The sequence below is a fragment of the Falco punctatus genome (assembly GCF_963210335.1).
Source record: "Falco punctatus genome assembly, chromosome: 1".
Lineage (NCBI taxonomy): Eukaryota > Metazoa > Chordata > Aves > Falconiformes > Falconidae > Falco > Falco punctatus.
Genome location: NC_137580.1, coordinates 18,195,350 through 18,338,450, shown reverse-complemented (window position 1 = coordinate 18,338,450; position 143,101 = coordinate 18,195,350). Strand labels below are relative to the sequence as shown.

Here is a 143,101-nt window from a genome sequence, read left to right as displayed (position 1 = left end):
TCCCCTGGGCAGGTAGCACGCTCTTTCCCCTGGAGCTCTGCAGAAGGTCCCGCAAGAGCATTTCCAACCGCAAGCTCACTTGACAGGGCACAGCATAAGCAAAATGCTTCTGAACTGGAGCAGTGGGAGAAGCATTTAAGAGAGGGAACAAAGAGGAAGAGGGGAGAAAAGAAAACAAGTAAGCCTGTGCAAAAGGACAAAAGGAAGAACCAGTGTACAGGGACAAGGAGAGGATGCAAGACAGACAAGACACACGAGGTTAAATTACCATGCAAACGAGGAGCCAGTGGGTTGCTAGGCTTCCAAGTACAGTGTGCCTGTGCACAGATGCTATTTATGGGAACATGCCAGAATCAATAGGCAGAAGACTTTTATTCAACATCCTTATTAATGATCTGAAACAAAGGCAAATAGAATATTAATTACAACTGCAGATGATGTTAGATTTGGAGCAGCAGTGGGAGAGCTAAGAAATACAAAAGGATCCATGCAGAAGCAGGGAAAGTAAGGCTCAAAAAGATCTGCCTGGATAGAAAAAGGAAATAAATGTAGTTCAGGGAGGTGATAACTGCAGACAGGGATCTGCAATGAGGACAAGATGCTTGGGGAAACGGAAGCCTGCAAGCAAGATCACCAACAGCTCATAAAATATTCTCAGTGTGGAATATGATAAGGCAGCAAGACATCAGTGTGATTTTGAACAGCCAGGCACAGAGGTATCATCTCACTGTCAAAGAGAAGCAATGAAAACTACACCAGGCAAATAATTTAAAAATGGATGGGATAGGAGACCAACAGCATAAAACACGTGAGCCATCTTTTTCAGAACAGCTCATTAACCCCATGGTTGGATTTCCAGTAAACCTTTAGTACGCCCAGAACCAAGCTCTTCTGAAAACATTAGTGTCCAGGGGAGTGACCTCATGGAGAAATAACCGCCAGTCTGTAGCTTCTTCACAGGCACCAGGAAATCATCCTCTGCTCTAAGTGGTTGCTTAAGCTGGAGCAGGTCTCTCCCTCAAGAAATTTCAACTCTGTTGTATGCTGAATATCACAATTAGAACTTCTTCTGTTTCTGAAACCTGGGACGACATTAGAAACATGATATGTATTTACTATTTGTGAATCCAGCAGATTCCAGATTGCTTTTGACATTTAATCTGGTTATAAAAAAACTCCAATCAACCAAAACAAGAAGCCCAACAAGCACTGGGTTCATTCTGCACATCTGAACAACATGCTGGCTCCTGAAAGAGAAGAGATGACTGGGCATCCTTCTTAGGCGCAGATTACAAGGAGTCACTGTGTTGAGTAGCAACTATCTGCACGTTACTAACGCCAAACATTGCAAACCACAATTATCTCCAAGGGATAAAACATCAAACATAAAAACAATAGCGGTGAAACAAATTCCGTTGCACACTCACAAGGGCGCTACTGTCAATATATAAAACACCTTTAAAATACAAATTAATGTCACACGACCGTTCCTGTGGGGTGATGACAGGCGGAGCCTGGAACCGACTCACAGCCAGTGCCTGCAGTCCCTGGCCGTGCGCAGGGGTGGTGAGGAGAGGAGGGATAGCAGGGCCGGGAGCTGGGACAGGAATCAGCCCTGGCCGGTCCCATCGCTGGCATCTCTCTCATACGTGACTAAAAACCTCACAGTCCCTTGCAGAAGCACGGGATTTGGACACTACATTGAACCACAGCAAGGTGACTACTTTGAACGCGGCACGAGCCCGGAGAGCTGTCATTGTCACAGTTTGGTCTGGGTGAGCTGTACCAGACACAGATCCCACCGCAGCCCCATTTTCCAAACAGGCTTTGGGACTAGACAAGTTTCATGGACATTTGAGCTTTTTTTGCATGTTACGAAATGCAACCAAAGTTCTTCTGGTCCTGACACAGCATATCACTGACTCACTTTCAAGTCATCTTAGGTCAGCCAACATGGGGATGTACAAGCACCAGAAAGCAAGGTAGGAACTCCCAGACCACTGCTGTCTCACCAGTATCAACAATGGGAAAAAACGCACAGGGGAGGGTGCTCACCACTCCAAACACGACAGATGACATGCCTCACGAGATGAGAATGGTGGCTCACCTAGCCCCACATTTTATCCCAAAAGGGGTAAGATAAGTTGCTATTCAGAGAAGACAAAAAAAATTATGAAGGGAAAAAAAAGAGGACACAGCCCAGTTACTGTTGCACTAGCAGTGTCTGTACACTGGTGGACTTGGCATTGGTACCTTGCACAGAGTACGTGAAAAGCAATTACCAAGGCTGGAGGCTGCCCCAGAGTTGTTATCAGACTTGTTCTTACCAGGAGAGATACAGATCTTGGATCAAGACAGCCACCAAGGGTAAGGGTCTCATTCTGAGGACATCAGCCTCATTTACTCCTGTTCTGGTGCAAAGCCCAGCGCAGAGCTCAGAACAAGCTGTGCGAGCATTGCTCTCTCCTAGGACTGGCCACTATCACTGACAGCTATAGCCCTAACACAGATACTGGCTGCTGCTGTTCCATGGCCTCAGGCCAGCAAGTAGGGGACCCCCAGCTGGGGCTGCCAGATCCCTCTTCAGACTGCCGAGTGCCTCCTGCCTCCCCACGGCATCCCCCTCGGCTGGCGCTCTGGCAGATGGAAGGGTCACAAGCCAGCACAGAAAACCAGGAGCACCAACAATGAAGCACAGACCAGAAAAACTTCCAGTGTGCTCACTGCGGTGAGAAACAAGGTGGGAAAAAAACCTGCATACTCCAGCCACAAAAACACACCCCGTTTGAGCCTCCTGTCAGTCTGATTTCTGGTTGCGGCTGCCTTTCTCCCAAGCTGTGTCACAGCCTCAGCCCACAGCTGCTTCCCATGCAAAACCCCGCTCACAACCAACCTGCGGCGTTATTTTCTATCAGGGAGGTGTTCCTTGAGCGGTGTCTTTGGCTTCCAGTTGCTATGGTGGAAAAACCTTAGCTCTCCTACTGCCATCGTTTTGATGACAGCTTCAGAAGCATACGGCGCCCTGGGTCTGCTGGAGGTCTCACTGCTGGGTGATGACATTTCCAACACTGTTTAGCCTACAAGATCTGACACGTTCCCAGCCCCAGGTGGGAGTGCTTGAAGCTACATTTGGCAAAGGCTTATACATGTTTGCACACACACTGTGTATCTAGCAGTTCAAGGATCAGGAAGCAAGATAAAGGAGAGAACAATTTCTTAACAAGATGGGAATTCTAGTGATGTTAATGGCTAACAAGCCCATTTTTTGCTTGGGGAAGAAAAATTAACAAACACAAGGGCTGTGCTTTACCTGTAGACATCTGTTACCTCTTCAACAACAGAGCAGCTGAAAATAACTGGCCTTAAAAGCGCTGTTGCAAGATGAAAACATATTGTGACACGACACTGTTTGGTGAAAATACTCTCTCCACAGCTGGAGTAGCCAGCAAAGCCTCAAGCAAACCTCTGTGTGACAGTCTAGCAAGAAATTTTCATCTCAGCACAGGCCATTTTTTTTAATCCCCGCTATAAAGGGATACCACAACTGGACTTATTTGTATAACTAACTATTCGAGGATTAAAAATAACAGGGTTGGACATGCAACATTTGTTCCATTTCCACACCAGCATTTTACCTCTGTTTATTCAGCCAGATCAAAATTGCTGGCAAGGTAATTTTAACAACTGAACACATAAACCCCAACGTCTTCCATCAGGCTGCATAAGAAATGCAAAGAATAAGCTGGTCAAGCACAAAACGAGCACTGCAAAGCTGACTGATCTATAAATATGTAACACTTCTGTATCTTACGGTGAGGATTTTTTCCTTTCTAAAAATTAAATTACATCTGCATATCCTGCAACTGCCCTTTCATCCTCACTTTGGGTTTTTGCTGTTATTCAGTGGCAGATTTAGGACTGATGAACCACATCAGCTAATCTGACCAAACCAGGGAAAGCACCTCCAGTAGTGTTGAGTGGTGCCTAACTCCATTCCCACTGAAATTCCACTTCAGTAGCTGCACCATGCTTTGTCTCTTATGAACACCTCAAGAGATCCTCCACTTCACTGTGTACACTGACAGTGGCAGAAGATTCTCTCCTGATTCAACGTCAGGGCTCACACCAGAAATGCAGCCAGTAATTTCACGGTGCCTGGTACCACAACATTTTTTTTGCACTATCACTAGTAACACCAAGTTTGGGGATATATTTTCTTAAAATGCCATCTGTACTCTCAGAAAAAAAAGTTTTCCTATGCCAAATGAGACCAACACTTGGTCTACCCAATCATCTCATTTAAAAATGCTGACGGATGTCATGCCGTGCATTGGTGAGAGGGCCAGGGTCAACATGCAGCACTATTAGATCTAGATTAGCTATCAAGTCTCCAGTACACATCTCTGCCTCTGTTACCCTCCAGGGCAACCTTGGAGATCTCAACCTGCACAGTGGAGAGACATGAGGAATAGTAACATGGACTTAATCCACACCATCCTCCCCAAAACCCCTCATTTCCTGACCTGCAACTACATTTACTGAGGAGGGAGAAATTTTCCACCTTATTCCCTAAATTGCTGCCAAGAAGAAATGTTGAATTGGTGTTCTGGCCCTGGGGTCGCTGGGAAGGAAACACTTCTCCGCTAGCAGACGGAGTCGATCGGCCAACCCACTGTTTGCTGAGCCCTGCTAAAAAGGCTGGCATCAAAAGCACCTTGGGCTGGATTCAAACTAGCAACTGAGAATTAAAAAGCACCTGTGTGCAGCAGCACCGATCCCCCGAGCTGCCCACCGTACAGTGCCTGCCAGCTCTCGCGCGCCGCCGCGCATTCCCGTGAAGATCAAATGTGTGAAATCTCAGGCCAGAAGCAGGTTCATCTAAAATTAGATCTACACACTCTCTGAGCTGCTCTAAATTGAACCAAGAGAGAAAGAGATAAGAGGAAGCACATCAAAGGCAAAGGGGAAGCAGAAATTTAGAGCTGCAGAGAGTTCAGAGTCGGCCCTTTTCCTGCCTCTCCGCACCGCAGTGAAGGAGCTCCAGGAGAAGCCATCTGTCACATCCTCTTGGCCCCGCCATCACCAGCTCATGCAATCCAGGCTGTCTCTGCCTAGATGCACACGCGCCTGCGTATGCATTTTCAGGAATATTCCCCAGAGCCAGCCCTTTTGGCTGAGTATACAAAAGCCTTTATTCCGGTTGGAATAGCAGAAACGTTCACATTGACAACTGCAGCCAATGTGACATAAATAAAGCCAATAGAGCAATGGAAATTGCGGCTGACAGCAAGTATTCCAGCAAATGCTAAAATTCCCCTAGGAAGCAAATACAGATTCCCTGAACTCACCAGCAACTGAAGATTGCCTTGAGATGCCAAACAGTTTACATATATTTTTAGATCAAAAGAGAAAGCTGGAAGATGCTCTGGTTTCTCTAAAATTTTTGATGCTTATGTGTAGCCTCTCTCAGCTAAGCCGGGTCCTGTGTCATCACAAAACCAGGGGCAGATTTCACTTCTCTCCCAGTGACCTCACTGCTGTCCTCAATCTGCATGTCGGCTAGGGCTCTGGTGGTTTTCAAGTGCTCTATAAATGCCAAGAAAGAATTAATGCCGATTTTGTCTCTTTTTTTCAAGGACGGAGCAAAGAAATAGTGCAGTTAAGCCATTAGCACGGCACTCCAGAGCCCTGCATTCAGTGGGCAGCTTTGCCTCAAGGAAGAAGGATTAGCTATTTAGCACCCCTACCCATTGCTGGACAAAGCTTCCCCTGCGTGCAGCTGGGTACATGCCAGGGGAATGGCTTCACCCCACCGCTCACACCGTGCACGCTGGCAAGATCACCCAAAGCAGAGACACAAGGAATAGCAGCTTCTTGGCTATTAGTGACAAAGACATGGCATGCTACGTGCTTGTGATTTGGACGAACCGAAAGCTTCCACCTTTTACCATCTCTAGGCACAGGAAAGAGCAGGGCTCAGCAGGGACTGCTGAGCCTCCAAGGCACGATTCCCTGGGGAGGCAGCAGCACCTCTGTCCCAGCTCCCCACCGAACAGGTTCCATCCCACAGGGCAGACCCTGCTCGGAGGTGGTGCCCTCCCAGGCCAGCCAGCGCCTGACGAAGCAGAGCTCTGATGGATTTGATTTCTCAGGACTTCAGACTCTGGAGGACACTGCCATCCCTCTGTATCACTGCATCTTGCCCAGATGCTTTTTACTCTTTCACTTGTACACTGTCAGCTCCTACACCTTTTCCTCCCCTTACCAAAACCAGAGCTCAGAAAAACCTGTTACAAAAAAAGGCCTCTCCCAGTTTTCTCTCCTTCTGGCAGTTTGAGCCTCAGAGCTGGGCTGCAAGTGCTGCACCTCTTTAAAATTAGAAGGCACAAGGCTCTTGCATCCAGCCGAACATGTGGCGAGGCCAGTCTGCTACCGCGAGCCCTCAGGTTAGAGGATGGTGCCAGGGTGAAGGACACGCTTGTCTCCAGTGCAGTGGGCTGGCTGATGCTGTCAGCTCTCCGGGGGGACTTGGATGGTGGCTGCTCAACTCCCCCAACGACCAATTGGCTGCACCGTCCAGCCCAAACAGCCCCAGCTCACTGCTAGGTGTCACAGCGAGCTCTGGCACAGGGAGGATGCCCACACATCGAGTCTCTGATTCCACCTACTCAGCAAGATGTTTTTCGTATTTCCCCCCCTCCCCGACTTCCCCACCACCACCTGTGCATACACCGCATAAGGAGGCTGGTTTTCATCGGCCTGCTGAAGAGCGGCCAGGCAGGTTTCAGCCAACTCAAGCACATGAGTCTATCCCTCTGCATCAAAGGTAGGAGCCAAAAAAACAGTGGAAAACAAGGAGAGTCTTGCTCCTGCAAGGAGGTCTGGCCACACTTGCATGCTTGCCTCACTGCAGCAGAGTCCAACCGACTGCAGAGGGGGAAAGAGCAGCTCATAATGAAAATGATCATCTATGACCATCATTACAACTCACTGCTTCAGTTGACTATAAAGGTCCTGTTTTCCACACCTATAGGGAAATGCATTCTGGAAAGAAGTTACAACCTCATGGTGCTGGCCAAATAAATTAAAAGGCAACCCCCCTTTTTATACGCTCAAGCCCCTACAATTTCTGGCATTTACGTAAGACACACTGCCATTTCCAACCTGCGCTGTTACCCAACACCCGCCTCCAGTGGCCCTGCCTGTAGGATCACCCAAAGAGAGCAATACAGGCACCAAGTGGGAGCCCAGGACAGCTCTCCCTCCACGCCACGTGCTGCCAGGGCCCAGAGACCCTATTTCCAGTCCTTCCCTTCAGGACCTGCTTTTGCTGCTCTGCCCGAATACTCCTCTACATGAGCTGCAGCCCTTCTGCATCCCAACTCCTCCCCCTACATGTATGAAGAACGCGAAATAAGCCTCAGGAAACCTCGTCTCACCCTGGCCTCCAGCTTCTAAGCTCTCAGGTGTCCAGGAGGGCACAGCGAGCTTGTATGTCCACCGCAGCCCTGGGTGGCAGCAACTGCTGGTTAGAGCAGCACAAATCCCTTCTGGGTCCCTTCTCCCTTGCTGCTGAAATACCACCTAGGGGCCTGGGCAGAAGTTCCTTCACAGATCCAGCTGTGTGGCCATGATGGGAGACATCCTGTGAACAACTCCAGATGCAGAGGGCAAGGTAGGAGCAGCCAAACACTGCAACCCCTTCCGCTAACACGGTAGGCATTACGGTGAGGCTGGGTTGGGGGAGGATATGAAACACTCGAAAATATGAAGTCAGGTAAAGAACAGACCCAAAGAGCCAGGCAAAGAAATACTCTGGCCAAGAAGAGCTCCCCCATTTGCCAAAGTCAGGTTATTTTATTTTAAGCCGCTCAGAACATCATCGGAGAAGCCAGTGGCCAAAAATGGGTCAAGGAAGATCCTCATTTCAATCTCCCTACAGAAATCTCCATCCTCCTGGTACTGAGGTCCCTGCGTAACAGGGATGGCATGCAGGATTCCTGACGTCAGCACGTGACAAGCAGCCATCCCCTCTCTTTCATGTCAGCCTTGCTTTACTTAGCACAGTAATTGTTAACATCTCAGCTCTCCAGCGGGGCCAGCACATCTTATTGTTAGCCTACATGGTAAAAATAAAATCTGATTGCAAGGAACCGCTTGGCTTCAATTATAACATCAGTGTTAATTACAAGTGCAGCTGTAATTGCAGAGAGGGAAGGCAGAGTGGCAATGATGAGGAGTGGGCGAGCCGACATTTTCCAGCCCAGCCCTCCCAAGGGACAGGACAATGCTTTTGCCTCCTTAACAGCAGTTGCAGCAGTAGCAGACAAGGAGGTCTGCATGGCTCACGCTGCTCTGCCTGGTGGCACCTCCTGAAGAAGAGGCATCTAATCTGCTCCCAGCCCCTTGAGACTTTCTCTGATGCTGACACAACTTTGATGCGTTCCCTCCACCTGGATAAAATCCATCCCGACTCACTCACGGGAACGCCTCAGAGCCTGTACGCTGCCATCCCCACCTCCACGTGTACCAAAAGCCACAGCCACAACCTCTGTTGCCTTCCCTGAGCCTGCCTGCATCAGCTCAGCAGCTGGCAGGCCAGGGCTAGAGGCGGCATCTCATGCTTCCGCAGCCCTTGGCTGGGCTTCTGGACACTGCCAGCTCTGGGGGTGCCAACAAACCTCCCCTGCTCCCTCCTTCATGGGGCTCCTTCAGAGGGATGCTTCTCCCAACTCTACAACATCAGGGAGCAGCCTGGAAGCCAGCAATCCCTGTCAAATTCAGTAGGAGTAGACACAGGGATTTCTACTTTTGCTGGATCCGGCTCTCATCTCTGTCCTCACCACACAGGTGAAAGGGAAGGAGCGTTTAAGGTTCTTCTGGTTTGCCTGGAGCATGGCTCAGAGCAGCCAAGGGCCCAGCAATGCTCTGTGCCAGGTGAACGTCCCGGTGTCTAAACACTAACAGCTTCACTACTCACCCACCCACTCACACTGCCAAGGACTTGTCAGGAGTGCCTTGAACCCACCTCCTGACAACCCCAGGACCAAAGGACACCCATCCGGGCCCCAGCACGCACATGCTTTGTGCCCACAGCCATGAGAATTTTTTTCTCTCCATTCCTTTATTGTGTTCACAACGACCACGTGACGTGCAGCACACAAAACAGAGGGAAACAAAACAAAGCATCACCAACGCAAGAAATTTGGGATGAAATCAAGACGGAGAACAAAAATACATACTTACAGCTGCACGTCATGAAGCTCACAGACAAGACCTTAAGGAATCACCTCCAGCAATAGTTAAAACGAGAGGAATAAACACTGGGGAAGGGAAAAAATCTGATGGGCAGGAGTGTCCTCTACAGTAGAGCATCTTAAGAGTGGGATGTGGAACAGATCCAGGACCACTCTCATGCCAGCACACTGCTAGGTGGAGGGCGTGTTGCCCAGCTTTACAGTGGACACAGAACTCTGACTGTTCCCTGATGCAGGTGGCTAGGGGACAGCATGTTACAGCCACCCCCAGCTCCAGTGCACCCATCATTTTTAAGGAGAGAAATACTGTTTGAGAAAAGACTCTGTTCCCATCAGAGATGATGAGACTTCAGCTCTTAATGCTAAGGGGGAAGAAACAAGCCAAGAACTTGACTATTAAGAGAGGCAGCTGTAAAACACTTTCCAATGGGCCAGGGGAAAAAAAGCCAGTCCAAACCCACTCTGGAACTAAGCAGGGCTATTCGTCGGTGCTGATGTGCGTCTCAGAGATGCAATTCCCATTCTGAAGGTCTGCTTCTTCTCTGCTCATCTAGGGGACCAGCTGCTGGCTTGAACTGCTGAAAGCACAGCGGAGCTAAGGGCTGATGGACAACAAGGCTGGCCTCCTGTATGCCACAGGAACCTCCCAGAGCTGCTTATTGCTCACAGCTGGGACCGTTCTGTGAGCCAGCAGATTCCCAGGAGATCTATCCTGGGAGTAAGGTGAGGTAAGGTCCCTGCTGTTCATTAAGCTCCTCCTGCCAAGGTGGCTGCAGACACCTCTGCAGAGGTATCTAGGAAGAAAGCATTTGCTACCTGTTTCCTGACCCAAACCATTGCCTACAGAAATCACCTGAGTGTAATCACTTTGCAGGACCCAGAGGGTGCTCCTGTCAGAATGGCAGCAGGAGTGACAGTAGAGGAGTTTTAATCAGATGTCTCCATTTCACATCTGTGAAGTGGAGACAATTATTTCCACTCTCCTTTGTCCACACAGGTTTCGGAGGTAGTAAGTGGAACTTCCTCGGAGCTAGGTGTTTTTTTATTTACAGCCACCTGTGCAGAGTTTCTGACACTGTGTAGAAATGGTCAACGACTGAAACCAGTTAACAACAAAAAAGCCAGCAGATGGCACTCAAGAATATGCAAGACTCTCGAAATGTGCAACACCAATAAAAACTTGCATCTGCAGTGCACAACAGCAACATGTGCCTCATTACATCGACAGGCTACCAGAAGGGCTGAGAAAGAGGTCATGATCCCAGTGGTGCCCTCCAGGCACCACAGTAACCCAAAGTGCTAAAACCACAGTTGCTTTAATCTCTCTTATCAAAGGGATCCAGGCAGCAGGATTTTTTGGATCCAGACCTGTGCCTGGGAGCAGCTTGTGTTTTGGCGGGGATGCAGCTGGGCAGCACTGCCGCTCCGTCTGCGCTCTCCGACAGCCAGCATTCAAGCGCAGGAGAAAGCTGTGGGTAAGCATGGCACAGGGCCCGTCATGGCTGAATATGATCAATCTGGCATTCTCAAGAGCACTAAAACGTCTCCTAAACACTGCTAAAATAACAGCAACAAGCCTCCCCTCCTGTACAAGCATCATTAGAGCAAGGCCACCCTCCTCCGCGATCCCAGGCTCTGGCAAGGCGTATCTGCACGAACTGACATCCACTCGGCTATCGGGCAGCTCTGCCGAACACATCCAGATGATACAGAGTTTCTGGGCTGCCACGCCTGTCTGTGCCTGTTTTTAAAGTTGTTAGTACTAGTGATGCTTGGAAGCCTGAAATAAAAGGTTTTCAAGCAGGTAAACAGCTTAATCTTCTGTGGGGGTTTTCTATTTTCTATAAAGCAATTGGCTAATTCCAAGTGCTTCCCCACGAGCCTCCTGTGAAGGTTTGAAGCACCTTTTTCCAAACAAAATCCAAGACTCTAATGCACCACGTGACCCCTCAGAATGGAGTCTTTCAAGAAAAAGAAGCTATCATGAGCCCATCAAAAGAAACAGCAGCAGAAACATCGGCCCCTGCAGTGAAACATCCTGGTAATTTTCTCTGTACAGGAATTTCAGAGCTTTTTGCTTTGCTTTCCTGACCCAAACAGATAACCTCACGGGGACTACAACAGGATGGAGCTGGCTGGAGAAGACTCCTGGTTATGAACAAACATTTAATGACACGTTACAAACTTGGGGGACGAGCTATGCAGAGAGTTTCCTACCAAGTGACCTGTGGAAGCAGGTGCAGCACATCCAGTCCAAAAGACACCATCAGTGAACCACAGCCGCAGCCCCAACGAGCCCCACAGACCCCTTCGCCTGCCAACATGTGTGCCTGTCCCAGCTGGCAGACCCATCACGCCATTCCCTGCTTTCTGGCCTCACCAACAGCAAGGTGCTCCCTCCCTGCTTCGGTTCCTGATGCGAATCTGCAGAGAATGGCGATCTCTCCCCTTTAAACCTCTCTGCAGGCAGGTGGCTAAGCACCAGGAGCCCAAAGCCCTGCAAAAGCCAGCGGACAGAGACCCCTGAATGGGAACGCTCACGTGCCAGCCCAGTGAACCCTGCCAAACCTGCCAGCTGTGCCCAGCAAGCCTACTGGTGAGACTGGGGGCAGACAAGACTCAAGGCACATTTCCTCAACAGTTCCCACCCCGTTCCAAGGCTGGGAACCCTGACAGGGATGCCCCAAAGCAGCAGCTGTCAGCTATGAAACAGCACGGACAGCAAAGCGCCAAGAGGAAGGAGGCACCACGTACCACAAGCTGCCTGGCTCTGGATCAGGAGGAAAAGGCAACCGTGTCTTCTTCACACACCCCTGCACCAAACCACAAGTCAGGCTGGCAAAGAGCAAGGCAAGAGGGCTCCCGGTGAGCACAGTCGGGCTGGCAGAGCAGGGCACATTTCAAAGGCACAACACCAGTGGGATCTGCTGGGACGGCTACACGGCTGTCCCCTGGACACAGCTCATGGCAGCTCAATGCCTTACACATATCATCTGCTGCCACTCAGGTCAAGGTGGCTCCCAGACCATGGAAAATTCTGACATGAGTAATTTTATTGGTTTTGTCCAGCTTGGATTGAAAACAAATGCCACGGAGGCACTGGAATGGCCCTGAAAACCTACGTTTTAAGAACCGGTTCATCTGTACATTCCTTGCAAAATAACCCAGTTCCTGGTGCCCCCTGGGCGAGGTGGCTACATGACCCAGAATGCCGTTTGGGACCCCTTGTGCAGCCCTGGCTCCACGTGGGGTGCAAGAAGCTGCAACATGGGCCTCCAGGTGTTAGTACGGGAGGCAATGGGAACAGGGGAGCACAGATAATCCTGAGTAAACAACCAGCCAAGCCTTCCCTTGGCAGCCTTTTTCCATTGTCTATTATGTACAGCTGGACGAGTGTCAATAAATTACCAACGGAAATGAGCTCTGCTGAGCAGGCAGTTTGGCTTGAACAGCTGTATTCTACATGGCACAGTGGCATTTCAGCTCCACGGAGCTAGCGGTGGTAAATCAGGGATTACCAACTGCCTTCAGGGGTGGGAAGGAAGAAAGCAAACCCTGCACAGAGGGAGGGAGAGCACCTGGCCTGCCCCAGCCAAAAACAACACCGAAAGTGCATGTCTCAGGGGAGGAGAAAGCGAAAAGCCAAGCAGGCGGCGGTGAGTCACGGGAAGCTGCCCACCTCCTGCCCGCCACCACCAAGCTCACACACAGCACCACCGAGCCACTCTCCACACACTTGCTCCTGCAGCTTACCCACGGGGGAGCAGGGTGGGGAGCATGGGACAAATCAATGCAAAGGCTTGCATAAGATCATTGGGAAGCTTGCCATGGCCCAGGCAAGCTTGGGAAGAAAAAGAAAACCACGGATGGGTGCGATGAGGGCTCCAGCTCCTCCATCAGCACATCTCTGTGCTACCCAATGTTACACCCTTACCTGACACCCAACTTCGCTGCACCAGCCCCTGCTCCAAAGGCTGGCTGGCAACCACTGCCCGCAGAAAGGTGGTCCCACAGCCGGTCTGCACAGGGAAGGAGATGTGGAGAACTGGGGAGAGCAAGAGACACGTCTGATGGAGACTTCTTCCTTCTGACACAACTCGACTGGTTGGCTCCTTGCAGAGTGAAGTGAGGTGCGTTTGTTAACTTAAGCAACAGCAACCCTGCTTTTGTCTATCCTGACAGAGTCTCTCAGAGGGACCTCGGACACAGATTTCCAGCGTGACAGCAAGCTACATCTGACCTATTCTGTAGAAGATCCTGTATTTTCACCTTGCCCACCACCTCTGAGGGGGGCAGACCCCACAGCAACCCCCTGTGTGAGTGCTGTGCGCAGTGTCCAGCCAGGCAGGACAGCTGGAGCCACTGCACTCACTCCCTGCCGCAAAGCCCCCGTAAAAACCACCCAGCAAACCCATAAAAACTTTGTGGTCTGCCTTAGGGTGGCTGTTAAAAATAATGATGTTGAGAAACAGGAGGCTCTCATTTTCAGAAAGAAAGGCATTAAGTTGCAAAGTCGTTGAGGCCTGTTTATTATTTAGCATCTGTTTAATTTCAGCCAGGAAAAAATACCTTGGAGGATGGAAGGCTGAACTGGTAATTCAATCCTTTGGCTCCAGCCTTAGCGAGTCTTGTAATTAAGACACAGTGAAATCAGAGATGATTTCAACTTGTCTTCTTGGAAAGACAGATAAAACCAAAGCCCACCTACCCACACGCGACGGGACCTAAAAGGGTTGAAATCAGACCACAGGCTGTGCGTCCTGGCCACGCAGCTCCTGCGGGCTCTCCTGGTCTCCCCAGCCATCAAGCTACAGCCAAGGTAAACTATGAAATCAGTCTGAACATGACTAGGAATACGGAGGGGAGAGGAGTAGCGCTCACAGAAGGAAACCAAGCAAAACACAACCATCCCCCAAACCTTTTCTGGTTGTCGCAAGCAAGCCAGGTAACAGTTTGTGCAAACCAGGCTAGTCAAATGCCAGGTCCCCACCAGGGACCCAGAAACACTTTCCCAATTAAGGACTTGTCAGAGGATGGTAATTGACAGGAGGATTCATTTCCCAACTGCAAACAGCAAGGGTGGCTATTTCTATGGGTTTAAGACAGACTGAATATCAAAAGCCGAACCAGTGGAAAACAGATTTATGAATTCCCTAAACAGAAAAAATAAACCCGATTTCTTAAGCATTTGGCTGAGGTTTTTTGAGTCACCTCCACAGTACCACCAGCAGCCTAAGAACCCAAATTCCCTGCCTGTGAGTTCCTTGCAGCAGTGACCCTTCTCTCCATTATTCGCACAAAACAGTCCCGGGCCATTACATTCTCCCTTCACTCAAAAGCTCCCCAAAGCAGGTCTTCTATCCAAGAAATCGCGTAAGCTGTACATAGCATTCAAGGTTTTATCCTCTTGCCCACCCACATTTATGTGATTCTACGCATAATTCTGCCCAGCGAAGGGCGATGCTGACATCCTCCACCTATTACTCTCGCAAACCATGAGAAATCTCGCACATCCTCTACCTATTCCTCTCACAAACCATGAGAAATCTCCCACGATGCTGCAGTGCTGCTACGTAGCACTTCTCCCAACATTGTTCTTTTGTGGAGAAAAAGAGGACCTCGCTGTCAGATGGAAGTAAAGGCACTGTACTTCATCTCCTCTTCCCCGAACCGAACCCTCAGCTTGTGATGGCTAGCAAGAAGCCAAGCACAGCCAGCCGCCTCACCTCGGAAAGCACAGCTGGGCTTCATTTTCTCCTTGCCCGAGTCTTACAGCTCTTCCTCGACTTTTACATCTTCTTTAATGAGAAAACGTATCACCCTCCCCAGGAGACAAAGGACGAGGTGATTTTTCTACTCCCAGTTGGAGCAGCAAGACACGGGTGCTCATAGCGTAACACCAGGAAGCAGCAAAGGGAAGACAAACGCGTTCTCTATCAGACTTTTAAGCCGAAATACCAGCTGCCTGGCTCTTTTTTTTTTTTTAACTAAACAACCAGATAAATGTAACCGGAGGGAGAGTGCCTCCCGTTTCTACAGCAACGGAGGGCCGGGCGCGGCGCTGGCAATGGCTCCCCTGGAGCGGCCGGGGGGAACGGGAACAAAAGCGGCGGAGGCCGCCGGGCAGCGCGGGGGTCCCAGCGCAGGGTCCCCGCCCGCCCCACGCCAGGCAGGCGGCGGGTGAACCCACGGAGAACAAGACGCCGCTGTGCTCGCCCCCCGCCGGCCCCGGAGGGTGACCCTCCGCCGCGGGCCGGGGTCCCGGCCGCGGGGAAGCCGCCCCCGCCGCCCCCCCAACTGTGGCGCGGCGCAGCCCCCCGCCGCCCCGCACTCACCCCAGAGGAGGGTGAGGAGCTGCGCCCGCGGCACCAGGCTCAGCGCGTAGACAGCGCCCAGGTGCAGCAGCCCCATCAGCACCACGTTGCGCCAGACGATGGCCTGCCCGCAGCCCGCCGTGCCCGCCTCGCCGCTCGCCGCCCGCCGGGACACGGCCATCTCGCCGGCGGGGCGCTCGGGGCGGCGGCGGCCCCGGCGCAGCGCGGCCCCGGGGAGCGGTTAGGGGCGGCCGGGCCGCGCCGCCGCATCTGTTGCTGCTGCCGCCTCCATGGAGCTCCCGCGCCGCCGGCTGCGCCCCGCACCGCGGCGGGGGACGGGCGGGGGGCGGCCGCCAGCCCCGCATAGCGACAACCAATGGTGGCCGCGGGCCGCCCCGCCCCGCCCCCGGCAGCGGCAGCGGCGGCGCCGCCCAGGGGCCGCCTCACGGGGGGCCCGGCCGGCGCGCGGGGGCCGCCGCCCCCCTGGGCACAGGGCCGCAGCTTGGTGAGGCGGGCGGCGGCGTCCCCCGAGGCCGCAGCCGCCCGCACCAAGCTACGGCCCCCGAGGCAGCTGCGCCCCCTGAGGCGGCTGTGCTCGATGAGAAGGCTGCCCCCCCCCCCCCCCCCCCCGAGGCGGCTGCCCGCCCCCCCCCCCCCCCCCGAGGCGACTGCGCCCGATGAGGCGGCCGCCCCCCCTGAGGCGGCCGCCCCCCCTGAGGCGGCCGCCCTTGACACTCCTGCCGGCTGGCCGAGGGCAGGAGCAGGCAGACGCTCCCCAGAGAGACCGTTTTCCCAGACGTTTGGCCCTGGAAGCCAGTGGAACCAGAGTGAGGATTCTCGGGAGGAGCAGATTTTCAAGATCTAGTCCATGAAGTTTTGTCTGACTGGGAGTAACAAGGTGGGCACTGAAAACCAAAACACACACGAAGACAGCACGCCTTTCAGCAGCAGTGCGTACCTGAACAAAGACTGTGCCCTGCTGCCCGTTGACGCCATGTTTTGCTGCTTGACTGGACACCAAGCAAAAATTAATTCCAATTCAAATATATATTATACTATAAAGGAAAATAGCGTGCAGTATGATAAAAGGAAAACATACTAGTTATTATGCACAATATGGTAAAGGAGCAAAGCATCAAATCATTACTGCAAAGCAGTACAGAGACTAAGAAAAGGGCACATCACCAGTTATGACCTTAACACCACCCAGGCCCACACTTAGGCTGGGCAGCCCCACTGCAGACAGTGACAAGAGTCTTGCGGTAACTGGGAAATTCCTACACAGTGCACCCACCCATAGCTGAGGCTTCTGCCCAGTCCCGGAGCTCGCTCACCTTTATACTCAGTGAAAAACAAAAATAATTTACACACCCAGTGTATGTAAGCTTTGAAGTTTGTGCCAAGTGCAGGTGTCAGCTGCCTCACCATCCATAAGGTCCACACACACCAGGGACATTGGCCAGGCACCCCAGTGTGGTGGAGTTACCGCCGTGACACAGCTGCACACAGTATTTACTGTCCGGATGGTCCTGCCCACATCTTGCTTGTTCGAGGGGCTCAGGACAAACCCCACCTGCTCATGAAAGTTGTCCTTGAGCTCATTGTCCAAGTTAAGTGATCCCCAATTAAACACAAAAGCTTTTTCAAAAGCAGTAATCAATTTAATAAATTTTTACTGCATTCCATCCTGCCACACATGGAGTCTTGTCGCTGTGGCCTGCTGCTGCTGCTGCTGCTGCTGCTGCTGCTTCTGGAGGCCACGGCAGGGGAGAAGGGACCCCACGTCACTTAGCATGCCACCATGGAGTTCCTTAGAGGCAAGTTCAGCCATGTCGGAAGGATGACCCAGATAGGCGGGGAGCAGCAGGCAGAAGGTAGCTCACTGTTTCTAGCGAGGCACTTCACCTGCTGCAGAGCAGGGAACATCTTGCACAAGCTGAGTATGGGGGGCGGGGGGGGTTAAGTTGTTAGGTGGAAATGAGGTGCCATGTCTGGGTAAAACGTTTGCCTGTGATGCATTTTGTTTAATTTTGAACATTTCTGGGAGGACAGGAGTGAGCAGCACAGGCCGGCTGGCAGCCTTCTGCCCTGGCTGGGGCTGGCTCCTCCATGGTTTGTAGCCCACAATGGCTTTCTGTCAATGCACCAGGACCGCAGATGAGGGTCATTTAACTTGCACTGTGTTTTCCTGCTCTGACCTCCTCTGGGTGCCCAAGGTCAACTCTTCGGCTAAGTCCAAGTTTACCTACTATTGAGTTAATATGTGATACTTGCTTTCCTTTTAGGACTCTGCAATGTGACGTTGGGGGCAGGCAGGAGAAAGGACTCTGTCCTTTAGTGACTTTTCCATCTCTCAGTGTCTGAGAGCAGAAAGAAGCCCCCATCTCTTACATACTGGCTGCTCCCCAGCTGCTGCTGCGTACATTACACCATGGATGACCCTTGGGATTACAGGAAAAAACTGCACAGCCCAAGCTCACCTCTGCACACTACGGCTGACGCAGGTGCACTGCCCTGCATGTTCAATGGAGGAAGATCAGGGCTTGGGGTGACTGAAACGGGAGTGCTGCGAGGCAGCAAGGGAATATGGAGACTGGGGAGCACGTCTCTGGAAAGGCAGGATGAAAGCGCTCATCCTGACCTGGCTCCTGCAGGCTATTAAAGCATGGCACAGAATACAAGTTAGTCTTGTACGCTCATACAGATGCAAGTGGTGCTGAAACCTAGCAGCTGCCTTCCACAGACCTTCCTGCCACCCTGGTAAGAAGCAAACACACATGGAAACTGCTTTACCAGATTTCCATCTAATTGAGTCACTGGTGAATGCATTTGTGAAGGCTCCCTCTGCCACCAGTGTGCATTGGTGCAGTGTTACTGTTGCACACAATACTGTAAGTTTCATATCCTACTTTTATCTTCAGATCATAGCAGTTTTACACAGTGGCCAATACAGCACCAAAAGCAGGTGAACAAAGATAACATGGCAAATGCTCTGTTGTGGCCAGATGCCCTCTGGGTGTGGGCAGTGCTGATGCTTAGGGTGGCAGTGTCAGGTATCTTCTGTGAAGGGAAAGGCCTCATCTCACATCTTAGTAAAGCTGGTCGCATGCAGAGAAAGCTTGTCAAACAGCAGCAAAATTGGAAGGGGGACATCATCCTGTACCCACCCCACTTGGGACCAGAGGGGTCCCTATTGTTCATGGAGTTACTGGTCCTGGTGGAGAAGTAGATGGAGCCCAAGCCACACCGAAGTCACCCCTCTGAGAGTGTCGTTGCACAGTATCGTGTGCGGATAATAATAATAAGTGGAGCCTGTCCCTGTTCCCCTAACGCCTCACCACTAAAATCACCACTCAGGCACTGGGACTTCAGTGACAGCATCAGTGTTTGTCCCAGGATCGCTGCAGTGGCAGTAGGCAGCAGCACATTTTGAGATGTGATGCTGTGGGAATGTCTTCTCTCTATTAAAAATCTACATGACTATGTGGATCGTGATGTCAGGACTACATGCCACAGACAGAGATCTGGACTGTCGGGCTAAGATCTTGCTAGTACCCAAAGATGCAAAGAAAAGACTTTGCAAATCCTACTCCTATTTCCCTTGGTAAAAACTAATACTGGAAAACACTCAGTGAGCCAGAATCATCTAGAGAAGAAACCTGAGGAGCTGCAACCAAAACAGCAACAAATGCAAAAGGAGATTTTCTCAGTAAACATTCCAGGGTTCATATTTTTAAAAGCCAAGGATGTGCCAGTCTGAAAAAAAATATGCCTAAGTGTAGTTCAGAGATCTGGAAACTGCCTGGTTTCATCTGCTGCACTTAATGGTGAAGGTGTAGTGACTGCAGACACGCTGGAAAAGAGAACTCGGCGCAGTGTTTGGAGAGAAAGGTTACAGCCTCCCTCTCCTCTGCACGTCTTGCCTTTGCTGGCAGTCCTAGCTAGACTTTCTCCTGTTGTGTGTGTCCATCTGCTTGCTGAGTTCAGCCTCCTCTGCTGCAATAATGCCTCTTCTGTGCAGATGAAAGAGGCGCCTGATATTTAGGTGTGGTCTCGGTGACCTGTATGTAGCGCTCGGTGGTGCTATCATGAGCTAACTAACTTGAAATGAGTCTCACTGTTGTCTGTCTCAGCACAGCTCTTGCTCAAATCGCACTGATGGGCGAGAGGGCTGAACTGTGGGCTCAAATCTGCTCACAGGCAGCATGCAAGCATGTGACTGCCCCTGGAACAGAGCCTTTCTGAACCTGACTGAAATGCTGCATCAGGTTATTTAACAGATAGGCACAGGCTTCAAGTATTGCTTCAGCACACCTTGCAAGTCAAGGCACATCCTCTTGTAGCCTGGCCAGCAAGAGAGGGCTAATCCGTCATCTGCACTGAGGTGAGAAATGCTTCCCATGGCATGAATCTGTATCTTGCTGGCAAATTCCTAACACTGATGAAGACAGGCATCTCTGTGCCACAAAGACACTTCTGTCTTGCTGGGAGGAAGGAGGTTACAGGTTACTCTTCGCCGACACAACTGTGTGTCAGATAACCAATGCAAGAACAAATGACAAAGACCTAAATCATGTGGGGTTTCTTGTTTCAGATTAAACCATCATGGACTTAACAGGCACTGAGTGCTGCTGCTGGCATTAGGTACTGCCCCACAGAGAAAGTGTGTTTTTATTTCTTGCTTTGCAGAGGGTAGCACAGGGGAATGCAATTAAACCTGCGAGCGGCCCCTGCCTGTTGTGCTGTACTCTGTGTAGCAGCACATGGCTGGGCAACATCATCAGTGTCAGGGTGATGCCTATCCCACCAAAAAGCCTTCCTGCCGAATAACTTGAGACCTAGAGGCTCTTGGCCTTACTGAGACGAGTTGCCAGAGTTGGAGAGCAGCATGGCAGGGGAAGGCAGGCGGACACCAGCTCACGTCCATCCCAAACGGCTCCTGGTGCAGCGCTGGCCTCGACTCCTGAAGGGTGATTGCTAGCAATGCAGGGCTGGACCTGGGGAAGAGCAGCTTTATGGGTGATATTGGTACAAAGCACGTTAGTCTGCTGTGCTAATTAATTACTAATTACAGCTCCTGAGGCAAGTAAATTGGCAGACAGTATATAATTAAACCCAAGATTGGTTTTGATATATTCTAAACGTTCTAGAATTCTCCACCTGGAAGAAAGAAAGAGGGCAGCAGTGATAAAAGGTGGCAAACAGTTCATGAGAACACAGTGAGTATCATTTTAACGCTACTGCTGCCTGCTACCATCACATTTTGGTGCAGAGCTATTTAAAATGTTGACAAAAGTGGCCTTTTTTGTTCTTTTCTCTTGCCAGGAAAAACTGAGTGATGACCCCAAAGCATTGTTCAAAAGAAGATCTTAAGTGGTAAAAAAGGAAACAAAACCTAAAACATCAGAGGGACAAGAAATTTGTGCTTAATGTTTATGTATTGAAGTGCTTCTCATGCACCTGGCAAAGCAGCTGAGCAACAGGTTCTCAAGAATTCTCCCTTTTACTGTCCAGGTGGACACAGACTTACTGATGAGATCAGCTGCAGTTACCTTTTTAGGGTGCTCCTTGTTAAATACTCTTGTAGACTTATGGCTAACTTATAGCTCTAAAGCTGTGAGTTTTGATCCCTTTAGCTTCTTTTGAGTAAGGATTGCATTAAATGTATCCCTAGACCCTGCCTGACCATTTGGTGATGTTTCTGTCCCATGTGCAGGATTAGCAGAAGAAACATGGGAATGGGTGCCTCAGCACACAGCAAGTCAAGGCTGCAAGATTACCCTGAGCTTCGCCATTTAAGATTGGACATGTTGACAGTGTTCCTGGTATCAGTACATTATTTATTACACTCCTCAGTATACTTTGACGGTGGCCTTGGCTCTTGTTCAAAGCTGAGCAAGTCGGGTCGGCACGAGGCAACCCAACAGGACGCTCAGCATCCTCTGCAGGGGAGGCACAATCAGTTGGTGGCAGACATTTGGCCATATAAGCATGTTTTTCCCCTTAGCTTTGAGCCATGCCTGGTTCTATTCATGCTGCCTTGTCTTTGCAATGGATGCTTAGCGTGGCTCAGAACAGTGAACACTTACTGACGTGGAGCCACATAGGATCACAGATGCGGCAGGGGGTGACAAGGGAGGGAAATATCTGACCCAGGGACTCCTTTTTTTTCCTCTCTCAGGCATAACAGAGTCTCCAGCCAGGCTAATGACATGGCAGGATCTGTGCTGCTGAAGCGAAGGACCAGCATGGTGGTGAGGGTAAGGACAAAGCTGAGGGGAGCTTGCGGGACTTTGGGGAGTTGTGCCACTGCTCTGCATGTTGTCTCTGCCGTGCTTCCCAAAATATGCCCCCTCCCCTCCACAGTTTTTTTTGGGAAACAGCTATGGCAGCAAGACACCCCCACCCCCTTTTCTTGCAATAGCCCAGTCAGTCTAGCATATGCTACCTTCTGAGCAGAGAAAACACAGTTACCAAACAGTAAACCCACATTCCCAATCTGTATGTCAGGGAACTACATTATCCAAAAGGCACAACACAGAAAAAATCTGATGTAAACATTGCACAGGCTCAAAATGCTGCAGTGATTAAAAGACAATCTTCAGTATTAGTGTCTAATGCTGACCTTGGACTTCTGCCAGCAAACCCAAGGTAAATCCATTACAGAGCTTTACAGGCAGAGAAAAGGTTTTCACTCAAGTACTTAGACCTGCCCATAGCCAGCCTGCCCCGCAGTACTGCCCCTGTTACACCCCCACCCATTTGCCTCCGCAGCAGGAGAGAACCGCATTAACTCTGCCCTTTCCCACAGACTCTCTGACTGGTGCTTTTGCCTGGATGGTGACAGCTGAAGTAGGGAGATGCCTCCTTGTGTCAGCTGTTGTTGGACAACACCCACGTTTCTGCACATTACATCTTCGAATTTCCTTCCATCCCTTTTTCTTGTAATTCTGCAGCCTTGTGGGGGTCACAAAGACGACTAGCTTGGTTGGTGTTAATACCATGGTATAAATGTCTTCTCACTCAGTGAGATCAAAATTAGGCTATTTGGGGCCAAATTATTTTGCCAGCATAAACTGGCAGGGCTTCATTGTCTTCCGTAAATGAAGATGGCCATTTACATTTATAACATCAGATGGGTGGCTAATTGCTTGGCATTCCTTGAAGATATGAACAGACGGCATCATAACTGATTAACTATTATTATCCATCTCAGCTGCTCTCAGGAGAAGAGTAGCAGATTTTTGCATCCGCTCCTGTTATGTACTTGGGCAGTGCAGTTTTCTGGTCCTGAGCTCCCAAGGATGGCCAAGGTGGAGGACAGCTTTCCTTTTCAGTGAGAAGACTGAAATTATTCCATTGCTGACGTACAGTGTCCAGGCTGGTGATGCAACATCATGGTACCCAAAGATACTACCACCTCAGAAAAACCCAGTGTTTCCTTGTGATCCAGTGGTCTCATTTTTGACCACTTCGATTTCCAGACCAAGCTTACTCGTGGCCAGCTCATACCAACATTTTTTCTCACTGCTCTTCAGCTCCAATCAACCTGATTCCCTTGTGCTCTTCACTAGGCAAACAAGCAGTTTATTTAACCTCTTCCTTTAAACAAACTCTTCAGTCCTCGAAATCTGTGTGCCTTGCCGAGTCCCTTCTCACTTGGCATCCTCTTTTACGTGGATGGAAGTCTCACAAAAGCTTGTGCAATGCCTTTGAACATTCCTTGGCTTTTACAAAGCCACATCATACTGAAGAACTGTTCCCAGCTAGTCCTCTCAGTTCCCACTGCTCTTTATTCCCAACTTACGAACTTCCAGTTTACAGAAATGCTTTTGCCCAGAACCCTGCACAACGCACCTACCAGAGTGTAGCCTTCTTCTGCCACCACCATCAGTCTCCCCAGCTGTTACTGCCAGAAACAGCCAGCTTCACAAACTGTGGACCATCCGCACATCCTCCGCAAGTGCCACTTGCCAGCCACTACTCCAGCTTCTTGTCCAGGAGTACTCCCAAAAATACTCGGTGAGAGTATTTGCATATGCAAGACCAGCTCCTGAATTCTCCTTCTTGCAGCATCTCCCATCCACCAGTTTGGTCCTGAGGTGCTCAGATTCAGTTTTGCTTTCCTTGACTTGCTGAACAGTGTTACCACAGAAACATCAGGCCAGCCCAGCACACCTGCTTTTCACCCTACTGAGGTTTTTTTCTATTTTATTCCTGTCTACCTTTGCATGTATCCTTTTAAAAATTGCTCTTGCCCACCTTGAATCAAGACACAAGGGTCTATGTTCCTCTGGCCAGACTGCACCCAGTTTGCTCTGAGGGAAAAATCAACACTGAAGTTCAGTGCAGCACTCCTTTCCGTGTGTGGAGATCCTGGGGTACTAAGCTACCCAAATTCTGCTTTTGCTGCGGTGGCAGCCCCTTTGCTGCTGCCTTCTCCCTTACCAAGGCCCCAGCATTTCATTCCAGGCTTGCAGAAGGCAGGCCCAGGGGAGGAAAGGCGAAGCACACCGAGCCACTGCCATTCTCATCTGCATCAGGAAGTGCTGTGAAATATTTACTAGATAATGTGGTCCCAGTGATCAGGTATGGGGCTGGTGACCTAAATGTTTTTGCACCGAGGTAGACTGCCATTTCCTTATTAACAGTTTCTGGCAGCATTAACATACTTCACATTTTTTTTTTAAATGTGGTTTAGCCAATACCAGAGCCTTCTGGACAAGGAGTCTTTAAGGGCATAGATGAATAAAGCAGGACACGCGCAAACCTTCCAGGTGACAGGACCAGAATACAAACCTACTTATAACACTGCTTAGAAACCTAGAACCAAGATTAAGGGGAAGAAAATGACTCCCAATTTTTTTTTTTAAAACTCCTGAAACAAAGCAACTCCAAATTGATGCTTTACACTCACCAATTATAAAAGCTTATGAGGTCAAAAAACACTGCAAGGAATTAAAATTAAGCTCACTTTTGTTGGAGGAAATGTTTTGCCTGACAGATCTGTGACTCATAATCAGCTTAAGTCACAGAAGCTAGCAATGCATTGTTATTTATAATATTTCTTGCAGAATGTATTGCCAAATCTGCATTCCACAGGCACGGGTATTTTAGATAGTTTTCAGTCAAAGACTTGTTTTTTTTATTTTAAATCAGGACATTTCTTCCAGCTGTTGTTCCTCCTCCTAGGCATAAGTGCTATTTGTGGCACAGTGTTTCAAATTTTTAAAACTTAAAGCCAACTCCAACAGTGCCACAGGGAAAGACAGTGTGCTATGAAACTCACCTGACCTGGCTTGCTAATGGCCAGCAGAAGCACGCTTGCATGCCCTCACAGTGCAGCAAGCAGTAATCTTCAGGTTCAGGGGACCGCAAGAAACAATGTGGACCTTGTTTACACACTAGGTATCAGTGTCTCTGTATGGGTAGCTTAAACCATTACACTATTTCCATTCTTAGCTTTTAAAAATGCACACAGGTGTGTTCAGAATCCTTGCTAAACCTTTCTTTGAAATGTAGATCTCTCTATAAATGTTAAACAGAGCTTTTAGTGGTAAGCATGAAGGAAAAAAAATATCCTCACGCCTAGGACACAACAGAAAGCCGCCCCACTGTACTTCAGGTTCAAAATCTAAGTTGCAGTTCATAAAGACACATTTTAATAAATTAACATTTATTGAACATATCACATGAGCCTTTATTTTGCTTGTTTGCCCCAGTGCAAAATTAAGCTATTTAACATGTAGATTATAATAACAGAACTGTAAGCAGCTTCATAAAATGAAAGACCAAATACATTTTAATATGATCAGACTCTTTAATCTGGTGGATAAGGGACAGTGGGGTAAAAGGGAATAATCTGTTTTAGGGTCTGATATACAACCTATCTCATTTTTTAAACACAAATCTGTTAAAAGCCACCGTTTAGCAGGAGAACATGCATCTAAAAATTGATGATATGGGGCATCATCCATTAAATATACTATTTGTAGACAATAGGGATGGGAAAAAGATTAAAATAAAAAGCACCAGGGCCCCACGGCCCACCTAAAATGAAGTATTTTGCAGGGAGAGTGTAATGCCATTTTGTCAGTGCTCTACTGCAACATGCTGTAAGGACTAGCATTTTTGTCTATTTCCTGCACATTTGCTGTAGAAATGCACTTCTTTGGAAAAGCAACCGTCAAGGCTTTGCAAACGCAGGGTGACTTCAGACACCCAGCTTATTGGCCTGGGTGAGGACAACTTTCAGAACAGGCATAAAAGCAGAGGTCTCGCTGAAGTTGCTGGTGCTGACTATGTGCGTGTGGATGTTCAGTCCTTCCTGGTAGTTGCGGGTTTCGATGCTCTTCACAATGTTGTGCAAACCGCTAATGATGGTTGGAGAAAGCTGCAAGGAAGCCAGACAAGGCAGGTCAGCAGAAAGAGGAAACAATGCATACACTAGTGCTAGAAAAACAGAGGTCCCGAGTGTAACATTTGGCCCTCAGAAAAGTGTAGCAATTAATTCCTTTAATGACAGCCACCTTCAGAGCTGCACCACACTGGGAACAGTCACTGGGAAGACTAACTTCAACCAGAACAGACCTTCTCTGCAGCACTGCAAAGCTCTGCAAGCCCTTCACTGCCAGCCCCTGGGTGCAATTCCCCATGGGAGACCTGCTGTGACAGACTGTGGTGCACGAAAGACCTACTGAGCTTTTATACCTCTGGGCTAAAGTTAATTGCTCAGCAAAGATGGCCTGAAAATGACAGGATCAGACCACTCTAATCCTAAAGTACTAAAGAGATCTAAGCCCAGTCCTTTTATTCTGCCACAGACCTCCTGGAAGACTTTGGAAAAGTTACCAGATCCTCAAAAGTACTTGTACATCTGCCCTCTGGTGAAGTCAATGAGCCTTCAATATCTACATCTTCTGGTTTTTTTCTGACCCCAGGCTGCACGTTTCTCACTCGCTGCTGGGAGCGGGGGAACTTGCTGTGCTGGGTTCATTCTGCTGGTGACAGGAACCCTCCTGATGCATTCACACAGTGCCTACTACAAGGAGCTCTGCTCTTTGGGCTCAGCACAGCACCATACAACTCATGACGTGACCCAAACACTGCGAAGTCTGCAGAGGCACTTAGGGCCAAGCACTATCTACCAGTTTCTGGGAAATGTATGGAAACATACAATAAATGGATTTGAAGCATGCTTCCAAAGAAAGAACAAGCACCTTTACATATTGCAGAGAGATCCACACCACCAATGAAGTTCTTGGCTATACCTGCAATATCTGGGGTGAGGGGGAAGCAACAGAACTTACTGTCTGTTCCCTAAGTTTGTCATATAGAAACTCCAGGCGTTTATTTGCATCATCTAGTTTCCTCTTGGTTTGCTGCAAAAGAAATACATACATTAGAACACAGTGATTTTAAGAATACCATACAGATCTGATATTATTGCATAGGTCCATGCAGCATGTGAAACTCCTTTCTCAACAACATTTTCCTAACACATCATTTGAATTCTTTGCTCTGTACTTTTCTCCCCTGATTTTTCTAGGAAAGGCCACATGATATGACTGGTTCTCCACATGTAACTGCTCTAGTTAGCTACAGAGACTAGTAAACTGTAAGAGGTACATTCCAAAACCCACTGGTATAGCTGATACGGAAAAGTGACAAAATTCCGAGTTGCAGCATGGATTTTTTTTTTTTTTTGGTTCACTGGCAAAGCACGATAGCTGGATAAAGTTATTACTGGAATCAGGTAGCCAGCAGTGTCAATGTGCTTAAGGGCACATGCAGTCACTGAAGTCTAAGGAAGTAGAACTCAGTCATTTATGGCAAATCCTAATTATATTTTCCAATATTTGATTAGTAAAACCACAAGTTAGTTTGTACGCTTTCATTTCAACAGAAAAACTAATAGCATAACCCAAACTGTGCTCCCAAGTCCTTTTACACTTCCATGATTTTATCTAGAGCAAACCACACATTCATGTGTCTGGAATTATTCTGCCACCAAGGGCTCTTAAAATAACACCAGTATATTCTACCTGGAGTGCCACAGCAGCTGCCAGAGAAATGGATTTTTATCCACCGTTTAGTTTTTATTCGCCTTTTTTTTTTTAAACAGCTACAGAAATTGAAGATTTTAATCCAGAATAATAAAGCAGCAATAAAGCATCAAGGTTACAATTACAGAAGCACAAAAAAGGTGGTCAACAGCAGTAGAAATGGCATCAGTGCACAACAGTAATGGAACTTGCTCCCAAATCAGTATGCACATCAATCCATCTTCACTTAGGAACAGTAATGGAACTTGCTCCCAAATCAGTATGCACATCAATCCATCTTCACTTAGGATTGTGCCATTTCCCCTGGCAACTGAAATGTTTCCCTGGATTAAATAGTCGCCCAGAGAGAAACCAACAAAGCCTACGGCAACACTCTGGATCAGGGGTAAGACAGACTGGTGGCTGCCTGCTGTACTAGAATTTAGGGAAAGCTGTTTGGATGGCAAGGGGCATAAAGGAGAACACAGCACAGCGATCTCAGGCCACATGTGGCAAACCCCTCAGCAGTAGTTACGCTGTCAAGGAACTGAGACAAGTAAGGAAAATATACCCCAGGGAGAGGCAGATAAACTGGCTAATTCTTCTGGACTGGCTAACTCTTCCAGATACAGGAATTAGAACATTTGTTTCAAAACCTGCGAAAGGCATACATGCTGTTTTCATTTTACAGATGGCCAACTAGGGCATAGAGGAATACATTGTGTTTAGTGGAACACCAAGACATCTCTCCAGCTAAAGGAAATTAGGTGGAAGAAGTTCCAGTTCCCATGTTCTCCTTCAGAATCTAATAACTGAGTAGTGTCTGCATTTGTTCTGACAATAACTGATGTACACAGTCAGGGTGTTGTGTCTCAGCGCTGTGTGCCAGAAACGCTTGCTCGGCCTAAGGAAATCAAAGACTTAACAAGAAGCAAGCAAAATGTGATGGCAGAGCAGAAAAGCAATCCCTGGGTGCAGGTGTGAACTGAATGCTTTTGCCTTCTTTGTGTGTCTGGGAGAAGGGGCACTCAGAGGAGGTGAAGGTCAAAGGCTCTGTGCAGTATACAACTTTAGCCCTGCACTCTACAGCCTAACCTTTAAAGAAAGGATGTTGAGCAACCGAATACTACTGAACCTTACACAGTTTGTCCAAAGAAAGGTCTATGGCCTTGAAAAGCTTCTGTAAATGTGTGCGTGGGTGAGTCCACCCTGAAATTGCTGGGCTGAGAACCACAGGAGGGGTACATACACTCAAGTGCCAAGTCTAAATTACAGAGCCAGCAGAAACTGTACAGCAGACTTAAGACAGAAGTGACATCAAACGCCCAACATACTCCCACAGCTGTGGCCACAGAGCCCTCAGACAGCTCAGCTCCCAGTTACCGTAACAGGAGTGTGAGTCTGTGCTGCTGACCAAGCACTTTTAGTGCACAAAGCTCTCTGCACATCACCAGCTTGTCTTTCATCATCCACCTTTCAGCATGCAGCAGGCATGAGCTGAACAGTCAGCATATGGGCTTTGAGGTAGCGTGCTATTTACTGACCACTGGAAATAAATGAGAAACTTTAAGACAGATGGCTCAAAGTACTAACTTAACTGCCAAAGGAAATGTTTTTCCTAACCAGCTCCATCCATCATGTTAAAGCCCATAACCTTGTACTTCTCTGCTACCTGTTATTTTCTTTTGAAATGAGTTCGTTATCAGAAATCACAGATCAAAATCTGTGGCATGTACTCACATATGTGAGCCTTGTCTCAGACCTGGCATAATACCAGCTGCTTCCTGCTCTGAATTACAAGCAGCAGTTAAGCAAGTGTACAGGGCACACATCCACAGTGATCACCTGACAGAAGGAAGGACAACCCTTTCTGAAGGTTTTAGATTTTTTTTTTTTTTTAACCCATCAACATCAAAACCTCAACTATAACCAGTTCCAACCTTCCTCCTCAGAAAAGAGCAGCAGAGAGGGCTGCAATGGGTTAACTCCCTCCCCATAAACAGCACCATGGCATTCTGCCCCTGCTGAGGTCTGTAAGGACCAGAGTCAAAGTGCTTGGGCAGCTGGCTGTGTTCTGGCCCCGACTGCCACATCCTATGTGGATACAGCTTTTCTATGCATTGCTTGTGGCTGCTCAAAGCAGCCTTTAGAAAAAAAAGCTCTCAGGAGATGCTGTGATTCACCCAAACACAAGGGCACTCTGGGAGTGCTGCAGACATACCGGGTCGGAGGCAGACAGCAGGCACCTCTGGATAAGAGCTTCAAATGTAGTCTTCAGAATAAGGTGCTCCTCAGGGATGGGCTTCTTGGTGATCTTCTCTGTTGGCAATGCCTGCACGTGCTGAGGAACAGAGAGCAGGTGAGGCTTTTCCAGGTCACCGTGACCACTCGTTTTCAACTAAACCAAGTGGCATTATTAGCCAGCTTGGCACAACTCCTATTTCTTCCCTGTGGGTGTGTGGAGGTGACAGTAACAGCATCTGCTGTCACTCCCTCTGGAGAGCTGTGAAGTCACATAAGGAAACAGCTTGTTGGTCCATATTGACTAGAGCATTAACTGCGAAGAGGTACTGTCTAGGTGGAGACTACAGCAGCAACGTGCCAGCCAGCGTGGTGCAGAGCTAGTGACTAAAAACTCCACCTGGCCAACAGGACCCCAGCCTGCAAGCTTCTACTGAAGCACAAGCCAGAACCACGTGACGCTGGGGCTACATTACCTGGATGGCATTGCCAATTGGGGCCCCCGGGGCCCCCTCTGTACTGGGTTTGGAAGCGGCGGGTGGCATGATGCATGGTCCCAGGGGCTGGGGAGCAGCGGGGTAGCCCCCCTGCAGCACCGGCTGTCCCACAGGGAGGTGCGGTGGCTGGAAGCTGGGTGTGCCTGTGGCTGGTGCCGGGCCCAGAGGCTGCTGCATCTGAGACTGCGGATCTGCCAGTGGATTCATGATAGGGGAAGTGATGGGAACTGGGGGCAGGAAGTTATCAGGGACCTGTTGAAAAGAAAAAAGACACCAGTGCATTTACGCTGCTGTGGATGCCCAGGCAGAGCGCAACATCCAGCTCCTAGACCTCCCAACCCATAGCAACTGAGAGCTTCCAGGCAAGCTGCTGAGACCCCAGGATACAGAAATAACAGGGGCAGGCAATACGGGATTTCACTCTGGCTAAATAAGCCCATTCCTCTGGCCACAGTTGCACAGTGAGAAGTGCCCTGGAGCAGTAATATCCTCCTGCATTTCCAGTCCTGTGTGTTCTGCCTGTCCTGCCCACACAGGGCAGGAGCAGTCTGCCCAACCTGCCCGCAGCCACAAAAGCTGAGCACAGCCACCTCAAATCAAAGCCAGCCTCTCTCTGCTAAGGGTACAAAACAGAGGTTTGTTAGACCAGCACTACAGAACAGTTACACTAATGAAAGTTAACTGACACCTACATCTATTCTTACTGTTGGGTCATTATATTTAGATTTTTGCGTCTCACTTTCAAGGGTACATTTTTGTCTCCGCAGTACATAGGCCCCAGCTAGCAACATGCACCGATAAAGCTTCTGAAAGCCTTTCAAGCTTCTGGCAAACAGGTTTGCGCTGGGACAGATTATGAATGCATTTCAGATTCATCCCTAAGCATCTGTCAGTCTTTACACAGAAGCGTTTCTGAAACGCTTGGTAGAGGGAAGAAACAACCAAATGAGCTACTGGCCTCCACTGCACATCATACAGGAATCCAAACAGAAGAAAGATCTCCCATGGGAATAAGCACATTTCTTTGTGTGTGCATGGAAAAAAAAAGGAAAGATTACAGAACCCTGAACGCCATCTTGAATGATGCCAGAATTAAGCTAGTAGTTATTAGTATTGAGAAAAATATTCTCAATCCAGCACCAAAGCCAGCTATAAAAGCAATTAATCACAACAATAAACATTTGAATGGTGGGTAAGTTCTTAGGTAGAAAACAGTTGCAAATTACAGCTGACTTAAAATGCCAGACAGTTCTTCTATTTTACAACAGTCCATTGTGGTGAGTCATTTCAGAATACCCTAAACTACCCCCTCATAGAGCAAACATAAGGGAAACAGAAACATTTCTGACAGAGGTTTGTTGAATACTCAACAGTGAATGCAACAAATAAGCCCTTATTTAGGAGGGAGCCAATCCTCGAGACCTGGCTATGGCAGATATTCTGGCTGTGACACAAACTGAGCAGCAACAAAACCCCTGCTTGCAGAAGGCTGCTTCATGAGCTCTCAGGTCCAGCAGTTATTCTCACTGACAACTCTCCTCCTTCTACTTAAGAGCCTGAAGCCCCGAAAGGCAGCATGCCGGCTGCTGTGCGAGAAATGCCCCAGCACTGGGGGCAGTCACAAGCACACAAAGCATCCCCTACCTATCCTCCAAAAGCTTCTTCATCTTGAACTGCAGAGACCAAAACTCAGAGTAAGGAAGAATTCTGCCTTCACCTTCACCCAGACCTTATCTTGCTTGCTCCAACTTTTTTTTTTTTCTCTCTCCACACTTAACACACTCCAGACTGACACTTGCTTCCCAAATGCACCAGGCTCAGAGAGCAGCAGATGACACCGACTGCTGTGGAGATATGCAAGACTATAGCAGCACCAGGGGATGAAAAGGCTTACTCTGCTCTGTGCCAAGCATCCCCAGTTATTCTGTCCTGCTGCAATCCAAATCCATTTTACAAAACTATACTGCCTCCATCATGAAAATTGTCTTACTCTCAGCATCTCTCAGGGTCAGACCCTTAATCAGTATAAATTGCTTTCAGCTCCGGCAAAGTCTGTAATCTGTAACAATTTGTATGGCCTCATCATTTCACAAAAGCATCATCTCCTGCAAAACTCATCTGCTTTACTGCAGATGAAAAAAGCCCAAGGTATTTTCTTCCCTCAAACCAGGATCTACGCTGTTATTAACAACCACAACTTTAGCAAAAAGCCGCCATCTCTTTAGAGGCTTAAATATTTTGAGAGAGAATGCATATTGGAGAGGCATAAGGCCATTTCTGCTCACGAGGTGCAGCTTCTGTTTGCTGCTAGCCCTTTTTTCTTCTCCTGCCAACAGATTTCCCAGGAACAGCTTAAGTTACTGCTTTTAAGGTGGTAGGCACTCAGCTGTGTCAAGACAGGATACTTTGAGTACCTTCTTCTTCTTGGCAGCTCTGTTCAGGGCGGGAGGGTCATTCCAGCCATTCTGAGGCCCTGGAACAGAAAGAAAACAGAGACTTAAGCACCTCGGGAAAGTAGTGATGGCTTCTTGAGCTCAGCTCCCCACTACAGCTCTACTGGCAGGGGCTCGGCAGAGCCTGCCCTCACCTCCCTGCTCTTCTTCCCTTCACTGGGGACCAGAATAGCTCCTGCACCAGCCACAGCACGCCAGCCATCAGACCCTCTGGGCTCTGCACCCACTGTGCAGGTTTGGCATCTTGACCAACAGTTCTCAAGTTTGATAGAAGTTGATATTTTTTTTGAAAATTTTTTTTTAATTCTCTCGCAGGAAGAAAAAAAAGCCTTTGAGCAGACACACCCTCTGAAGAGGCAGGCAGTTGCTTACCACACCTAGAACACAGCTCTGCTATACAGACTGTATACATGAAGACAGCTTCAGCTACCCGTGAAGGTTTCTCCCATCTGTATCACACTCAAATAAGAACTGGTTCTGAGCTGCCTTTCCCGCCCCCATGATCACTGTAACATTATTATAAACATTAATCAGCAGCAAATATGTCAGAAACCATGGGTGAATAAAACTACCATTAAGCTGCATCCATTTCCCAAGAGCTGCTCTTGCTGCAATTGCATACTGTGATGGATTTATACAACAGTTGACATGTTCCCCAACAACACAACATAGAGGCGTAAGAGGCAACAGGAGCCTTAAACATTGCAGGCCAGATTACCCAGCCACCCTGCAGATACAAGACAGCCATAAAATCAGGATTCCCCTGCCAGCTACAGCACATTTATGGGTGTTTTTGTCCCAAAAGCAGAGCAGAGCTGCTGGAGCAAGGTGGCAAAATCCAGCTTTTGGCACCAAGGGCAGTTTGTTTCAAACTGGGAGCAGCACAGAGGATGTCTGAGCACGTTCAGTCAGAGCCTGGGGTGTTGTTCCTACCACATCTGATCTTCCAAGAAAGCGCACACTGTGCAGTTGCAAGATTTCTACACCAAAGCTTGCATTAGTGCATTAGAAATAGTTAACCATCTCAGAATGCATGTAACCGGGACCACAGCATTGTACCTCAGCATTACCACAGCCTCGCCGAGTAATCAGGATTTACTGCACAAAGCCACAAAAAGCCAACAAAACCAAATCCCTGCTCAATGGACTTTTTCACCACAGTGTTTTTCACTTAGCAGATGATTAATTCACCTTAGAGCTTAACTTCACTGCAGAATTTGTTCGATTTATCTGAATTTTCATTTGCTCCTGAGCTTTTGTTGAAAAGGTTCCACATCCAGAGCATGTTAAAGGGGTAAATGAAAGAATTTAAAGCCCCTCTCGCATCTGCTTTCTCTTTAACCAAAGGCAGTGCCATCTCCTGGCAGCCATGTGCCCCAGGAGCTCCTCTGTTCCCCCCTTATCCAGAAAATCCCAGAGTATTTCTGATACAGGAAGTTTAACTTCTGCAGTGTTAATAGTGATAACACAAGAAAATATCTCAGACTGTTATTGCTGTTAATTTCCTGGAAAAATTTGCTTTAAAAAGAAAACCAGCATTTGTTTCTGTGGTTAAAAACTCCAGATATGTTGTTATTGGTTTTAATTAAGGAACTGAAAATTAATTTGATTGAAGTCTAATCAGCAAACAGCATCACACTTATGTTCTCTGAAGAACATATGTGTTACTGATGTCTGTTCAATTGATTTCATGTAGTGGCTGTAATTATTTTCAGGTTAGGTGGTACCTAGTTCACCTGCGAAGGGAGGGGCCTGGTCTTGAGTTGGTAGACTTTCTGCAGATAAAATGCAAAGAGAACTAAAAAAAGATTTCCATTGAAAATAATAAAACAATTGGTTTGTAATTTCTGACTAGCAATTTAGTTTCAATAAGCACAAGAAGTCAGGAGAAAAAATGCCTAACCTAATTACAATGCCATTTTAGAGACAAGTCATTTGTTCAAACCACCCTGTGGAATTACTTTTGTCTGTCTTCCCTGAAAACGAGCCTGTTGCTCTTTCCATGCAGTTAATCAGTGTTTCTGGTTGTTTCTGACAAATATTGCAGAGTCCTGGCCCACTTTCTTATCTCTTCTGGTGCTCTCATTTTCTATTCCCACCAGCTGATGCAGCCAACAGATCATTACTCTTTGCAACTTTTCAGAAGATGCTTAAAGTACTTCATTTCAAAGTGGAAGTCAAGCATTTTCCCAAATCAAGGTGTGCTCTCAACTGCATCCAGCCCAGCAAAAAGAGTACGTTCACACTGCAGCTTTGGACCCATGTGAAAAGACACATTGCTTGCTCAGACCGAGTAATAAATCCAAGGGGCAAAACACAGCCAACAAAGCATTTGCCATTTCAAAGAGAAGAGGAACACTGGAGATGAGCGTGCTGCTGTTCCTGGGGTTTGTCTGATGCAGTTCTGGTGCTAACCCTTCCCTTAGCTCAGATTTGCTCTATCACAATTCCACACAAGATTCAAGATTCTGAAAATTGAAACTCCCTTGAAAGCAGGTTCAAAGACCTATCACAAAACAAAGTGAGATAGGTTGAAAGGGAAATTAAATCTGGGCTTTTCCTGCTTACTGGAGCTCTAAGCACAGCTTAACATATTGATGTTATATGCATTTGCAAAAAACAGAAGATACTTACAGAACTATTTTTTAAAGTGATTTTTAAATCCAAGCCAGTTCAAAGTGCAGGTGCTTTTCAAGACTTCAAATTTGAGATCTTTTTTCCTTCCTGCCTTACCACCCCCCCCCCCTCCTAAGATAATCATATCTGTGAAGTGATACATGATGTTCTCAGATTGGATCATCACCACACACAAAAGTGCACCACCACTTCAAAGCCAAGATCAGCATCACTGTTATGCTCTGCACTGGAACATTCAGAGTTACAGGTGAGATCTGCGTCTGGCTGCAGATTTCTGTTGTTTTATGGGATCTCATGCCAAGGGGCCCTTCACAAAGCAATGCAGCTACTCTGGAAAATATGGTGGTGGTTACACATATTAAGCATTACACCATCATTTCTGCACTTACAAAGCAAGCTTTTTCTCTTTGTTTATATGTTTTTTGAAAGGCATAATCCAAAACTGGAAGGAAAGCAGTGTACTTCTTAGATAGCTCTTATCTTTTTTCCATAGTCCGTCAGCCACAGGCAGCAATTGTATGCCAGCAGCCCACATGCATGAGACACCTGGTCTCAGCACCTCACTGTGCCCTGCAGTCCACCCTCTGCATTTCAGCCCGAGGCTGGCATTTGCCAGGAATCAGAGATAATGCCCAGGTTTGGGTTCCTGAAGGCCTGACACTTTGTACTGGCTGCCTTCTTACTACAGCTGCTGGAAAAACACAAGCAGCACCCATAACTCTCAAGAAGTTTTATAAAAAAACTAGTACGGACAACTTACGATTTTGAAAAGGAATCTGGCAAGGCAATGCAAATAACGACCGCTTCAATTCCCCTTACACTAAAAATGACATGGGCAAGATGTGTTAGACTACTAAGTGGATTATAGAATTTTACAAATCAGGTTTTATTGTCAATGTCCCTAATTTCTATTGCCCAGAGTACAAAGCTTCACCTGCTCTAAGATGCCTCACTGACTACATCCCTTCACTATTAACGCCAGAAACGTAGCAAGTGACAGATCTGAAGTGCCAGCCAGTGACGCAAGTAGAGTAGTAAAATGAGTAAGAACCATTTTCTTGTTCCTTGCATTTATTTGGAGGTGCAGAAGCTATGCTGGCTGCATCATAATGTGCTGATTCACATCCCAGGCCCAGAACCCTATCCAGCACCTCTTCCTCTGTTTAATTTAGTAACTCCTCTCTGGCTTAGAGATAGAAGTTTGACATGCCCCATAATACAGGGTCAGGAGAGGTCACAGTACAGCATTTCCAAGAACAGAGGGGACGCTGAATCTGGGTGCAAGATGGGAGGGAAAAGGCCTTTTCTTGCCTTGCAGCTGTCCTACACCAGTCTTCTCTATTTTTTGACAGAGCAAAAGACAGTTTCTCCCCAAAACACGAGCGTGTGTGTGAAGGCAATGCCATAAAGAGGTGTGGGCTCCCAGCCTCACAGATGCCAGGAGCACCTACTCCTGCTGCCGAATCAAAAACAATTATGCATTTTCTGCACTGCATCACCCCTAACAGACTTTTAAAATAGAGAGTGAGTCACAGTGAGCTCCTTAGTGCCTGTTAGTAGAGCCAGCATCCTGGAATATCCCTCAGGTCCTGCCCGATATTCCCCCTGCTCCCAGCTTCACAGATCTGGTCCCTGACTCTCAGCTGGACCACCTGGATGCAAAGTATGTTTGGCCAGGTTTAAAAAAGGACCGCTCGTACTTCCTGTAGTCTGAAATACGCAAAGCTGCTGTTTCACAGGCTTCTAAGTGAAAAGACAGGTTTGTTGTCACAAGCGAGGTCGCCGTCCCACAGCAAACAGTTAAGTCCAGGCAGTCACAAGGAGACATTTAGCCCCACCTCAGCGCATGCGCTCTCACCATGCATGCTCAAACATGCTCATGTCAGCCACACACACATGCTTTTAATTAAAATTTAGAAAAGAGACATGTAAAAGCATTTCTAAATCACTATCTTTAAAGGCATTCACAGCTACAGTAAATCCCATCACAAACTAAGTGGTTCGGAAAAAAAAATATGGAAGTGAGCTGATGCCACAGGAAATGATGTTAGAATTAAATATGCTGTCAATCCCAGGCTTGGAATGCTGCTCACAAACAAGGGACACAGGGACAAATTTTATTTGCAAACTTGTTCTGTGAGGAGAATTGTGATCATCTCCTCTGCAGCAATTAGGAAAAGCTTGCTCAATTTTGTAATTTGCCCTCCAGCCACATCGCAGGTTGTGACACTAGCTTCGCAAGGTGTGCCACCATCCACCCACAGCATATGACAGCCTCACGACAAGACAAGACAACGCTGTAGTACCCTGTCTTGGGCAAGGCAAAAGCTCTGTGTTTGTGGCAAGGTCTGACTCACAAGAGAAAGACGACTGTTCACGCTGCCCAGCAAGTGCTCACTGCAGCGACGTAGCTGCATCATGCCAGCTGCACAGGGGAGATGATGTGTTTTAGAAATGCTTTGAACTGACCTCTAAGCAAAAGCAAACTTTGTATGGAGCATCAACAAGGAAAAGTTGCACATTTAACTAAATGAGTAATACAGCAAAACCCTCCCCTCCCTGCCTGCCCCCCTGTCCAAGCGCAGACCTGTTCTCTGGGATGCAGGAAGGTCACTGGTTGCAGGCAGAGTACCTGTTGGTCCAGTAGGTAACGCATAAGCCACAGAAGTTGCTGGAGGTCCTGGCCTGCCATGCTGAAAGGATGCGCCAGAAGGAGGAATAGGGAAGGAAGAGACTGGATTCAAGCTCGTTGGGGAGGGTTGAGGCTGCCCAGGGTACAGTGGGGAGGGCATGGAGTGGGCAGGGGCAGAGGACAGGTAGGGAGGGGTGGTGTTAGGGGCAGGGTTTGGGTAAGAGGCTGAAGCAGGGACAGCAATAGGCTGCTGAGGCTGATAGAGAGCTGGTCCCCCTGTTCCACAGGGGTACTGGTGTGCGGCCTGATACGCTACAACAGGGAGAAAAGGTATTCAGTCAGTTAGTTCGTAACAGAGGGGCAGGTTTCACCTGCCTGCTTCCTTTTCCACCCAGCTCTCCTGTTTTCCCCTTTCCCCTCAAACCACTTACCGGCTCAGCCAAGCCCTGGCTCTCACAACTCCACCTGCAGTTGCAAGGACTGCTCAAAACCTCAGCCTGCCACGGCGAGCCAGGAAGCAGAGAAAGGACTGTCTTGGCTGGAACCCATTCTCCCCCGTGGGCTGTCCAAAGCCACCATGCCACTTGGGGTGGGGCTGGGTCACACACACACTGCTGCTCTGGCTGTTTTCTGGACCACTGAAATCCTCACTGTGCCTCTCAGGGAAGGGAAACCCCCGCCCCAGGTGTGCACAAAGGGAAAGCCTAGGCCACGGAGATGAACGGCAATCTCTGGAAGTGAATGCAAGCTCACAGACTTGCACTGTGGGCCCTGCAGATTAACTTCACTGCCTCTTCTCTGCCCATTTTTTCCCTCCCTGATGCTTGTACTTTCAGCCCCCTGCTTTGAGAGGGTCAGTGCTCTGCCTCCTTCCTCACTCACCTCTACTACTGCCCTTGTCTCCTCATCCCCCTTCCCATCTTCGTGGAGTCCCAATGAGAAGCAGATGGCCCAGCTACACAGAGATGAGTTGGGTCCCTCTTTGCCAGGCCTGCGCTGCTTCTTGAGGACTCACACTGGGGGGTTTCTGACCCCAGCACACCCTTGGGAAGGGCCAGCTGAGGAGTGAGTCTAAGAGCTGTGGACAGACACCTTTGCAGCGGAGAAGACAGTGTCTGACAGAGGGTGCCTAATGTCTGGACTCCACCAAGAAATGACAATCCTCATACATCATCCCCAGAGGTGTTTTTTTTTTTTTTTTTGCTACCTAAGAAGTGTGGGACTGGCTTGGTCTGAACCCTCCCAACCCCAAAGAGAGGACTGGCTACCTCCAAGTAAACGTGGCTTCATCACCTAGCTGGCCAGCCTGGGTGGGAGGGGGAAGCTGCTGCTACTCACTCTGTGGGTAAGTTGGCCGGGCCCCTCCTTGTGAGTACATGCTGTAATTGGGAGATGGGGCTTGCTGCGGTGGCATGTTGGGGTTAACGGCACCTGGCATGATAAACCCTGGAGGAGGTGGGTTGTCTCCCTGTAGAAAAAAAAAAGATTGCAGGAAAAAGGGCAGGGGGAGATAAGGATTTAGTCAGTAACAGTAATGCAATGCTGAAGCAGAACTGTAACAAAATGATCAGTTCACATTTAAAAGGCTTGAAACCACATGCCCTGGAAGAACCACCAGCACAGGGGCAAATGTCTCCAACCACCCCAGTGCCTTAGGATGCCCAGCACAACACTGAAAGCACAGCTTCTATGTGCAGTAACTTCAGCAGCAGCAGAGCAGCACACAGCTTCCCACACAAGGAAGAGGTCCTTGCCAGTGCTGCCTGTTATTCAGGCAGTCTGAGAGCACCCTGCCATCCACAGCTTTCAACTGAACAACTGAAACATTAATTTTGAGGCTTCTAATTTCCATGGGAAAGAGGGAAAAGAAAAATACCATCACACTTCAAATATTCCAGTGTGGGGCAAGGGCTGGGGACGCTCAGGGCACACTGAGCTCCCACTCAAGGCTTTCCAGAGTCACTCATCTGGGTGTTGGTGGGAAAAAACCTAACATGAGACACAGAGGAGCAAAACCAGAGCACATGTGGAAGCTGCTCCTTCCGTCTATCCATACCAGACGGTGTCCAGCACACAGACTATACCAGGGGACATATTAGGGTGGAGCAGGGGCTCAGAGAGGAATAATGAAGGTTATACCTGTGTGTCAGAGGGACAGCCTGCAGGAGGATGGCTGGGAAGGGCAGTAGGAGTTTTGTTACTCCAGGTAGTGACAGTAGGGGCAATTCTAACCTGAATTGAACAAAGAAATACCAATCATGGAAAACAAAACAATAAAAAAAGTCTGAAGGGTTTCACAAAACAAGACGCAAAGTAGTGAACACAAAATAGTTTGCATGCTGGTACTTGTAACACAGCCATAAAGTCTCAGAGGAAGAAGGAAAAGTGCATTCAAGACAGACTAAATGACTGTGCTGGAGCTGAAGTGAATTGCAGAGTGAGGATAAAGCACAGCAGAGATGCAGGTACAACAGGCTATGGAGCAAGTGCAGTGTTACACGTGCCAGTGAGCCCGGTCTGCCTCTTTCATCACATTTTCCTATTGCAGAAACTCCCCCAAGACTACTGCATGACATCAAGCATCACTAACCACATCTGGAAGTCCCAAGTTCCACGTTAAATTCAAACATACCGCCACACACAAAAGCAGTCTATTTAAATCGAGCTTAGGATGAATTAAAAAAGGTTGAAATCTGACATTTAGATCTTGCACATGCACATACATACATCTTAATGCTAAATGCTTCCCAGCCAGTCTTCCACAGCTCCTTTCTGCTATCTTCTTTCTTTGCCACTCCAAAGCCCTTCAGTTCCATACAACCACTACTATCTTTCTGATGTGACAGAAGCCAAGAACCTCCTATGCCTGTGACATCCCTGGGCAAGAAGAAGGTCTGCTGCCCACCAGCAGGACACACAGCTGGGGTCAGGAGCCTGACATCCCACCTGAGCGCAGGCAGAGGGAAAGCTGCAGCCCTGAAGTCCTGGCTGGCTCTACTGGCTTCATGCTGTCCGTCTCTAACCCTGTGCAATGATGGGCTGATGGTGTAGTCAGCTGCACAACCACCACTGTTGATGTTTGCATAACTCATCACTGGACTCATCTAAAAGACTCTATCCCCTTTCATGCCTATTTTTTTCAGATGAAAAAGAGGGTTCAAAAACGTACACTGAAAGGAAACCAAGTTTAAGTACATGTTCCTGTTTGGGACAGCAATTAAACGAAGGCCACCTCAAGCCTGAACAAGCACTGTGTACACAGTTTCTTAAAAGAAAATCAGACAAAACAAGTATCTAAGGACTCAAATATGTCATTCCTTTCTGTTCTGGTTCATCAGCATACTGCTGGGCACCTTTCCGACATGGCACCAGCCCTCTTCAAGACCTTTCTGCTAAGCATGGGCTCCCTGGAAAGCCAAGAACATAGCAGATAACTCACTTGCACTGTGCTTGTGGGGTTGTGATACACCCCACCTTTTATTAACGAGCACGGCTTGCTTAAATAATAGTTTGAGGTGTTCTTGAAACAGTGGGAGAAAGAGGGAGCTCTGGTTTGAGAAGCATTGCTAAGATCGCGCCATCTAGAGGAGAGCTGCTATTGTCCGCGGCCAAACGGGAAACCCGCCGCGCTGCTGCTCATGGCAATTCAGCGCTTACAAGGAGGAAGGTCAAAGACACAGGAAGGAGTAGCAGAGTTAATTATCGGCAGTGGTGCATTTCCAATCATATGCAGTGGTGTTAGCAAGTAAATCTTGTATGAATGCCTTGTCCCTTCTGAAATCTACTTGTTAACACCCTGGAAAGAAGGTGAAGATGTCAACAATTGTGTGTGTCAAGAGGGAGAGAACAAAGCCTGACTCTGCCCTGCTTCTCAGCCCTTCTTCCTTCCTGCCCCCATTTTTCTGGCAGGCAGCATGGACAGAAACCTGCCTCTGCTTGTGCCAATCTCCTCTCTGTAAGGAGAGTACTTGCAGCACGGACACAGCTCCACTCTCGGAAAAGCCCAGCCTAGTACCCCTGTGTCCAGCAGGGACAGATGAGCTCCAGCATGGTGTTGAGGGATTAGGGACTTGGCAACGCTCTTTCAAAGCGGGCACACAGCTAGGGCTGCCCACTGCACCACACTCCTGTGGTGGCCAGCACGGTCTGATGCAGCGTCATCCTCAGGCTAAATATAAAACCCAGGGCATCCGACCCTGGCCCAGTTCTCTTCCAGTCCGTGCAGCCCCCAGGCTTCCTTATTAGTCCCATACTCACCGAGTCTTTCTTTTTGCACAGCTCTCAGCTCAGGCCTGCCTCCCCACTCCTATCTCACCCCCTGCCTGTGCTGTCCCCCTGATGCCTGGCTGGGAAGGTGTTTTCATTGTAGGCTGTACCCACAGCTGCTGAAACAGGCGCTGCATTTGCTGTTGCCACTGTTCAGCAACTTCGGCAGCTAATGTCAGAGCTGGGGCAGGGAGGGGGGCCAAAAATAGTCAGCCCCAGAAGAGGCTGGTGAGCAGCAAGGGCAAGCCCAAAGGCCTGCAAGGATGGGATGACATCAGGGACTATGAAAGCAAGCACAGAAAACCCCTGCAGTGCTCTCCCACACTGTCACCCTTGGCACTGAAGCACATTTGTAAATAAAGAGGGAAAACACCTGATCTTCAGAAGCAGGCTGCTTGACAACTTGTTTAACAGATGTTTCCAGACAAGGAATCGAGGAGGCATCTGTACTGCCTGAAAAGCAGCACCAACGACTTCCACCACAGGACTCTCGGTAGGAGTACATCATACAGCCCCAGCTCAGACCAAGAGAAAGGAAAAAAAATTCCTCCATCCATCACTCTCCAGAACTCAAGCACCACGTCTCTCCCTGACTGCTGAAAAGCATTTACCTGTTGGTAATACTGCTGGGCTGGAGCCTGGGGCCCTTGCATCTGTCCAGCCACAGGGCCAGCTTGTCCTTTGGGCACGGGTTGTCTCTCGTACGGTGCCTTGAGGACCTCCTGTCCCACTGGAACCTCCCCTTGGGCTCTGCAAAGTCTGTCCCGTAACAGCATGATGTTTGGCTGCAATTAGAAAAGAACAGTGAAAGAAGGTTACCCACCCAGTGCATCACACTAAGAGGCTAACTGGTCACACGCTAATGAGTGCTCTCTCAGAAGCCTGCTCTGCTTTATGAGATTGGAACAAGTCTTTTCTGCATGAGACATGGGACCACTGGAACTGCCTTACATGTGCCCGCCTCCCATCTTGGGTTGCATCATTCCCAAGCCAGCCTATCTATGAATACCAGCTGATGAAGGATGAGAAATCAAAAGAAAACCACCAACCAAGTGTCAAAGTACACATTTCGCTATGTTTGGCTTGCAGGAGGGACAGCTGCCCTTTTGGCAGCCACTGGCTGCTGCAAGGACAAGGGTGTGCAATGAAGAGGAAGAATAAAGCAATATACTTCTGCCAGCTCTGTGAGGCTAATGGAGGGAGCGAGGAAACAGCCCGACCATCACATCCCCAGGTACATTTCAAATGGCAGCCCTGCTGGCTAACTGCACCATTCAGAGACCTTTGCTCAAAGTACACTTGCTCACACAGGGAGAAGGAGTAAAAAAAACCTGAATGCCCCGTACCTGGTTGGTGTTCGTAGGGAGGAAGGTCAAAGCTGCAGCAATGCTGCCCTGTGAAGCCAGGAGGTTGGCATACTGGCTCATCTTCTCAGCCAAAAGGGCCCCCACAGCATTAGGGTCCACAGCCTGGGTGAGTTGCACAGCTTTGCGCAGGATTACAACTTTCTCTATTAAATCCTGGAAGGTCAGAAAAAAAACCCAAGTGAGAACAGCAAGGTGAAGTAGGCCCTGGCTAACAGCTGTCACGGAGAGCTGTTCTTCAGGGCAGCCCTGCAGAACCCCTCTCACCCAACGGGAAGCCCAAGCCAAGTGCAGGTTTCTAAAACAGTTACAGCTACACTGAAGACAGCTTCTCTAGCATGTGAGACAACATAACATCAACCAGCAGCTGTGCACCAATGACTTTTAACAGCAAAGCCAAGCAGTGCACCGGGTAGAGCTCAAAACCAAAAGACCCTTTTTATTAAACAGGATTTCAGGGCCCTATCAGCAATAAGCATGTCCACCAAAAGAGTATGCTTTCATAAAAACATCTGGTAAGAGCCATGAGAGCAATCTGAAAACATTAAGCCCATCACTGCTGTTAATGCTGGGGTGCCACACATTGATTTGCAGCATTTTAATAAGTCAGTTCTTAACCATCTTGATCAAAAAGATCTAACTCCTCCCTTGGGAGAGTTATCCATGGTTTTCTGGTTGTTACTGCAAAGAATGTTTTCCTGATATTCACCACGAATACCCCTCATTTTCCCTTTCTTGAACATCCCCAAATATCAGAGCTGGTCTTGGTTGGGTTTCCTCCTACTGCTGTTACAGGAACATTTTCTGGTCAGTCTCCTCAGGTTTTTCTTAGTCTCACTGTATTATATTGGTAGATACTACAAATATTCGTTTGCCAATATTAACACTCAATAGCTCTTTAAAATCTTTTAACAGATTTAAAGAGTATACCACACAGCATTTCAACCATACATCACTAATAAGGACTGTTTAATAATTCATTTTTGTTTTTCCTAACAAATCAGCACCTCAAAAAAAGACAAGGAAAAAAATAAATCAAGATAACCAACAGCTTCTATGACTTTCAGATGTTCCACATCACAGTAAACGATTAGCCTAATTATGACTAACTGTTTTTCAATTCTAGTGTCTGAGAAAACAAAAGCAATGCAATCAAAATGCAAATTCAAACAAGGTGAATCTGTAACTGAAGCCCTCAAAATCAAAAGACTGGAAAGAAATGTTGGTAGTTCAAAACTGGAGAGAGTTAATAAAGTGAAGCAAAATTCACATATACTCCAGTTCCTTCAATTAACTGAACAGAGACTCACAGCACTGTCCAGTAACATTAAATACTTTCTAAAACTGGTCCTTCTAAGGCCCTGAACAGTTGGAAGAAACTAAGATTATATGTAGAATAAATTATTCCATAACTGCTTCATCTCACTGTCATCAAACCTATTCCCCCAATACATCTGCTATATGCAATATATTTCACTGCTGGCAACTAAACCCTGCATGTACAAGCCTCTAGAGAAAACTCTTCTGGAACCTTCCTACAACTTTCTTCCCAGATTTAACTCTGTAATTTATTAGATTTCTTCCCCTGGACACCCAAGCCACCTCCTCCAAAAGCAAAAATGTCCAGGTATTCTCCTATTGCAAAAAGTCCAAGTGTTCAAAGCCCCTTCTTTATCAAAGCACCTCTAAGCCCTACAACTAATTTGTTACACAAGAAGCTTATTAGCACGATTACCCGAAGAACAGAGCAGACACAAGGGCCATCATGTTTCATAACTCATATTCCAATATTATATTTAGGTGTTATTTCTACGGAAGCCACCCATTCCAAAAGGAAAAAGCTTGATAGCTGTGTGTATCTCAGGATGCAGGCAGCACCAAAGCTCTACACTAAATCATTTAAGTGCCAAATGACTGCAGCATGTTACTTCCAACACCTTAATGAAATTACCAACCTGGAGGGACAAGGGGCTGTTACCGTCCCGAGCTTTGGTCCAGCAAGCAACAAGTTTTTCCACATTGCCAGCACAAATGTAACAGAGACAAGCCTGTGTCTGCAGAAGGCTGTCTCCCTCACTTTCCAGCCTGTTACCCAGGAGATCTAGGAAAAATATGAACAAAGAAGAAGCTGGTGAATCACTTTGTTGATCCCTCCATTACTGCCGAGGCTGGGGAAGCCTGCAAGGCCTGTTGTGTCTCTGCTCACCAGAGTAAGGAGGAATATTGCCTCTGGGCTCCATTGCTAAGGACATACTCTGTTGTCCAGCACAGATTATCTCACAGGATAATCACTTCAGAAGTAGCTAGCATCACGGTATCAAGGACTTGTCAAATGCCTACAAACCTGAGACATGTCAGAGGGACCAATCCATCTGCCAATACGGCAAAGGACAAGAGGCTAGGGTTCAATTTCCCCTCTGCCACCCACTTTTCACAGTCCCTCATTTCAGGGGCGAGGACAACCCAGGTGCACAACTGGCCAAGGAACTGTGAGCAAAGCAGTGATACTGCCCTGGGCTGATATGTGCTGAGGTTAGTCATACAGCTCCCTAGACACCGTGGCTGGCATTTGAGGGGTACAGGGGTGTCAGGCACACAGCTATGTGCAATATAACTTCCCCATGGGTTAAGACCAGCCAGCTGTCTTGTCATGCACCACACAGTGAGGGCAGGCACACTTGCTGCTTGCGAGAGTAGACTCCTTCCACAAAAACTCAAAATTGGGAAAGAATAGCAAAGTGCTTCGCTGAAACATTTCCAACACTGTCCCATGCACAAACACCAAGGCACTGGTCCCTTGGATGAGACACCTGTCACATCAACATCACCATTACCCATCTGGAAATGGTAAGAGACTGGCACCTGTGCAGTACACAGACAATGCCAGGACACAGTTGCTCACAAGGGTCTGGATTCTATGCCTAGAAAATCAGGGAACATACTGGGAACACAGCACCCCAGAGGTTCCTCTCCTCCTCTGCAACAGGACTGAAGAACTGTATTATTCATCAAAGCAGCTAGAGAGGCATAACAATAATTGACTGGAAGGAAATCCACCATGGCAAAGCATAATTTTGCTATAAGTGGAATAAATAATGTTCAGTTCGTAAAGTGTGCTTACCACAAAGGGCTGCAAACTCATCTGGCCTGGCATAAGTGAGCACAGCTGCCAAAGCTTCTCTCCAATTCTGCAGATCACAAGACTGCACGATCTCTTTCCAGTTCTTAGTTACCACTGCAGTGATGAGCTAGACCAGAAGGAGAGAGACCACAGTTAAGATCTTGTTAGGGTTACCTTTGTTTTTTAGGATACATTATAATTTATATCTATTCAAGTGCACTCATCCCAGCTGTATCCAAGCTCATGGCAGATACTGCACTGCAATTCAACAGCTATACAAGAGTACATTTTACTTCAAAAGGAATTCAGTGAAAAATCACAAACAAGCTCAGATAGCATAGACAGGCCTGTCATTCTTGCTACAAAACATGCAAGAAGGAATGCACGAATCTGTGCAAGCTGGGATTGCTGCAGGTGGTTTTCAGCACTGTTTTTGCAGACAAAGATAACATACCAAGAATTTAGCTATAAATCTCTACACAATGCCCAACAAGGGGTATAAATTTTGTTTGTCAAACTGTTTCACTCTGCTTTAAGCTCTTGGCCTCAGGCTGATCAGCAAGGGGCAGTTAAAAAGGCTGCTCAAAGGAAGCAGCAAGTTGGCAGCAGTATCAGCCTGAGCTGGGCACAGTATCTCTACCCTGCACCCACACACAGGCTGCCTGTCCACAAGCCCTCAGAACAGAATTCCAGTTCTCTCCATCTCACACTCTGCCTCCAGTCATTTTGCTTCAGACCAAAGACAGACTTGGCAGCTGTGCTGCTATTTAGTCAACAAAGCCCTTGTCATGCCAAGACTTCAAGCTCACAAACAGCTGAACAAGCAGTAAGTGTGCAGTTTGGGACCAGAAAAGAAAAAACCCACACCTGAACAACAAACACAAGGTCCTAACTACAAAGTCAACACTCATTTGTTAGCACAGTCACAAATAACGAGTCAGCTCTCCTTAAAAATACCTCTTCCTGAAGGATGAGCTACAGTGAAGAAGTTTCCCATGCACTACACAATTCTCCTTCCTCTGATTAGGCCAGAGGCAGGAAAGGAGCTGGGAGCAGGGGAAGAAATCCTGAAGAGTTTTAATACTTGAGATTTTCCTCTTTTCCACTCTGCGTCCACTACTAGAAACACAAATTGTTCCTATGTCAAACTGGATTGTGGGTGATGACCAGCAAAATCCCACTTACAGACCCCTGCCTGTCGTGCTGCACACCATAACTCCCCAGCTGACTGTGCTTTGTGGCCTTCAGCCCTGCTGCAGGGAAGCACTGAAACCCATGCCCATCTTTGACAAGGGACTGATAGAAAGTGACCATGAGCAACTTTCTCCCCTCCTCTAAAAGCAGCCATCCTTGTTAAACCAATTATCCCGTGGCCACTTCTTTTAAGGCCACTTCTCCCGTTTCAACCTTCTGTTGCTACCTTCACATCAGTAGTAAAAAGAGATTTGTACGAGCAATCTCAGCAATCCCTAGCACTGTAAAAACCTGAAGAGAATAATAACCAGCTGACCATAATGCGCTGTCTCCTAGGCAAAGGGTGATTGATCTACCCTGGGCATACTTCGCTTTCTTCTACACGGCGAAACGAAGCATCCACAAAATCTGTTAAGACTGATTACAGGCAGAAGTCAACATAAGGCTGCTGGCACTGAGCATGGGTCACGCGCAACTCTTGAAAAATTTAACAAAATAACAGACTTGAGATGTGTGCTGCTTGAGATATTTATCTTTGTCAGTGAGAATCTACTTGTGTATACGAAACTCTGACACTGGAGACAAGGTAAAGAATACTCCACTTGTGTATTCATATCTGGGTAGTGTGCCTCTTCTCTCCTTATCAATGCATTAAAAAAGATTAACGAAAATCCTTCTGCTCTGAGATCTTGTGGATGATTTGAATGCTTATTAGCTTCTCACAGAAATAAACTATGAAACAGCAAGAAAACTTTTAAGGTAAAAAAGTTGCCATCGTAAGTGAAAAAACCATACCCTGGTAATTTTGCTCTGCATCTTGGCAAAATACTTTTCCTGTGTCCTAGAAAGCAGCTCTTGTCCACCTGCGATGGCCAAGATAATGGCATCAGCCATGCGGTTATCGTGCAAGCAGAGATCCACCGCGCTCTCAAAGTTACCCGTCAGCAAAGTCTGGGTAATCAAACCGTCCACATCTGCAACAAGAGAGGAGAGCATTTTTAAACTATGGCACAAAAGTCACTTAAATATGCAACAGCAGGTGATTCTGTCCAACTGCACAACGCTGCGCAAAGCTCTCTGCAAAGCAGCCTGCTCCAGGCAGGTACTTGCAGGGATGCTCAAGCCCATCTCCAGTCTCAAACACACTGTGGTCCCAGCCACATCATGTGGGGCACTGCCAAACGTCACATAACTTGCTGCTGAGCAAGATGCTAGTAAATGCTAGCAAGATACTCAAGGTCTAAATGACCTCTAAAAAACCTACTCTGCATACAGTGGCAGATACAAAGTCAAACCTAGACAGGGATCAATGGCTTCTGTGTTTTTTAAGATCCTCTGGGAGTTTCTGTACAAACAGTGACGCTAGCACTTCATGCCTGATTAGGTGTGTGTGCTTTTACATCACAAGTAACTCAGAGTAGCTGCATTTCAGCCATGGGTTATATGAGTGCTGTATACTTCCTTTCCTTCCCTACAACTCTATTTTCAAGTGCCTCGAGACTGCTGTAAAATTAATGGAGTTAAGAGGCAGGTCATGATAATTCTTCTGTACAGAAATTGCCTTCTCACTGGAACACCAGTATCAACATCAGTATTAATAAATATCAGCAAATACAAGGAAATCTATTTCAAGGGTTTTTTACCTCCACTAACAGAGATGTTGAATGTCGTCTTTGCAGATCCCGCATCTTCTGCTTCTTGTTTATGGTCCTTCACTCTCTAAGAGAAAGGAAAAGTGTAATTTTTGAGATTAGGTAAACACTTGGAATACACATTTAAAAAAAAATTGGCTCTTGCATTACAAGTTGAAGACAGAGCTTCAGACAACCAGTCACCTAACAGACTGATGTAACTTTGTACAGGAAGAGCATCCTGTAATTTGTTAGGACACTGTTTCAGCACTGAATAATCAGCTTCTCCTGATGCCTGCACAAAGTCATCTCGTAAAGACACTGAGAAAGGCCTGGTCTTATCAAAGCACCTCCAGTGCATGTAAACACACTGATAAAAATCACTGTTCTGAGAGATCAGAGCAGGCCATTTTTTAAAATGAATGCCAAGGGTGAAAAAATGCTGTAAGCCCCAGATTTCTATGCACCAGGGAAGGCTTACACAAGCACAAGTGTGCATACCTAGAGATCACAAACACCAGCAACTAGACACCTGGATCCTGGGTACCGATTCGCATATGTTCACCTATACCCAACCACACAACACAGCCACAACCACACAATAAGAAACCTTCTCCCTTTCTTCCTCTTTCAACTTCAACCCCTTACCAAGAACAGTCAGTCTATGATAATGCTACCTATGGTTTGCTTCCCTTAGACTTTCAGCTCCTCCTTGAAACATTCTGCACTAGGCATACAACCTAGTTTAATTAAGCAAAACACATGAACACATGCTTAATTTTCAACAGAGAAGTCCAGTGTGGTCCAAAAAGATTTCAGTGTGCACTCGGTACAGCAGTGCTCAGCAGATGGAAGCTGCTTTTTTTATAAATCTCCCCAAGAATTAAGACAGAGATCATTTGCTTCAAGTACTTGGATTTGAGGATTTCAAACAAAAACTTTCAATGATATAAAAATAATACCAAGAGGGAAGTGTGTCTCCACCATCAATCATCACAGCACAGCCTAGGAAGAGGGCAGAAATTGTCCCACAAACTGCCTCCTCCGTCATAAGCCGGTGCACTAGTACACGCGGTGGGAGTTCAGGAGTCTGCAGAGAACATTCTGCTTATATGCTGATCAGTGAAGCTTTATGTTTAACTCATGAAAGGAGGCAGCATCTGGAACATTATTTTGCTGTCAGAAAAAGCATCATGTGCATTTGGTATCAGTGAGAACATGTTGTGACTATCACAGGAATAATGTGCCCATCCAGTTACTTTATGTGTGTGACAGCACACCCCTGATGTATCAGCAGTGGCTTCAGGCCAATCTCTCAAATATTTACTACCTATGCTGGCAGGCTAAGGTCATGTTTGGCTGTGAATTCTCTGCCAGAAGAGACATTTGTTACGAGACGTCTAATGTCTCCATGACTGCATACGGTGAAATCCTTACGCAGTCAGATACATGTGCCTGCCATTACAGCGTGTACTGAACTAACAAGCACCTAACCTAAGGACAGTGCTCTGTTTTGGTGTCCTTAAGAGGCTGTTATATGCACCACTCCAACATGCATTACCCATCAACCACCATCCTCATCTTCACAGACAACTGCAGACAGGCATCAAGCACAGGTCTGAGCACAAGGAGTGTAGGTAGTTTTGTGCTAACAGTGCAAATTCTAACCCAGAAGGGATACTCAGGGAACAGAGGAAAGTGAAGCTGGCCTGTTCACACAGTGATAGTAGTGTTTTCAGTGCTATTAATCACACATGGCAGAAGCTGAGTCCTTAGTCCTAATTATAGACTTGTCCCCACATTTAAAACACAAGGGCTGAAACAATGCTGCTCAAATAGACAGAAATGAACAGAAGATGTAGGATTCCAAAGGCACATGTGGAGCACAAATCACCTGTGATAAACATGGCTGAACTATCAGAACAGTTTTTTGTAAGACAGCTAGCTACCAAAACCCTGATACTCTCTGTTCAGGTGCAAAGGGGATGGATGGCACCATAATGCTGGTGGGAACAGTTCAGAGAATGAACATTCCCCTTCTCTAGTACCACAGCCGCATTTCTGCAAAGGGTTATACCTAGAAAGAGGGCAATAATAAGTTGAAAGCTTGGTAATAATCAGAGTTTGGGAAGTAAGGAACAAGGAAAGTTGGCAGGAGGGAAGATGCATTAGAGTTGTGGCAGCAGATCATTTAGTACGTTAGGAAAATGTCAGAGTGAAAATTATGGTAGAATTAAGCCCCCGAGTCTGGTGCCATCTGTACTACTGTTACAAAACAAGCTCGCTCTTCATTGCCACCAAAATCTATTCAACATGATGTCTGAGGCTGATGAAAATTCTCAAGCAACTTAACCAGAGCCCACGCTTCACTCATTCTAAGTAACTTCTTGTAGGTCTATATATCCTCAACATTAGGAAAAGGTAACAAAATAAAATGCTCTTAATAGTAACAAAGTAAATACACAGGAGGTCAGCACAGTTGCTCAAGAGGGCAACAGATACCTGTCCCAAGGACTGCTCCTCAGTAGCCTGGCCTTCATCCCCCTCGTTCAGCGTGGATTCATCAGATTCTGCAGGAGCCTTCAGCAGAAAGAAGACACCATGAAAATAAAAGCCACAAAAAAGGAAGAAATAGTTTGCACTGCAGAGTATAGCCACCTTCCCACAAACAAGAGCCAGAACTAGACTGCAAATCGCAAAAATGCATTGTCAATATATGCTTGAGAATGACAAACATGGTAGAGGCTCTCCATTTCCTTACTTTCCTTCATTACACAGTACTTCATGCTGTTTTTATCTTAGCAGCCTGAAAACATGCAGCAAAATTTTTCTTCCTCATTAGGCAACTACAGATGACATGAGAAATGTCTGCGACACAACAGCAATACAGTCCCCCTGTTGTAGACTCATGCCATGGCAATCACAACAGGCAAGGCCTGAACTGTATTTATCACTTGCAGGGAGGTGTTACAGCATCAGATGCATTCCTGCTTTTTTTAAAACTTGCAGAAGGTGCTCCTCTTAAAACCAGCTGCCAGGCAGCAAGGCTCTGCCCTGCCTCACAGACAGCAGCACAGTGTCACAGTAGGTAAGACACAGGTGGAGGGACACCACTGAGACCCTGAATTAAAACCTCTGACAGAGCCCTTCGTTGGGAAAGGTGGGGACGTTTGAGTGGGGAAAAAGTAGTTGTTCTTTAAAGTAAGTATCTTTATCCTACTGAATGTAGGAACTTGTCATATGCTGGGTTATTTGTGACTGACTTTGTGACAGCTACCAAGCAGAAAGAAAAGTTAATCTTATTTTGCACATTACCATGGCATTATTAAACTAAACCCAGAGCTGTACACATGCATTTGCTTACCTCTCCCGAGTCACCATCTGCAAGACCCTCTTTATTCAGAGCAGATGTAATCTAGAAAACAACCAAGATTTAAGTAAGTGCCCTTTTATTTTCGAGAGGCAGACCTCTCACTGATGTCTCAGATTGCTAAACTGGCACATGTAGCTATTATGTTGCTTGCAGAACAGTTAATATGAAACTAAAGCCATTTCCTTTCCCAGTCTGGCGGTGCATTTACTGCTGAGCCCACTGCACCCCAAGCTCTGATGCAAACAACAGCTGCTTTATGCCTTTAAACCTTTAATTGTTAACCCAATGGCCTCAAACCTCACTAGAGCTGCTGGAAACCACAGTAATAAAAACAGTATCAGAGCATACAGGACAAACCCCTCTGCTCCTGTTAGGGAAAATGAACAATCCTTGTGGAGCAAGAAGCCTGTCAGGAAGCTGTGGTTTCAAGCACAGATGGCATATGGCTGTGGGCTAGGATTTTCCAAGCTACAGAAGAGTTAAAATGCTTATCTTTTACTGCTTTACAAGCAAATCTTAATGCCAGATTCAATTAGGGCCCTCCAAACCACCATTTAACATAGAGTTTAGAATACACACAGAAGATATATTAGTTCAGTATCCAGGAGCCTGGGTTCCCTAATGCTGCTAATGTCATCTACTGCTTTTAGCTTTGCAAGGCTTTATTTTACCCTTGTAGGCTGGTTTTCACAAAAAGCTGAGCTCAAACTGCTGGAGATACTTTTTCTTTTTTAATCATTAGCTTCCAATGGAAAGGTGAAATCCAGGACTGGACTTGCATGTGAGAATCACAGGTTTTAAGATTATAAAACCCAAACCCCACCATGTTCTTAACGGCTTGTTCCAAGAAGCTGAAATCTGTGACCCCTTTTCGCTTTCCTTACCCTACTACCAGTAACATGAACAACTCAAACCACAATTTGTTTATCCTCTGGTTATCACAAGTTTTCAGACTAGCTGTCTCGTATTGTTTCCTGACACTAAAAACCATGGATTCAACTTCAACATGGAACGCTTTGTTGAGAAACAGCTACATGAGAACATGGCCTTACAGCTTCCCTCATCTGTTCCTCAAGTACGGAAATAATGGCATAGGCCCAGCGTTTCAGGCCTCTCAATTCAGCTATGCCCATTTTCCCAGCTTCTCCCCATGCCCAGGGCATACCAAACCCAGAGCAATAGTGACAGTGGGCTCCAGTCTGCATGAGGCTGCCCCACAGCACCACCGCTAAATTTCAACTGGATTTTCCAATTGAGATCTGCTTTTCAAAACCAGGACTTCCCTTGCTTTGCTTGCCTCTGACTCATGCAACAGAAATTTAGAAGCTGAAGACAGACTTAGCAAAGCCATGATTTTTTCTGTAATCATAATAAATGTGTCCTGGACACCACTTAATTCATAAGCACGACGACATTGTTAAGGAGCCAGTCTTTGAAAATAAAACGTTAGTTTGATACAATGAAAATAAATCAAACATTCAAATCCACTGAATCAGAATGGAAGAAATACTAGACAGTTCCTGAAAACAACAAAAATCCAAAATGCACAGCCAGGTATCCCTCTGTAACACTGAGGTAAGAATCTTCTTCCAACTTAAAGGTGTGCAAGTTGCCTCCTGGTAATCCAAATTTTGCCTTTCCAAACATAACCAGTTTTGGTCTCTGTGGTTGTCTTTTTCGTAAAAATGAATGGTGACCCACACAAAAAAAGTAATCCTCCATGTTTTCCAGAATAGTTAATGAAACCCTGAAGACTGCTTACATATTCTTCAACAAGAAAGCCTAAAACCAGACCAGATTCCATGATGCTACAAGTAGAGGGATGTCAAACGAAGTTACATTAATAGCTTGAACTAACAAATATCAAAGCTTCTTGATGGGTAAGTATTTCAGATCAACATTGGACAGTCAGATGCAGACACGCCTCTGAAGTCTGTTGCATGCTTTGAAATTTTCATTCAACATCCACATTGCAAGATGACAATGCTAATAAAAACCTCAAAGCAGCAAACTGCTTGCTGTAAGAATTCCAAAGTTACTCATGAATTGTTTATCTAGACAAAATTTAAAAAGCAGAGGACTATTTCTAGTGTGCTTTGAAACAAAGGAATTCCCTAAATAATACAACTGTTCAAGTCAGCCATGTTTAAACAGAGGTCCCGGCACCATGGGTAACAGTTGTATTATGGCTACTTAGTATTTGACAGTGCTGCAGCTCTCCATCTGCTGGGAAACACACCAAAAATACTGTTGTATAAAAGTGTTTATTGTACTGAATAGCCTGTGGATACTGCTAAGTGCTCTTCCCACAAGTAAATGAGTACTTCGATCAAACATGGCATCGTCAACATTTTAGGCTATACTCTGTGGATACACCCATCAGTAAAGCATTTAACACAAGTGCAGCTTCCAGGCATATTTACCTTTTTCCTCACATCATCTTTCCTGTATCCCAAGAGCTCAAGGTATTTAACACGGGAATCTTCTTCAAAGTTCACCTTCAAAAGAAGTTAAAGAATATATTGCAATTCACAATTTTTCCATTTTCTCCCTTGCTGGCTTTTTACTTGACTGGCACAAATTACCCAGTAAGAGCCAGTGACTGGGGAGACAGAGTGTAATGAAGAGAACTGAAAAGGTCTTGAGTGGCTTGGGCATTCAAGCAGTTAAGTAAAGCTTCAACCTGGTTATTGCAGGTGAACTATCTGCTTATCTGTTTCACTTTGAAACCTCTAAATGATCATAGTGAGCAGTGAAAAGCACATCTAAAGCTATCCCAAAGCTTTACTCCTTCTCACCAGCTCCCTGTGCAAAGATGTACTGGTGGGGGATGTCAAAAAACACAGGATAACTTCCTGCAAGCTTTGGTTTCTGCCATGATTTCTCACAAACACTGCCAACAGCCCTGGCCTTGAGGACCCTCTCTCCTGGTGGGCTGCCTCCAACAACAGGGCTTATGGTATCTAATCCCACAGCCTACACTTTTTGTTCCCAGCATCTCTTCTGCTATAATCTGCAGAAGGAATCATTTCTGCACCATCTTTTCAAGTCAGTGGGGAACTCCTGAACTGCTGTTATCCTGTTACCTTTAAGAAGGCCCACACGTTTTTCTCAAAGTCAGCCTGGGCCATGTCAATTTTCCTCTGGCAGTAGCTGACAAAGCCTTCAGATTGCACAGCCTCCTGCAGCTGGTTTGAGCGGGCCAGGAACTCCTCCTCTGTAACGACCTGGCTCACGTAGACATGGTGACGCTGCTGCTGCTGCTGTTCAATGCCTGGCTGCTGCTGAGATTTGGCATTCTCAAATGTAACCAGCTTGCCTCCAAACTGGAATTGAAGTGAACATGCAGTATATAAAGACATAAGTATACACTGAAGCGTATACAAAAAAGTATGATACACATACGTATGCACGTGATTTTATATAGCATATATATGCTTATCATCCAACAGACAAACATTCCTGACATCAACTCAATGACCCACCCCGCTTCTCCCCTATTTCTAGGCATGTAAGAAGCTTGCTGGATAAGTGGGTGCACATTTAATAAGATTAATTAGCAGCTGCTCCTGTGCCTTTTTCCTCCAGCAAAAGATTGACTAGAAACTGAGAACTAGAGCTGTGGGTCTGTACAGTGCCCAGCATAAACCCAGTATCTCATTATATTGCAATGTAATTAACAAATAAACCTGTGCATCATTAAATAAATGTTCAACTCTGATGTCTACCCTGCTCTTGGCAGACTGTTTACTAGTTAAAAGCCTACTGAGAGATGGGCAGTAAGTTTATCACCATTTGGAGAAGTAAAATAAACAGAAGAAAAAAATTAGAAATGGCTTGTAATATTATTCCATTTTACAGCTTAAAGTTAATTTACACAGGCCAGTCCAGTAAATGACAAAGTAAGCATTGCAAAAAGACTACCCAAGAAAAAGACTGACAGCTGGCCCCTGGAAAACCAGGATGAATGAGGGAGTAAACAAATTTATAAAACGACACATCAGCCAGGGGCTAGGCAACCGCACTTCTGGGACAAAACTGCATATAATTTGTGCATCAGATTGTGAATAAGCAGACATACAATGCTGAAAATTGGTAAGTATTTTGGCAAAGAAATCCATTTCAAATGGACAGGCTAAAAATCTTCAGAAGAACCCTAAGAAATTGCCGGTGGGTCTAGAAAATAAGCTAAAGGTGGAGCCAAACATCAGACAACTCTGCTCTCACGAAAGCAGGGCCTTGCCACCTTCTCACCTGGCTCCTCTGCAAATCAACCACCCATAGAGAAACCCAGCCACGTGCTGCTACAGCAACTCCTGCTACCCTGATCAGAGTTAATGTGAGTATTCTCCACCACAGACTCACATAATAGCTTCAAGGTGCACTCAAGTCTCAGATACTTGCCCGCTTAAGTCCTGCTCCCCCCTCCCAATGTATAAGTGTTTACTCCAAAAAAGAAACAAGTGCCTGTTGGCAACACCACATCTTGTTTCTTTTTCCCAAGCGTTTTTGTTATACTTTTGCTGGCTTGCTTTCCCCAAGCTCCCTGTCTGGAAGCTGCTGTGAGCATCTCTTGACACAGTCACAGGGAGGGGATGTTCTCCCAGATGGAGCACAATGTTGAATTCCCCTCTCAAGTGTTTTGCTGGTGGCACCACCATCTCCCTCCCTGCCTAACTATGCCCAGCCTTGTCTACTGCTTACTGAGAACGATGCTCCCACAGGTCGCCGGATCCACTTCGGTGGTTTCTTTAGGGGCAAAACAATGCTCTGTGGGGCAGTCTGCTGGGGAAGCTGCAGGGGTGGGAGGGACTGTCCCGTACCAAACGGATCAAGGTTCCCAAAAGATGATGAAAGCTTTGATAAGAAAAGGAGGGAAAAAACAAAAGTGATGTTATCTCCTGTAAACTAAACATAAGCATTTATTTGCACCGGACTGGTACTCCTGCAAGCAGGGCTGCAGACACCAACTGAAGACTTCCCACAAGCCAATGTTTCTGCCCACTGCCTGTCCATATTCATAGGTGATCATTTCTCAATACCTGGTCAACTTGCTTCTGCCTCAAGCCATCCGTGCTGCCTCCCATGATGGAGTAAATGCTGATCCGCCCATCAAATGAAGCTGCAGACAAGACAGCAGGGTTCCTGGGGCACCACTGGATATCAAAGCACCACTGTGTGTTTGTGGGCAACTCATACAGCACCTGGGCAGCAAAAACAAGTCCATCAAATCAGGGCTTTTTTTACAGAGCACCACATCCAACAGCAACAATTCTCTCTGCCCTGAAAGAACTGGTCTGCTCTTCCTATTGCCCAGAGCCTCCACATCACCACACAGACTAACAGTGGCCAGATTGGAAATTATCACACACTACTGCTTAATTTCCTTCTTCTCCCATTAAATCTTCTGTTTAATTGACAGAAGACAAACTATGCAGGTGGGGTATGTCTGTGCTGTCCCACTGCAAGCTGTGAACTGCTGACAATATTCATGCTAGCTTGTTCAGAGCTCATTTGGGTCTCTCTACACACTACATGGAGATGTGCAGGCTCCAAAGTAAGTGTTCTCACAGGAAAATTGGAAGTTAGACCTGCACTCTGGGCAGACAGCCTCTCCTTCCCTGGAACAGAGAAGCCCACCACTGCAGCCGACATTTAACCATAACCTAGGATAAACTCAAAGAGCAAAACACTAACTGCCTTGCTGTCTCCCAGGAAATAGTTTTTTTTGAATAAAAACATGTAGTGTGATTCATCCACACAAAGCCTTCCTAACAGCACAGGATCCAGCTCTCATAACTCATTTACCACCCCATGGCTTTTGCACTTCTGGGCCAATGTCTGAATTTTGGAAACACTTCCCACTCTGTTCTCCAGGATTATTGCCAACGGCAGGCAAAGAGACTTCCAATGTGCCTGAAGCCATTCTCATAATTTGACTGTGTGCCCCTTGACTAACTGAAAAAAAGGATCTGCATCCTCAGGCCCAGAAGGGCAGGGTGGGAACACATTCAAGTGGCTCTCACTGATTTCCTGCTATTGTAGTAACCTACAAAATCCCTCTGGTCTCTGTAAAAGCTCTTGCACTTACAGAAGGGAAAAGGCAATTGCAACAGTAATTCAGCCACATCAAACCCAAACCAACAGAGTAGGAAGCAAATATTTATGTTTAGTGGGGCTATTTCTATTACTTATAATTAGCAGGGACCTTGCTACTTGCAGGAAAGAAGCAGTAAGGACAAATGTATAATATCAGCAATACCAGGAAGGAATCCTGCATCACCAGAACAAGCTCAGAATACACATATACCAAACTACACAGGACAGGGAGAAACAGCCCACAGAAGCATCACTCTGAAGAATGCAAGCACACCAACACCTGCTTTGCCTAAGCCACTGTGCCACCTCTGAACAGAAATATTTTGACGCAATGTGTGTACAATACCTCGCCCGTGTTAGGGTTGGAGCAGAGAATTTTCGCATCCTTCCCACAGCTAAGCAGCAGCTCCGAATCTACCATACTCCAAGCAATGGCCAATATACCCCTGCATGAAAAGTCACAACCAAAAGAAGTTTAACATAAGTGTAAAATGGTAATAAACAAAGCATATTTGTAAGTTGAGTTTCTACACTGGCTGAGCATTCCACCTCAAAATGCCCTCCTTGCCCCTTACTCTTACAAGAGCAGAAATTTTTCAGTGTTATCAACACTTAAATAGAAGCTTTCTATTTTCTGCATGAAGAGGTATAAAGGTGCAGCTATCATATCTGAAAAATTAAATGCAATAGTCATGTGGGAGAACACAGACACTAGTGTAACAAAATGGTTTGTTTGCCTGCAGTATGATTAACAAAGTGTGCAAACCTGTAGGTAAGGTCAGTGGTTACAACATCTGTCAGCTTTTTATTAGCAGGAGATTCAAGTCAGCAGAACCAGTGGCAGCAGTTTTGTTAGAATCTGCAACACAGACTTAACTGCTATTCTCTCTCCTTAAATGAAGTGCTGGTTTTGGGCAATAAGGAAAGTTTCATTAACAATCCAGGAGGGATGAGAACTTAAAAATCTTCCTTTGTACCCAAATTTAAGGCATTTAGGGGACTGATGGGCAGAGAGACTATGCATGTCCACAGGTGAGGATGTGCCCAGCTGCACCTTCAGTCTGTTGCTCAGGCAAAAGAAATTACCAACTCTTTGCACCTCAGCTCCCTCTTTTCAAAGTGTAAAAACAAACTAGCAACTTCAGTGTTTTGGCAGGAACTTTTTTTTTTTTTTAATTATTTTTGGCTTACGTTCCCTTCAAACCAGCAGGCCCCAAAAAGTCAAGCCTTTCAGAACACAGGGTTAGTTAATCAAGAAGCCAGCATGTAAGAGTACCTGCTGCTGGAATTGCCACCTCCAACCCAGTGAGCCTGCTCAGGGAAGGCAGCAAGGAGTAAGATGTACAAACTGGCACAGTCAGCAACAGTGCAAACACCATGGAGCAGCAGCCTACATAAGTCTCATACCTTGTATGGTTTTCTAGAACACGAAGTGGTGAGGAGGCAAATCTTAGGTCCCACATCTGAATCACAGGTAATCTGTCATCCTCTGAGGCCAAAACCATCTGGGTAGCAACATCAGGGTGCCACGCCAGGCCTGAGCAGTGCATCTGAGGAACAACATTGTGCCACAGCATAAAAGAACTAAGCAGCACTAAGGACAAAAGACAACTAGCCTAAATACACCTACGTGCTTGCTAAGACACTGTTGCAAGGGAATTTGCAACTGTGTTTCTGGGCATTATTTTTGACTGCATTCAGATTGGGATCCTCTTGTTTTTGTGACTGAGGGAACTTGCAGTTAGTTTCCGAAGGTCCTCTCAAAGAGAGGACTTTGTGCTGTCTTGTTCACAGTCCTATGTTCTAATGCAAGAAAACAATAAAACCCTCTGTACAAACCTTTTCTCTATTATTTTTATTGCTATTTTAATGAAAGCTGTCATTAGGCAGAGGTTATGTAAACACTGTATCACTAGACTACAATAACATGATGAAGACAGCCTACTGTGCTGCTCTTATGTTAGGCAATGAAAACATACATTGAGTTACACAATTTATCAGAATAAAAGTGCAGTGACCAAGCAGTTACTTCAGGAGCACTCATCTGTATGTTTCATTATGAACTCCTACTACATCTTCATAGTTTGTTATAGCAATATTCCTTTAAAAATATACAAAATTATACAAATGTGTCACTCTCCACAAGTTCAACAGGATTTTTTTTTTTTTTTTTTTTACATTTACACTGCCTGTGGAGCAGATGTGGTGGTTATGACTATATGAGGCAGTGTCCCTTGTAACATACTCAATGACAACACTCTTCTGTGGCACCCTCTGCCACAGACCCTACCCTCTCCAAGCTCAGCTGCAGCCTGCTTCCATTTCCATGTCTGGACCAGCAGAAACACAGGTCCCAGCTCCATCAGTCACCGCTGTCCTGCCAGGGCTCAGCCCTTGTGCTCACCCAGCTGTGATGGCAAGGAAGAAGCCCTCTCTGCCTGAGCAGTAAGTCATGACATGTCACCTGCTCCATGAAACTAAGCTCACCCAGAGCATGTCAGCTGCAACCTCACCTCTCCAAGCACACAAAACATGTAATTTCTAAGTAGCTGTATAAAAAAGTATCTTTCTGTGGTAACCCCAGACAGATCAGTAATGTCTTTCTCCAAACTAATTTGTCACTCCAATAGAAAATCTGAGTGCCTTGCCTTGCTTCAATCTGCATCTGCCTATTTTTGTTTAAATTAATGACAACCCCTCTGCATATACATAGCCTTTTAAGAGAATGCGTTAGATATTTAGTACATTGTATAAGAATGGGCCAGGCACCAGTATCTTTATGCCACGTAAGAAGGGGCGCTATGACCTGACCCCACATGCTAAGAGGCACCCCACACCTCTCCACAAGCACCTGTGCACCCCTGCGAGAGCCAACTCACCCGGTTATTGTGGTCACTGACTTTGATGATGGGTTCATTCTTTCTGAGATCCCACACAGTAGTTCGGCCACTAGGGCTGGCAGATGCCAGGATATGCTGGACTTGCCTGTTCCATGCGATGCAGCTGATGTCCTCAAGAGGCTGACACACACAGAACAGCCTGTCTCAGTCTTTCCAAATCAAAGACTCAAAACACATTATTTTCAGGACTTGCTAAAAGACACATCTGCAAGGAGACTCATCCCAGGTACTGCATGTGTTCTGGTTTCCTATGTACACATGCTGTAGGGTAGAATGCCTGAAAATCCTGATTTATAAACTGCTAGTATTTCTCCAAAATCTGCATTTTCTGCTTTACAACATGATATATCAGTCACTTAAAGACGACTAAGCACAACTGCCTTCAAGAACAGCAAATTACTCTATGGAAATATTATAGCCAGGTATATGAACTGCCCTTTTCCCTTGGGTTATTAGGTTTTGACTTAAAAACTTGCTTGAAGGAATTCTAGGTATTTTTTTTAAACACAACACCCCCCCTCAGCTACTTAATTTTAGATCAAGAATTAAAAGCAATGTTAACTCAGCCTTTGTTGCACTATTATTTCCAACTGTCACTCAGCATATGGACTAAAAGATTCCCCAGCCTAAAAAAATTAGTTAGACATAAGAATCTTATACAGGGATCTTTAACTGAAGTGTCCTCCAAAATTCCCACGTGATAATAAATGACTATGACTAAACAAAGTATCCAAATACACAGAGTTTAAATTGAAAATCTTTGAAGAGTAATTCTCATCCCATTTTCTCACTTTATCTCCAAATTTTCATGCAGTAATAACCTTGTTTTCCAGTAACCACAAACTTCTTGTGCAATTTTTGTAACAGCTACAGAAATGCACTGAAACAACTTCTTCCTGTTCTTCTATTTCCCTGACAAGGCACAAAGTACTAAAGGCTGTTGTGTGTCGTCCCATTTTCCCCTCTTGCCCCCTCTAGATCATCTTTTAGAGACACAGGCTAAACCCTGGCCCTTAAGCATAGCAATTAAACACTCCCTGAAAAAATGAAGGTAACTGGCCAAACCTACTGCCTCATCTTCTGACTTCTCAGTAGCTGCTTTTTATCTTCTTTCTATTTTCCTCAATCTGTACCTTCATGATCTTCAGACTCATGCATAAGTGAAACATGCAGAGGAAGACTGGAAGACGTGTAACCGTTCTGGATATATTAAGTGGTGTAATCTGAGAAACTCTGCTTGATGTTGTTGCTTGATAAAATGCATCATTTCTCAAAGACAAAGGGGATACTTAAGCTTTCCCCAGCCAAACACAACTTTCTAAAAAATAAAATCCCACCACATGAAGATGTCTATCAACTGCTTGTGAAGCCAGCCAAAACTGCAGGTCTGCCATGGATAAACATGACTGCACACCCAGGGTTGCTGCACAGAAAGCAGAGCAAACCACTCATCGCGCGAACCTGTCCATGCTTCCACTTGCAGGCACAGCCAGGAAACCACACTCCAGGGGCTAAAAAAGCTACAGCATCCAGTCATCCTTGTATGGAGCTGGGCAAAAAAAGTCACGGCTAGAGACAATGTGTGGTAAAACAGTGCTGTCATGACTGGCTTCCTTCTGAAAGCTCCCGAGGCTGCCACTCAGTAGTGTCCTTACAGACATGGGCTGCCATATGCTTTGAGTCACAGGCATGTCAGAAGGTGAAAAACCATCTCAAACTCCTTTTATTAGACTCAGAAAGTCCAATAAACACATTACAAAAATTAAGTACCAATAGAAGCCTATTTTTGCTGGCCTTTGGGAAAGCCACTGGAGAACAACATGCAGACACCTGTTTTTCTTTATTGTGATACTGAGAGATCTGTTGTACCACTCCTTAAGGGCTGTATCTAACATTGCCAGAAACGTAGCTCATGCCTAACTACAATTAACTGCTACCCCAGTTAGACTTCAAAAGGCTTTCCTCCCACCTGTCACCTTGAAACAGCTTTAGAACTGTATGCTTCAATGAGTGTTCAGCTTAAGTGACAGCATATTTTTCATTAGTCTGCTCCGCAGCATTTAACAAATACAAATCTGGTACCTGTGTCTTCACTCCTGGTGTCATTGGTGTGGCAAAATTGTTCAAGTCCCAGATGTAGATTTCTGACTCATTAGCACCAGAGGCCACCAGATTAGTCTGTAAGACACATTAATAGATGTTAAAAGAGTATTCTCCCCATCAGCATTCACAGTCTTAGCTGCTGGGAGGCATCAGACCCACAGGACTGTACCAATTTCTCCTGTCAGCTCAGGATACAGCCTTTGGCTCACACAGACCAGCTTAGTGGAAAAAAAGCAAGGTTTTTTTTTTAATTTCAGGTAAGACTGAGCTAATTAAATAAATCCACATGCTGCACTAGACTGGAATGCCATGCAGTGAATAACCATTCCACAGAATAGGGATTTTGGTCTTGGCAAACACCTATGAGGAGGCTGCAGAGGTGCAACCGTGGACGAGTGAGCAAAAAGCAATGACACTTCTGTGAGGGGGCAGACGAGGAAGCAGTGGTGCAGCTACTGCTACTGCAGGTTGCACCGCAGAGCTTTGCTCTGGGCAGACGGCAACACGCAGGGTTGGCTGGAAGCAGCGTGGCATTCATGGCTCCAGCAGTGGACAGCACCCTGCCCACAGCAAGGACAATCATCTAGAGCAATCCTGTGCCTGGGATGCAGAAGTCCAGGCAGAGTGACAGGAGCAGAGGGCATCGAGCACCCTTTGATCACACACTGCGGCTGGCTGGGGACAAGCAAGTCCTGACTTCATAACAGGCAGAAAGGGAAAGCAAGTGATTCAGAGAGGACACAATGAATACAGGGCAGCATGGCTGAAAGCAAGTGTGCAGGGACAGAAGTGCTATTTAGGAAACTAATTCAACTGAATTCTCATGCAGCTGGTGAGGACAAGGGAAAAAACAATCCACTGTATTTAGAAGGAAGTAAATGCTCATTAGTGATGGAGGAAAGCTTGTCAGTTTTGAGAGCTCTTCTGCTAGAGAGGCCACATCACCCTGTTTCCTGTTCTGTCTCCTCTTTCCACTTAATAATACTTAGAGGTCTTGAAGACTGACCCTACCCACCCTCCACAAAGGGGGTACCTAAATTCTGATAGTCACCAGAAACATGAGTGAGAGCATGTAAATACTCCCCATGCGATAACAACAATATTGGCACAGTACACGGGAGCTAAAAACCCGTAGACTAGCTTAAAATACCACAGAAAACCACCTCTACTTTACATGTAATGCAAGCCGAGCTAAAAAGATCCACTAAATTGACAGTGTGAACTGACAAGGGGAAGGAATGAGCCAGACACCTTAAAATCTTTCATTCCCCACCCTGAAATACCAGTAACAGGACAGGTTTTTCCTACTAAATACAAACAGATACTCAAACACATGCTTTTCAGGGGAGGGGAAGGGGACAGAAACATTTGAAGTTACAAGTTAAGACAGGCCACTCATCTAGAAGAGCAGCAGAAAACCAACCTGGAACATGTTGACATCAAGTGCTCTTACTGGTCCCGTGTGCTTGTCCTTCTGAGCAATTACTACTTCAGCATCTCCAGCTATGACTTTGGCTGGGTCGTACAGGATGACATTTCCATTTTCACCCCCAGCAATCAGGACTCCAGAGACTCTTTCACCTGAGTTCATGCTGTGCGGTCCCCAGATCAGCTTGTGGTACCTGTAAGACACAGTGGTCCCCAGTCTACAACCACCCACCACTGACTCCACGTACACTGATGCACCCCATTTTGATCATTCCAGCTAAGGCCTCCAGACTTCTGCTAACAGATGGAGCAGACAGATCAGAGAAAAGACTGCCCACAGCTCTCCTTAAGAATGAATCTCTGTATTTCTGATGGAAAGGGTTGTAAGTACAAAGTGTCACAATTCTGCTCATTATCAAGACGCCAAGTCACGACATACCGAACCAATAACATCTCTCATCTCCTGACTGCAAAATCAGGTAATTGCTCCCAACTGCATGTGATTTTGAGCTCACCTCTGAAAAAAACAGGAGTAATTGAAGTAAGGACTGTAAGTCCATTCAGCCACAGCCTGGAGGTAAACCTCTGCTATTTGTAAGCAACTCTCCATACAAGAGAGGAAAAAGATGTAACTAGAAAAATTCCAAATCCTTTTCTGTATCTGTGCTTCTGGATGTGCAAGTGTTTCATCTGCTATACTGGAGACTCAGCAAGCTGTTTATTCACATCACAGACATCTCTTGGACCACAATCTGTTAACCATACTAAATAAAGAGGAATTAAACATAATACTAGAAATGAATTATTTTCACACCACCGTGTCCATCTGCAATACCCAAATTTCCTTCAACTCAATGAACCTGCTGCACATACAAAACAGCATGCCTGTGTATTCAACCACGCAAAGAATGATTTTTTTCTACAGAAAGTTAACACACACATATCAGCTCTTATGCAAGCAAAAAGCAAACCCACATTGACTGGAAGGTAGCAAGGAGTTACTTTAGCATTCACTGTGTTGTTATTAATCTCTGTTATCTCTGGACAATCTTCAAGTAATTACTTTAGGTCACAGCAACTTCACCATGGTAAAATACATACTGCAGAAAGCTAGAAAGAAAGAGCGTATACTGGGTGAGAAATACAATAACAGCCAAGTGCTCAGCCTCCTACTGCAGTGTTCAGGTAACAGTGTGGGTTCACCAAAGAATGGAAATGGGTCTGCAATATCAGACAGATCACTTCTCTGGGTACAATTTTTAAACTTCTGCACCTAACCGCAAGGTTACAAGAAAACAGTGTGATCGGCAGAGGTGTCTGGGCAGTAGTGTTACACCACTAGCAAGATTCAAGGGGACTTCAGATAATCCAAAACGAAGGCAGAAAACAGTGAGGAACAGAAAACAGTTAACTGTGCAATTGCTTTCTCCTTGCCCCTTGCTCTTTGCAAGATAACATAAAGCTCTATAAAAACAGTGCAAAACTTTCCTTGAAGGACAATTAACAAAGCTTGTTGCCGGATTTATCTTTTGCAGGTTTAACCACCTGGACATTTTCACTTGCTGCAAACCAAAATAAAGCCTGGCATATACATTGCTAGCTGGGGCATTTCTTGTTATCCTTAATTAAAAAAAATAGTAATCAACTTCCCTTGTAACGCATTTTCTGGGGCAAAGTCAAATTCTTGTGCTGCTCACTAAGGGAAGTACTTTCAAAGCAGCACTGCACCCTGGCTATAAGGAGTGTTTTTTTGAAATTCAGTAAGCAAAAGACACTTGGCAAGCCTTGAAAAATCTCAGTCATAGTTAAAGCTAGGTAGAACAAGGAAATTTTAAAAGACCAAGCACCTCATCCTGCTCCCAGCAGGTCAGTAGAACCTGTTAACATCAGCTTTGGGCACAGTGCAGGGCATCGAACAGAGGCTGTGGTGGTTTCTCATGAGCCCCATGTACTAAAACACAGACAACTGCAGGACACAGACTTTGAGCTGCCAGCCAGCACAACTGCTCTGCCAGCCCCACAAATCATTACAACAAAACTGACATGGCACAAAACCAGCAGCCTAACACCTTGTGCTTCCTCCTGCAAAAGCAACCACAACCATTTTCTACTGAAATCAGAAGAGCATCCTCAAGCAGGGTCACAAACTTACTGTGGGCAATTGCACACAATTTCAACCCCTCTCAAGTCGTTCATAAGAAACACAGCCTCCAGGAACCAAGCCAACTTCACTTGGTCAAGAACTTTAGAATAGTTGTAGGTCCTTAGTTCTTAAAGTCAACTGTTTAGCACAGATAACGAAGACTCAAGTCCAATTCATTTCTGCTCATGTCAGAGGTGGAGGAGATAAATTGCTTCTCTAGAAGTGTCAAATTCTCACTTGAACATACTGTGAAAACACTGTAATTGCCTGCACCTCCACTCACATGATTTCAGGTCACCAGGGAAAAGAGTGGTTATGCCAACACTGAGGCTGGTATGAAAAAGCCACGGATCCAATCCAATGGCAATTGTTACCACATCTACCCACAGAAACATCCTGTGCTTCCACCCAAGTTTTTTCAGTTTACCCACAATAAGCAGTAGCCACTGAAATAGCCACCAGAGAGCCACTACAAACGCTTCCAAGATGGAAACTGGATGCTCTGATGCTATTTCCTTGGACAAATGCACGGTAAGGGGCTATGAGTTAAGTGGACTTTCACAGTCAGGAACTTGGCTTCCCAGCTGCGAGTCGAGGTATGATAATACACACACACAACATGACCCAGTTTAGTTACGTTACAGGAGTCTCCTTGAAATACCTAAATGCAAACAGGATGGGGCAATGTGAAAAGTTGTGACTGCATTGTCATAATTTCACATTTCCTTCTGTTCTCTGAAGAATCGCAGAGGCTCCCGAAGATAAATGGCCTGCATACATACTCAAACCTACCAACCAATGCAAGATTTTTTTCAGGTTTATGTCAGAGCATGAGCTGCTTGCAGCTCCTTGGAGTCCAAGCTCACTGCCTTCACAATGACGTCTCACTGTCCCACAACAGCAATGACACTCAGGTGCCTTCATCCTTCAGCACTGAACTTCTGCTCCTCTCCTTAACAACTGCAAATAAACCTCACGAAGCAGCCTTTCCACACACGTGTAACAATTCTACAGCCATTGCTTTTCCCTTACAACCCCACTGCTTACCTGTGAGAGGAAGAGAAGGTGGCACAGGATTTCATATCCAGTGAGGGGTCCGATAAGTCCAACTCAAATATTTCTAGAGAAGCACTGGTACTGAAGGTTGCATCCAGCTGCTGAGCTGATGTACCTGCAAAGAAGGATGCTTGGCAGTGAGAAAGCCTTGATACACAAAAGATCAACTGCAAAAGCAGTACAAGGAGGGGAATAAAAACATCATCCTTGCAATGCGAAAAGGATCGTGAGATGAGGACAAGTTTCTGTTTCTGTTATTTGGACGCAGTTCTATATAGCTCTCCTCCCCATGATTCCCCCTCTAGGCATTTCTTAACCAGCAAGAACAGGAAAAGCTTTGGGCAAGTGCTTTTTCTCCCCCCCCCATGACGATGCACAGAAAATGATCAAAGTTAGAAATGAGCCGCAGGAGACAGAAAACTAGTGGTTCAGATTGCTGTCAACTTACACTGGCAGAAAGAAGAGAATGTTTGCTGTCACTTGCAGAATGTAAAGCTTTTTTTCACGCGTGACACAACTAGAGAACTCCACTAAAGACAGCATAGCATATACCCCGCTCCTGCCTTCGGGACATGAAATAACTCCTACAGCTTTCAGTTACAACCACTTCACGGCAGCCACCACACGTAGTCCAAGGCCTGCTAGCACACACTTCCCAGAAGCTCACCTGTAGCCAGGTAAATTGGGTGCTGCTGGGCAGGGCTCCATGCCTGCATGGCAGTGCGGTCAATTTCCTTCAGCTTCATTTCACTAAAAAATAAAACCAAGAAAAACAACGCTTAAAGGGAGCAAGGGGAGACGACACTGCCACACTTTCAGCAGCTGCATTTGGATTTGGCAGAAGCTGCCAGGGTGATTGCTTTCCTAAGGATATCCACAGACAGACACACATCCGCACATCCCAAAGCCATCCCCTCCAGTGCACACCCAGGAGGAAGGGGATGAGTAATTCTCCGTTGGCATAATAACACAGAGGGTACACAGAGGAAACTGACAGTTGCTGAACAGACCATAATAAAGGAAAATGTGGGCAAAGCTCCAACCGCTCTGAAAACCCTTCCTCTGGTGGCATGGAGGCACACGCCGGGCACCCCACGGCAGCCCCCTGCCTCGACCCACGGCGCAGCCCCGCCTGGAGCAAAGCCCCGCCAGACCCCCGCCGCCAGCCGGCTCGGAGCGCGGCACACCGCTGCGAAGCCCCCACCGCTCCGGTTCTGGGTCTCACTTGAGCACCCCGGGGCTCTGCCCGCCCTCAGAACACCGCGCACGGCCGGCGTCCGCGGGCCGCCTCGCCCACCGGCACGGGCGCCCCGTTTCTGACAGGAATTAAAGGGAAAAAAGGCGGAAAACGAGGGTGAGGGTGCCCGCCTCGCCTCACCTCCGCGTCCCCGGCGCTCACCCGGCCCCGGCCCGCTCCAACGTGGCAGCCACGGCCCCGCCTCCGGCCGCTGTTTCCGGGCGCGCCCGGCGCCTTCCGGGCGCGGGGCGGGGGGGAGTGGGGGGGGCCCGGCCGGCCGCCCGGCGCGGGAAGGGGCCGGTGTGCGGGGGGACGTGCCTGTGGCTCCTGCAGGCTCTCCTCCGGGCTCCTGGGGGCAGGAACAGCGGTCGGCCCTGGGAAAGAGGGAGACAGACATTAGGGGCGGCCGCCTCGCCGGGGTGTAGAGCAACCGGGGGAAAGCGGGTGCGGCAGGGGGGACTCCGGGGCCGCCTGTCCTCCTCAGCTCAACAGCAGTAATCACGGCGCTGTCATGATGTGAACAGCAGTGAGGCTCATCATCGGACAGGTGCCAGGCCGACAAAGGGCTCCTCCGCCTTGCGGGGCGGCGCGGGGGGGAGCACAGCACCCACACGCCTGAGGTACCGACCCACCTCTCACAGCAGCCGGAGCACAGCTCCGCTGCCACCTCCCGCCGCCGGAGCCTGCGGCCGCACAGGGGGCGGAACCTGTGCCTGGGGCGGGCGCTGCCCCAGCCCCATGGCGCGGCTGCGGCTCCCGCCTCGGCGCGGAGGAGCGACCACGAGCACAGGCCCCGGCGCACCGGGCAGCCGCGCAGAGCAGCCCCGCCCCTACCAGGCCGCGGCGGGAAAGGCAGCGTGCTTTCCCGGCCCTGCTATATATATAGACGGTGGCGCTGCTGCCATTGGTTGCGAGGATCGCCGCTTGTCATTGGCTACCTCTCCCTCCACCACCACTACCGGTTGGCTCCGTTCTCTTCCCATTCCGACCGTCCACTTTCCCTGCTTACATCAGACCGAAACGGAACTGCAACACCGCTAGGAGGCGGCCCGCAGCCGCCGCCCGCCAATGGAGAAGCGTCTTCCGACGCGGAGGCGGAGCTGTCGCGGCTTGCGAGCCAATTGAGAAGGAGAAAGCTAGACGGGCAGGCGGTGTCAGCCAATGGGCCATCGCGTTCCGTGCCGGGCCGGTCGTGCCGGCGCGGCGCGGCGGTGCTGGGGGGCAGCCATGACGCGGAGCTGCTCGGCGCTGGGCTGCACCACCCGCGACAACGGGCGGAGCCGGGAGCGCGGCATCTCCTTCCACCAGTGAGTGCGGCCGTCCCCCGTGGCGGCACCCCGCGTCCCGCCCGGGCGGGGCGAGCGGCTCCCTCTCTCCCCTCCCCCGTAGGTTCCCGGTGGACGCCGCGCAGCGCCGTGAGTGGATCCGCGCCGTGAACCGCGTGGACCCGCGGAGCCGCCAGGCCTGGCGGCCGGGCCCCAGCGCCATGCTCTGCTCGCGGCACTTCACCGAGGCCGACTTCGAGCGCTACGGGATGCGGCGCAAGCTGAGGCGGGGGGCCGTGCCCTCCCGCTTCCCCCGCCCGGTGCGTGCGCTGCCGGCCGCCCTCCCCTCTCCTTCCCCCGCTAGGAAGTTGTGCTGGCCCCGCTAGGCGCTCACCGCCCCTCTCCTTCCCCCGCCAGGAGCCGCGGGGCGCCGGCCGGCGGAGCCCCCCCGCCCGAGCCCTGAGGCAGGCGGGCCTCACCCCCGCCGCCGAGGACCACAGCTACACCGCGGCGGGGCAGCGCGCAGCGGGCGCGGAGGCGCGGCCGGCCCCGGCCCCCCCGCAGAAGCCTCCCCCCGCGGCCGGGAGCCGCCCCGCCGCGCAGCAGCCCGCAAGGGTGTCCAGCATCCTGATGGAGCTGGTCGATACCCAGCAGCTTCCCGAGGAAACCGTGAGTTTGCTGCAGGCCCTGGTTGCAGGTACCGCTGGGGGCGTTTGCTGGGGCCCGGCGTCGCGGGGTCCCCGTTCCCTCGCCGCGGGTTTCATGCAGGCCTGTAATTTTCTGGCATCGGTAATCCGCAGCCGTTGGGAACCTGTAGCGCAAAGGCTTTGCCGTTTGTATGTCTGGAATGCAACCGCCAATGCTGCAAGGTGTTAGAATCTCCCTAAAAATGCAGTTGCTCGAGGCTGGGGTCGGACCTGTCGCCAGGGCTGTTAGATGAGACCTGGCCGGTGGCCCCAGGGTGTCTGTGAATGGGAAAACCCCCTTGTCTGTGCTGTCCGGACACGGGCTCTGTCAGTGCCAGTAACAGAGCCTGAAGAAGCCATTTCAAATTGCCGTCGGCCGCTAACGGCTTCACTGCACTCATTCTGAAGCAGCAGCACCCGCGTGTAAGATACAGCCTTTACTCAAAACTGGGGAGTGGTATTAGGTGGGAAAAGAGGGGAAGGACGTGCTGGGGACTTGGCCTGAGCGTGGGCCACACGCTCCCTAGCCATTCCTCTCTCTGTGAAGAAGTGATGCACAGTGACAGCATTGCTGAGCCCTGCTCTTCACGTCAGGCTTCAGAACCGAGCGATTCCAGAGGCTGCCACATTGCTTTGTATTGTGTAGTTTGTATTTTACATCCCTGTGTTAACTTACCAGCTGATTTATTTGCTTCTCTAAAGCTGACAAGCTCTTGGTTTGTTTGGTTTGTTTTGTTGTGGTTTTTTAACCAGATCTGCCTTGTGAGTTACGCAGCTGGAGGCACATGACAGAATACTCACCAGAAATGAGGCAATTCGCTTGTATTCTCCACCTCTACCATGTTAAGGCCTATGATTATCTGCAGAAGATTCTTCCCTTCCCTCATCCTCACAGCCTGACCAAGCAAGTTTTTATTCATTCATTCATTCTGAGCGTATTGCCAGGTACTCGTATAGCAAATACGTGTAACAGATCTGTCCTGAAAACATTCAGCGGTAGTAGTTTTTCCTCTGCTTTAAGTAACAGAAGCAGAGTAGGAAGCAAATGTCAATAAACATTGATACACCTCGTCTCAGAGAGTTGGTATGTGGGTCACAGCATGAGATTATCACATTACTCACACCAACGATTTTGGAGTGTGGAGTTTGCTGAGTATTCCCAGATGAGTATGTGTGAAGAAAAGCTACATTTCAGGGCCTCAGCTGCTGTAGGGCCTGTATGTGTTTACTGTTCACTGCGGAGGAAGGAGGAATTAAAAAACAGGTGCTTTACTGCATTGGCACATGCTTTTGACCTGTGATGTGCAGTGCAGGCTTGTGAGAGGGGTCGGACAAGCCGAACAGCGGAAGGAAGGGCAAATAAGAGTAAGGTCATCTAAAAAGCAGCAGCAGGAGGCAGTGTAAAGGGAGCCGCTGCAGTACTTCACCAACAGCCTAAACCAGGTGAGGAGAGATGGGCAGGATTAAGTGTCAGCAGAGGAAATGAAAACCAATAGGACTAAACATGGAAAACTTTGGGACTGTTTTCTGGAAAAGGGAGTGGTCAAGAAGAGGGCATGAGAAAGCGAAGGACTGCATAAAGCAATTAGACTAGAGCTTTGTTTTTTCTCACCTTGCCCCACAAGGACTCTGGGAAGTTAGTGAATCTTGACAAGTGTCTGTTTCAAAGTTACAGAAGGGAGATACTTCTGTATCATAACTCCTTTGCGTAACTCACGGCAAGTAGTTACGTAGGCTCAGAATTTAATACCTGAACTGCTATCAGACCCATTAACAAGGAGTGCAGTTGTAACAGCACACAAAACAAAAGCTGAAGAAACTCTCCCCCTACAGGTTTTGAATCTCAGATTCCTGTAGTGCAATTGGAGGATACCCGACAGATAACAGACGTCCATGCCAGCCTGTGGGGGTTTCACACAGTATCTTCCAAATAATCTGCTTGAAGGGGTGCAAGGAGCTAGTGGACGGAGCATATTAAAGGGAGTAGCGTTCCACACAGGCTGCCAAGGCTTTCCCATCTTCCAAACTGGAGTACGATGTACAGCGTGGAGAAAGCCAGCTGGGAAGGAGAGCAGCCTGGTGTTGCTGACCCCCTGCATACCCTGATTTGTACTTCTGTATTTGGTTTAATTTTTTTTTCCTGTTGTCCTGATTTCCTATATGTTGGAGAGGCAAGAAACTGCTTTGTTATTTCCCTCGATGGTCAGTACTTTCATTTGGCTTCCCATAGGGTGTGAGAAAAGAAAATCAGAGTATGCATTAGGAAAGGCAGGGCTGCTTGCTTTATACTCTGTGCCTTTGCCTGCCCTGCACGGCTGACCATATCTCCTAAGAGGTAAAAGGTGCTGACTGTTGCTTCAGTTTTCTCAGCTTGCCTAATCACATCCTCTTTTTCCTCTCCTCACCCCTCCACAGTTGGCTGTCTACTAATGAGGCTACTGCAGGCTTCAGCAATGACATTTTTCTCTGCCTTGAGGAAAAGGTGGAGAGAGGGGAACGGGCCTACCGCTACTGCACCCTGATGGTACAAGACATGTCCCTGCAGAAGCAGCAGGAGTGGGACCCACAGACGCAGCGCCTGACAGGCTTTGTTGACTTGGGAGCAGGCACCCTTGATGCTGATGAAGCGCCGCTGGCCTCAGAAGCGATAATCCTCATGGCAGTCGGCACCTTGAGTCCCTGGATGGCTCCACTTGGCTACTTCTTTGTGAACAGCACGACTGGCCACTTACTTGCTCAGCTGCTTCGTCAGACCATCAGTAAGCTGAACAACATTGGCATCACGGTGTTGGCTGTGACGTCAGGTGCCACCGCTCGTGGTGCTGAGACTGCCAGAGCTCTGGGGATCAGGATAGATCCCGAAAGGATTCAGTGCACTTTCCAACATCCGCCAGACTCTGGTCACAGCATCACGTACTTCTTTGACATTTGCCATGTGCTGCAGCTAATAAGGAATGCTCTGCAGTGCTTCCAGAAGATAGAGTGGCTCAGTGACACCGTGTGGTGGCAGCATGTGGTGGAGCTGGCAGCTTTGCAGGAGCACAGGGTGTTAGAGCCATGCAGTCCCAAGTCACGAAGACTGGGAAGTAAGGAGAGTTACCACCTGAAGGTCAACCTTGCTACCCTGTTGTTCAGTGAGGGTGTTGCTGATGCACTGGAACACCTCCAGAAGCTGGGCCTAGCCTCATTCCAGAACTGCAGTGGTACCGTCAAGTTTGTGCGTTTGATGAGCCGTCTGTGCGATGTGTTTCATGGTAGAGGTCCCTGTAGAAGGGAACTTGAAAGGCCTTTGCTAGCTGGAGATTACACCAAAATAAGCCACCTCTTTAATGAGGCCAAGAGCTCCTTCACCACTTTAACAGACTCTATGGGGAAATACATTATTAAAAGCAAACGCAGACTAGGTCTTCTGAGTTTATTGCTCAATGCCGAAAGCCTCCAGTGGCTTTACACCAACTACGTATGTCCAGAAGGCACTCCTTCCCACCACCTCCTGGCCTATGCCTTCAGCCTTGACCCACTGGAGCTGTTCCTCAGGGCCCTCCGGCAAGCCTGTGGCAGCAGCCCCACCTGCACTGTGTTCCAGGCCGCTTACCACAGACTGCTGGCCAGCTGCAGCCTGGCACCAGGCTTGTCACGCAGCAGTGGCGCAGGCAATACAAGCTCCTTGGACATATCCTTGTCTCGCAGGAGAGATCTGACCCTTGGCAGCATTTGTGCTCAGTATAACCCAGCTCATGGGAAGACACTGACAACGGAGTACCCCTATTGTGCAGGCCTTCTTTTGCATGGCTCTGCACTGAGTAATGCACTGACAGACCTATCGCTGCACGCACAGAGCATCACCTGCATCGCAGGCTTTGTTGCTGAGCAATTAGCCTCTGACTTGCAATGCGAGGCTTGTCTTGCTTCCCTCTTTGAGTCAGATGACAGCAGGCCAGGATGCGGGTCAGTGCTTTACATAAAAAAGTTAGGTGGAGTGAGTCTGCCCTCAGCAAGTGTGTACCACATAACAAACATTTTGGAACGAGTCCTGAACCGGTATGGCGAAGTAGGAGACGGCAACAAAACCACCAAGCTATGGTGCTTGTCTCTAGAAGAGAAAGTCTTCCAGGAGCTTCTGGGAGAAAGCTCCCTCTTCCCTACTCTCATGAACCATTTATTTGATGGGGAGTTGTGCATCAACAATCACTACACAATCCTAGTAAAGGAAATAACACGATGTTATTTAAACATCAGAATAAACTGTGCCAAACACCTGAACTTGAAATACCATTGTGGAAGGCACAGACCGAAGGGAAAACATTTGTTTCCATCACCACTGGGTGGCTCTCACTGAAGCCAGACCCACATGGGGTCACAACTACTCACTGCTGTTCCAAGGATGCCTGTCCCCCACTGAGGCTTGGTGATGGCCAGGTCCAGGCAACACATGTGAGGAAATTATGTGTCTTCCCATGATTTGGCCAACAAAACTGATGTTGATAAGCGGTGGTGTGTTGTGCCACCACTAACCATCTGATCAGAGTTTGGCTGAGCAAAGCAAGGAAGTTCATCTGATCCTGTGTTCCATCTAGCAATCCTGCAAAGCAGCTGCATGTTTCACAAGATTTGCGTGGCAGTTCACAACGAGCAATGGCTCCTCAAGGTGTCTGGCAAAGTGGCAGAGGTGCTGGGTGGCTTAGTGCTGTAAGCACTCTTTTGGGGAGAAAATTGATGCATATTCCACACTGTTGGTGAGATCATGTGTGCTGGCACTTTGATTTCAGCAAAGCAGATCTTCTTTAAAAAAGCTGGAGGCAAGAAAGCCTGCAGAGCTTTTACTTTAAAAGGAAAATAAAGACATAAGAAAATGGCACTCAAGTTGTACACAAGCTCTGATCTCTACTCCTACATGTCTCATCAAACAGCTAAACAAGGTGCTTAAGCCTGAATCCCCTGGAAGGGGCACTGTGATATCAAACTACCCCTTAAAGCCCCCTGTTTTACAAGTGAGGTAGTGAATGCTCAGCAAAGAGGCTGTTCTCCACAGAGGTGAGAGAGCAGTGCTGAGGCTGTGACAAGACTGTTGTGCCCAGCAGTACCCAGGGGCACTGACACCCTCTTCTCTGGGCAGGAGCCCCAGGCATCAGCATATGGGTGTGCTGCAGCAGGGTGTGTGTTTCAGGTCCTATTACACGGCCCCATCAGGTCACCTGCTCCACTGTGCCACATGGCCCTGTCCTCCCAGAGCTGTTGTGTGTCCTGCAGCACAGGCCATAAGGCAGTTTCCGCTTCAGATGCTGTTTCCACTGGTGACTTGAGTCATAGATTTAATGCCACCAAGCAGGACAGGCTTCTTCAGTCAGTTCATTGCTGTGGCAAGGAAGCTGCCTTGGTATGCAGTGCTTTACCTGGAATAGAGAGTTTGGCGTAACTGCTGCTAAATGGCTTCCCTTTGCCACGCAGAACAGCACTTGCATCCATAGAGATGCAAGGCAACTATTTCCCACATAACTCTGGCTGTTCAAGTTACTTTTGAGCTGCATGTTGGAGATGGGATGAAAAATGATGTACTGTGTGCCAGGGCAGGAATAATATTCAACGTGCCGTTATGCCTACTACTGACTTGACAAAACCGTCCCTGGTTGGTTTGGGTTCTTCCTCCTCCCTTTAATCCTACTCACTCATGGCGGGCGCAGAGGTGCTGTGCTCAAGCACTCAATTCTTCAGGCTCTGCTTTGAGAGCAGCAGCACCGCAGAACTTCGTATATTCTCTGGTGGGAGCAGCAAACCAAGAATCTCTATAGTCGTTTTCACAGTCCAGTTACCTATGAAAAAACCCATGTTGAAGCTGTTGCTGCCATGGAGCCATTCCACCTACAAGAGACTCTGCAGGAACCGTTTCCCTCCCATATAAGATCTTTAGGACCACTGACAAAATGCTGCTGAAATCCCAGTGGTAGATTGTTTGCACTCACGTAATGTTTTAACATTTGTATTGCCTAAACCTTCGAGCCCCAGTATGAGCTGAGCCCCAGGGAACAGGCATTTCCTTGCTGTGCATTTTTTTCAGCTGAACATAAGCCTGTTGCCACTTCTGTTTACATCTGAGGCAGCCTGTCTTGCTTGATTCATACTGAGCCTCCTCCCAAACAAGAAGCTCTTGCATGAAGATGTGCATGAGCTCCTGGCTGCTGCGGTGAAGTTGTGAATATAGTAGGTGTGCTGTGCACAGAGCTCCCCCCACCTCTGAATTTCTCGTGGGTTTTCTGCAGTTGCTGCTGATGGGTAAACTGAGCTAGAAACCACTAAGCATACAGGCTGATGTCAGCCTCTGTGCATTGCCATGGCTGACCTGCCTGTACTCATGACCACCACAGTTCACACGTCCTTTTGTAATTCACTGAAATATTGATGACAGAGGTTTTCAAGAGATGTTGAGGAAGTTTTACAGGGCTTGGTAGGATAATGTTTGAACAAAAGCACATTATAAGAAAAAAGTGTGGCAATTACCTAATTAACAAAGCTATCCAGTATTGTAAGAATGCTTGACAGTTGTTGCAGGAACCCTGTACCAATTGCCATTATTTTCCAAGAATACAGACCTGCTGTTTGCCCACCACAGATACTGCTGGCTGTACTCGCACCGCGGGAACTGTCAGGTTTCAGTGGAATTTTTCAGCATTCCTAACTCCACAAATGCAACAGAGTGATTTTCTGCACCACTCCCTTTTCCACAGTGTCTTTTGAACACTGCATTCTCTTCCCAGCAACTCCTCTGTCAGACATTCACTCTCTCTGTAACACTCTCACTTTTGCCACCACCATGCCCCCCACTAGGTCCATACAAACCCATCCGTAAGTCACTCTGACACCTCATTCCTTCTCTTGGTCCTTTACAACAGCCCAAGGTAACACACAGTTTCCTCTTGCAGTGGTTGGTGCGCTATAGGGGGAAAAGCTCAGTCCAGTTACATCTTCTGTTCACTCAACATCCCAACAACACTCCTAAGGCTCCCTGAGCATTGATTGTATATTGCCTTTACCAAGCTGCTAAAAAAACTGAGCACAGAAATCAGATGCACAAAAATAAACCCAGGTTTTACTTTGCAGAAACAAACCACAAGCTCTCTTAACTGACTTGTATTCTGGAGTGCAACTGGGTAATACGGCTTTGCAAGAGCTGCTCACAAAGCTCCCCCCCAACAGAGACACAGTAAGACACAAATGCCACAAGAAAATGGTGCGTTGCATCCCGCTAACAAGCAGTCTAAGGCTCTCAACAAAGCTTTGCTGGGCTTCAACAAGCCCTGTGTAGTACCCTGCTGTCTTCCAAGAGCGCTGCAGAATGGCCTTGCACATCTTTCTGCTCAGTCCAAGCCTAACGCTTGTCCAGCCAGTGCACACTGAAAAAAACCTATGCTCTCTCATTAAAGAGTTTAAAAGAATTTGAGAAATCATCATGTGGGCTCAACTACCTGGTGTTGGCTTGGTTGACACATTCTGGCCATGTCACAGTGTGCCAGGAATTGTTATGTATGACAGTACCCAGTAACCACGGGTTTCTCTCTGGTAGGATTCCATCTCGTACTGAAAATGCCAGCCCGTACTTGCATCAGAAGTGGGCCTAGTGCTAATGGATTTATTTTGATATTTCAGTGAGAATCTTCTGTGTATATTTGTCAGTGCTGAAGGAAAGGCGTGCAGAAAAATCGTATTTACAGAATAGTATAAATGTTTATTTTTCTTTGTGATTTATCTGACTGTTTTATTTGTACAATATAGAAAAGTGTATTCTTTGAATAGGTCTAGTAAATATAAATTTAATTTTTCTACTTTCAGATGTAAACAGAACTAGAAAATGAACCCTTGCCCCATTCCCAATTATTTTTATGTAACTGAATGAACTTGACTGTAAGTCTTGTCCAGCAGTTTGATGCAAATGGCTAAGGAAGTACAAAAACCAATTCACACATTCTACACCAGGGAGAGGGGAATCCAAGCTTAATGTTTAAGAAAGCTTGTTCAAAACAAAATAGAAGAACTAAGAGCATTTGATTGCACCTTCAAAGTCTTTACAAGCAAAATATTCTCAAGCAATATCATCATACATAATTACAACTGTAATCTAAATCTCACAAGTGTTTTTTGCACACTGTATATAAATACACATCACAAAAGGTGCAATTTAGAGTAAGACATGGAATATTTACAAAATTAACATGGATTGAAGTCTAAACAAAAGAAGGCATATTGCAATCAGAAAAATACTGTAAATAGGTATTACTTTATTCACTTACACTAATTTACATTTATACAAATCTTACTGGACATACTATATTAGGTCACTAGAAGTAAACTGAATATCCGCACTATCTACATGTAAAGTTACTGCACTGATTTTTTTTTTTAGTAAATCCAAGTCCTAATTATGAAAAAAAAAAAAAAAAGAAAAAATATGGCATTTACTTACACAAGAGGTGGATTCCCATTTCAGAGGTTTGCAAAAACACACTTGCTATTTATGCTCAGGGAGATGTTAATAGCAGACAGGGCCCTTCAGATGGTGACTGGCAGGTCAAAACTTAACCTGCAATGGCCACTCGATGGACCCGCCAGCACTGCCGGCCACCTCCCAGGCCCTTTCTGCCCCTGAGGCATTTAGAGGAGGCAACAGAGAAGGGTGGAAGGGCCTTCTGCTCAGTGTGCAGGACTGTGGGACGAAGACAGAAGTGGAAATATCCTCCCATCCCATTGCCATCATGCATGGAGGCACTTGGCTCTGCTGCTGGTTTGCCTAGCCCCTACCTTTCCCCGGCCTGGCCCTGCTAGAAAACCTGGAGGAAGAGCTCCAGAATACATTTCTCTGTATTAAGTTTTACACAAGGAATACAAAATCCTTTTTGGAAAAACCTAGCTAGTTCAGGTTGCACTGTTTAATAAAAATGCCTGTGATTAAACACGGTTATGGATATTCATGGTAGGTAAGTAAGTAACCTACCAGGTTAATTCTGCAAATGTGTTCCACTATCAAAAAATGTATTCTGAGATTGCCTGTAACAAATACTGAAAAAATCCCCTGCCCTAGTCTGTACACACTATAGTTGATTCCCCTTGCCCCCCTTGCTGTGTGTAAAATGATCCATGCCTCTGTTTTGGTAGCAATCCTGATTCTGTGCTAGCATCCTCTCTGGTCACAGCTCTCACAGTCATTCTAGACAACACTAAAAAAAACCTTACACCCCAAGTAAATTGCCAACACACAGAGAAGCAGCATCCTGAAGACCTACAGCCAGGCTGAACATGATCCCTACCTGTGTTTGCAAGTCGATTCAGATGCAGATTGTTTCAAGTCCTCATTAAAACAACTGTGGTTCCACTGTCTCCCATGGCCTCAGCTTCTCAGACTTAACACTCTTCCAGGGTTACAGCTCAATCCTAGAAAACACAGTGGACCGCACAGCCCTACCTCCAGTGAGGGATCAGGCTGCTGCAGACCTCTGAAAAACCAAGCTTCACCTAAGCAAGAGCTTAGGTAACACCGAACACTGGGCAAACAGTCTGGCATTGTGGCGTGGCTGCTCTTCTTCACTTCTGAGAACAGGCCACTGTCTGTCTTAGCCTTCAAGCTCCATCTTAAGAAACATCTCAGCTTTCAGCCATGTTCCTATTAAAAAAATTCCCATTAATTCCTTTTGCCTCTTAAGTTTCTTGGGCCCTGCTCCAATGAGAATCTGCAAGCAGCTCCTTTGTATTATCACCTGTGTATTTCACAGTGCTCTGTGCACTACATGAACATGCTGTGTCATTTCCTAAACACAAGTACTGCCTTCCATTTAGATGCTCATTTTTACACACTTCCTTTCAGAACTATCTTGGATACACTGGTACCTCCTTATTATGGACCTGTTTGCCAAAAGTTGCTTGGCTGTTGACAGCTGTGTTTTCCTGTATTCACAAAGAGATGCAACTTCATACACTGTAAATAATATATATTATAATAATTTATATATGCCCCAGGCAATTATTCTGGGGGAAAAGGGAGAACACATGTAATTATTTAGAAATCCAAGGTAAAAGCTGTACATCAGGAAGAAGAATTGACCTTTAGGCATTGTCTTAAGTAGAAGAGGATTTAGCTAAGATTTAAAAGGCTCTACATCTTGTTATAAAAGATTTTCTTGTTTCAATCTTAAGCATGTCAATTTACAACAAGCACCAAATTAACAAATATTATTAAATCCTCTACGCCAAAGTGTCCCTGTGCCTTAAGTGTTCTGTTCAGTCCGCCTCATTATGGCTCATGTGCACGAGTCAGCAGTTCATGGCACAAGGGTCACTTTTGGACTTCCCTGCAGAGTTAATAACTCTCATCAAACAGCGTCCAAACTCCTCCAGTATCATGCGCTCTGCTGCAGCTTTTGACTTGCCCATCTTCTCCGCTTGCTCTGCCTGTGCGAGAAGGCATTCGCAGGTTGCGTCAGCTACCTCCTTGGTTACAAATGTAAAGGGCAGCCTGAAACAAAGAAAGATCCACTCGCTCTCAGCAAAAACACAAAACGCACCTAACTCCATGGCTGGTCAACTGTTTAGTACGAGGACTGATGAGATTTCATCTGTCTCACTGCTTCCAAGAGCCTTCAGACAGCTAACAGGGAGTGAATAAACCAGAGTTACAGTCAAATGAACTGGTGGGCCACTGTGCTTTGGTGCCTGCCTCTATTGATGTAGATTTTGAAATAGGCTTTGAAATGCCCAGGTACATATAACAATTCTCCAGCTTTTACTATAAGGGTAGCTCAAGAATTACATTCTGTCAGTAAATGTGACACTCGTACTTCATGTTTTCTGCGAGCATATGTGCAACCACAAGAAGACAACACTTAGTTACACGCTTGAACACAGCTAAGCTTGGCATACCCTAGGTTCCACAGAAAGCACGGCTGTGTGAACAAAAAGCTCCATTCACCTGTGTGCTCCCGCTTCTACAGCTTACACAGATAACATTCAAAAATGACAGGGACATACCGGTCACGTACATCAGAAAAAATACGTTAGAAGCAAATGAAACAGGGTGCTGCATTAACTTACTTCCCACCACCGCTGCTGAGTGCTGGTGTTGGCCTTGTCAGCAGATCTGAGATCTGGGAAGATAGCTTGGTCTTTGCAGCTGTCTGCTGCTGGACCCTAACTTCTGCAGCATCTGCTAAATGCATCAATGTCTTTCGCTCTGGGCTTTCTTCAAAATTTTTACAGCCAATGCATTTGCATATGGAAGAACACATGATTTTTGCCTGAAAGGAACAAACAAAACGTGAGAAACCCATTGCACCCTTGACTCTCTTTATGGCAAGCCACAACGAAAAGAAGATCTTTAATCTTTTATCAATTAGCCACTAGAAGAAACCCCCAAGTAGCTGTTTCCTCTCTAAATTCTCACCTCAAACTGAGATGCCTTCCCAGAATGCATACTTGAATCAAATGCAAACCAGTGGTTTCCCACTCATCCCCTTCTTCAACAACCTACATGTTCCAGTGGAATTTAGGTGGTTGAGCTATGAGGAAGGTCAGTCTGCCACTGCTTCTGCATGCACAGACCAGTTAGCTGATGCAACAACAGCTTTTGCTTTTGTCTGTCACAGACATGTTCTATCCCAGAGCATCTGTGGGGTGCTGTTTCAAATCCTCCAATGGACCTGGTGCAGTAGATTTCTTTAGGAAATACTGCTGTTCAGTAAAGGACAAATCCAAGCCTGAGTTCAAAGTCGCTACATTTAAAATAAATTTATGTTTATACATATATAAAATATAGATAAGTTTAAACATAAGTTTAAACTTAAACTTATATAACATAAGTGATAAATTTTGCCATATACATGTCTTTCTATGTGCAAACCGCTGGAATAAGAGAAAGAATCATAGCAATAGAAAAGAAGAGAAGAGAAAACATTATAGCAATACAAAGAGACAAAGCAAGTCGGAAAAGTCACAGCACTAAAGGGAAAAAGGCAGTATCTTTAAGATGAGGTAATGTTTCATACCTCATAACATTCACAGTAGTTTTTGAGACATCCCGAGCGTTTACAGTTACACCCTTTGCTGTGTCTTCGATCCGATTCTCCTTCCTTTCCTTTTCCTATTTTGGGCTTGAAGGCTTCAGGGTTTCTGTCAAGGCAAGCCTGTCAACACAGACCCAAAGGGTCAGTCACTGCATGTGGGGAGCGGAATTTAAAGGTGCAATAAAAGAACTTCAGCCTTGCACATGTGGGAGGAGATCAGGACATTATATACCCGCTCTGTCCCATGCCGCAGCTTCAGAACATACAAGCTAAGTGGCTTTCATCCCTCACCTTTATTGCTTTTTGCCTATCATTTTCATGGTCCAGGTTGTTATAACAATTTGTACAGTTGCAGTTATTGCAGAATTCACCATTTGCAAAACAATCACAATACCTGAAACAGAAGATGCAGAAGGCATTTGTAAACATGTCTATTACATTGTCATTAACAGAAGTTCCTAGCCTGGTGATACACCTATGTACCAATAAGGGTAAGGGCCACCCTATGTTCAACTCCACACGTACAAGTGGTATCAGCCTCCTTGCAAAGCCTAAATCCTCCAGTGCAGGTCTAGTTGCTGTCTAAAGACACAGGTATAGCTCAAGAGTTTGTCTGAGCTGATGTTGACGTAGCACAGGTCGCCACAGAAGCAAGAAAAGCTAATGAGGCTTTTTTCTAGGGTGACTCCTGGGTGGCTGACCCACATATTAAGGGCCATCCTGCTGCAGCCCATCTTGCAGCCAGTTCCTAGCCCTGCCAGTTCAAGCCGGCCTTCAGGAGCTCTCATACAGCTGAAACAAAAGGCAAGCGATTGGACTGCCAATCAACAGGCAAACTGACTAACATAACGAGTCTTTTTTTGTTAGTTTTGCCCATAAACTGTTTGCAGCTGTGAACTGAGGCAGAGTTCACCAAAGCAGGGATGGAAGAACAGAAAAGGAGTAAGTGGTACACCTCATAGGCTTTGAAGCACAGGTAATGAGGGAAAGGACCTGAATGAGGATAAAGCTGTGGTTATCAGAAACTTTTTAAAGGGACAAGTATGTGGATAAAAACCAGAATATTGACGCGAAAAGCCAATCACATTGCCAGGCCTCTTATGTACCTCTGCTACCTCTCACCAAAAACATGATCTCACCATCCCATCGGTCTGATATGTGGAAGCACCACATTCATCCCCAGCTCAAACATGGCTCTGGGCCACAACAAACTGCCATGCTTCAATGCTTCCAGTACCACCTCTAGCTATAGCTGATAGAAACTGCGGATCCTCGTCAGCTGCTTTTCAAAAGCTGCTGGGAGCATACGTTCATCTTTAAGGAGCCCACACCCCTTGCAAAACTGGCTTCCTGTGGCTTGCCCTGGGTAACACTACAAGAACTAGATTAGGGTTGCCCTGGAGTCCACTACAACTATTCAGCTTCTTGAACTGCATTTGAGTGATTTTTAGCATCCTGAATGGTCTCAGGGATAAAACCACATGAAAAGCTTTTTCAACCTGTAATAGCTCTCCTTTCTGCCTTGTTTGAAATTCAGTAGTGGAATGGTCCTGGTTTCCGAAACAAAGAGTGCCAGCATCAGCCCAGAGCATCAGTGAGCATACAACTACTCCGAGTTCTCTTCTTTGTAGAATAGGCTACATGCTTACCTTCAACATTCATTAGGGAAAAAGCAACTCCCCTTTCAGGCAGGAAAAAGTACCTTTGCCAGAGCGAATTAGCCATTTGCTCTGCACCAATGCCTAGCCACTTAAAGATACAATTACAGTAACTTACAAGAAACGTTCATTTCCAAACAGCATTCTGAAGGTGCAAGGCATCACCAGCAATGCCATTGTTCTCCCAGAATTTCTAGAGCATTCAGGTGCTGATGACTAAAACAAGTGGAAAATCCTAAGCATCTAACATATATTTGGCACTATGAAGTCAGTCACGTATGTTGTAAAACATCTGAAAAAACATCTACAACATCTTCCCATTTCCAATGTCTTCTGTGCAACAGACAATTTTGAGGCTAGGAAGCACAGGGCACACCTCCCCACATAGAGGTGGGGTGCATTACATGAAAAGAAACCCAAGCTGAAAAGTTTAAATATACTTCTTAACTTGGGTTTAGATACTACTGCATCACTTTCTTTTTGAGTAGCACACCACTGTCTACGATTCAGAGAACCACAGATTAATTTCAGTATCTCCTCCTGTTATTGTCCCAAAATTGGTAAACTGACTTTGCCTCAAGTTAAGGAAACTTAGCATCTCTTCAGCTTAAAATGCTTTTATGTCAAATTCTTACAAAGACACTGAATGGAAGAGCAAAATATCTCATGAGGGTGACAGACTCAGACCTATCAGTGAAGAATCACTTGCCTATTCAGTCATTTAAAAGATACACTGCCCATTTTTTCTGAAGTATTTGATACAGCATGGTATTACTGATGTGCTTCATCAAAGTATAGTAAATGCCCACTGATGATACTATGGGATGCTGCTTCACTTATAGCAACAACGATGCAACTACAGCTGCTGAGTGGAATTGGCTCCAACACACAGCAAGGCTGCAAAGTTAGAAATTGATCAAACGTTAGGGTCCACATAGCTCACAGGAGATGCAAAATTGCACAGGCATTGCAACATCTCCCCCAACCTTATCAACATTATCAACAGCAACCTTAAACTAGCATCTAGACATAACTTTTCTGAAATACTTAACAACATTATATTCTGATAATTGGCATAAATCTGTGATGTCAAAAATAAGGCTTAAAAAACCCACTAAACCCAAGCTGTACTTACAATTTCAAACACAGAGACTTAGTACAATTGCAAGGCTTCCTGGGGCGGTTTGCAGATTCAGAAGGAATTATTCTGGGGGGGAAAAAAGTGCATTTACATACATGGACACTTTTATCCATTTTTTCCTATTTTAAATTCAAGTAAATAGCTCATAATAAGAACTTCAAAAAAATCACTATATTCCCCTTGCATTAGGTTTCTGGCTGACTGTGTTTAAGTAAGTATTATATAGAGTGCCTTTATATAGTGCCTTTCCAACCCAGCAAGAGCTGGGTTATTTGTTGCACATCTGGCTGCACGGCTGAAGTAGAAATGAGACTTAGAGCTAGAGGAAAGATCGTAACTGAAAACTGGAACCAGAGAAAACTTCTCCAGAACCCTTCTACATGCAGGGGGACTAGATCCAACCAAGGTTCACAGAACATGCTTGTGCCTTTCCCTTTGTTCTAGTTGGAATTAAAAAATAAAAAAAAAAAGCTATGGAATAATGGAAAAGCAAGCCAAAACATGGTATTCATTTTATAGATAAATTTTATATAAGAGACAGTCTTTAACTGCTCTTAAAACTCAGACTGTGTGTCCCTAATCACTTTTGATGAGATTTGTTCCATCCCAATCCAGCAATTTCTGCACGTAATACCAGGGAGATTAAATCAAACCCATTTGTTTGAATAGCTGCATCTGGATTTGGGATTAGTTTGCGTCAGTTGAGGTTGCAGCAACAAAAAGCACCTTGGCATTTATAGCTTCCAGCAAACAGTAACACAAAAGGACTGTGCAGAACAGCTAAGCCTGCTGGATTGGCAAAGGGAAAGTAATACATGTTAGCTGTTATTTTCATCCTTCAAGGAAAAATACAAGACTGAAAAAAACAAAGCCTCCTATCAAAATCCATTTTGGGCTTTGGTGCCATTTTGCTGTTCAGCTGGGTGCCTGCAGATGCTAAGCATCTAGCTCTTAAATTGTCCAGCACCTCCTTCCAGCAATGTTCAGAAACAGTTGAGGCCTTTAGCTCCCAGATGCTGATGCGAAATGAAGACTGAGCGACAGGGAGCTTCCAAGTCAACTTCCTGCTACACAGGTTCGAAGAACAGAAAGGAAAACACAGCTCTGATAAAGAGACTGGCTCAATTGTCAGACAGATCCATGTCCTTTAGTCAGAGGTAATAACCACGCCACAGTATACCAGATTTTCTTGGAAAAATCCCCCGAACTCAAGCATCTCCGCTCCCATCCTTCCTGGTAACGGGACTGAAAGAAGATGCTCATTCAGTAGCCTGTAATGCATGTTTCTGGGTTTTTTTGCAAAACACTCACCCATTGAATGGTAGCCGTGCTTGGGACTGGATACTAGACGTCCCTGTAAAGCCAGTGTTGCTTGCTATAGATACATATGATGATTGTTGTAGCTAACAAAACAAAAAGGTTAATGCATAGCATGAAAGAAATTAAAGTATACACAAGAGGATGTGTAGCTAGTCTTTTAATTAGCTTTTCAGATATTACTATAAGAATAAGGTGCTTGTAAAGCACAATTTTAGACATTTGTGTAACTTGGAACAGGCAGCAACCTCCTGCTTCCATACTTAGCATAAAAACATTTATTTAGATAATATTTTTGTTCTGTATTACAGTGTCTACAGCCATGCAAACACCACAAAGATCACACACAGAAGTAGTCAGCCCACAAACACTTCCAGCTCCTAAAAACATGCTCATTTCCCCCCTTCTTTTCCCAAGCAACCCTGCTCCTAATAAAGTAGGATTGCTTCCTGCACAAATTACTTCAGTAGTTTCCTTAATATATACAAGGCACTTATTGCGGAATTAAATAAAAGCAATTAAAATGATTTACATTCCAACCTCTCTGCATACCTGGACCCACAGTTTATTTTTCATGCTAAACCCCCAAAAACTTGTAAGAACCTTCCAAACGACACTGTTTTGTGCTACCTTCTTTAATATTATCTATGTGCAGCCCTTTTCTCCTGCTGAGACAGGTTCTGAAGACAGATCGGCACATAGCAAGATGTGGACCTAGTGGGGCCAGGTCAAACAGGACAGATTGTGTTCGCAACACAAAACCTCTGAGAAGAGGTCCAACAAATGGATTTAGTTTAAGGTGAGATTTGTGGAAGTGGACTGGAAGAACACACTAAGAGTCTTCAGGGTCAAACTGCAGCTGTGACAAAACTAGAAGGGAACCAAGAAATTACGTTGGTACCAGTAGTGCCATTTGCTGACAGGAATCCTTGTTTGTACAGAATGTCTGGTCAGCTTTCAGCAGGAGGTTTCATTTATTCTCCTTTTCATTCTGACTGTTGGTCAGATCTTGGCAAAGAGCAAAAAACTAATTCCTAGGCCTTGGTTGGTGTGACTTGTACCACCTGCTCCTGATCCCTGGTAATGTGGTTAGCATAACTAACACCATCTTAAAACGCAAGCAGCCATTCTCTGTGTCCAAGCAGGTCACATATTTGTTCCCTTTCTCCTCATTATCAGGCCCTGAAGTTCCTATAAACCACATAGAGAAACCAAACAGATTTCTTCTTCCCTTAACTACTGGCCTCAAGATTCCTGGGCACCAGGCTGGTTACTCCCTTCTTTACTGGCCATGAAAGTCTCAGGCGCCTGGCCAACCAGGTGGTGGTGATGACTGTCACAGAACAGGGAAGCACACAAAGCACTGTCTATAAAATAAAGCAGTTACAAGTCCTAAGTGAGGAACCTGGACTAGAACTGCTGCGGGAGAGTGAGACCTGTGGCCCGCTGGTGGCCAGGGATGCCTCCACTGACATCTGCTTCCTCCAAGGGTTGACTGACTCGTATTCTTTTATATGATTTTTGAGTCTAGATTATGATTGTTATATTGATAGAACAAGCCATGTACTAAGATCTGGCCTGATCTGCAGATGGTCTAGGTGATTAGAAATTAAGTTGTATCATAGATTTTGTACTGCTACTTGTGAAATGGTACTACCTGATTCTGTTTATAGAAAAGCTGTGCTATTCTGGTTATAAATTCTACGTTATGCTAATCACAAAATCCTGTTAAGAAAATAAAGCTTTAATCGTAACTACAGTTTAGTGCTGTCATCATTCTGCCAAGGTTTCCTAAAAGAAATTGTTTGTCCTCTTAATGTCAAGTGACAGTTGGGGAGCAAGACCTTTAAGAAGAGGGTAGTACATTCCACAACAGCACTATTTCCTTATTTATCTTTGGGTTAACACCGTACCTGTGTGACATACTGAGCTGGAAGGACTGCATACCCAACATTTCCTGTGCCAGGTGCTGGTGCTAGTACAGTGCCTGGTGGGAGGTTGGTGAGGTTGGGCTGGATCTGTGGCAGTGGAGTGGCTGGCATAATAAGTCTTTGCTGGGGCTGACTAGTAGTAACTATCTGGGAAGCTGGGTTGATCGGTTTGGGCACCACCTGGAGACAAAAGAGGTCTTTATGAAATTGGTGTTTTGTTGATTCAGAATGCACTTTTATTAACAGAACATTTCATTACAGTGCTGAAACTGGACTTTTTTTCCATCCAGCCAAAATAAGTCAAGAATATGCATTTTACATTTAGCTCACCTGTTTCACAGTCTGTGCTGGCACTATGGGAACAGACATCCGCACTGGGGTTGTGTTCACCACCACTGGCTTTGCTAGCATCAAGAAACAACATCACATTAACACACATTATTCAAAGTCCACAGTTAAGACCTCCAGAATTTCACATACATGTAACACAAAGGTACTTAATACTGTAACTATGTGCTGAGAGTAACTGGCCAAAGTCACGGCACATAGCATTTATGTCTGAAGAGCACCTTTGTAAACAAAGATGCATGCACTCTTGTGCAAATACATTTCACAGCAACGGCTGAAAAGCCAGCTTGGGTGCAGAGCTCCTCTGGACATGGGTTTTAAACCACAGCTTGGTTTGAAATCCTTTATTCCATCACCGCTCTGGAAAGCATAGACAGAAACATCTGGTGCTTCTAAAGCATTTTACATGGAAGGATCTTCATGTTGCAGGAATTTTGGCAATGTGTTTGTGGGCTGTACTGAGGATATACATACAGAGGATCTGGGACTTGCCACAAGTCACTCACAAAGCTGGTAAACTAGGGAAAAGCAATCTAAACTGCTCCAAGAATGCTCTGTAGTTGGGCCTGCAATTTGACACATACAGAGGAGCATTTCCACATACAAACCAGATGTAACAGTAGAATATGAAACTTACAGGAGTCTACCACAACACCAAATACATCTGGCAGTCTTGATTGATCTCTATTACATACTCACTTTAATCCTTATAAAACAAACATGAAAAAAGCCATAAAAACTTACTTTAGATAATACATTAGCACTAGCACTTACCTTGTTGAAGAGGCTGTGTATTCGTACTGGGATTTTGACTGGCTGATTGGGTTGAACTATTGGCTGTTGTGGCAGTAACGAGTCTGACATAATGGAACTTGCTTCCAGGTACCTGAATCTGCTGAACATTGGGCGCAGTTGCCAAGGGAATAATCGTCTTAAATTGAGATGTACCCACTCCTCCTACAGTAATGGTCTGCACTGCTGATTTCACAGCCTGTTAAGCCAACACAGACAGTGCGAAGTTACTTGTACAAAGGCAGAAAGAACATCAGCATGTTTATTCCTCAATTTGTCAGTGAGCAACTCTTTAATCCTTTGAGAAGCAACTCAGTTATCCCCATTTTTGTTTTCAAAAGTAAAACAGATGTGAAGGGATTAAATGTCTCTCAACAGCTCAGCGCAAACTCACTTCCATTTTGAATGCTCTACACCAAACAACAGAGTAAACAAATATTTACATGAGTAGGGTGACTCAGTCCACTCCCTCAGATACGTCTGCCAAAACACTTCAGGGGGAGTACAGAGAACATTGCTCAGTTTGTATTCAAAATCAAGCCACAAATCAACCTAGATATATTCCTACGAATAAAAACACAAGGTAGCAACTTGCAGAACTGTTCACACTGGACTGTGGTGTGATTTATCTCTGTGTGTACAGATACGTCCTTTTACGACAGGTTGCAACTAATACACAGAAATCACTGTGCAGCCCTTAAGAAAGAAATGGAACAGAGTCCAAAAACTGATAACTGAAGACATGAGAAAGAGAGCACAAGCTGAGAAATGAAAGAAGCAAGAACAATGAAGAACAGCAAAACAAATTTGTTAAGAAAAAAAGCAAAAAGGTGAAAGGTAGCTCAGTAGACCTGTACTACCTTACAGATGCAATAGCGGTACATTTGGAATTTGCCAGATTTCATCTTCCCAGTTTCTCTCAAACTACAAACTGGTAACAACCAAGTGTTTATTTTATTTATACACATTCATAAATCTACCAGTTTGATAGCAGCCTCTTTTTCCAGCCTTGCTGACAACCTCAAACCTTGGTTTATTCCTCCTTTTTCTCCTTCCATCTAACTTCTTTTGGAGCTTAGCTTTTTATTCTCAGTATCTTTTAGTATCAGTATTAAGCATATAATTGTCCTTGGCATTAAGTTTTAGTATTAAATTTGGTTGATAGTATTATGTGACTTCCTACTAGAGCATTTTCACAGCTCCCCAGCTTTCAGCAGCTACACAAATGAAGTCTCAATTTGCACATACTTCACTGGAAATATAAGCCCAGTCTTTTACAAGGCCATGTTTTTGCAGGATTTTTTTAAAATACCAAAACCTCAACAACCCGGAGCAATTCAAAATAAGCACTATCTGCAAGCAGTCACAGCCTAAGTGTTATCACAGGGAGACCAGCATGGGCAAAGTTCCCTCTAGCACACAAATTAGTGGCCACTATCCAAGAACACCTGGAAAAACTGACATTCATGTGACAGTTCTTCTAAGGGCATATTGAGCCCAGTGAAGACAGGTGAAACCCTTATGTTGTGCCAGATAGCTCTGGATCAGAACTCAGCATGTATACCCCACAGCCATCTTTGTTTTGTCACTTAGGGTACTCACATTAGAGCAACTTATCCATTTAACAACAGTTTCAAAAAGACAATTTCGCCAGTTCTACCCTGGGGAAAAAAATATGTTCAGATCGTGCTGGTGTCGATGTTCCCATATCAGCATTCCAATTATCACCTGTATCAGGAAGACGAGACTGGCACAATTTGTCCAAGTCTCTGGTGTCGTGGCATACATACAACTGTGTCCACTCCCTGCTATATCCACTCTGGTTATTTACATTCATAGGCACCCCCTCATGTTTACCAAAATGGGAATACATACATTAAGATAGAAGAAGATTCACCCAAGATTACAAAAGAGGAAAAAGGTAAGAACTGTAGTTTGTAATCAAGGTCAGTCTCGTCTTGTCATTCATTAATGCAAATCAATTTATCAAAAGTATTATGGAAAACCCTGATATTTTTCTAGAAATGAGACACAAGAAATTAACAATTTCTAACTCTGTAGGTCTCAGACCATGGTGTCTTGCTTATGCAGACCTCTACCACAAGAATATGAACTCCACTGTTGCAAACCTCAGAAACGCCTGGAAAATAGCCCTAGTCAGTGGCACAGAAACACTGGTAGAAGAGATAAAACCACCCAAAGAACATTTCCTCGTGTCATGGGGAGCCCTTCAGATGATTTGGGAGATTCAGTATACGGAGACGAGAACTTGCACCAAGTGGTGCTTTCCAGATTGGAAAGCTGATTTCCAACAGCGTGCCCTCACATGGGCTTGCAACAGTTTGCACCTCTCAACTGAAGCAGCGCACACTCCTTGGGGCAATGCTCTTGCCAATTCTCAAGGAAACACCACTACAAGAACACCTTGGGACTGACCACTGCCAATCTGCAGTTCAACACTCCCAGATTCCCGCAAGCGATGAGACAGAGACACTCTAGAAGACAAAGGAAAGTCAGTTTGTACCTGGGTGGTTGTGTGGTTGACTATAGCCTTCCCAGGGGAGGAGGGTGCTGATTGCTGCACTGTGAGGATCTGCTGTCCTAATGCTACATTCAGTGGGACGCCCACCGTCTTCTGGGGGGAGTTGGGAGGCTGGGAGGCCACTGACACCACTGCTAGCTGCTTGGCAAAACAAAAAAGCAGTTTAAATCTCCGTGGAGGATACAAGACCCTGTACATATACATTTCCCTCCTCATGAAAGTACAGTTCTCCACCAGTACAGAGGGTTCTTTCTGTGAGCAAGAGTGCTGTATTTAGTCACAACTCACATGGGTCCAACTGCGCCACAACAGCACACAGACATGTTAGAAACTTCAAGGCATTGCTCGTTTCCAGCAACAAAAAGCCCCTGCAGAAAGCTAGCACAGCTTCTGGGTTTTGGATTGTTTGTTTGTTTTTTTTAAGGAAACTAGCCCGCTGAAGCCTGAGCATTGTCAGGAAGGATTTTCTGAATAGCAGCTTTATAATCAGTACTATGACTATTTAATCATAAACTGAAGTTTTAAAGGAGAGCTGTGGAAAAGAAGAAAAAAAAATCTCACCTTACACTACTGATTCAGCCAAACTACAAGAACATCAGTATTTTCAAATCTACTTTCCAGATTCCCTTAGAGATCTAGTCTTCTGTTTGCATTTCAGCAGAATGTAGTGTTTAAGTACTGTACTCTATACAGCCACACCCTTTCCAAGGCTGGTTTTCTACTTTTTGTTCTAAACTCCGTTCTTTGTGTTTTAAGAGAACTTCCAATTTTTTAAACCATTTGCTTTTAAAAGATACTTACAATTACTCACCTACGGCAAATTCAAGATGTAACCCTAAGAGCCTTTTTACCCCTACTTGATGCTAATTTTGATTCTACACTTGTATTTTTTTTACTTCTTCCTCATGTTGCTTTCCTCACTAATAATTCTCAAACAAGAGTCCCCTATCCATTTCTATAAGATTACATAGCTAAAGCATGGCCAAACTAGGAGAACTCTTTACTCTTATGCCAGTTTCTATACACGATACTTAGTTTGCATGTGCTATGCATCTTGCACGCCAACTCTTCATCTCTCCAGCAATATTTCTCTTCTCAAGACAATTTTATCAAGTCTAAAATAGAAGCATCACCACGGCATCTGTAACACAGCTTACGATGGGTGAGTTACCTTTTCTATCTGTTGCCCACCTGTGCTCATCTCCAGCTCTGTATTTTTCAAGGACCATTGCAAATGTCATTTTTACTGCAGACGCGGTTAAGGAAGACTAAATTATGCAGTAGCAGGCAATGGTTAATAAGTGCTGATCTATTATCATCAAGGTCTCCTCTTAAACAACCTGTTAACATCTTGTGAAGACACTAAAAATAATAGTTTGAGCACTTGGCTAAGAGAAAACAGCTGCTCTTGCAATGGATGCTTAGGGAATGGCAAGAAATTGCAGAAATGGGAAACTAACGCAGTAATGCATATTTACTTAAAACCACAGGAAGGGAACCAGTTGCAAAAACCCTAGCTCAGGCCATTACCACAGAGCACTGTGATGCATAATGGAGACTGAAGAGGCAGGATCATAAACAGCTTGTAGCAAAGACACAGAGAGCTCCATTCAGACAGCTGGCAGGAGAGACAGAAGGCTGTAGCCAAAAGCAGGTCCTTACCTTATTAGGGGATTTGAGTGGGGAGATAGCTATTTTATTCGGTGTCTGTTGTGTTGTTGTACTCAAAGATGATCCAATGACTCCACTCTCAGAGATTGTTATTGTCTTTGGTGGCGTTCCTGGAGCAGACTGTGAAAGAACCCTACCTATAAACAAGGAAGATACCATCAACTCAAGTTATCCCTGCTTACGTTAATTTTTAAAGCAAAGTTTTCTCTGCATATCGTGCAAATGATCCCTACTTCTGATAGCGTATTACCTGGTAGGAAGGACATTGGTATTCTTTAAGTTAGATTTAGCAACAAAGAAGAAAATAATTGGCATTATTGCAAATAAAAAGTTTGCTCAGGTTTAATAAAGCTGAAATGTACATTGAGCTTTCTGTGACATTCAGCTGAAAATTCTTGAAGCCAGGACAGCATCCTGAGGGGTGCAGTCCTCCAATACACATGCGCTGGGCACAAACACCCAGCCAGCTGGCAGCTCCCCAGGAACTCCCTGGGCTGCTGCCAACATAGAGAGAAACTGAGCATCTGCAGGGGGCTACTTCCTTTTAAAAACCTTGGCTATCAGAAATGAGCTGTGTTACAGTGACCAAGGAAAAGGTGTTTGGTCTGTCCAAGATCAACTCTTAGTTGTGGGTTTTTTAGGTTAAACATCAAAACCAGCAGCTCCAAATCATGAAATCAGCCTTCAGAACTTTTTTGGTTTGGTTTTTTTTTTTCCCCCATACTTCTAAGTTTCTTTCTAAAGAGTGCTTGACCACTGAGCATTTCCTCTACTGCACTCATTTCTGCCATAGCTTCTCTGTCACTGTGCTGGTTTTGGCTGGAATAGAATTAATTTTCCTTATAGCAGCTAATAAGGGGCTATGTTTTGGATTGGTGCTGAAAACAGTGTTGATTATGTTTGTTATTGGTGAGCAGTGTTTGTGAAGAGCCAAGACCTTTTCTGCTTCTTACCCCACCTGTGAGTACACGAATTGTACAAATGCAAAAAAAGTACAAGCGCACAAGGATTTGGAAGGAGACGCAGCTGGGACAGCTAACCCAACTGACCAAAGGGATATTGCATACTATATAACCTCATGCTCAGCTTATAAAGCTGGGGGAAGAAGGAGGAAGAGGGGGACATTCAGTGTTATGGTGTTTTGTCCTTCCCAAGTAACCATTATGCATGATGGAGCTCTGCTCTCCTGCAGATGGCTGAGCACCTGCCTGCCGATGGGAAGCGGTGAATGAATTCCTTGTTTTGCTTTGCTTGTGTGCGTGGCTTTTGCTTTACCTATTAATCTGTCTTTATCTCAACCACTGAGTTTTCTCACTTTTAGCTGCGTGGTGCCTAGTTGCCATCAGGGGTTAAACCACAACAGTCACTCATTTTCTTGTACTACATTTATCAAAATAAGAAACACACACGCACACTCAGGCATGACTTTTCTGTCCAGCACAAACCAGTGGCATGACAAGTCAAGTAGAACTAACAAGAAAAAGCATCCTCGTGGCAAGCTGCCTTCCTCTGAGGTCTACGTGCTGTAAAATAACCTTCACTTTCGTACAGTCTAAGTAACAGCACAGACAGTTGCTAGCAGCTGCTAAAGCCACACACAACCTGAAAAATGTGAGTCTGTAGGAATTCTATCATCTCCAGTATTCACTGCTTTGAGCTTGTTTTTTCCTGGTGACAGCTTTCCCTTTCTCACTACATGGCCTCTGTGCCCCCTGGCATCAACTTCCTAAACAGAATCTGGCTGCTTATATTGACAAGTCTTAAATTTAAAACTTCCACCTCAGCTTCCAGAAATTCCCAGGCAATTAAAAATACTTATCAGATTCATAAACAGACATATATAAACATCAAAACACAACACTCGAATGTTACACCTTCCCCAAAATGATGCCAGCCTCTCGAAGCTGGCAAGCTGCACTGGCTGTTTGGGATGGTGAGAGGAAAGGCAGATGTTTACAAAGACTTCCCTCTCAATTAGAGATGCATCTTCACCTCCCACTGATGATTCTCTCACAGGCTGAGGGAGAGGTAGTATTGATTTTCCAACATACTGATTTAAAAACTGGAAGTTTGTTTATTTTGTAACATATCTGTTTATCAACATTATGTAGGTATGTTTTGATTTGGACATTTTCCATTCATTCTGGAGACAGCAAACTTAAACATATGCTATTGGTAGTATTATTATTTCTGTTTTGGTTCCTTACTGTTTACCAGTTTTCATGTATTGCTAGATGAAAATGTAATGCAGCTGCAAGTGGCTTATTTTGGGGTTTTTAATCGTTTTAGGTTGGGTGGTTTTTGTTTATTTTTTTTTAACGCACATGAACAGCTTAATGTAAATATTTATAAACAGTAGAACAATCTTATTCACAGGTCTGTATGTATGATAGGGAACTGTTTGAGAAAGAGCTAAAACTAGGGAGTAGGATGGAGAATCCCTCTTTCATCTGAAACATGAATCAGGCTTCAGGGTGCAGGCAGCCTGACAACTCAAGGAAAAGATTATGTTTCAGTTATGTGCCATTCACAGGACACTGTTGCATTCTTTTTAAAACCAGCTCAAGTCCCAGTTCTGTAAAGGCTTAACTAATTTGTTTAAACATGTAGAAAAAATTTTAAGCCTACTTGGGTTGGTCAATCTGGAAACAGTTGAAGATATCCTTCAAAGCTCTGAAGATGACTGGCTTCCTACATTCATAATTTTCAGGTAATTTACATATCTTGGATGTTACTTGCATACATGCAATGATGCATTCAGCAAGGGACACATCAGTCCCACTGCCACAATAAACAAATGTTTACACTGTGAATTTTTTTCTTTAATTCTGTTGTTTAAAGGACACAAACAGATTTGTCTTCCAAAGACACAAACCCTTTCATATTTGCCTTAATTACTTTTTTGCGATGCTTATTTTTGAAGTGAACAACTTAACAGAAACAACACAGCTTTATTCACTTGTTACTCAAGCATTTTTCCTGTTATTTGCATGTATTCAATTGTCCAACTGTAAGCAGATTAAAGTAATAGAAGAGCATGTGTCTCCTTTTCCCCCTGTGTATTTATATAATGTATCTACAAATACTTTCTGTTTATCAAGCAGTCTTTTCTCTGGCTGTGAGGTGGTTTTTTTCCTCCTCACCAAAATCCAGAGAGCAAAATCATCTTACAGTAAAAGCAAAATGATCAAACTCTACAACCACAAATATAGTTCTAAATAAACACTGTGTAAAGGTACCAACAACTGCATTTATCTGCTTCCACCCACAAAATACTCTGATTTATTTTTCCAATTGCTTGAGGTACTTCAACAGAAACTACAGTAAAATCATCAAGACCAAAAGATCTCTACAATCATCATCTCTTTGAACAGCCTTTAAAAAATGGTAAAGCAAAACAAGTCAAAGTAGTACAACCTGCAATGACTGGTGACACTTGAGTGGTCTGCCCTGTAACAGCTTTGCTATTAATCGGTTTTGCAAAGATCAGCTTGGTGATCACAGGGCCAGAAGTTGGGGTTCGGGTCTTCTTCGCAATCTGAAAGATGGAGGAAAAGAGATCTAAAGTAACTTGAGCATTTTTGATCTAAATTATCGTATTGTTAAATATGTTAGAAAAAGGGCAATACTCGCACACATAATCAGAAGAATAATTGCTTCTCACATTTAATCTCAATTTCTCTCTATGGAGAGAACTAGGATATCATCCATGCCACTTAGAAAACTAACCACCAAAGCAGGATAGCCAAATCCCTTACAGCTTTTTTTGTAAGATATCTCTCTGTGCAAACATACCTCATCCTCAAGATGCTATAATTATTTCTTACATGCTGTTGGGTCTAGATCAAAATGTTAGAATTAAACACAGAGCTCTCAATATCTGAAGCTTCAAAAAAGTTTAGATCTTTTCCAGCCAATCGGGACACACTGTGTTCCTCCAGTGATTTAAATGTAACAACTACTACTCTGAAATATCTCTTGACCTACTCTTGACATAGCAGCACCCTTTTATCCTGCAAATGGGGAAAGAGCTTTCTGCCACAGTTCTCAAAAAGTAGGTGGATCATCAGTCCCTGGAAGTTTTGGGTACACACTAGCCAAGAAGAAATCAGTTTGCTACATCCAGGCCCAAAGGAGTCTTTTCTTCCTTCCATGATCCAGCTTCTGAAAACACAGCTGGACCAGAAACATACATGTGCACCTTTATGACACTGATAAACTTGAAATCTTTATAAGCAGGGTTTTATAGTCTTAACATCTTAAACAAGCCTTTTTCCCCTTTTCCATACTGACAGAAGTTAACTACCAGATGTATTTATCCTAATAGCTCCTACACATCAGCATCCAACTGGTAAATAGTTCAATTAAGAGGCTGACTTCTTTTAAAGACTATTTAAGCCTGTTGATTGCAGAGGCTGCCTACAGATGTGGACTATGTCTAAGATCTTCCCTGAGTCCAAAAGAGCACACTGCAAGACATTAATGAAGTCCTTACACTTACCCACCCCACAGGTCAGGCCCATGCTGCCTCTCCTCCGCACACACCCCCAGCCACATCCCCTGGGCACCAGCTACCAACTCCAGCCACATCGAAGTCATGACATTAGCGTCTCTGTGGGGAGCCACTTTTGCTACTCAAGCAGTTAGCTGGAGAAATCTGACTGACATGCAAAGATACAGAGATGACAGCTACTTTTAACAGCCTGAGAAAGTTACGAGTACTTAGATGAAGCAATTGAGTAGGCTGGATGTTATGGTTTCCTACACAAAACCCTATTTATAGAATTTGCTGACTGAAAACACCTCCTTTACAGTAGAGTAACACCAAAACATCTGAAATATTCAGCAGCACCTAACGAATTCCCCAGCTGCCCTGCAAAAAGCACACACACGAGGCTGTTCCAGCTTCCAGCAGCACACACACACGGCTGGGGACACCAGAGCCCCCCTGCTATGGCACACAAACTCCAGCCTGCGTGCCTGAGCTGTGCCTAGCCAAGGAAAGCCAGGAACGAGCGACACTGACACCGGGCAGTGCCAGAAAACAGACCTCATTTGAAACATTAAGTTGTTTGAAGAAGAAAACTTCATTCATAGCCCAGATGACAAATTCAACTCAAAGCCATTTTAACACCTCAGGGATTCAGTTCTCTTAGCACATACAAGCTGACAGACGAGTAGGCATTTTATCTGTAATGTATCTTATTATTTTTGTAAATTGGCACATCTTTTAATTTCTGATAAATGCCCCACACTTCATCTGCCTGATTTGAGATTTCCATTCTGCTGAAATTAATCTTATCCTGCCATAAGGTATTCTTGTAACTGAACTGCTATTGCTTTTACTCTGAAGCGAGGGCAAAGTCTGGCTCAGAACATGATCACTATCCAGCAGGAACAGCCAGCTCTGGACAACAGCAGTCATTTCCCAGCAACAGTCAATAAGCATGCTTAAATGACTTACATGAATACATATAAAATACTAGCTACCTGTCAGCATGAAGTATTTCAGAAAAACCGTAAAAATCCTAAAACTATAGCTGGTCAATGCAAGTAGCCCTGCTTCCCTCAGCCTCAACTTACAATATCCTCTACTGATAAACTCCCCCTTGCTTTTCAGGTGAACTTTTTCTCTATGAAAGTGGTCTAACAAATGAGTGAAATCCCTCAGGGCTTAGGAAACACAGCAAAACTCAAACATGGTTGGTTATAGGTGAGGAACAGCCCTTGGCCCCCAGGTGCACGCCATGAACTCCTGTTTTTGCCACTAGAATTGATAACCCCAGCCATCTTCTAGGCATCTAGAAGTGAGAGCCTTCTAGTTATCGGTAAGAAACTTGCTACCCATTTCAGAAGAGACTGGAGAAGCCAGAGAAAACAGTCAACATGACAGACTGCCCATTTGATGCTTCAGAAAGAGCAAGTTCTCCAGAGCACTCTGCCATGGCCTGTACTAATTACAAGAAGCTTAATGTTATTCCTCTGACTGTGTAAACTAAGCACACTCCCTGCGAGTTACTTAGAAATAAAGTGAAAAATATTTCCTGGGGCAACAGGAAATTTCCACAAGAAAATTATGGTATTTAGAAGCACACACCAACCTTCTTCCCCCTACGGAAGTAGACAGATTTATCTGCATTGCTATTTAAAAGGTCAATTAGTGTCTTTCCAATCACTCTCCAGTAAACAAGATGAACAGGCAAGTTTCTACAGCCAGACTCTGTTTTCAGTGGTCAAACAGTGTTCCATACATATAGAAAAAAGCACATACATACGTTGCATTTACTGCAGGACTGAATACCCACATAGTCAGCTACCACAAAGGAGCTAACATACTATAAAAATCCACTCCCTAGAGGACCTCATGGGAGCTTGTCCATGTAGCCACACCCTATGTAATTCATATTTGGCATAACATGAATAATCAGGGACTCTAGAAATAGAAGAGGAGAACAGCGTACTTCAGAGAAGATGAAGAAACTGAGCTTGGAATGAGAGTTTGCTCTGAGGTTAGGGAGTGCATGAGGTCACTTCTCCACGATGAGATGAAGCCACAATGATGGCTTAGCAGTTGTCTTGCCATGACAGCAACAATGCTATGGACACACAGATTTATTTGCTGAAACACAAAGCCAGTTACCACATCAGGAGAAGTTCAAGTTAGACTAGCTTAGTGACAGCAATGACAACAGGTCTGGACATCTGGTTGAGAGTCCTCTGCGAGGCCAAACCCCTGCTTAATGCACTTGGACTGAAGCAGTACACCAGTAAGCACATCACTGTTTTTAAGCCTGTACACGGGCAAGACCCACAACCTGAAAGCAGATGCACTTGCCTAGTAGTTTTGTCCACACATCCTGGGAAGTGTTTTCAACTAAATCAGGACAAGCTGCCAATGGACAGTACAATCCTCTGGACATAGATGAAGCCCAATGTCCTGCCACATTTTACACCTCACAGCCTCATACCTCTAAAACTGCAGTCAGGATTCCAAGGAACATTTTGCTCTATCCATTATGCCCTTTCTCAAGTGCTGAGATTTCAAATGTCACAATTAAGATTACTGAGAAGCTAACTGAATTTTTCCAATGACCTGCAAAGCCCCTAGGACAGGGAGGATGTAAGGAGAACTGACGAGCGCTCTTTGTCATCTAATCTTTTACCAATTCACTTCTCGGTACCAAGTCAAACTGCTGTGCTGCCCTTACATGTGAAATACCTGATTCACAAAGCCACAAGAGATAAGCTACACAAGACCCTTGGGAGGCAGGGTGGCATTCACAGCTTCCTTTTCTACTCACTGAAAGGCTAAGAGGCTTGTTCAAGACGATGGGGTAAACGCATGACTTCATTTTCTAAGCCAGAGACTCCAGGCATGGGTTAACTCCCCTGTCATTCATGATAGGGTAAACCATGAATCTCTCGCCTAGCCTCATATATCCCTCCGCTACTCTAAAGGGAAAAGCACTGTCTGGGAAGTGCTAATGTAATCTTCTCTGCAGTATTGGATACTTATAACTAACTGAACATTGCTGCCTTGCTTGTCATTTGTACTTCCTCCTCTCCTTATAGGAAAAAAGGTGTTAACGATTCAATCTGTTTTGCAAATGGAAGCAAAGACTTAATAAAAAGAGACCACAAGAAAAATATACTCAAACTGCTATTAACTGTATTTACAAATGGATGCAAGTGACTTTGTAACTGCTTCTGTTAAGAAACCTGTAGAATTCCTAATGAGAAACAGCTGAGGTCAATCACCGCAGCACTGTGTTTCAGTCACTGATGGCACAGGTCATCTCATGCACTCAAGAGCACATCACTCTCCTCAGTTTCCTCTGTCACTTTGCAGTAACTGAAGCCAAGTATCAAGAACTAATTCACTCTTAAACGTTCCTATGCTGAGTCAAGGGCAGAGGCTTTTTTGAAAGCTGTAATGACATCCATATCATTAATGATCAAGGTACAAAAATAAAAGCCGCTTAAGAAAATGGGTATGTTTCAAACAGCCATTATTAAACATGTTTTCCACGGGTATGATGTAGCAACAAACAAGGAAAAAGCAGAAATCAGTGCAGGGATCATCTGCAGCTTTAAAACAGTCATGAGAGTTGCTCACATTTGCTTGCCATGAAATACTAGTCAGGGAGCTTACCATTCAGCTAATAACATGCTTAAAATTTTTTAATTTGCCATGTGCAGCAAATTAATTTTTATTAGCTTAGAGTTTAATTTCTCGTTCAATTTAGACTGTAATATAAATATTTTCACATCATAACCTGCATTGAGTTCTACTTTTCCTTCACTTTAATGAGGTCTTATTTCTGCCTCACTGCCAACTAGAACAAAGTCACTCACATTTTGTTCTGCCATACAGCAAATGAAAAATCAGACCCTTTGGGTCATAACCCAAGTCTTTTCAACAGATTTTCAGACCCCAGTAGATTCTCTGTGGTTTCAAATACCTCAAGATCCATACCACAGACCAGGAACAAAACCTTGTTCAGGTTTTTTAAGTGTCCAGCTTACATTCGTGTCTAGTCTATCAGTATCTATCAACAAGCTTAAGTAGATTTGAGGCAGACAAGATATACCTTTACGAGCTACGGTTAAACCATGACTGTCATTGTTCTTTTTCAAATTCTCGAAGTTTTTTTTTCACAGAGTTTATTTAAACAAACTAAATGTAACAGGCAGAAGCCACTCTTTTGTAAAAGAGTAAGGCAGCATACACTTTGAATTAAGAACAATAGGCATTGAGAGTTCAATTCAATCTTCCTGAAAGCATGTAGGATTTATTTTTATAAAATGAAAATAATGGGAAGATTCTCTTCAATTTACTGAATTTTAATAGCTTGCTTTCTCTGAGGCAAATTTTAGGTTTCTAGACAGTAGCTAGAGGTAAAGGGCATAAAGTGGTAAATGCATCCACAGATGAAAGCATGGGCTAGGAGCAGCATTCTGTTTTTTAACACAAAGAATAAATGCAAAGGCTGAAAGCAACCGTGTGTCTATCAGTGAAGAAAAGGGACAACTGTTGCAGCAACAAAACTGTTTTTAAGATGTTTCATCAGTATACACTCACTTTACCTGTACTGTTTTTAATTGCTGGGGCTGCAAAACAGAAGGCTGGGCCGCAGTGTTTATCAGCTGACTTCCTTGTGTCAAAGCTGAGACACCAACTACAGGTTTCACTTCTGACCGACCTCCGATAACAACCTTGATCTGCTGGCCTTGTACCTTGGAGTCTCCGCCTTGGGCTTGGGACGTGGCCTTCTGCGCCTGCGGGAGCTGGCTGTGGGGTAATGCTAACACAATAGGTTGGCCAGACTTGCCCAAAGTTGTTACAATAAGCTTTTGTCCATCCGGTTTAATACTCTGATTGCCTATTTTAATATCGGCGGTCTTGTTCAGAATAATTTGATTGGCCGATATAGTGACAGGGGTCTGGGCACCAAGTTTATGGAGACCACTTGGAAAAGTAGGCTTTACAACTGCATTTGCATCAGTTTTTGGGGTTGTGGTGTTCACTGCTGCATCGCCTGAGTGATTGCTGGGTGCAGTAAGTGGTTCTGTGGTGACTGTGGCCGTAGTTGTAGCTGAGGAGTTGCTGGTGGTGCTTATGTTCACTATTTCTTCCAGTTCTGTTTCCATGGGAATCGAATCTCCGATCGGCGATGACACGATAACTGCCTCGATGCTGTCATCTTCCACCAGGGTTATACCAGTGTCCATTATTTCCTCAGGGAGCAAGCTGTTGACTTCTGCTGAAACCACCTCCATTTTAGCAGTTGTGGCAGTGATGACTGGAGCAGGTACTGCAATATTTTAAAAAGTTATTGGCTTCCAGAAAACACACATTTTCAAAGTTTTATAAATAATATTACCAAAAAAGAAAATATAGCAGCAGATTTTTTTTTTAGGTTGAAGGTATTGTGCATGCACAGAAGGGATAGCACAAAAAAAATTTATCAAAACATAACATATTAAGCTGAATTTACTCTCAGTAAGAATTTGTATCATCCAGTGACATCAAATCAAGACACTGACTTGCTGTGTATTACCAGTCCACTCTTGACAACACAGTACACAAAGAAGCAGTGTTTCCTTCCCAAGACACAGCTACCTTGTTCACAGACATTTAAGCTTACTGAAATATAAAGCAGGAGTTAAACAGCTTTAAATATCCAACAGACAATAATGGCTTTTCTCATACATGTCAACATTGATTAGCAGGTTATCTTGCCTCAAGAGACTTGTTATCTGTACCAGATGTAACAGGGGTTCATCTTTGCCAAATCCTTATTTTTGAAATCTCAGAAAAACAAACAGCTGTCTAGTGATGGGCTTTATCAATCCCACAAGCTCAATCAACAGCCCACCTACCCCAGGACCATGCCAAAGCCCTGCCCTTCTGCCCTTCCAATTAGGCAGACAATTCCTCTATGCTGGCTGTGAAAAGAGTAGCTCAATCTTTTTTTCCCCCCTCAATACTCACAAGAAAATATAATGCCCAAATTCATGATTAATTTGAAGCATGTTCTAAACATGAAACACCCCATCTGAAATAGAATATTTTAAGCTGCCTAGTAAGAGCAACTGATTCGTATTAAAAAAAATAATAATACAGTGAGATTCAAGGCCAGAGTCACTGGTCACTTGAGAAACCTTGAAGACATTGCTGGGAATTGTCTTGTCTACCATTCCCACCGAATCTATATCGCTCTCAGAAGCTGAAGACTGATCAGCTTCATAAGGTATTTTCCCCACTTGCTGACCGAATCAGCATGCTTAGGCACCGGATGGGTGAGTACGCCCCTGAGTACTCATAAGCTGAATTTGAAAGGATCTTGTCCTCTTCAATTTCCCACATGCTAGAAAAAAAAAAAAGAGCTGAGTTATTCATACTAAGCAACATTCATAATTAAGGAATCATGCCACAAAACCAGCGCCCAAATGCCAAGGTGAAATAGATTCCTCTGGAGTCGTTGTGGTTCCATTTTGCGCAACACCAAACTACAGGACAGCTGCATTTTGCTCGTAAGGTAGAAGGATAGGGAAGAAAATCCTACTATAATCTACCTAGTTTCCCTGCCAAGCTCAGGAGGCTCTGTTGGAGCAGTCCATGGCTTCCTGATTGTGAAGGGTGCCATGCTGATCCCCCTCACCTCAAAGTACAAGGCATATCAAACTGCCATGACACTCAAGAAGCCCAAGCTGTGACAGAACCTGTTCAGATGACAGACGGTCAAACACACACAGAGCTCAACTTATTGGCAGGCACTTAAAGATACCAAGTTATCTGATGTCACTGCCAGAAATACCTCCTTTGGAAAGCATTTCTCCCAAAGCAATACCAGTACAGCTTGCTGTGATGTCAGCCCTGGTAATTAGCACTAGACAAAACAGCTTACTCCTAAGGACACATTAGTAACAGTATTGCATTGCTGTCTTAAAGTCCAATTGGTTGACTGCATATACAAAATACAAGATTACACAAAAATCAGATTAGTAAAAGCAGACTGTTTCAGCATATGTTAAAGCCAACAGATCTCCTGAACTGTGTCACTTTCTCATCTCCTCATCAACCTGCATGGGCTTGCATCTTAGATCTTATAAATTTTAACTATTTCAGACAAACAACCCCACACCACCACAAAAAAAGCAACACACACCTCACCATCCTGTTCTATACTGACAAGCACAAGGGGCTTGGATCCAGCAGTTTGACTCCTAGGATCAAGTGCAATCCAAATTATGATTGCCTCAATGTTTGAAAAGAAGGGAAAAATCACCATTCAGTAATGACAAATAATTTTAAGTTACTTGCTTTTGGCTTGCATCTGTATGTGTTATTCCCTAAAAGAAAGGTCATTCTTAGTATCTTTTAACAGTATGACCATAAAGCATTTACATATACTTTAGTTACACAGTTCGTTATTTATATTCTTCATTCTTACCATTAGGTTATGTTACAAAGCAGTAAATAGTTATTAAATACCTATATCTAGTTGAAAGGATAACAACCAACAAACCACTTTTAAGTCAGCATGCAGAAGGAAACGAAATACATCAAGTCTGGAATCAGAAACTGACAAGTTAAAATAAACATTACGCTTCCCTACTGGATTAATAGTTTATAGCCATCACATTGGAAGGTTTTACAATTAGGTCTCATCATTTTACAGTAGGCTTGCATTAATGTATTCAGGCTAGAGCCATCAACAACAGCAAGAAAAGAACCACAACACAACCTACCTGTTCTATGTCTTCATTGCTTATTGGATATGACTGAAATAGATGAAATGCAATAAGGAAAATCTCATCCTAGCTATTCCAGAAACTGCTGTCATCAAAGGCTGCTTCAACATCCCTGCAGATTTTACTCCTAGGTACTTAGCCAGAATTTCTCAGTAGTCCAGCTGTTTGGTATAAAAGCATTAGAAGAAATAAACATGTGCTGTTTCCATTTTTCCAGCTCCGCTATTAAAGTGATTTCCAACAGTAAAAGCATGTTAAGATTCTAACAGCTTTGAGATACTCAAGACAGGGTAGAGGATTACTTTAACTATTTAAGACGACTTGAAAATTTCATTCACTTCAGCAATTAGGCTTTGAGTCACTTGGTAATGCAAGGGCTGTACCTACACCCCCCCCCCCCCCCCCCCCCCCCCCCCCAAGATGCATCAGTAAGTGTTTACCCTTATTTAGCTCAAAACCTGAAGAAAAAACAATGTAACCCAAGGAAGTATGTAAGCACACTCTCAGACTGGGGAACTCCATAAAAATTCCAGGATCAGACTACTAAATAGAATATTTTAGCCTGCAACACGACCATACAGCTAAATTAAAAGCTCAAGAGTAAATTCACATAGTGAAGATTTGTTTAGAAAAAGCTCAGGACACCAAACCAGCCAAAAACATATTAAAAAAAAAGCAGGGACTAAAGCATACCATCAGCAGAGTCTTGGAGCAACAACTCTGAAAAATGCTGAGTACTGTTAGGAGGACAGGAACAGAAGTTCATCTTGAGTGAACCACCTCATCAACTTACCCACAGCACAGATCTCTACATTTGATATTCACAAAAAAATATATAGATGTATACAATGTCATAAAGGGTAAAAGGAATTTATAAGGAAGAGGCTAAAGAACGCCATCATTGTTGGCAAAAATACAGAACTGATGTCTGACAGGTACCTGTGAACTTTGATCTGTTTTCTTCCTTCTCTTAAAGATCCTGCACTGACATACTAGTGACAGAAACTAACACTGTTAAAGTGCTGAGATCAATTACATCAACACCTTTGTTGATAAAGCATGCAAAGCAGCCACACTAAACAGGAAAATCAAAAGAATCAATATTTAAGCAGGTTGACCTGCAAAAAAGTAAACCAATTGCAAGACATAACAATGCCTGTATTTTACAGAAACTAACTGCATCTTATTACATCTCCAGAAATGCCTGCATTTCACTAAGAATCTTTAACCTCTCAGTCTGCAACCAGGAGCAGTTTGAGAGCAGCATTTACAGGAGGGTATGTTACAGAATCATCAGGAAGGCTATGTACTGCAAGGAAAACTGCTGGGAAATTCAGATTACTCAGAAATAAGGCTGCTGAGACCAACTTGATAGGATGTCCTGGGATGGTGCTGCATGTGAGCAAGGTCATCAAAATGAAGTGGCGGTCTGAGGGACTTGTCACCAGTTGTGGCCCCACTGGCAGTCCCCTTCCCATTCTCAGTACCCAGCACAGGCCTGGTAGCGCTTAGCCATAGGAAGACTCTGGTATAACTTGACAGGTTTAAGAACATTGGCCAGACCTGCCTTGAGTCATTGGCAATTTTAGTTTTAAACTAAATTCTGAAGTGTCACTTTCACTAGAAAATAGGGAAATCAAATCAGTAACAGCTTTTGCAAGAGTATCTATCTTGACTTACAAAAAAAACCTATCCCAAAATCAAAAGCTTCATAAAGGCACAAAGTCCAACATAGCCCCCAAAAGAACATGGATTCTCTTGGGAATCAGTAACTGTTGCTGCATGCTAAGCAAATGCTAACTGAAACCAAGTATCTTGGCCAGATACAGCAACTAGTAGTTCTTTGTAAAAAGCTGGGAGAGATGCATGCACCTAAACATAGCATTACTAAGAGCTAGAGCAAGGGCAAATCTTTTTAAGGACTTTTACAGTTCCTGCCTCAGGAAGTTGAAAGTAAGTATGAAGAGGAATGCTGAAACACCACAAGAAATCCCAGTCCTCAAGAGGTCACTGCTGGTGTGATTATCCAGGAGACAAGTCACATGGACATGCGTATGTGAAACTAGTTACTATCGCTAGCCACAAGAACACAGAAACAGGACCATATATTAATTATTACCATTTTCCTGAGGGACATAACATAAGATACAGTTTTGCAGCTCCCAAGAAACAGAAAACCAGAATTATTTGGATTAAGAGACTTACTAGCATCTCCACCCACCCTTGGTACTGCAAAAGGCCAGTTTTTTTTTCTGAGGATCAATAAAGTTTAGATATTACTAGCTTTTAAGAGAATCAACGTGCCTGTCTAATAATTTTCAAAGTTTAAGGGAAAACACCAATAGTTGCAGTATCCCTCAAGGGATTTACTAAACCAGGTGGAGAGAATAAGGCTGGAAACTAGGGTCAGATAAATAGCAGAAAAGTAAAAGTGGACCACCAAACAAGTAATTATTCACTGCAAGCACAATGGACTCTAAATGCAGATGTGGAGGGAAAAAACAAGAACACAGTATCATCAACTATCCAATACAGAAGGGATAACATCTGGCATTTCCTTTGCTAAGACAAAAACGTGAGAACATTATAACTTCTCTTTTGAATAAAGGTCGAGCAACTGACTGTTGCCAGGCTATGGCTCAAATTTGAGAATTTTAAAAGTAAAAAATCTCAAAATATTCATATGAAATTATATTCATAAAATCAGTCTATTTCTCTTAACTAGTAAAGGTTTAAAAAACATAATAATTTATTTTATTCCTAAATCCATTCATTAGAGCAAAGGCAGGAGGAAGTAGAAGAAATACAGCATGGATCTTTGATTTATCCAAGAAGCATGAGATGCTGTCAGTCACACGCAAAGTTCAGGTGCTCAAATGCTTTTCAAATTTTTCAGCTTCTGCTTATCTGGCCTGTCCAATAGTGGTGATATGTAAACTCCAGAAGGCTGCTGAGCTGAAAAAAATCCAACTTTTTGGGTCTTAATACTTAGAGATCAAACAGTTTAAAATTACCAGGCCTCAAGTAGTTGGAAGCTGCCACAACAGAGGTCCAAGTACAATCCAGTGGGAACACTGCATCAGCAATCCTTTCAACTGGTCCCATTCTGCTTCCTAGACTTCCAGTCCTTGTGACTGGGGGTGAGGGGGGGAAACACCTTGCAGTTATTCAATCATGGAACAGTTAATATGCTGCTATCACTGACATGTAATGTTACAAAATATTGACAAGGACAGTTGAAAAACAATGACCCCAAAAGATACAGATTAACAAAGAGATGTTCTTTGTAGACATGCTGTAAAAAAAATTAGAAGGCTTTTACTTGAGTTTTCAAAAATTCACGTCCTATTGTCTTCAAAACAGAACCATTTTGCCAACTTATTGATATGAAATACACTGCCTTCACCACAAAAATCTTTCATTGATCACACCCTCCAAGATTTAGTGACTGCATCTTCCTTCACCACAACCACTGCTACAAATACACTTTAAAACTGCTATTCTATGACCTATAGCTGTTTTCTTCACATCAAAATTAATACTCATGTACAAGGAATCACAGCATGCTACCACAGAAATTAATTACACATGCTGAGTACAAAAGCAAATTTACTATCAAAGTAACAAAGACCTTAGATACAGTACATAACCAAAATTCCCCATGAGTCAGAGAACCTTTCAAGCAAACCAGAGGCTAGAAAGAAAAAGGGGAAAAAAGCCATAGCCAAGTTTTTGATGAAAGCAGCATGTCACAAATTGTAAATGGTTGAATCACATTACAGGTACATGAATGTACTGCTCACTAGAAAACCAGCATTCTAAAACACTCTGATACGTAACTCCAGATTGGACAATGCTCTTTTCACCACAAGGAGAAAATATTACATTGCCCAAATGTACCACCAGTTACAAAACAAGATTATTAAGGAAAAAACATTCTAGCCATTGTGAGGTACTTAGTAGTATTACTGAAAAAACCAAACAAAACTCCAAGCACTCGCCCAGAATCATTAGTGTCTAGAAAATTAAATCACTTAAATGTCAAATTACTTTCCCATGCACAGCTCACACTTGCTACCTAGCTCTCACATGCTAGTTAAATGTCCATTAAGAAGGGGACAAAACCATACCATTTTACTAATATTGGTCTGCATTTCAAGCCATGTCTACATTTCAAATTTGCATAGATATTCATCTCATAATCATCAGTTGACACTTCGTGTTTGCTATTTGTGGCTCAGTTCAGCTCACAGCTGAAAACTTAACTTCCATATCATTCTGAGGATGGACTAAGATCAGCAAGCTGATGATAAATCTGCTTCTTGAGAACTTAGCACCCTTTAAGGGTCTAATCCTTGCCAGTGATAAATAAATTCCAGACTGCACTGGAGAACAAAGGCATTACTATTATGCTAATGCTGCCCAGTAATCTAACAGTGCAAAGTTCTGCAGAAGTAAGAGAACATAGACATGAGTGTATTTTTCAAATGATTAGCATGTCGAGGCTACGAAGGTAGAAACAGAATTAGGATAGCCATTTATGCTCTAATTATCAACAAATGCATGCTCTTTACTTAAAGCAACTTTCCAGGAAAGAACTGAAAATAACATTCATTGCAGCAGAACACTTCAAAGCTGTTTCTGAAACTGGAAACAATGTTCTACTTTCAAGCAGAGGTTCATGCAAACTAAAAATAAAATAGAAACCAAAAATCACAACACTTCCGCCACCCTTCCCTTGGTTTGCATGCCAGTTTCAGCCATTTTCACAACATACAGTAGCACAAAAGCTGAAAAAAAACCAACCTAAACAAGTGACCTTATGATCATCAAGCACATTCTGAAGGTGTTCACTGCAATGAACGATCAACATTTGGGTCTGTAGATACCTGGGCCTTTCAGTCTTTAATGAAGCATATCCAATCAACTTTGTGGTGAGACCAAAATAACTAACTCCTAAAATAGTTTCAAATTATTTTCTGTTTAGAAGGCCAAAATTAAAGCATTAAGAATCTGAAGTTAAAATGAATATACGTGGTGAACTTAGCTTGACTGAAAAAGCCCCTGTAACTTAACCGATGTGAAGAGTACAAAGTACTTATCACTAGGTCCAAAAAATGTATTTTTTCTTTTAAATATAGCTTGAAATAAACTGCTTTTCAAATTCCAGGTGTCTCTTGAATGTGGGGCTACAGAAGAATTCAGACACACAGCAATATCACACCGAGAACACTTAAAAACAACACGCATGACAACTGCCATCGTAGGCTTGGTATCGAGCTCCCCACAGACTTTTAACAAGTATTATCGTATTGGGCATCTTTTAAGATTAGGCTTGCTGCCAGCAATTTCAGCAAAAGTGCATTTTAGTGTTGTATTTATGGGCAAAGGTTCATCACAACAGAATAGTTACCAATTTTATGAGTCTTTGTAAATCAGGAAGCACAATGACTGTGGTGCATTAAACGTATTCTTCAGCAGCACTGCCCAGTCAGAAGGTACAACACATGAACTTCGTTCTAACCAAAACACCACCACCCCCTGACTCCCCCCCCCCCCACACACAATTTCAGTGGGGTATTTAATTTCTAAAAATATGTTACAATGGCACAAAAAAGCTTTTTGCCCTAAAAACCTTAATTCCTTGGGCATCTTATGCAATCATATGATTCTTTTCAAAGTTAGAAGAACACAGAGATGAAAACCAGATAAAAATCTAGACACCATAAACTGCAATGCTTTCAGGGTAGCTGTCAAGATTTGGACAGCAGTGAAAGTTGTTATGGCCACTATTGCTTTTTAAACTTATCCTAGAAATCGAAGTTGGCTTTCTTAATTTTGAGTCCAATGAGGCATCGAAAGAAAAGCAAAAATAGCTCAGTTACATTGCAGTGATTTGCCAAAAAACATGCTTCTAGCTGCAGATTTCAGCAGCTCCACCAGCCTTAAACATGACAACACTTAACAAGTACAGAATATATTTACTTGCAGAAGGACTGAGCTGAAGATAAATAGCTAGCCTGCAGGCAAACTGTGACTTGGGTTCAGATGCCGAAAAACACTATTACCCCCTCCCTCCCACTTTAATCTCTAGATAAAGCATCTCCATATTCCTTTTGGGGAGAATTTATTTAAATAACTAGGATTATGCAATAGTTGACTGGCTTTTGTGGAATGAAATTCTGCATAAAGATTTTGAGTCAAGAGATAAATAGGAGAAATGGGAATTTCAGTGAAATCTTAATCTCTGCTCCAGAACCATATGGGCCACTTCAAACATAGGCTTCTCAGATCTCTGAAGTCTCATTTATCATAACACAAAAGGTTGAAGAGCTTCTGAAACACAAACTAGTAAGTTTAGGCATACACAAGAAAGCCAACAGTTAAGCTTTTGCATAAACACCTCACACAAAACAAACAAACAAACAAGGCAACCACAAACCACCAAAAAAAACCTACCGCCCCAAAAATGCCCTCAACAAAAAGCCTTACAGACAGGACTAGCCAGAAAGAAGCGTATCAGTGAGTAGGACCACACATTATCTCTTACAGTCTTTGTTTTCAATATCCTGAAAGCGACCCAGAGAGACATTTACTGTATCTTACTCTACCCCCGGAGATGCTTTATTCCAAACAGCATACCAAGGCCACCTGGAATGAAGAGTTCTTTGCATGCACCCTCTATTCTGCTCAATCTATCCATCTCCCTTCTGTCCTTATAGAATGTCCTTTCCAATTTGACTTCCATGGCAAACACTCTACCATCAGTTGGACAAGTTACCACTACACTGTCCAAGTTGAAATGAATCCAGAAGGTTCATCTCATTCTCAGAATTAGCAAGAGAGGAAATAATTACATGCAAAACCTTAATTGTGTTTCTCCATGAAAAAAGGCTATTTTCTTCTTTTACTTTGCAAGACCACGTAGCTCATAGCTTCCCTCTTTACTACATCTAAGACAACTCTGTACACAGAAGAAGCTCTTGCCAACTGTCAATTCATAACTTTGGGGATTGGAAATTAACAGTGTTGTTTTGTTGCTGATGACAGGACATCAAAGCAAACCTGTAGCCTTAGCAGGTTGTCTGCTGTGACTCAGCTGCTCTGTTCGCTACACTGTTAAAGCACCACATATCCAGAATGAGCTGAATGCACCTGCATCAGAGCGTGTTCTCAGTAAGTTCCCCCAGAATCCTGCTCAGGACATGCACCTAAACAGCTCTGTATCAAACTACAGCATATCAAAATGAACTGAGCAGCAGCAGTATCACTTTTAAATGACTATGGGATGACTTTGTACAAAACTGTATAGCATCTGCATTGCTGGGTGTAGTCTAGGTTCTTATTATCTGGACTGCTAAGAGATAACTCTCTTCCACAGACAAACCTTATTTTGCAGCCATAAACAAATATTAGAAGTAGAGGCAAATGTAACAACTCATGATAACAATGTCACTAAGAATTTTTGTTAAGAATCCAAGACAACCAACTTATCAAAGCTTTTTATTCAACTTACATCTTTTTGCTGACATAATATCAAAACTCACCTACCCATTCAACAGAGAGAATGAGTTCTTAGTTACTCTAGTTGTTCCAGAAGCAATGGTAAAAATTCACATTTTCTGCTTCTCCCAGGAGAATTCATAGCCTGTATCCAATTGTTTGATTTTTTTTTTCTTCACAGGAAACAGAAGTGACCTTTGCTAATATCACTGTAGGTGCTAAATTGACTACAGCCTTGTTGGTCCCTTTGCCACTGCCAGTTAGCAGCACTGGCACCAGAACTACTCTTGGCAAGTGGAAAAAAAACCCTCTTCATTGAATGTTCCAGACATGAACCCAGCAAACAGAAGAAACATATTTCAAGAAAAGACTGAATTCACTACATAAAAACAGGCTCACAGTTCCCACAAACTCTTGACTGCTTGCAGTGCAAGTGTTATAGAACACCTACCCATGCAAAGCAGAAACAATCCACAGTTAAGAAAGTGAAGGTCACTTGTTTGCCCAAGTTGATATTGACAGGGAAAAAAAAATATCTTAGAGAGACAAATAATTTTATTGTGTCATTTTATAACAATAAAGCAAATATGCTAGTTCATCTCCTTGTTTGCTGTGTTCTTTAGTCCCTTTCTGCCAAGTACATACAAGCACACACCAACTGAAATTCACCAAGATCAATGGGGAAGAAAAACAGGAAATGCAGTTCTTAAACTCCTGACGCTGGACATGGTCTCTTTCATTTGCTAGAAAAGCTTTCACAGAAGTATATGTATACCCAAGATTCACCCCATACTGCCGGCATATTATCTAATGAAAGACCACAACCACACGTATGTGATCTTACTTTACCTACAATTATCCTAATTAACTGCCATCCCTCAATTCTGCTACCATTCCAATAATGGGTAAAATAGTGTCATTCATTTTATGCATTCCCGATTTTCTTAATCTCTGACACTTTACACTTTGTCTCTAAAATGGAAAGATGTGTTTTGTCGTAAAGCAAAGAATTACAGAATCACTCAGCACCACATTTTTTCAGTCTTTTGTTTAAGCTAACCAACCAGGAGATTGCTTTAAAAAAAAGTCATGAAACCAACAAAAATGATGAATGCATAAGAAAGCTAGAGTTAACAGAAGGTAAGTGAAAAAATTAATCACTTAAGACTGCAAACTCACCATGTTTGCACATGTAACAGCAGAGTGAAACCAAATCATTTTAAGACAGACAAAATACTTGCCATTCTCATTCTCTACAGATGACAAGATACAGCAGTTTGTCTGCATGCTTCCCAGAGTATCATGGGTCTAGATTTATCAAATACAACACCAATGTCTAACTACAGCAAGGAAAAAGCCCAACCTTACTCCTTATCAAATGCTGAATACACAACTACTCTAAGTATCCATTCTTTTTTCATCAGTTACAAGGAACACTAAGAAAGTATCAGGTGTTCTTCACCACAAATTTAACCATCTATAGTTGCAAAATTCAAAATAATAGTTCCCAAGGCAACCACAATTCACTCAACCAACGCATGCCATTCCCTTCCCATTACTCTACATTCTGTTAAGCGAATGCTCCCTACGTGACACACCATACATACAACTGTATGCAACATATTGGAGGGACGGGCGAGGTACACAAATTAGCAACTTCTATATGTTTAAAGTAACAGTTAAAGTGATATGGACATAAAAGTTTTATATTATACAGTTAAGATTTTGGTGTGGGTTTTTTTGTTGTTTTTCTTTAATAGGAAATAAGACAGCTTGTGCCACCACTGCCATGCTGTTTTCTTTTTAAGAATGAATGGAGGAAGAAATACCCAAACCAACCACTTGCCCACATACCAGTTATGAGCAGATCCTTCTTCCCTTGGCAAGTTCTGGGTAATTTAAGCTTCTATAATAATTTTGAAAGGAAAACCAACAGCCAAAAACCCTTATCTGTGAACTGCTAATTACATAGTAATAAATCAAGCACCTGCTACAATTTTTTAGGATTTACTGTGAAAAACATCCTACCAGTATCTTTGTTGCACTATTATTTCAAATGGCATCCTTTGCTACTTAGACCACTGTGCGCATGACCAGCAGCATTACTTTCCTTGTACTCCAATTCCCTGTGCATATTAAGCCGGCACTACAGCTAAAGCTCTCCCATCCTCCTTCGGCATCTGCCCATTCATTTCCATACAAACATTTCCCCTCCTCCTTGTGGTAGCAAATATCTGTGTAGCTGCAAGGGCAGCCCAGATGAAGGTACCAAGCTGGGTTAAAGCTGGCCGTCCAAACCAAACTGTGGGCCCCGCTTTCTCCATGCTGCTGATGCTGGTGTTCAACCCAGGAAGAAAACTACTCCACATAGCAGCGAGCAAGTTCTGGTGGGTCAGTGGGCTGCAATAACTCAGTTCAAAGTCTATGAGCACCAGAACAGCACCAGGGAATTGCACCACAGCCAAAAATCCAGCTGAGTCAGGGGGCTTGGGAAGCCCAGGAGCCTCCCTCCCCTCCCAGCTTGGCATTTATACTCCCTGCATGGAGGCAAGGGGAAGATAAAACCAACTGTTTGAACAGTGACAGAACACTGGACTATGTCAGGCCATTTTGTACAGATTCATTCCAACCTAGAACAAAAGCCACATTAGTTTTAATGTAGAGCAGTCTTGTTCTTCATTAATGTACTCTAATGTAGAACTGTGATCTACCTGTAGCTGCTTAACAGCTTACAAAGCACAAGAGAAGGGGAAAGCATGGAAAAGGAAGAAGCTGCCAGGGAAGAATATAGCCATCCTTCTCACCAGCAAAGCAGCAACAGGTACTCATGGGATTACACCAGTGCATAGCTACATCTTCTCCAAAGTAAATGGGAACGTAACACTTAGATAGGCTCCTTGAGTCCATAGGAGAAACTGCTGTTACTCCAAAGGAATAAAAAGAAACCCCAAACTCAGCCAGATCATAGAGATGGGGATCTGGTATGTGCCTTGAACTCATATGACAGCAGAGCCCAAAATTAAGGGCATAACCCTCACATGGTTAGCAATACATTCAACTGCGTAAGTACGGCTTCCGAAGGGGAACGGCACACAAGTTGGAAGAGTTAAGCCGCCACTAATCTACATCTGGATCTGGAACGCAAGAAACCTGAATGTCTCACTTCATGTAGCTATGTACTCCCATCACTGATCAAGGGATTATTGCAGCAGTCTCATTCTTGCCTGTGCAACAAAAAGTTATGTTTTCTAATATTGTCAAGTGAGAAAGCCTAGCCACATGCTGCTTACTGGTTTTCTAAGCAACTGAGGAAACCAAGCTTCTCAAATGTAAGGCCTGGTAAGTAAAATACAAACCCTTGAACAGGGAGTTCAAGGAACATTTTCCACTTCTTATCAGGAGCTCAGAATAAAAAAGTCCAACCAACCATGAGTTTGTCTCCTAGGTACTTTCTATGAATCCCACCACTGTAAGTATACAAAATCTGTAGGACATGAAGATGTACTTCCAACAGCACGTGAAGAGAGCAAGTGCTACCCCTATAGCGCAGGAATGGCAATGAAGCAAAACCAGACCAAGCTACAGGTAAGGAAGCACAGTTGGTTGCTGAAGCAGAAATCTAAACACATCCCCCCAGTCTACCTTGCTTCTCCTTTTGCTCCCCACGAGACATTTTTCAAATACATGTAAGGGAAAAGAATCTAAGGGGCTTTTACTGCTTTTCAAAACCTAAAGTAAAAGATACCCAATGCATGAGGTAAAATGTCTCTAAAGTTAAAATCTGACAACACTCTTCATCATCACACTTCAAATTTAAGTGTGGTTAGCAGAGACTCAACCTGAAACCAGTTAAAGCTTTTTGAGAACTCAAGCCGAACCATTCAGAGCATTCGGTTACAAACTGTTTGAGCTTGGACATGACAGAAGCACAAGCAAACGAAAAAACAGCAAGTTGTTCTTGATACATAATCTGAACAGTCAACCTTGCATAACAAACTTTTGAAGCTTACTGCATTACAACAAGTGTGAAGTCCCTTTTAAACCACTTGGAGAAGCTGGGCTGTATTTTCTAACATGCTCTTCAAGGCAGCCTTTGAGAGTGCTTGGCCTACAGAGCAACACAGCTGTATGTCTCTCTGTAGGTTGACAGAAGCCTGTACAAGGCGTGTAACCAACAGTTACCACCTGCTGACACATATGTAAACTGGCTTACTTGGAGAATAAAGACAGATGAGTCCATCTAATGTATTTTATTTTACAAAAGGATTTCCCAACAAAAGAAGTACTCTCAGCTTTATATAAAAATTGCAAAGACAATTCCAAATTATTCTTGTATAATCAGTATTTTCTATAATGGCTGTAATATATTTCTATCAACTGTTCAGGATGATCTGATGAAATACCATTTAAATATCTGTTCTTTCTTCACTTGAAATGTTAAATCGGAGAGCTTTCCTCCTGTGCACACTACGTTCCAGCGGCCGATTTCACACGTTCTCCATCCCGCAGCGCTTCGCAGGACTCGGAACATCCACACCAAGCGTTATGTAATTTTTACATGATACGCTTCAAAGTGACAACCACACGTAATTCACAAAGGCGTCCTGACCACCAATACACCAATAACAAGCCAAGGCGACAAGGCGAGAAGCTGGGACTACCCCGAAAGACGATCCAGGTGAAAATTCCCCTCCCCGCGGGGCGGCCGCCCGGCAGCACGCGGCGGGCGCAGGTCGCCCTGGCGCTCGGGCGAGCGAAGGAAGCGCGGCACTCGCCCCCACCGCGGGGCTGAGCCCCGGCGAGCGTCCCCGTAGACAAAGGCGGGACGGCGACACCCCGCACCGAGCCGGGCAGGTCCTGGCGGGGCAGCCCGGTCCCTCCAGCGGCCCGCGCCGGCGGGTTGGGCGAGGAGAGCGTCCCCAGGCCTAAACCGGCTGCCGCCGCGTCCCGCCGCCGCGGCACGGCCGGGAGACCGGGACCGCCCGGCCCCGAGAGGTCCCCACCGCCGGACGCGCTGTCCCGGGGGAACCAGGCCCAGGCCCGGCGCGCCGACCCCAGCGGCACCGGCCGCCGCTCCCCCCGCAGGGCGGCCGTTCCCCCCGCGCGCCCCCCCCGGGCCTCACCTCACCGGCGGGCGGCGCGGGGGCGGTCGGGAGGCGCCGGGCTTCGTCAGCGGCCGCCGCCGTATTTCGAAAGATCCGCCATTTTCACCCCGTCACCACCGCCCCCAGCGGCCCGCCCCCGCCGCACCTGCCCCCGCCGCAGCACCCGGCCGCTCCGCCCCGCCACCGCCCCCCCCCAACCCCACCAACTGTCCCGCCGCCAAACCCCGGCCGCTTCCGGACAGGCGAGGAGCGGGGCGGCGGCGCGTCCCGCACACATCCCCGCTCCGAAGGGGAGCCTGGCCGCCGGCCCGCCGCAGCTGCAGGGGCAGCTGGTCGCAGGGAGCAGCGGCGACGAGACCCGCCGAGCCAGCATCCCCGGCGGCGGCGGAGCGACTGGCGCGGCTGTCCCCGCAAGCCCGGGGAGGTCGGCGGGGCCGCTCAGGAGCCCGCCCCGCCGCAGGGAGCGCACCCGGCAGGGCCGGGCCTGCGCCTTCCCGGCGGCGGGCGGCTGTCAGCGCTCCGCCGCTCGCTCCCGGCCAGCGGAGCCGTGCCCGCGCCCCCTTCTTCCCTGTAACGCTTTCCCGCCCCTCGCACTCACCGGGCGGGCGGGCGCTCTTCCTCCTCCTCCTCCTCCGCCGTCGCCGCTACCTTTCTCCGTCGCCGCGCGCCCTCCGCGCCTCGCGCCGCCGCCGGTCCCCTCTCCTCCGCTACCGCGCCCGGCGGCCGCGGTGGCGGCAGCGCCCGCGACGAAGCCGCCGTGTTTGTTCAAAATCACGCGCCCCGCGCCATTCCCCCGCCGCATCCCATAATACTGCGCCGCGCCGCCCTGGCAACCACCGGCGCAGCGCCCCGCGCGCGCTGCCCCGCCCCGCGCTTCCGGGCCCGCCCCACCCCGCGCCAGGCGGCCCGCTTCCGGGACAGCGCGCGCCACGGGAGGAGGACCCAGCCTCACCGCGCGCTGGGGCTGCCGGTGCGCGCGCCCACCCACACGCACGCGCGGCTGCAGACGCCTGTATTTCGCTCCCTGCGCGTGCCGCCCTGCGGCCCCGGGGCGCCTGCCCGGGCGTTATCTCCGCGGCCGGGCTCTCCCCGCGCGGGCGCTCCCCGCCCACGTGACCCCGCCGCGCGGCCGCCCCTCTAGCCTTCCCGCGGCGCGGCTCTCTATGGTAGGAGGAGGTCTGCGGCGGCCAGGGGGACGGCGGCGGGTGGGTGAAGATGGCGGCCGCGGTGAGGCAGGACCTGGCGCAGCTGATGAACTCTAGCGGCTCTCACAAGGACTTGGCGGGCAAGTGAGTACCGCCGTGGCGGGGCGAGGCGGGTGAGCGGCCGTTGGGGCGGGGGAGGTGGCGGACCCAACCACAGTATCCCTGGCACGCATACTCACCTCACAGGGCGAGGTGGCTCTTGCCCAACGGCCGCGCTTTTCTTTTTTTTTTTTTTTTTAAGTAAAAAGAAGGCGGGAAGAAAGATTTCACCAGGTGGGTCTGTCAGTTTTTTATTTATTTGTTTCTCCGCCGTCGCTAACGGCGGCTTGCAGTGTGCGGGCGGTGCCCGGGCGCAGGCAGCCGCCCGGGGCCTGGGCCCTCCGCCGGGGCTCCCTCACGCCTGCCGCCGCACCTCAGCGCCCCGCTGCCTGCCCGCCGGCCCCGCGGAGATGGTGAGGCGGGGAAATTCGTTTTTCTCGACTGTTGTAGATGCATCACTAACTCCACCATCGTTATTATTGTTCTATATTTTTTATAGGTGGATATTTTGGAGGGCAAACCTTAGGGTTTGAGCTACTCGCGGTGCAATGTGTCACATAGATTTTTCTCTCCCGCGAGGGTTCAGTCAGATGTCGGTCAGTCAACTGAAATTCGGCAAGTTCTAGTCCCGTTGCTTGTTTTCTAGAGGAATTGCTTCATTTGAAGGAGCGTCGTGTAAAAGTTTGGAAATAATCCCCTCAAAATGTGGCTTCAGTATGATTGTAATACTTCATCCGTGTTGCGCACACTGAGGTTGTGGCCCAGGCCAAGTTTAGTTAGGTTTATGAAGCGTGAAAACGGGAGTTGATATTTTTGCAGAAATTAACACTTAAAAACAGCTGTGCCAGTGCTCATGTCAAGTGGCCATAACGTTCTGTTTACCTTCCGCTCCCAACACTGTTCTCATTCTCATTGAATAAGGCATTTTGCACATTTAACTAACTTCATTAATCCATGAGTGATACAGTTTTAATTACTTTTTCTGTGCACTATCGTAGGGATGTGGATTTTTTTTAAACCTTCAGAATTGCACATATATTCACAGATAACAAAATGGTGAGCTATGTTGTCTGAGAATCTAGTCCTGGGATTTAAAAAGAGCCAGATACCAACTTGAGGTGAATCTTCTTACATTTGAGTACAAACACTTTGGAAAATTGCCACCTTAAAAGTATAGAAAATACAAGCAAAGTTAGGACCTTGACATAGAAAGTGAGCAGAGAAACAAACAGTGTTAGTGAAAAAATGTGTCTTATGAGTGATTTCTATTTATTTATTTATTTATTTTTAAATCTGTGGACAGGTATCGTCAAATATTGGAAAAAGCTATTCAGCTGTCAGGTGTAGAACAACTTGAAGCTTTGAAAGCTTTTGTGGAAGCAAGTAAGTGCATTTGGTGTAATTGGTTGCACACTTGAGTGAAGGTCAGAGGTCTGTGGGATTACGTATTTCTTAGTTCTATGTGAGGCTACATAAAGACATGATATGTTGATCCTGTTGGAACTCAAAAACAACTAGAAGAGGAACCATTGTTGCCACATTCAGAAGTTATAGGAGAATGGACTTGTAAGCTTTGTTAGTTATTATAACTTTCCAACCTGTCGATGTGACAGTGATGGAAGGTGAAAAAGTATTCTCTGTTGAATGCTAAAATTGATACTGAATGCCAAGCAATACTTAAACTAACAGCGTCCTCCTTCTCCCATCTTGAGTTTGCTTGAAAAATTGTTAAGAATAAATGCTTAGGGGTTTTTTTTGTGTTGTATTGGATATTTGGTTTATTGAATACATCTATAAATGGTTGTATTTTTTGAAAGTTAAGAATAAACTTAGTGAACTTTGGCCTAAAGTTCTACTTTGTCCAAGATCTTTCAGAAACAGAAAAGTGATTCAGAAGGAAACATCTCTCTCAACTATAAATCAAAGTGAGAAATTCATTATTATCTGTGAGGGGTTAGAACTCTGGTGACCTCTAGTGTAAACAAACAGTTTCGGAGAGAAAAAAATCACCTTTTAAAAACAAAGAAAAAACCCCACCCTTTGCTTGGATACGGATTTAAAACCTTGAAATATTAAAATTTAATATAAAAGTAAATAATCACTTACAATGAAGGCACTGAGAAGCATTGCATCCATCTTGTTTTTTCTTCCATGTGTTGTCTCTGAACCAGTGGTGAATGAGAATGTCAGTCTAGTGATCTCACGTCAGCTGCTGACAGATTTCTGTACCCATCTTCCAAGTCTTCCTGACAGCACAGCCAAAGAAATTTACCACTTCACCTTGGAAAAAATACAGCCTAGAGTTATTTCATTTGAAGAGCAGGTGAGAGATCCGTGATGAGGGGTTTTTTGTTTGCAGGCTTGGCTTTGGGGTTTTTTGCCCTTATCTGCTGACTATTTTAAATCTTTAAGAAAGTTATTCAAAACAGATATTCCTACTTAAGAGTCCAATTTTGCATTCCTGTACATGCAAAACCTGAGCTAAATGCATAGTATTTAGGAAATGCGAAGAATACAGAATTTGTCTCTTCATCGGAATGCTGTTCATGTAATTCCTTTGCTACCAGAAAATGGCTTCTTACAATGAAACAACGCTTAAGCTACTGGAGGTACTATTGAGAGACAGACTGGTACTCCTTATATTGTTTTACCCAACTAATGGAACAGGCAGGTTATGTAAAGAGAGAAGCTCTGACAAATAGCTTTTGTTTCAAAATAAATATGTGTGCGTGTGTGTGTTAGTATAATCATTTTACCAGGAAAAAATGTTATCTTGGAATCCCAGTTATCATTAATTAATCAACATGCTGCAGTTCTTTTTCAGTTCAGGTCCTGGTTTTGTTTTAGGAGTATTCACTGTGATCTGAGAGTTCCTACAAAAGATATTTATATAAAAAGCCTTTAGGATCTAGTATTCAAGAAGAAAAGCAAGGGAGTTTGTGTCATGATTTGTATTTGCTTCTCTTTATGTTTTGTCTTTTTAAGCAGCTTTTACTCTTTAACTGTTTCTTTACTCAGTTTCTTTAACTGAACATGCTTGCCTATGTTATAAGGATTATGCATAAATTAAATCCAAGATTTGAGATGATTTCTTTTTTTTACCCACACTTCTGCTTATAAAACCCAGATTATAAGCACTCATGTTTTTACCTGCTGACAGCTGCTCTACAAAGTAGAAGTGTGTGTGTTAGGATCTAATCATAAGTCACCTTGTTCATGTCTCATGGGCATGATATGAGGTATAACAGCAAGAAATAGTTTGTGAATCTTGGTGCTCCAGTTCTTGGAAGCTTTATTTCATCTTTTAAAAAACTATAAAAGGTTACTACTTACTGCTCCTTGAAGATAAGCTCCTTTGATCTTGTCACAAGTTTAAGTGGAAATGCATCAAATCAGCACTCATATTTAAAAAGCTTGGTATTAAAGCTTGATGCAGGAGTCTCACTCAGGACTCCTCATGCAGAAAGAGTTGCATGCTTGCAGGTTGCTGTGTCTGTAAAGCTGGGGTGTTGGCTGAGGGGATTAATGAACAAAAACAAATACTGTGAAAGTTAATACAGAACCATTCAACTTTCATAGCATTTACTATTGATTTTATTGTTGTTTAGGTCGCTTCAATAAGGCAACATCTTGCATCAATCTATGAGAAAGAAGAAGACTGGAGAAATGCAGCACAAGTATTGGTGGGGATCCCTTTAGAAACAGGGCAAAAGTAAGTACTCTGCTAAACACAGTTCTGTGGTATTAAATACACTTGCTCCCCTTGTACTTAACTAGACCAGTGAGTGAGAATTTTGAGGTTGCATATTTTTCCAGAGTTTCAATAGTTCAGGCCAGAACCTACTGCCAGATGACAAAAGTATAGTATGATGACTGTACATTACGGTAAACAGTTCAGTGGGTCAGAATACTGCACCAGAAGTTTTGCATTACCTGTTAGTCTTGTTGATAAAATACTATCAAGAAGGCTATTTACCAGAATGCTTCTGAGGTTCTTGAAAGGTGGCAGTTCTTTCACGTGTTCACTTTTACAGTTCAAAATGAAGACGTTTGAAATTGGATACTAACAAATACAGTTGAGTTTTCTTGTGAGTTTTTGTTTGTGAGTTTGTGGTTTTGTGTTGCTTTTTCTTTGAGTGTAGAAACCTTGCTGTTCCTTTTCACTGGCTGTCCTTTCTGTCCTTTCTCTGTAGGCATATAAAGGATTTGCTGTAGGTTTAGCCTGTTTAGTGTCTATTTGTTCCAGTGCAAGTTTGCTTCTTAACTCTAGTGGCTCACCACTTAAGGCAAATTCCAGTCTACTAAAAGCATATTATTAGAGTACGCATTTGTGTCTCCGTAGACAGCATTATTTCTGCTGATGGTTGTAGGAGCTGGTTCTATATTAGCATTCATTTCAAATTTCCTTACTCTAAACCAAGAGCACTAATTTTCATATTAGGGAAGAAGAAAGCAGAGTAAAACAAATGTTGCCAAGTGCTAAAGAATTGTAATAGATGTTTAAAACAGTTAAGAGCAAGGGTAGTTGTGGAGCAACTCTGAGCACTTGATTTTCTGTTTCTCTACAGACAGTACAATGTAGATTATAAACTGGAGACCTACCTGAAAATTGCCAGGCTGTATCTGGAGGATGATGACCCAGTTCAAGCAGAAGCTTATATTAATCGAGCTTCCTTGCTTCAGAATGAATCAACTAATGAACAGCTGCAAATCCATTATAAGGTTGTCTGACTTACTTTATTGCTTTCTCTTTCTGAAGGTAGATGATTCCACATTGAGATGTGTTTATGCAGTGCCACTAAAACTTTCGTAATGAGGAAAGAGACAAAGGGAAAAGCTTCTAAATGGTTTTGGGAGCTTGAGAGCTACATCTTAGCAATAATTAAAAAGCTCTATCCTTATGATATGGTGCTAAGTCTGTGAAGGTTCCTGAAATGCCAAATGTACTGATTGAAAAAAAAATCTAGGCTTTAAAACATCTGAAATATTGTTGGAAATACTACCTACCTTCACCTTTGTAAATCTAAGAGGGGAGAAAAATCCAATATTGGATATTGGGGACAATGGAAGCCCCCCCCCAATAATTAAATAGTAAGTCCTATCCATAGAAGTAGCTGTAAGTCTCAAGTAGTAAAGTAACTGTTGACTTTCTGCTTATTTGTGGGTTTACTGTATACATAAGTCGTACACTAATTTCTCAAACCATTTTAGTAACTGAGATGAGCAGTGATAACTGTAGTGCAGTATTACCAATCAGGTGTGGTGGTGTTTAAAATTTTACAACACAAAGCAGATGTGCCCTGAGCTGTAACTCAGGGTGTGGTGGTTTTGGTTTGTTGATTTTCCCTTTTCTTCTTTTCTTCCCCTCTGTGCTATGTTTTAAAGTGTGCACTAGTTTGAAAGTGTAAATATTTTCTGTAAGCGTCATAAAAGCACAAAGGAAGGGAGAGAAGAAATATTGAATGCTGTCAGTGGTTCTGAAAGGGAGAAGCAAACACTTGAAATGTGTAAGTCGCTACCTAAGTGCTGCTAGCTGTCAGTGTTGGTAGTGAAGGGGAAGCTTGCATAACTACAATATCAGCTGTACAATATTTCATTAGTCTTTGGCCTTTAGACATTTGCAGTGTTTAACATGTGATTAATGCTGGGAAATGCCCTTTCCAATGCTTTCCATAATACTTCAGCAAGAGCTTTACAAGTCAAGCTAATTATTTGAAGACACAGATTTCCCTAGGATGCAGCAGAGCAAAATTTATGGGAGTTGTCACTTGATAATGGGGCAATTTATACATACCTGTATTATGCAACCACCCCTGTTAGTTTTCTTTTCTGAAACAGACATTCTTTCTAGGTTTGCTATGCTCGAGTTCTTGATTACAGAAGAAAGTTCATTGAGGCTGCCCAAAGATACAATGAGCTCTCCTATAAGAGCATAGTCCATGAAACTGAGCGACTGGAGGCACTGAAGCATGCTTTGCATTGTACTATTTTGGCATCAGCAGGTAAAATACACATTATGTTTTTGTGTAAAAGACCCAATGTATTTCATATACCCTGAAGCAAGTCAGCTGCTGGATTACTTGTGGGGAGGGATTCAGAATTGCAAATGTGATGTCAAAATTACCTGTTGGCATACTGTTAACTCAGAGTTGGATTAATTCTGTGTCTTTGCTAGTGATAAGGTGGCATTTTGGCTAAAGGTGCAAAAGAGTCAGTAGCAAACAGTGTTTTGGAACTGAACACAGCTGAGCTCCTTTGGTAAAGCTTTGTTGGTTAATTGCATGTATTGAGAAAAAAAAAAAGATTATAACTTTCTGTTGTTTAAAGACTCAATGATTTGTTGATTGCTTATAAGGATGATTCCTTACTCTCCTAGGACAACAGCGTTCTCGCATGCTTGCTACACTTTTCAAGGATGAGAGATGCCAGCAGCTTGCAGCCTATGGGATCTTGGAGAAAATGTATCTCGACAGAATTATCCGTGGAAATCAACTGCAAGAGTTTGCAGCTATGCTAATGCCTCACCAGAAGGCAACTACAGCTGATGGTATGTATTTCTCTAAAGCCTTGCAATGCTAGGTGTTCATCCACATGAGTTAGACTTGCCCAATGCAGTCAAGAAATGTGATGGAAAATAATTTAGTCTTGCTTATATGATTATTTTAAAATTATTTCCCAGCATATTATCCTCATGAGTGTAGCTTAATAGTAAAGCTTCTTAGCCATAGTTCATCTTTCTGATTGGCTATTAAGGTTTTGAAATACTGCTGTGGAAGATAATGTGTAAAAATGTTTCTGTGTCCATGTACAGTCCTCTTCACTGACAACCTGCAAGTATTTCTAACCTTGCTTCATACTTTGAGTCTGTCCTTTTGAGCTTCTCCAGTTCTAAGGCACTGTTACAAATAGGGTGCCTAGAAATATGTGACTTGCATGTAGGCTGTCAGTGGTCTGTGTGGATGATAAATTTATTTGAACTGCTTCCTGACTTGACAGGAAGATGACAGATAGTGAAGGGATGACTTAGACCTCACAGTATCTCCAAATTGTTTTCTGGCCCTTCTCGCTGACATCTTACCAGCTCTGTTCTTCCTGGAACCTCTGAAAAGTGAGAAGTAATGTGAAGAATGACTTCACTGGAATTTTAAACATACTGGTCTCTATTTCCTAGATTAGAATAAATATTGAAGTGGAAAAATACATAAACATGAAATACCTCTTAATCAGGAAAACCTTCCTAGTGAACAATCCTTATTACTTAAGGGCAGCTAAACAACTGTGTAATCACAGAGGTGAAAACTGGTTAAAGGTACTTACTAACAATAAGCTGCAGCCCTTTCCTTGGGTCAGTTTGTTCTTTAGTTATAACCTGTTCTTTTTGTCCATATAAGTTAAAGAAAGCAAGTTAGTTGGTATTTAATAATATGCTTATCTTCAACTGGAAGTTAAGAGGCAAATGAGTTAAACCATTAAATCAAGAAGAGAGAGATTAGATGAGGGTTTATCACCGTACAAGCACCATAAGAGAGGTTAATTGTACCCCTAAGAGCTGTAATGAATTAAAAAAAAAAACAACAATGATCTTTCCATTTGTCAAGCTAGGAACTGATCACAGGAGGTCAAACTCCCTCAGTTCGGGTGCTGAGTCTTCTGGCAAAACCAAAGGCTCCACTTGATTATTCTAGAAATTAAATAAAAGGGTTTAAGCTACTTGTCTCTAAAGTCAACCACATGCCATCCATTTTTATTTTTTTTTCACTTTCCTCTCTGGCATACCTTCTGCTCACTTTCCCCCTTGGGGGGAAAAAAAGTCTGCTCTACAACATAAACCAAGTATTTCAATCTTACAGTAATGGATGTTTTTCTCATTTAACCCTAAGGTTCCAGTATCCTGGACAGAGCTGTTATTGAACACAACTTACTATCTGCAAGCAAACTTTATAACAACATTACTTTTGAAGAGCTTGGAGCATTACTGGAAATCCCTGCAGCTAAGGTATCAGTTTTCTACATCCTTTGTAAAAACAAGGAGCATCAGAGACATGAGAAAACAGCTGTGTTCAATATTAGGAAATAATGAAAACTTCCATACTATGAGGAAGTTTAAATATCTAGCACATCTTATGACAAGGAAAGGTACATGATGTGAAATTAACAATGGTGGAGTTAGATGCCACTGATAGTATGTCCAATCGTTTCATAATTTATTGTTGTCTGTAGGTTCCTCCCCTACCAATGCATGGAGCTGTTGAAAAACCCACAAGCACTATCAAGTCGTAATAATTTTTAACTTCTTTTGGAATAAAAGTAGTTTCTAATATCTTTCTTCATTATTTCAGGCAGAAAAGATAGCTTCTCAGATGATAACTGAGGGTCGCATGAATGGATTCATTGATCAAATTGATGGAATTGTTCATTTTGAGAGTAAGTTTGACCACAGTAATATTTCTGTATGTTATTTTTTAGCACTATTCAGAGTGAGCTTTTTCAGTTTGCTGCCTTACAGGATAAAGAAATAGGTTTCTTACCATCTTCCATCTGAAGTGAGCTTGCTGCGATCAGGAGGTGGCAGAGTTTGCCATAATGGAGGACCACACTTCACCCACCCTCCCTGCTATGTATTTTCTTACCCCCAGGAAAATGTGAATTTATTCCAGCAGTCTACTTGTAGGAACAGGTTCACCAGGAAGTTTTCTGTTCAGTTCTACTTTGCAATGCAGGACTTATGCTTGTAACAGACAGCCAGAATCATTGTAGGTTTGGAATACAGAAATAAGCATGATGTAGCTGCAAGGAAAGCTTCCTCTGTGAGGTAGGTGAGGGCAGTGGCAGAAGAAAAGGTTACAGTTGAAAAGACATGGAAATTGCTAAGAAGCTAAGAATTAACTTTTGTGTGGGCTGGTTGTTTTGTGTTTTTTTTGCAGCTCGTGAAGCTTTGCCAACTTGGGACAAGCAGATTCAGTCGCTGTGTTTCCAGGTCAACAACCTGCTGGAGAAGATAAGTCAGACAGCCCCAGAATGGACAGCGCAGGCAATGGAGGCCCAGATGGCTCAGTGACTGTGCAGCAGTTGTCTGAATGGAGGCAGTCAACTGCCTGCTGTGCTGGAAGAAGGGAACTGAGTAGGACTGTGAACCAAATGAATAACCCACTTTTATTTCCCTACCTTCTGCTTTCACTGTGGCTAAGAATTAGGTCATACAGTGTTTGGTGTGACAGTCCCCCAGTTCTCTTGAGCATAGAATGATGCTGTTGCTGCCTCTGCATTGCACTCTACTGTCCTGAAAGCTGTAGTTTCCACGCAAAAGCAGCTGTAATGTCTGCAGCAAGCTTTGGTTTTGGTTTATTTAATATTACTTTTTTTTTCCCCACTATATTGCTATAGCTTTGTAGCCCATTACTTCCTATGGTGCTTGTTCTGCTGTGAAAATGTAAGTGCCATGTTTCTTTTAGTTGTAATTATTCTAATAAAGCCTGGAATGAGCCACTTGGTTTAAGTGTTGTAGGGGCCTGTTGTTTTGTTTTTTTTTTTAACTTAAGCAATAACTTGAAGTAAGTTGATTTTTTTTTTTCTGAATTGTCAGTTTCAGCTCCTGAAAAATGTTAAATGAAAGCCACCTTTTTTCCTCCTCCTCTGTTTATAAAATGCAAGCCTGAAATCTTAGCTGAAGGAAATACTGACCCTTCTCCCGCACTGGTGCGGGAGGGTACAGACTTATCTGTGCTGAGAGATGGGGCAGAGACCAGCGTTCCCAAGAGAGCTTGTTGCACTGATGGTGACAGTGTTGAGAACATAGCACATGCCAAGTAAGGTAAGCCAAGCATGCTTTTTGTTTTATTTTCTAGGTCAGCATGAATTAATAATTTTACAAAATTATCCAGTGTTTTTTTGGAACTAGAGGTGTGACAAAAGACTTTGACAGGTAGGTATTCTGCAGTACAAAAAATTAAACACGTGCAACTGGAGTGGCTGGAGAATACTGTGCCTATTACTTACATAATGAGATAGGATGATGAGGTGAAGGTCTCATGTGATAAGCAGGACTAATTTTAAATGCATATGCCCAGCAACAAAATGCCAAAGTGGCCCTTCTGATGTTTGTCAGTCTGGAGCTGTACACTATACATCTTTACAATCTGTCAGCTGTACATGGAGTCTTACTGTGCAGTTGACTGAAGAGGTTTCCATAAAGAGCTCATCTGGTAATGGAGAGCCAAGGCAGAGTTTCATCAATAGCTGTTCCTGCCCAGAGATTATGTTTCAGTTTGAGGTGATCTTGTTTAGGTTGTAATTCCAGCTTTAATGTGAATTACCTTAGTTCCTTTTTCATTTCAGTGAAGTAATAATACTGTTAATGAGTTTTCAGTCTGCGTTCATTGTAGTCTTTTTGTCTCAAGATCTAGAGGATGTTGATGTCTTAAGAGTGAAAGGTTGTGGTTTAATTCACAACTCAAATGCCTTCATTTTTGTTTTGCCTTTTTGTTTTTTAAACATGTTTATGCATTTATATTTGTATTGCTGTTGAGACTTAGAAAAGCCAGGAGCCTAGTGAAGAGTTCATCCATAAATAGTATGGACTTCTGTCAGCCTGGCAGGTGACGTTTCTGAGTCCCAGAACAACTGGCTAAGTAAGTTACAATGGCTCCCAGTTGGTAGCATCCTTGAGTTCCTCTGGGAGAGAGTGGTGACAGCAGCTGTGGGAGCAGGAAGGAGCTGCCCACCTCTTGACAAGTTTGCTGTAGAAGAGTAGAGGTGGAAGATTTTGCAGATCCTTATTACAGACAGAGGTTGAGTGTCTGTTGTCCTTCAGTATGAGCTGACATAATACAGTGTAAGGGTCTACTGTCACTAGAGTCAGTGCCTGGCACTCTGAATGCTCACCTCCAATACTCACAAAGGTCATCTGTAATACTAAATAGCCTCCTGCATTACCCTCTAACACAGCAGAAGTAAATAATTTATTTGCTACAGGAAAGATGGTGGTATTTCAGTAGATGGCAATAAAGGCCATACTGACCACAAGCAAGTCCTGAGGTGCACTGTACACATCTTTGCTGTGCCACTTTTTCCAAGGCAGCTGTGTCAGGACTCGCTTTGGCTGTTCATTGGATTGCTTCTTTTATTTCCAGATGACTTTTTTTCCTCTCAACTCTCCCAATTACTTCAAAGGCAACTATAGTGTCAAAAAGTGTATGTAGACAATGTAAGACAGCTAGATACATAGTATCTAGTAATTACTCAAGTAGTCATCTAATTGGTATGAGCAGAAAAAATAAAGCATTCAAAAATTTGTGATTAGGGACATTGAAGTCCAGTGGGTTATTTCATAATTATAATGGAAACTTCAAATGATGTGGTAGATATAATTCCCTTAACTAGTCATACCATTACAGCTCGAGAGTTGCAGTGTAAACTTAGTTAACAACTGTTCTACAGAGGATCAGACACCTTGTCTCATTTCTTTATTAAGTGCCTGGCTTATCCAGAAATTATTGCTTATGTTTTGACTTTGTTTATATTGTTTTTCCCCCGGGATACTTAAGTGACCCATGAAACTTACATTACTTAGGGATTTGGGGTTAAATTGGATGCACAAACTCTTACTTGTTGAATCCTACAAGGAGATGAATTTTTAGTTTTGCAGTAATGGAAATTTAGCCCTATTGAAATAAAATACTCATTAGCAAGATTTCACTCATTTCACTGTTCAGTCTGGGAGAAAAAAACAATTTCAGAACCATCTGCATTTGAAAGCAACAGTTGTAGAGGAAGCCACCATTTCCCAAACAAAAAACAACCAACAAGGGTTTGCCTGGTACTGGAACTTTAACATAGGAAGGATAGCAGCCTGCAAATTTTATATTTGCTATTAGTAAGTACCTTATTTAAGAGTCTGATAAAAGAAGTGAAGCATTTAGTGATATTGGCACTCGCAGAATTAATAGGCTAAGCTACTCTTTTTCTATTTCTGCTGTTGATGTTTAAAAAAACATGACAAACATTTGAGTCTTCAGAGGCTTTTATACTCTTATGTCCATTCTGTTGGAAACTCCATTCACTCAATCGTCTGTCTAGGTACGTACTGTGGATCCAAGCTACTTTCATACTTTTCAGTTCTTGAATTGCTTATAGAAGCAACAGAGTTGGATGACAAGGCAAACATCCCTCAAGAAAGGAATTCACAAGGCTTCAGGATGTCAGGCTCAGGGTGACAGCACATCACTGATCTTTCAAATAATTTTACAGCAGCAAGTACTTGCTATCCAATCAAATTCTGTAATACAGAAAAAAACAGACCATGCACACTTGCTATACTTATTACACATCTAGATCACTGAGTGGCAAGGTGTTTCAAAGCATCTTTACACTCCTACTCAGTAAGAAATTGTCACGTGAGTTTAGACTCAATTGTAATGTTATTCTTAACTATGTGAGTATTCTTGGATATTTTAGTCCAAGAGCATCAAAAAAGGATGAGTAAAATAGTGACGTAAATAGTCAAGGATGAAGGGTATTTTGACCACATGTTTTCATGTAAGATTACTTATAACTTGCTCAAAGTGGTACTGGCTAAGAATTTTCTCTCCCTTCAAGACAAATGTGGACATAGTCAATGTTAGTCGGGAGCCTCCTGGTTCTTAATTATCTTACAAATACTTTTTTCTATACTGAAAAGTGAGTCACATTGACTTCTGCACACAGCTCTTCTCTTGGGAGCATGCACTTTGCAGATGGAGGTGTGCTTTGTAGGCCATTCATACATATCTCAATTTAGTGCATTTACTGCTTCACTCTGCTACTTAAGGGAGAAGACACTTCTAAAAAAAACCGTAACAGAGTGTGTTCACAATGGAGTATCTTTTCTTCCTGTGGGCCAGGAGTGACTTCTGGAAAGCAATACATAGATCTACGGAATATTTCTGAGAGGAGAAACCCAAGTGGCCAACTTTAGCCTCAAAACCAAGATGACCTTTGGTGATAAGTTAACAACATGTTGACAGGGCAGAAGTAACCCCTCTGAGCCCAAGTCCCACTGTCAGACCAGGTATCCTTCCTGCTTCAGCCAGGGCCTGACCTAATGCAGGAGCCAAAAGCAGCAGCTTCCCACTAGATGGAGACGTAAGCACGCATAACGAATGTAGAGGACTCAGCTCTTAAGGAAAACTAGCAGCACGTTCCCAGTTTTATTTTGTGATTAAACTGTGTTCATCCATAGCATGCACAGAAGAACAAACCAATCAGTCTCTGGGCCTTTTAGATTTCTGAGGCTTTACCTGTACTCAAAACATGTTACAAAGCTTGCTTCCCACATGCATGGCTTAGGTTGTACTTCAACTAATCGGTCACTTGGTACCAGAAAGTTTTCTCTTCACCAGCGTAGAAAGTGTAAGGAATTAAGAAACACTTAATGCAGAATGAGGGAGTAAACAGACTTTTTTTTGCAGTCTGAGTCACAACAATATGTAATATGTTTTTAATTGTAGTGTGGGACTGATCTTGGGATTCAGGAGGTTTTGGTAGGTTTGCAATTTTTTTCAATAAAAGTTTAGTATGCTGAATTGCATTTATGTAGTTAAAGACTTCTGCAAAGAAACCTGAAAACAATGCATGTCATTGATTAGGAAGATACCACCAATGCAAATCCGTTATTTTTAAAAGCCTAGAGACTTTGCTTTACACATGATAAATGAGTTCTCTATGAAATTATGTTTTTATTCTTTGGAGTAGTTACTACTTAGACTTTGTTATTCATTGCAAAAGATAATCTAAAAGCAAAGCAAAAAAAGTTACCAGACTAAGAACGTTAAAAGAATAGGCAGACCTGATTGATTCTTAGTGAGTATACAACATTAGTTTTATTACAACAGCATAAACTTGACATTCTGACTGATGATCTAAGAAAAAACAGGACAAGAACACTTCCAGAAAACAGTTTTGGGTTTGGTGTTTGGTTTTGGTGGTTTTTTTTGTTTGTTTGTTTTGTTTTTTTTTTTTCAAAGATGCTATTGGAAACTAACCTGGACAGTTAATCTAGTATTAAGGCTCTCTGTACTGTACAGTTTTGCCAGACATTTGTTATTGCCTGAATAACTAGGCATATTCCTGTCATACTTAAAAAAATAATTATTCAATAGAATAGTAAGAAGATATATTCAAATCGCCTAATATTTCATTACTAAATGTGAATGTTAAGATCTGAAAAAAATAACCCCTCCCCCAAAGACACCTAGTGTAAAGCCTAAAATACATGAACTGATACACTAAGTTGAGTGTTTGCCTAGAACATACTTCTTTTAAGTACTAAATAAACCAATATTTATATTTACAACCTTTCTCCCCATTCTGTTATTAGTCTAAATCAAACACCTGTAAATGAACTCTTCCTCTTAAAACAAGACTCAGTTTTTATTAACCATGTAATAGTATCAGAAAAACCCAACAACCCTCACACATGGTAACAATCTTAACAATAGTTTACTACTTTAAAACCCCTATAGATTTATTCAAATTTTATCACGTTAAAACTACAACAACGTATTACTCACCTCTTTAAAACCTGCAAATTCATAATATGACCTAAGTGTTGTCTTTTCAAACAATTATTTGGGGGTCTCTCCAGCTGCTTTTAACTAATTGTGCCCCTCCTGTTAATCAGTGCTTGGCTTTGGGCCAAATTACTTTTAAGTTTATATGAGCTTGCAGTGTGTGCTAGATAGGGTTTTTCTTAGATTGTTCTTTTTTCTGTTTTGGAAAAGGGATATTGGGTATTTTTTTTTTAAAGTCTTTTTCATTATTTTCTTAGGGACTTTTAATGTTATACGAAGCTACTCAGTCATTTTTTTATAAAACTCTAGAAGAGAAGAATTTTCTTAGTGCTCTATGTATGTTGGTTTTTATATTGTTCAGTGTTGGTTTTTTGTAGGAATGGATGTTTATGAATTGGGAGCATTTTATGGTGGGACTTCAATGGAGAGTAGGTTGCTGAATAGTTTCAGATTTGTTTTTAGCTACCTGCATCTTTATCAGTGTGTTCATTATGTTTGTGGGAGAACTGAAAATGTGTTACTGATATATTTGAACATAATAGGAGCTCTGAAAGGTGAGTTTGTACATAATGAGGCAAGGTCTAAAATATTCAATCTACTCCACTCTTGGTTTTATTTAAGGAACAGTTTATTTTATCAACTGTGCTGAGTTGATTGAAGTGTACTTCAATTACATTGTTTGCCTGAAATGCTGCAGTAAGCTAGCTGACCATGTGTCTCACAAACTTGGTGGCTTGTGTTAAACTTTGATGTTAGAGCAAAGAAAGCTGGGGTTTATATATATATATATATAAATTTTTTTTTTCAGTATTTGCTGTTTCTTGTTTTCATTAATGCAAAACTTGTTTAGTTTCATTTTTTGGTTAAATGGTAAGAGAATTTCTTTGCTCTATTTTTACTACCGTGGCAGTCCAGGTAGTTTTTTTGTTTTAATTGCTCTATTACTACTGTGTTTTCCAGGGAGAACCAGGTTTTAGTGTCTTTATTCTGGGCGGAGTCAGAAGCGATGCATAATTTCGTTTTTGCTTGTACCGTGCTATAAAGCAAGCAATTGATAAAATATTTTCACACCATAGCACATATTGAATGTTTGGAAACAATTGAGGAAAACATGTATAAACATTTATCACATAATTTAAGGTGACGCCTGGTGTGATAATCTTTTTGTTGGCTTTCAAATGCTGCAAGCATCATTGCTACTGCTATACTTGAGGGTACATACGTGCTTCCATTTTTGTCTGTATGGGACTTTAGAGAATGTATCAGAGTACCTAATCATTTCTGGATACAAAACACTGCACTGCTGCTGTACTTTGCTTTTAAAACATGCACTGTGGTTACATACCTGAGAACCATTAAAACATCATGTAATGTTTTGCTGTAATTGTCACTGAGTATTTTCAAAAGCCGAGCAGCATGAAGACTGCATTCTCGAGCATCACGAAGACTGCATTCTCGAGCATATTTTACCTGTCTGGATTCCACTACCTATGGCCAGTCCCAACTATAAAATTAGAGGGAAATGGTGAAGTTAGCATTCTGTAACTGTTTCATATTGTCAAAATCCACTACCAGCTATAATTCTCTGCTGTGAAGAATGGGGAGTAGTTGCTTTCTATAGTTACTCCACTGCCTTGTTTAGCTCTGCTGGGTATGGCATTTTTTTGTGACTCCTCATAGCCTCTAGCACCATAGGCAATAGTATGACTAGGGTTTTGTTCCTTGAATTACCGTATTTATTATGTGGTGTTTTTTTAAGTAGAAGCACTAGGGTTGGAAAAGTGATGGTGTAGGTGTAGTAGATACAGGGGACAAGAGGTACGCAACAGGAGTTTGTGATTTGCAAGGATTAGCTGTTGGGAGTTGATAGGATAAGAGTTAGTGAACTGATCCCCTTCTAGGTATTAAGGAATCTTAATCTACTGAGGGCTTTTGCTGGAAACAGCCTCAACTTGGCATTTCTATTTACAGTTTGCAAGTAAATAGATAATAGAATTATATTTGTGGATGCTGCATTACAGTGAGGGCAGACTGGTAAGACGACACTCTGGATGGAGGGGAGTTATTAATGCAAAATAGACCTTGAAATCGCTGCGTGCAAATTAGACACTGGTATGTTAGTGTTTTCATTGCTTTTTAGCTTGCATATTGCTACTGGCAAAACCATTAAGATAAATAAGCCTGAAAGTTTGATACATGTGCTTTAAAAGGGATGTTAAAGCATTGGGGAAAGACAACAAAGTGTTGTTTGACTAATTTTAAAAAAGGCAAATACCTTTTAGGGAGGACCTGAGGAATATATGCTATTGAGTTCTTTCAGAAGTCCCTGGAGTGGCTGAGTTAACTATGCATTTTCTTCCGTGGAAAACATGTTTACTAAATTAGTGAGAGAGATGCAATAACAAATAGGTAGACATTGAAAACATGCAACTGTAATGAGAAAAGAAAGCAGCAGTTTCTAAGAGCAGTGATTAAACTCTGGAACTAGCTATCAAGGGGAAAGGGTAGGTTTCCACTGTTTTGCTTTCTTGAAATCCACACTGACTGTCTTGCTGGAAAGTAGCTTAGTCAGCTAATGTTGACTGAGTTTAGTCCAGAGGTAAGGGTGCAATTTAAGGATCTACAGGAGGTCAGACATGGTGACCTAATGGTCTGTTTAGGCCTTAAGCTTTTTGAAACTATTAAGTGATTTGAAGGTGAAAAGATTTGTACTTCATGAATTTCTGCACAGCAGCTGTGCTGCAGGTTTTAATTATTTCTACTCTGTGATACTTGTATTTGAGGCAGAGTGGTGTCAGGAAACAAAGAAAGCAAGTTAATAAAGTAATATCAACGTTAACCTTCCATGTAGACCCTAAAGTTACATTTCATTTTCCAATAAGGTAATCATGGTTAATCTGAAAGTGTGACTTTAATGAAACACATTAATTTGAATTCCTTCATCAAAAAGTGAGCTGCTACAGTACACATTGCCACGTGTGAAACTCTTCTTTTTTTTTTCTTTTTTATTTTTTTCTTTCTCCCTGTTGTTTGCTGTAGTTGAGTCAGGAAAATGTTTTTCACCTCTGGGTAGCCTTATGCCACATGCTTGCTTAGAAGTGATCTTATAGTTTTTAGTTTTTCACTAGTCAAGGAAGTCTGTGGGCCTGGGAGGAAAGAGGTACCTGGCTTCTCTCCCAGTGGGTGCTCAGCTGAAGGAAATGGGCTGTGCTTTTCTGTGGGAAGGTGTGGGCTAACCTGAACACACGGGGCATTGCAAGCAATGTGGAGGTTAGGCTTTCTGGAAGGAAGCTATTCTTGCCTTGTGAAGAACAGACATAGTTTCAGGCACTGTTGTGAGGAGTTAAGCAGCCTTGGTGAACATAGGTCCCAGGTGATGCCCTGGAAGGGTTATACTATGTTAAGCTGTTACCAAGTACTAATGAACAAACAGAAGCAACACGGCTGTGTCATTGGTTTCCAGGCTAAGAAGATGAAATGAAAGGGGAGCCAGGATGGAGCCTGGGGTGTGCTTGTGCCAAGAGTTTGGCAAATACTTGCATCTTCCAGCAGTGGTAGGATGTGTTCTTCTGCTTGGAGGCAGGATCACCCCTGTTGTTTTCAGTTCCCTCCACTGATGGTTTGAGAGTGGTGGTATCTAAATCTGTGGGATTTTGGCCTCGGCAAATAATTTCTTGTTGGGGGTATGGTCTTTGGTTTCAAAGCACTTTTGGGATATCCAGGCCTTTGGCTGAAGCAGTAGGGCTGTTATCAAATGACTGGCCATCTTATCAAATGACTGGCCATCTCTGTGCATGCTTTCAGGCACAAGCCATGGCTGGCTATGGAGCGCAGGTACCTTTGGGTGGGTTGAGCGATAGCTGAGTGATGGCATTAAGGGTGTCAGTGGTGTCTGACTGCTGGTCTTATAGACACCTGAAGAGGCAGAACAACTACCAAGCAGCAATGCTTGAAGAACTAAGTATGCCAAATGGGAAGATACATATAGGTACATGAGACTTGAGTTGCTTCTTGCAGGAGAATTATTAAACATGGGTGAGAAGCTAATAATACTTGTGCCTTGTCTGCTAGTGAGGGCTAGTGAATGACATTGACATCTTATTAGTGATGATGAGTGACAGAGCTGGATACTTGGGGAAAATGAAAAGGCAGGTGGGTGATTTTCAGATCAGTCTTCCCCACCTCACGTGTGGGTTGTTGTTAGCAGAATGGTAGGGTTGTTTAGAAATGCCTTCTGCTGTCAGCTAGAGCCTGTGGCATTTGGCTTAGTCTTAACATAATTGCAGATAGTGTTGCTGGTCATGAAATTGTGCAGCTGCTCTTTAAAATTCCATCAACGTGCTGTCTCCTGGCATTAATGCAGATAGCCTTTGGGAGCCAGATTGGTAAAGGACCACTAAAGGAGAGAGATTAGATTATCAGTTGTAATTCTGCATCACACTGGACTCTAGCATAATTTTTAATTTAAAAAGGGTAACTGACAATTCAATTACATTTCCTGGCGTGCAGACAGTCAATTTCATAGCCAGTTGTTCCTCCTCTCTCTGCCCAAGGACAGACCTGGTTTTATCCTGATCTTGCTTTTGATGCCTTGTGACCATTGAATCTCATTGCCAACCTGCTTTGTGCACAAGCCTGTGTTGAGGAACCCTAGTGCAGCTTGTAGGGCAGTCAGCTTGGAGCTGCTACTGGTAGGAGGAGGTCCGGCAGAAAACTGCCTGGATTGTGTTAAAGGGTTATTACAAACCTGTCCATCCTGTGCTCACACCAGGCATTGGGGATGTTTAGGTGTGTTTGTGGGAGCTGGGAGAGAAGTAAGGTCATGGGCATTGCAGGTGATAAAAAGGAAAGTTGGGCTTGCTTTGTATATTTACTGTATTTGATGGTTTTAGGTAAGGCTTTTGAGGACAGATTCTGTACTCTAGTGCGCACAGAGTAGATGGCTTGATTCCCACAGATGGCTGTTTCTAGGCCTTTCTTTCACTGAAATACTGTAATTGCTGTGTTGGTTTCCAATGACTTACTTTTACTCAAATGTCTCACTAGGAGACAGATACCAGCCAGCTGCTGTCTGCTCCTGAGGGTCTAAAACAATTATGTTACTTAAAGGAGAAGATGGTTCAAGATGTTCCATGTGCTCCTCCAAGGTAGTTATTTTGTTTCCCACACTTGTAGAGTTGTCAGGCATTTTCTTCGTTTGTTGACATAATGCAGTTGCTTCTGGCTGCTATCAGCATCATTTGTGGTATTAGCTTGTATTACAATGAGAGAAAATCTATGCATCTGGTTAGTTCTTCTTTCTCACCAGTACATAGTAATCAATTCCTAAGCTGCTGGGGCTGGCAGGGCAAATTGTTTCATTCTCACAAAAAGAGATATATTCTGTTTTGGTGGGAAGCCCGTTGTACTTAGTTGGATTGATTTTCCTGAGAGCACCACAAAATTGACTTCAGATTTCTGCAAGTTAGATGCAGTGGGGAAGGGCGTCTGTTACCTCACATTTTAAGGGCTTCAGAAATTAAACATTGATTCTGTCTCACAGCAAATATAACTAGGCTGTAGTGGGTGTACAGGCCTTCTATGGGCACCTGCACGTCTCGTGCAGATAACCGGTCTTATTGTTCTGTACACTAAGCATGGACACTTAATGCAATTTGAAGTCATTGTTGTTCAGTAAATTTAATGCAAGTTTTAATTGCTTTCTGAGCAGCTGTTGCTGACTTTGCCCTTAAAGAAATGTGTCTGGGGGAGCTGAAGAGTGAACCTCATCTTCTAACTGAAAGTTAGTCTTTTAAGCTGATTGAAATACCTTCCAAAGTGGACAATTGATTGAAAAAACAAACCAACAGAACAATGAAAATTTGGTCAGGGATAATAAAACGAGATTGTACAGGGCAAGAGTTTTCCTGTCATTGATTATTTGTTCTCATGGTGGTGACCACAAGGTTTTACAAAGGATAGCCCTGTATTACAGGCAGTTTGATCTTCTGCGCTGGCCTCATGACAAATAGAAAACTGTTTCAGGTCTGTTGGTGCTGGACACTGATGACAATTGCTGTACTCAGATTGTCTCAGCCAGGTGAATAGCGTTTTGTGAAAACAGTGTTCTCAGTTCTTAATTCTGGGTGTTCACCAACTTTTTGTATGCTAGGTGCAGTTATAAGCCTGTCTTGTGTCCTTCCTGTTAAACGGTCTGGTAGCTGCACATGCCTGGCACATGTGCCCTGGACAGGCTGGAGTTGTAAAGATGTCCTGAAGTGCTACAGATGTGCAAGAGTACTTAGCCTTTGTTTCCAAGGGGTAGCCAATGAGAAGGAGAGAGCCCACCTTCAGTTAGCAGAACTGTATTTTTGAAAGCTGGTGTTACATAAAGAGGGGCCATATTTTGACACTATTTCCACAGAAGTATGTCAGCATGGGCCTAATTCTGAGCAAACGAGTAATCGCTGGACGAAATGGATCACAGGATTAAAGCACATGCAGCAGAAGCTGGTTAGGAAACAAAGTGAAAATATCCTTCAGATTACCTAGTAGTACAAGTGACTGCTGTAAAATAGCATTGGTTTTAGTGCCTAAAATGTTCTCTGATCTACATCCCATTAAAAAGTTACACTTTAAACAGTTTAGTTGTTTTGGGGCATGTCTTAAAGACTCAATCATGTACAGTATTGTTTTAGCTTGTGATAAAGTCTTTTCTTTACTGCAGTGCACAGGATATGTTTTATTCATGTTTTCCATGCAGTTGGTATTTTGTTTCCTGGAAATGGCTGCCATGCATGGTGATCAGGAGAGCCATGTAAGGTCTAAACAGCATCTCCACACCTGTGAGAGTGAAATAGCTGGGTAGTTTTCTTTAATGAGCAGCTAAGTCTCACAGTGGAAGTTGCCACTGCAAGAGAAAAGGCTACATCTGCAGGATGCAGCAAGCTGCTCTTGTGCCGCCTTTTCTCCATCATTGAATCCCGTGGGACCTGTGAATGAAGAATAAGAGAGGAAGCTGTGCTGACCCTTGCTGCAAGGCACTGTCTTTGGGTTTTGCCTTAAGACAGTCAGGAGGCAGGAT

At 44.6% G+C, this 143,101-nt stretch overlaps 5 protein-coding genes across 22 annotated transcripts in view; 2 read left to right on the top strand and 3 right to left on the bottom strand.

Moving 5' to 3' along the window:
* The window catches only part of SCD5 (stearoyl-CoA desaturase 5), a 31,518-nt gene extending 15,587 nt beyond the window's left edge, over positions 1-15,931 (bottom strand). The window contains exon 1 of one of the 2 annotated variants that reach the window (XM_080393393.1): positions 15,593-15,931. In XM_080393393.1, the coding sequence (XP_080249519.1) occupies positions 15,593-15,752 (160 nt within the window). In that variant the 5' untranslated portion in view covers positions 15,753-15,931. Of the gene's footprint in view, positions 1-14,983; positions 15,200-15,592 lie in introns of those variants that run through there. The other variant, XM_080393394.1, reaches the window with a different exon arrangement.
* Positions 15,932-25,230: 9,299 nt separating this feature from the next.
* Positions 25,231-70,827, bottom strand: SEC31A (SEC31 homolog A, COPII coat complex component). Of its 11 annotated transcripts, none has more exons than XM_080408411.1 (30): positions 70,623-70,827; positions 70,132-70,364; positions 69,421-69,503; positions 68,745-68,868; positions 65,550-65,748; positions 64,106-64,201; positions 62,003-62,143; positions 60,531-60,673; positions 59,470-59,569; positions 58,067-58,228; positions 57,729-57,881; positions 56,111-56,350; positions 55,448-55,522; positions 53,016-53,066; positions 52,154-52,231; positions 49,664-49,739; positions 48,816-48,994; positions 46,827-46,953; positions 45,661-45,806; positions 43,688-43,861; positions 42,953-43,126; positions 40,215-40,307; positions 39,414-39,543; positions 38,031-38,387; positions 34,534-34,581; positions 32,768-32,826; positions 30,333-30,605; positions 29,837-29,956; positions 26,881-26,952; positions 25,231-25,964 (listed from the first exon to the last, which is right to left on the bottom strand). In XM_080408411.1, exons 3-30 carry the CDS (start codon positions 69,497-69,499, stop codon positions 25,785-25,787), a joined length of 3,849 nt encoding a protein of 1,282 aa, XP_080264537.1. In that variant the 5' UTR covers positions 69,500-69,503; positions 70,132-70,364; positions 70,623-70,827; the 3' UTR covers positions 25,231-25,784. The 11 variants fall into 11 exon arrangements, with proteins under 11 accessions (XP_080264537.1, XP_080264542.1, XP_080264540.1 ...); XM_080408416.1 differs by having other exon boundaries at positions 38,076-38,387; XM_080408414.1 differs by having other exon boundaries at positions 70,153-70,364.
* A 160-nt stretch (positions 70,828-70,987) lies between these two features.
* THAP9 (THAP domain containing 9) lies at positions 70,988-80,860 on the top strand. Its single transcript, XM_080410728.1, has 5 exons — positions 70,988-71,297; positions 71,380-71,575; positions 71,673-71,952; positions 72,695-72,845; positions 74,357-80,860. The coding sequence occupies exons 1-5, from the start codon at positions 71,152-71,154 to the stop codon at positions 76,278-76,280; spliced, it is 2,697 nt and encodes an 898-aa protein (XP_080266854.1). The 5' UTR covers positions 70,988-71,151; the 3' UTR covers positions 76,281-80,860.
* Positions 80,177-120,977, bottom strand: LIN54 (lin-54 DREAM MuvB core complex component). Of its 7 annotated transcripts, XM_080410845.1 has the most exons (15): positions 110,655-120,234; positions 107,638-107,801; positions 104,470-105,197; positions 98,800-98,920; positions 95,374-95,519; positions 93,694-93,852; positions 91,152-91,368; positions 90,360-90,433; positions 90,012-90,209; positions 88,093-88,184; positions 86,776-86,847; positions 84,274-84,376; positions 83,965-84,102; positions 83,015-83,217; positions 80,177-82,439 (listed from the first exon to the last, which is right to left on the bottom strand). In XM_080410845.1, the coding sequence occupies exons 3-15, from the start codon at positions 105,160-105,162 to the stop codon at positions 82,238-82,240; spliced, it is 2,418 nt and encodes an 805-aa protein (XP_080266971.1). In that variant the 5' UTR covers positions 105,163-105,197; positions 107,638-107,801; positions 110,655-120,234; the 3' UTR covers positions 80,177-82,237. The 7 variants fall into 7 exon arrangements, with proteins under 7 accessions (XP_080266971.1, XP_080266970.1, XP_080266972.1 ...); XM_080410844.1 differs by lacking the exons at positions 107,638-107,801; positions 110,655-120,234 and adding an exon at positions 120,847-120,977; XM_080410846.1 differs by lacking the exons at positions 107,638-107,801; positions 110,655-120,234 and adding an exon at positions 120,267-120,827.
* A 174-nt stretch (positions 120,978-121,151) lies between these two features.
* Positions 121,152-130,988, top strand: COPS4 (COP9 signalosome subunit 4). Its single transcript, XM_080369135.1, has 10 exons — positions 121,152-121,537; positions 122,796-122,875; positions 123,664-123,815; positions 125,101-125,204; positions 126,061-126,214; positions 127,344-127,494; positions 127,869-128,039; positions 129,373-129,488; positions 129,832-129,916; positions 130,417-130,988. Exons 1-10 carry the CDS (start codon positions 121,464-121,466, stop codon positions 130,548-130,550), a joined length of 1,221 nt encoding a protein of 406 aa, XP_080225261.1. The 5' UTR covers positions 121,152-121,463; the 3' UTR covers positions 130,551-130,988.
* The last annotated feature ends 12,113 nt before the right edge of the window (positions 130,989-143,101 follow it).

What these genes read in the sequence shown, in the direction of transcription:
- COPS4 (XM_080369135.1), top strand. Translation starts at nt 121,464, where the DNA reads ATGGCGGCCGCGGTGAGGCAGGACCTGGCGCAGCTGATGAACTCTAGC. An exon ending in GAAAGCTTTTGTGGAAGCAA is followed by an intron (nt 122,876 to 123,663) that starts GTAAGTGCATTT and finishes TCTCTGAACCAG; the next exon opens with TGGTGAATGAGAATGTCAGT. An exon ending in TACTATTTTGGCATCAGCAG is followed by an intron (nt 127,495 to 127,868) that starts GTAAAATACACA and finishes TTACTCTCCTAG; the next exon opens with GACAACAGCGTTCTCGCATG.
- SEC31A (XM_080408411.1), bottom strand. Translation starts at nt 69,499, where the DNA reads ATGAAGCTGAAGGAAATTGACCGCACTGCCATGCAGGCATGGAGCCCT. An exon ending in ACCTTCTCTTCCTCTCACAG is followed by an intron (nt 65,749 to 68,744) that starts GTAAGCAGTGGG and finishes TGTGTCTTACAG; the next exon opens with GTACCACAAGCTGATCTGGG. An exon ending in GAGCTGCCAAGAAGAAGAAG is followed by an intron (nt 30,606 to 32,767) that starts GTACTCAAAGTA and finishes TCTTTTCAACAG; the next exon opens with GTCCCTGATAACTTCCTGCC.
- LIN54 (XM_080410844.1), bottom strand. Translation starts at nt 105,162, where the DNA reads ATGGAGGTGGTTTCAGCAGAAGTCAACAGCTTGCTCCCTGAGGAAATA. An exon ending in AGTGTCACCAGTCATTGCAG is followed by an intron (nt 95,520 to 98,799) that starts GTTGTACTACTT and finishes CCTTGTTTATAG; the next exon opens with GTAGGGTTCTTTCACAGTCT. An exon ending in GCACGGCTACCATTCAATGG is followed by an intron (nt 86,848 to 88,092) that starts GTGAGTGTTTTG and finishes TTTCCCCCCCAG; the next exon opens with AATAATTCCTTCTGAATCTG.
- THAP9 (XM_080410728.1), top strand. Translation starts at nt 71,152, where the DNA reads ATGGGCCATCGCGTTCCGTGCCGGGCCGGTCGTGCCGGCGCGGCGCGG. An exon ending in CGCGGCATCTCCTTCCACCA is followed by an intron (nt 71,298 to 71,379) that starts GTGAGTGCGGCC and finishes CCTCCCCCGTAG; the next exon opens with GTTCCCGGTGGACGCCGCGC. An exon ending in CATCCTCACAGCCTGACCAA is followed by an intron (nt 72,846 to 74,356) that starts GCAAGTTTTTAT and finishes ACCCCTCCACAG; the next exon opens with TTGGCTGTCTACTAATGAGG.